This window comes from Lactuca virosa, chromosome 9 (assembly GCF_052849685.1).
Source record: "Lactuca virosa cultivar CGN04683 chromosome 9, Lactuca_virosa_CGN04683_v6, whole genome shotgun sequence".
Taxonomy (NCBI): Eukaryota; Viridiplantae; Streptophyta; class Magnoliopsida; order Asterales; family Asteraceae; genus Lactuca; species Lactuca virosa.
Genome location: NC_136434.1, coordinates 154,329,989 through 154,474,167, shown reverse-complemented (window position 1 = coordinate 154,474,167; position 144,179 = coordinate 154,329,989). Strand labels below are relative to the sequence as shown.

The following is a 144,179-nucleotide window of genomic DNA, read 5'->3' as shown; positions in this document are numbered from 1 at the left end:
ATATATATATATATATATATATATATATATATATATATATATATATATATATATATATATATATTATATTGTTGTTCTATAATTTTAATTATATAACCTATAAGCTTTTTGATTACACGACTTATTTGAATCTTTTAAAGTCGCATACGCCAACAAAAATATATATACATATATAGTGTCCTTGTCGTTATAAAACTTATAAACATTTTTCACAATAATAACTACAATACATTCTACATATATTTTTTTATCATGATGTATACCCCGATTCTCGTGCCCTCTTATCGATTCATATAAAATTTCTAAAAGTGTTTGCCTAATGTTCAGGTCGTGGTGATTCCAAAAATGCAGATGAAATTTAATTCTGTTATACTGATCACTGTGAAATGACATTTAAAGTTTTACGTTTAACTAAAGATGAAAAACGTCTGATTTTTGACTTTCATAAATATTGTTATAAAAATATTTCAAACATGAAATTAAATATTAGGCTATAGCCTGAGTTCTAAAATGCTTTCGGAAATAATTTTAGTGGTTTTACGAAAATCAGTATTATATCGGTTTCGAATTCTTAAAACAGTCATATCTTTTGCATACGAATTCCGTGTTAGACGTTCTTTATATTTTTGGAATCATGGAAACATGTACTACGAGGATAGAGTGTTTGCTTTACTCATAACTGGTTAATAAGAAATTTCAGTTTTTCAGACGCATTCATATGGTTGTAGTTTGAGCAGTTTGATTTATTTTCCAGATTACATATTTGGAAGTAAGATACCGTCTGGTATCTTGTAATAGTTAAAATAAATCACTTATTTTATATTAGATGGAGTAAAAATCAATGAATAAATTTGCAAATAGATTTATTGTGAACTTGCCCGTTAACAGTGTTTGACCTAAATTCATGGATGTCACAATAATGGTTACATAATCATCAACCAAATTATTTGGACACTTTGTTTTGATTTTATTATCTCTTTTTTCATCATTGAGGTAGGATGTATACCAAAGATTTGAACTATATAATATAAGCATACATTCCGGAAATTAAACATACCAAAATTCTTGGATGTTTTACTTTGGAGAGGAGGAGCATAAGAAAATATAGTTCTTATATAAAGAACTAGCAAACTGAATCCTGATCCATAATCGTGTTGATTTCAATGAGGAAAATGGGAACTAAAAGTAAAAAAAAAAAAACAAATAAACAATATAAAACTGCAACTTTCTGATTAGCTTATAGTTGTTTTGGAATTGGATTTTTTCCCCTTCTTACTTGAAGCCAAGTCGTTAAGTACATCACAAAGCCAATAGTTTAGCAATTAAAAACATTTGATAAACAGTTAAATGTGGTCATTGAAATAGTTATAATACAGAAATGTAGTCAAAAGAGAGGTTCTAATCTCACCATGGCCCTAGAAGCATTCTTTCATGGGGTTTTAAGAAGAAACTAATCATGAAGAAATAAAACTAATTAATTGAACTTTGCAATAATTGAAGAGGATGACTAATTCAGTGGAAGACTGTGGCAACGATGGATCGTTGTGTCGGCAAAACCACAAAACTACAAAACTAATGGTACAACATCATTAATGAAAACATGAGGAAATAAGATAAGTAGAAGAAAGAGAAGTTGGAACTCACAGTGGACTTTTAAATCCTTACAAAGTCAAAATTAAACTTCCATACATGAACTACCGATCAAACATGAATATTCATATCACATTTACACCAGATCAATGAAAATAAACAAAGGTGCATTCAACAAATTACCTTTAGTAAAGAGTCTTTCTGTTGATGTTCATTTACACATGATCAAACATTATTTGAGTCGTTTTGTCAAGGGTACCTTTTCTGTATTCTGCAAAAAAATTACAAACCAAATGGTTCTTAAAGAAGGAATTCATGGACTAACCACTTCAATTTTACAGCCCTTCTCAACGGAAGTTGGTTTAACCCCTCAACAGATGTTGGCTTAACACCAATTAAATGCATACATCATCCGAAATTTGGAGAAACATTAAAAAAATACAGAATCAAATCTATTAAAGAATGAAAGTAAACTTACATGTGCAAAAAGCTATAGAAACTTCCCGTTTCAATTTCTGAATCGAAACGTTAACGATGGTGGTGATTACCACTATTTTCGGTCGATAACCGAAGGTGGAGACAACAACACTCGTGAATGTGTGTGATGGTGGCAAGGTCATTTCCTTGTTTCTCTGTTGATTTCTTTTTAATGGAAAAATGTGTTGTAGAAAAGAGGCTGTAAGTGGTGGTTTCGGCTGAAAGATAATGGTTGTACCAAGGATACAGTGGCAATGTTAAGAGTATTTATATCTAAAGTAAGAAAGGACCATAAGCTTAGGGTTTCAAAAGATTAGGTGGCGATGAATGGGGAAGAGATATGGGTCGGCTTGGTCAATTGTTAACCGGTTCAATTGGCCAACGATTCTATTTTCCTAACAATACTCGTTCATCTTTAAGGTAATATTGTTTTAGGTTTTGACGAATTCAATTTACACATGATTTGACTGGATAAGATTTGGTTTTTTTTTTAACGGCATAAACCGTGTGCATATATTGCATTATTATTCGTACGACTTAATTTCTAACATTTGAATTTTCATATATATATATATATATATATATATATATATATATATATATATATATAACAATGAATTTTCCTATATATGTTAATAGTGTGCATCAGGCTACAAGATGTGTACACACCGGCTAACCTGAGAGCAGTTTAATTTGCTTTGAAAATGAGTTGTATTTTTAACAAGCTAAGTGAAATCAAATTATCAAAATAGAATAAACTGACTCAACCGGATTTTCTAGTAATCTTTTCGGTTCGATACAATCTATGAATTGGCATAAAACTAGTTGTTGTTGAACCGCTTTTGTCCCCGATTCCCAATCTGACCGATTCACACAACTTCTTCTTTAAATTCTCAAAAGCTTCCTTATGCTTCACATTCCAAGTATAAATAGCTCCTTTTTGGGTCAAAGCTGTTAATAGAGTCGCGATCAAAGAAAAGCTTTGGATAAGTCTTCGATAATATCTGACGAATCCTAAAAATCTTTAGATCTCCGTAGGACTTTCAATTGTAACCTTCGAGTTACAAAATAAATCCTTATTGAGGACTCCTTCTTCTTCTTAGGATAAGTACTTTCCTTCATTCAGCGTAACAGACCGATGGGTCATGTTCTAATGATATCTCATCGTATAATGCACTGCTTAGACTCATGAAAGCGAAGTGAACAAAATAGCTGAAGAAATGAAGTCTTTACAGAATATTCACTTGTACTCTGTAAAACTTGAAAGCGTAATAGAGCCAAACAGATCATATTTACATTCTGTGTCCAAATTTCATATTCATACTTTGAATTCAACTCTGATTAATTCAATACTCGATTCTTTGTTTCATTAATCAGAGTACAAGTTTTACAAAGAATCAAAGTATTGAATTAATCAGAGTAGAATTCAAAGTATGAATATGAAATTTAGACACAAAATGTAAATATGATCTGTTTGGCTCTATTATGCTTTCAAGTTTTACAGAGTACAAGTGAATATTCTGTAAAGACTTCGTTACTAAGACTCTAGTAAACACTCCTATATATAGGAGAGAAAAGTGTACAAAAAATATACTAAGGACTAAACATTAAGTTTCGAATACAATGCCTTAGTAAAATACATTACAAAAATGTTCGAAGACACCAACACATACTTCGACTAATTACAATATTTCGACCCTTACAATCTCCCCCTTTGTAATCAAAGTCGAAGTCTTCAGTTTGAAAGAAGTGTGATGGAGTACAGCAAAACTCTTCGAACTTCTGTGTACCATGAGATGACCTTCTTCAACTCCTTCTTGTCTCCGTCATTATTTTTCTTGCAGTGATTCATACGAACAATTAAGTTCGTATATTGAGATGTAGAGTATCTTTCCACTTCGATTGCCTGGAACAAGAAGCGCTTCGCTTTCCCAGCTTTATCTTTTCCCGCGAAGACTAACCCAAAAGGCTTTAGACAGATTTCTCCATCTGCATATTTCTTTAATTCAGTCTGAGTCTTCGAAGGAGCCATTGGGGCCTTTATCTCCATTCCCTTGGCAGTAGCCAACTCCACATCAGTTAGTGCTAGGCACTCATAGTAATTTTCTATAAAGATCTTGATGTGAGCAACTCCAAGCTTGAATTCCTCAGGCTCTGTGTTCTGAAGATAAGAGAATGATTTGTCTTTCAAAAGCAATGCAACTTGTATAAGGTCATACAATTTCATCAATGGAAAATCTGCAATTGTAAATTCGCAAATATTTCCATTTGCCCTGGCCACCACATACTTAATGTTTTGGACTGTGTTTTCGAAAACCACATCCATTTTCATACTGATCACCTTCTTGATTTTGATCAGTGACCATACCTCCTCAGGGGCTTTTCCAAGTACAGCATGAAAACGAATTTTCATGTGTGTGCCTTCATCTTTTTCCTTGAAATTCCCTTCAGCCTTGAACTGTGGCATGATAAACATCATTTCGTTTATCGGGAAATCCAACTGGCATTCATCAGTGTTCGTGATCACATAACTCTGCTTTGGCTTCTTTTCGAATGAGTACATGTGATTGAAAGAAACCTTGGCTTCGATTGTCTCATAGTTATAATGTTTTTCTGGATCACCTTTATTCATCCCCTTCGGATCACTAGCCCTCTGAGTCATGATACTTTAGATGAGCCTCGTTTTCTCCAGTTCAGCCTCTGCTTCCGCCTTCTTTTCATCTTTTGATTTTTCGACAAGAATTGATTTCCCTTTGTCTTTTGAAGCCGGTTTTTCTGTTACTTCCTTTGGTTTCGAACCACTCCCACCAGTTTCTAATGGTTTACCAATCACAATTCCTTTCGAAGTTGGTCTTGCAGTTGGCATTGTTGTTACAATAGTTGAAGTCACTGGTTTAGCAAAAACCATCACCGGTTTTGTTGAAGGAATGTTCGAAGGAAATACTTTGCCCACCACTTTCGCTTCTTCTTCAGCTGACTTACTTTCTCCCCCTTGCACCCCTGTAAAAACAGGAGGGGCAGTTGTTGTGGGAAGAAGACTTGAGATGCGAAAAAGTGGTGCAAGCTGCTTATTGAGAATGGCTTCGAACCGAACGAACTTCTGGGATAAAAATTCGGGAGTAATCAGTGGAGACGAAACTGGCTTTGTTGAAATCTCCTTTAACTCCTTGAGCAGCTTTATCACTTCCTTAAAACTTGCAGTTTCGGAAGTTGAGATTTGAGTTATTTGAGGACTCAAACCTTCATATAACTTGACAAAACGAGTGACTGCATCACAAATGATATCGACCTTCTGATTCACTGATGTATTATCATGATGTACAGCTGCAACTTCTTTTTGCATTTCTTCTCGGAGTTCATGAATCTGCTTGTTACCATCTTCTCTTACCTTCTTCACTTCTTGAACAAAAAGAATATTTCGTTCTTTTGTTATGCTTTTTAGATTCTTAACTTCACCCATAAAATCAGATCGTTGATTTTTAACACGAAGTTCATTATTCTGATCCGTGTAATCAACCTTCTCCAAAATGACTGACTCTGAAGCTTTCACCATTCCAGAAACTTTGCTGATTATTCTTGATTCCAGCATCTTTAACATAGTATCGATTTCCAGACTCGATACTGATGAAGCTCCTCCAAGATCGGCTTGGGATTGAATTAAGGAGTTCAACTTCTGATTAAGAATTTTATACTGCTTCATTGTCATCAGCATATGATTAGAAAATTCTTCTTCATCTTCATGAAATTCCAAATCTTCGAATGTACCTCCAAAGCCTTCATTGTCTGTTTCTGTCTCCATATCAATGTTTTCGTGAATAGGCGAAGGTGGTTTTGTTGGGTCAGTGGATTGAGAAGAGAAAATGGAAGTAAATTGTTGATTTATGATCTGTTCGAAGGTAGGTGAGTCTGTGGTTGATGTAATGGGAATTGTAGATGATGGTGTGACAGAAACAATTGTTTCTAAAGGAGTACCTTGATCTACATTCTTCGAACCTCCTTCACCCATATTGACATTTGTATCCGTATCAGATACGTGTACAGGGATGCCTGAAGTTCGAACCTCCTCAAAAATTGATTTGACAATCGAAACATCGGGTGGTATGACATCTGTCTTCTCAGGAGTTGAACTTGTAATGAGATGAGTAAACTCTGGGGTTTCGGGTATCGTTTCATCGTCTTCTGTGGACTCAGTAGGTACAACAAGTTTTTGAGTTTTCTTCTTCTTCTTCGTTTGTGACAAGTGTTTTGCCATATCCTCAGCTACTCGTTTCTTTGACCTCGGAGAAACAGGAGCTGGTACTTCACGAATAAGCACACCCTGATGAGTAATCTGAGGTTTTCAAACCATTTTCTGTGAAGGTGACTTGCGTTTGCGAAGAGATTTCATCTTGATTCTTCGAAACATCCCAGTCTTCGAAGGAATTATAACATTCTCTTGAGTTTCTTCAAAAATTGGCTCAATCACCTGGGTTTCATCAACCTTCTTCTTTGGAGACTTGGAGGATTTCAAATCCTGTGTTTTCTTTTCAGAGGAAGCAGGATCAGCCTTCTTCGACTTTTTGGACTTCTTCTCTTCCCTAGGCAACAAGATTCCAGTCGGAATAGAAGAATCGACCGTTTTCAGATATGCTACCAAAACCGGATTCGTAGGATCCACCCGTTTAAGCATTGCATCTGGAATCCGAGCAACACTTGGAGAAGTATCAGCATCATCGACAACCTCCTTCGGATAATGATAAGATTGAAAAGTAACCTTCTCTTCTTCATTTGATATTAAAATTCCTTCCTTATTATAAAAATACTGTAAAATAAGGCTCCAATATCGTGCACACGAAATGCCATGAACAGCATTCGTATGTTCTACACCCTTTTGGAATTCCTTCCATAATTGTGTAGAAAAATTTGCTTCAAGATCATAGTAGAGGCCTGCAACCATAGCATACACCTCCATCCTTCCTTTGTCTAAGCCAACGGTTCTTCCAGTCAAACATCTTAAAAGATCCCAAACAAGAAATTCCATAATCGTGGAAGTCCAGACTTTCTAAAATCACTGATTTTTGACAATGGGGGCTGATATCCCATTTCATTAAACATATGGACAATTTGTGGGAATGTGAATTCAACAAAAGGAGGCGAATTCGGAATTGCAAGAATCTGACAGAAAAGTTTCTTGGATAACCTAACCTTTTTATCATTCACAAGATGGAAAGTGATTGTATCTGAGGCTTTGTTGTATGTTGCAGTGGATCCTGCTTGAGAAAGCCAGGATATTCGAACTGAAAAGGAATTGAACATCGCCGTGGATAAAACAGAGTGTTTCAGAGCAACGATGAGCATCTTCAATTCCTCGGGATATTGAGAAACTTCACCATCCACATAATAGTTAGTGGATTGAATCTTCATAACTGGTGCGGATGAAATATCTTCAGTGGAAGGATCGACATGAGCAGAAGTCGCCATTGTTAGGGTTTGAAGAGAATGATGAACAAAGAATTTATGTATTTTGCTTTTTGATCGCGTAAACGGAGAATTAACCCTGGAATCCCCTTTTATATGTAACCCTGGATTTTTGAATTTGAAGCGGGATGCATTTAATAAGATCCGACGTGGCATCTTAAAAATCATTACTGCGTAAAGATAGCCATGCATCAAAAAGTAGCTGTCACATCACCTAGAAAACCGGACATAATACCATACGTCATCTATACACAACCTGTCATTACCCCTCCAAGAGAATTGTAACCGTCAGAACCCTTCGAATGGAAGCAAGTTTCTTTCACTTTTGGGATAAAAAGCGAAGTCATATGCCAGATGTTCGAAATCATCAGCCTGAGTTGGTATTACTCAGAACCTCAAGGATTTCGTGTGTGTAGTGTTCCAAAGAAAGTTAGACAAGAAACAAAGAAATAAAAATTTTGGGATTTTGTGATTTCAAAAATTTAATTTGACACGAAGGCTGATAAACCCCGGGCAAAGATTGCTTCGTTAATCATCAAGAGAGATGATCAACAGCTTGTGTATGTTCCCGTGAATTACAATGAAATACTTTTGGATAAGTATCAAAGGGCTTCTTTTGAGAATGCTTCGTGGGTAGGTTCAAAATTTCGTTACATGTTAACCTAAACGTAAGGTGATAATGTGTAACAGAAATTACTTGTTTGACCAGTGTAGTCAGTGACAAGTTGCTTTGAGAAATTTTAATCATGACTAGGACATTCGAATGAAACTCACACGGAAATCATATTCAAGAAAAAAAATTATGTACTGGACCTTGTTGGGTAACAAACATCATGGGTTTCGAATGTTTGATCAAGACCACACATTTGAAATGAATATGATTTGGAGTTTCGAACTTTGGTACATAAACAAAAGTTTCGTAAACATCTGGAACTTAGTTCCCCGTCAATTCCTTAATTTTGCAAGAAATGTGGGTTTCACGATCATCACGGACTCATGATATTAGATCAGAATCACAGAGTTTTGATATATCTAAGTCTCGACGGGTTTGATCAGAGACCTCTCGGACATATGTCTTTGTGTGTGATCGTGTAAGAACTTTATTGATGAAAAAGATTGGTATAAGACACGAAGTGTACCTCTGTTATGATATTGGACCAAACAGAAAACTCTTAACTCATTTTGAGAAGAGTCAGGTAGCTCAGAGACTTATGTGAATATAAACCTGACCCTAGTACGACATGCTTAATCCCCTCTGTATTGTGATCAATATCTGCAACAAAATACTAAAAAGAAGTAAAAATCAAAATATTTTTGTGGTTTTGGATTTTTCGAAAATAAAGACATAATAAACGAAAATCGTTTTGAATGTTGGAGTTTTTCGAAAATTTTTAGAACAAAACTAAAGAAAATCTTTTTGGATTTTTGAATTTTTCGAAAATTTAAGAACAAAACAAAAAAAATCTTTTTGGAATTTTTTTTTTAATTTTTCGAAAAGTTGAAAAAGATACTGTATTTGTTGCAAACAGCTTCTTTTATGAGTAACAAATGTACGAATTCGAAGCGGTCGAAGCGTTGACTATGCACAATAACCACTAACTCAACGCTTTAAAATAAGTGACAAACGTGCGAATTTGAAGCGGTCGAAGCGTTGACCAGGAACAGTAACCGCTGAATGCTGAATGACTTTGCGTTATCTTTTATTCAGCGCCTCTGATTCATTCATTGTCACCCATCAGTTTTCTTTTTCGCATGGAACAGAATTTCCATCGATCATTCCAAGCCCTTCTATTATTCTCACAAATGACTTTTTATCCAAAGGTTTCGTGAAAATATCAGCTAACTGATCAGTTGTTTTCACGAAATGTACTTCAATATTTCCATCCTCCACGTGATCTTTAATGAAATGATAACGAAGAGCTATGTGTTTAGTCTTCGAATGCTGCACAGGATTATGACAAATTCTAATCGCACTTTGAGAATCACAATATAATGGAATCTTTTTCATATTAATTGCATAATCACGCAATTGACTTTGGATCCATATTATTTGTGAAGTGCAAGCAGCAGCAGCCACATATTCCGCTTCAGCTGTGGAAATTGACACGCAATGCTTGCTTTTTCGACTGCCAGCTTACTAATTTGCCATCAAGAAATTGACATCCACAACTTGTGCTTTTTCGATCAAGATTACAACCACCCAAGTCTGCGTCTGAGTATGCTTGTACGAAGAATCCTGTTTTCGAAGGATACCACAATCCTAACGAAATTGTTCCTTTAAGGTAACGAAAAATATTCTTCACAGCAGCGAGATGTGGTTCGCGTGGATTAGACTGATACCTAACACAATTACAGAAAACATGATATCAGGTCTACTTGCTGTAAGATAAAGTAATGAACCAATCATGCTCCTATATAACATTATATCAACAGCAGGTTTGTCTAACGATGGTGTTAACTTTATGCCTATTGCCATTGGTACACGAAGCTTTGTGCTATTCGTCAATCCAAACTTTTCTAGCAGATTTTTCGTATATTTTTCCTGATTAATGAAAATCCCTTCTCTGCTTTGACGAATATTCAATCCAAGGAAATTATTGATTTTTTCCATCATGCTCATTTCAAACTTGCTTTTCATCAAATCTTCGAATTCTCTAGACAAAGCAGGGTCAGTCGAGCCTCAAATAATATCATCAACATAAATTTGAACAAGCATAAGATGATTCCCCACTTTCTTTCGAAATAATGTGGGATCAACAGATCCTTGTTTAAATTTAGATTGTTTCAAAAATGATGTAAGAGTTCCATACCATGCTCATGGTGCTTGTTTTAAACCATAAACTGCCTTATCTAAAACATAAACATGATTAGGATATTCTTCGTTAATAAAACACGGGGGTTGTTCCACGTAAACAGTTTCTTCAAGCTCTCCATTTAAAAATGCACACTTCACATCCATTTGATAAACATCAAAATCTTTGTGAGCTGCATAAGCCAGAAATATTCGAACCGCCTCGAGTCTTGCGACATGGGCAAAAGTTTCTTCATAGTCGATTCCTTCTTGTTGTGAATATCCTTTTACAACAAGTCTGGCTTTGTTTCGAACAATGTTTCCATCTTTGTCGGTTTTATTTTTGAAAATCCATTTTAACCCGACAATCGAAACATTTTCAGGTTTAGGAATTAATCGCCAAACTTTGTTTCGTTCGAATTCAGACAATTCAGATTGCATTGCAACAACCCAATCTGAGTGTTCCATTGCATTCTTAACTGTTTTTGGTTCAATTTTAGATACGAAACATTGAACATGCAAAATTCTTGATGAATATTCAGTACCTCATTCTTTGCACGAATCTGAGCTCTTGTTAAAACTCCTTCTTGTGGATTCCCAAAAACTTGATCCTTCGGATGATCTCTTGTCCATTTTTCCAATGGTAGATATGCTGGATCAAATTCCAAAGGTGCATCTTCGTACATTTCATCATTTTCTGAGCCTGCAATTGAACAAGCTGATGGGTTTTGAGCATTCTAACACTCCTAAGTGTACATGCAACCCTAAATACCTTGGATCTATGTTTTCTCTATTATACATGCAATTATGAACTTTCCAAGGTATTACCCTATCTAACATACAATACTTGATACTTGGGTAATCAAATGGATAGAATACATACCTTTGTTTGATGTAGCTTGTCTCCATGAAGCTTGAGTGCCTAGTGCCCCAAGTGTGACACCTTAAATGGTTCACACAACACCAAATGCACATGGAATGACTTGAGAGAAATGGAACACTCCTTGAAATCATCTAGCCCTCATATTTACACATTAGTGCACGATTTCTTGAGCCATGTGATTCTTTTATATGGTGGCTATTAGGGTTACACCATGTAGCTCATAACTTTACCCATTCCTTATGCTCCATGGATTTTAACCTCCATGGAGTATCCATGGGTCACCCCATGGACTTAGTCCAACATAAGGAATCTTGGATCACAAGCCCACATATATAAGAATGAATGATTTACACAATCAACCCATATATTTAATTAGTCTCCTTTTGATCACTTAATTAATTCCAAATTAATTCTTGATCAATACTAATTAAATAACCTTATTAATATATTAGAACTTATAATATATTAACCAACCTTAAGTGTTATTTCTCTCATTATAGTCTATCCAAATGCATGATGCCATGCAACCCAAATGGACCATGCCGGGTCGGGTCAAGTCTTACCAATTCTAGTTATGGACTTAGACATTAATCCAACAGTCTCCCACTTGGATAAGTCTAAAACTATTATTGCGTATGACTTCAGGAACCGATCAGCAATCGTAGCTCTCAAAAGCTTCTGTCGAACTCTGACCTTGTCGATGAACTCTGACCTTTGTCAATGACTTGTCCATTAGATAAGGGATCATATATTCCTCCATTCTAGATATCATATGGACTGAGACATGGATTATCAATCATTCTCTCTGTCCATTTGTTGTTTCCCGATTTCCGATTCATGATGACTGACTGATTGAAAAAATCAAATCAGTCCTGGCTTGGCCAAGCACTCACATGTATGATCTTTAAATCATCGAGGGGCCCACAAATATCGCTTTTATCCCGAAGGTAAAAGGAATGGATAAACTTCGACTAATATGGCTTGTTCTACTACTTGTTGAATCATACACAAAGGCACGTTTTATAACATCGAGTTACCGAATGCGTTTTCGTGCAATCAATGTACAACCAACTCATAGTAACAACTCATATCTCTAGGTTTGAAGAATATAAGATATTATCGTCTCATGATCACTCGTGATAAAATCCATGAAGTGATTCAAATGAGCGCGGGTTGAATCCAATACTCAGAACTTATGAGCACTCATGAGTGTTGTAGCACCACTTTGTCCACCAACTTGGACCTCTACAAACCAACCCATGACAGTCTTGATTCATATCTACTTCCAACATATGACCGACTATGGATGGTTTGAATAACTTAATCATTCAGGAAGAGCGACTTAGTTATTCTGGAAGTCAAAACATACAAAGTGAAACACAAGAATAAATGAATCAAATATGGTATCAAACCCTATGAATATAAATAAAAACTTTTATTTATCACCATACTGATTACTCATTATTCATTGTTTCGGTTTATCAACTTTATACTTGAATTAAAAACACTAGTTGTCCCATGCTCCAAGCATGTACACTATGTTTTTCTTAAACAATAGCTTCGCCATACACCAATTATCCACTCTATGTTTGTCTATGATCCTTAATTTGTGAAATAAACCAATTGAACATAATTTCAATGATTCTAATTTCACACTCCCAAATCCTTATCGAAAAATGTGAGAATTTCAAATTCCTATCATTTATCGAAATCTGTTTAGATTTTAAACTTATATGCACTGACCCTCCTGTAATGAATATGTACAAAGTCACAATGACTTGTCAACAGTCATTATAAGGTATTCCAATGGAGATCAACTCCATGGAAACTAAGTCTCATATTCAAAGTACATTGCTTTGGACATGCTTCTTGCATTAAGTTTTCTAATCTTACACAGATAACTTCCACCTATGGAGACAACTCCATATTCTCATTTTGACTATCACTTCTGAATAAGAGATGCCTCTTTTCAGAATATGTCAATATGGTCCTTCCAAAATTAGCACTATACTTCCAACTGTCCCTGAGCAACCAATCTTTGGTAAACCTCAGATTGTCCTCAACAATTGCTTAATCATTTTAGTCATATCCAATTCTAGACCTTTTCCCTTCTTAATGCCTCTGGGCATTTGGAAAAATTTAGAAATGACAAATATTATAGCACATGCAATCGATCATGTACCCAAAGCAAATGGTACACGATTCATGATGTCTCACATAAAGACATGATTCTAGACCAGTCTTTTGCTAGAATATTTTTATTTGCCATGTTTTCAAAATTTTACTATGAAGAGGGATGCCGTAATCATAATCGAATTTTGAGAACGCAATATACAGAATTTCCTTAAGTTGAACCAATCCAACATGAAATTCATATATATATTCTTGACTAAAGATGATTAAGGTCTCAATCTAAGCCTGTAGAACTGAAATGAAGTATATCCTCTCCCTTAATTATAGCAAAATAACTTTTTCAATCCCTGCAGCCTCACGAATTGAAACTTTTGTTTTCTATAATTAACATTGCTAACTTGCAACACTAACAATAATTATCATGCTCCCACTAACATGATGATTATTAGCATAACACTTATGCTCCTACTAGCTTTGACATGTACTCAGAAATCAGCTGGACTTCTAGAAATCAATACTTTATTGACTTCCTTACCAAAGTTCAGATTTCTGATACGAGATGCTTTGATAAAACTTTATCAAAATCATACACCTTTCCTTAGATAGCATGCATGTGTGTCTAAACAATTTCAGAACTATGAAAAGGGATGCCGTAATCATAGTCTCAATTGTTTAGACCTTTTGCCATCTGCTTCAAATCTACTTGGTGGAAGTGTTTCCTCACCATCATTTTCATGAATCGGAGAGAAACCTTATGACCCTTAGATTTTATGGTGTATATGTTCTTATCCATGTGAATCGTCAAAACCATAGTCACAAGACAAGGATAATGACAAATCCAAACTCATATGGACTGAACTTATGCAATCTTAACTTCTTGCCACCTGGCAGTACAGGGCCTGCCATTGCTTCCAAGTTGTTATGCAACCAATTGAGAACTTTCAGAACTCCAATGCAAAACCAACTTTAACTGGAATGGGCACAGAATATGTCAACATGATAGGTTATAAACCTCAAGTTGTGTGCTAGTGAAGAACCTCAGGTTTTATTCTTGAATAGTTCTTGAAATTCTTTTTAGGATCTTTAAGACTCCCACTGTCCTCTTGACATATAAGACTATCTTGCCAAATATTCAAGAGATAGTGCGGATTCTTTATCAAGACAAACACTTCACACAATTGGCCTTAGTTGGTCTTTGTTTAATCTAAAACATCACAACTTACTAACTTCAAATGTACAAGAGTAGGACACTTTTACTCTTACATTTGACAAGTGTTATAAACCTTTCTTTAAGATATGCCACTCAACTTATAGTCTTGGAGTATGACTCTAAGACTTGTTTTGAAACGAAGTATGACTCATCTTCTTGATTTAACCATTTCAACAATTCATGACTCCTCTTCTTAGTCATAAGAATGCACTAAGATGTCCTTAGAAGACCAATTGTGACGTGGTTCTTAAATCATTAATATGATCACAAAACATGATACTAAAGTACTCTCCCATCTTTTCAGATTTGAGAAAACTTTTATCTTTCTGCCTAATTTGATTCTTCTTATTCGTTCTGCCATACATTGAGACTTTTGCAATGTTTCAGAATTATACTTAAACTTGTAAGTATAACCATATTTACTAAACTTTAGTAAATCAAATAGTCTTAACGAGCTTTGTGGTGGACATGACCAGTGCACAAGAATGTGTACTCGATCCCTTTAGTCCTTCACTTGACTCACACATCCATGTGAACAAGTAATTAGTCTTGATTTTCCAATGCTTGAAAGTTCTCATTCATCATACTATTAAACTTGCATGATTCCAAGTTTCGGTCCAATTGAAACTTGGGCGATGAGGAACTTTCCTGATTTGGTAAATTTAGACACTACCACAAATGAAAGAATCAAATCCATTTTCCAATATTGCTGTCACTGGAATCATATAAGCAACAATTTTCCACAAATGCCATTGTAAGGATACTTCAAATAAATAAAATTAAACAATTTTCTTTTATTTTAAAACTTTGCGGAAAAACTTATCCTTACAATCCACATGGAAAATTGTTGTTATCTATTCCTTGCTCAAAATTCTGATGCGATCGAAATCCACCTTCGCGATCAGAATCAACATATACTTCCTTTAAGATTTCTCTCTATTCTTTGATTCTTAAAACATCAACATGTGACCCAGTCACATCATGTAATGAGGATCTCAGAATAGAACTTAACAGAGTTAGATAATGGGCTCTACCTAGTGTAGAGTCAAACTTATTGACTTTAACATCCTTAGGTAAATTTGACAGCTTTGCAATCAAAGCCCCTTCCTTTGGCAAAATAAACATATGGACCCTTTGGTAATGGGACTATCTCAGACTTAGCCTTTCTCTTTACCATTTGGTCAATCGGGTTGACTATGGCCAATCCCTTTCCATTGGGAAGAGAATGCTTTTTCTGGATTTCCAGTGTCACCATTGTCACTGTCCATAAAGTTTTTGGGAAGTTGATATTCTAATCAAATTTGCTTTACTATCGTTCCAAATCATTGCTGATTCAGCAGCACCAAGCAAATAGATATGATCATTAAGGTTCATGTCATAGTCTGTTTCATAGTAGTCCCAAAGGAACTCACTATGTGACTTAGAAAGTGATTGAACATCCAACTTTCTCAAGACTTTGACACCCAACTCTCACAGCTTGTCAATATGTGACTTCATCTCTAAGATGTGATCACACATAGACCTTGCTTGCCATTAGGGCTTGAGTGACCTTGAACTTGTGGGTTAGGGAGAATAATTGGAGGAGGTGGAGGAAGTAAAGTTCCAAGAGATTTGGGAAGATCATAGATGTCTGAACTAGACATCTTTTGGGAGATATTCAAGATAGTTGATCTAAAGTCCTTAATATAACACCCAATATGAAATATTAAGGCTAGGATCCAACAACCTATTTATAACTGGAAGAGGGATGCCGTAATCCGAGTTATAAAATAGTTGAAGGTAGGTAAATGACGATTTACCAATTTCCACCATGAAAAACAAAATAATGTAATTAGGTTTTTAATTGGATTTGAAACTCCTAGATCTTAGTATTTATCATTAATACTTTTAATGAAGGGAGAATTATAGTCCTTGTCCTACCCGTTCGGCTAACGACCCTCCACCAGTCAAGGAAGCGGTGGGTGAGAGTGGACACCCATTAAACTGCCATTTTATAGGCAGTAACCTTATACCCCCCTTATAGACCGGCTTCGTGAATGAGGACTACTAACGGTAAGACTGACTTGCTCTTATACATATATTTATTATTAACTTATAATACTATAAAGTATAAGGGTTGAATTTTAACTTTTAAAATTCTAAGAGCTAACTTGGAATTAAAGTATTCATGGGGAAAACTTGACAAATTCCAAAACTTGAGGGCGAGTTTTGAAAATATTCAAAACTAATTAATTCCATAACTTATGTGTTTAAAGTAGTTTTAATTAAAAAAATTCTTCAAGTTCCATAACTTGAGGACAAGTTATGGAAGACTTTAAACTAATAAAAGAATGTAACTTTTCTTTATTTTTGTAACTTATGGAACTAATTAAGGTTACACATTTTATCATTTAATGAAGTGACTCTTGAACCTCCATAACTTGAGGACAAGTTATGGAGTCATAAAACCATTTAATGAGGACAGGACTCTTCATTTTTGTAACCATTGCCAACTTTTTATGAGTTTTATGAAACTTAAATGTGACTTTTCATATAACTTGAGGACAAGTTACAAAAACACATTTTAGAATCAACTCTTAGATTAAAATGGATTGAAAACACATAATCAATTAACTTTTCTATTAATCTAATAAACTCATATGAACAAAGATAATTCACATCAATTTTTTTTTCAAGTAATTAGCATAACTTTTAAACTAATACAAAACATGAATCTATTGACAATTATCTTTGAAATTGGATTAGCATGAACATTACCACATCAAAAACAAGTTTATAAGTCCAAAAACATCTAAGGGTAATGTTCCAAGTCCATTTCTAGCCAAAACAGTCGAATATATGCTGTCAGGGGTTCCAAAATTCGATTTTCAGCTAATTTTGCAAGTATAACAAGAAAACAAGCCTTGGCTCTGATACCACTGATGGGTTTTGAGCATTCTAACACTCCTAAGTGTACATGCAACCCTAAATACCTTGGATCTATGTTTTCTCTATTATACATGCAATTATGAACTTTCCAAGGTATTACCCTATCTAACATACAATACTTGATACTTGGGTAATCAAATGGATAGAATACATACCTTTGTTTGATGTAGCTTGTATCCATGAAGCTTGAGTGCCTAGTGCCCCAAGTGTGACACCTCAAATGGTTCACACAACACCAAATGCACATGGAATGACTTGAGAGAAATGGAACACTCCTTGAAATCGTCTAGCCCTCATATTCACACATTAGTGCACGATTTCTTGAGCCATGTGATTCTTTTATATGGTGGCTATTAGGGTTACACCATGTAACTCATAACTTTACCCATTCCTTATGCTCCATGGATTTTAACCTCCATGGAGTATCCATGGGTCACCCCATGGACTTAGTCCAACATAAGGAATCTTGGATCACAAGCCCACATATATAAGAATGAATGATTTACACAATCAACCCATATATTTAATTAGTCTCCTTTTGATCACTTAATTAATTCCAAATTAATTCTTGATCAATACTAATTAAATAACCTTATTAATATATTAGAACTTATAATATATTAACCAACCTTAAGTGTTATTTCTCTCATTATAGTCTATCCAAATGCATGATGCCATGCAACCCAAATGGACCATGCCGGGTCGGGTCAAGTCTTACCAATTATAGTTATGGACTTAGACATTAATCCAGCACAAGCATCATCAACATTATGCTCCCCCTCCCCATCAAGCTCTCCCTAAACAACATGCTCCCCCTCAACATCAACATTCAATCGTTCTGTCTCCCCCTCGAAAGAATGCTCTTCATCATTTAGAGTATTCGAATCCAAGTGCTCCCCCTCCACTGGATTATTTTGCTTACTTTCGCCTTCTTGAGGATCTGATGTTATTATCAGTAAGTTTCGTAAATTCGGGTATGTGATTATCAGGAGCATGAATTTCAGCATCGACTGCATGATTTGAAATTCCAAAAATCAAATCATAATCAATATCATCCATTTGTATAGATTCAGATTCATTGTGAGGTTCTTGTAAAATTGGATGAATTGAAAATTTATGCTCGTTTTGTTTAACATAGTAATCATCACATGTGAGATTGAAAGTTTCTTCCACTTTTCGTGTCCGCTTGTTTAACACACGATATGCAACAGAATTATGCGAATATCCAAGAAAAATCCCTTCATCAGCTTTTGCTTGAAATTTCGAAAGATGATCCTTGAGATTCATAATAAAGCACCTGCATCCGAAAACATGAAAGAATTTCACATTTGGTTTACGATTATTCAGAATTTCGTATGGTGTAATATTAAAACGACGATGAATGAACGATCTGTTTTGAGTGAAACAAGCAGTTGAAACAGCTTCAGCCCAAAGATATTGAGGTAAATTCGCATATGCCAACATGGTTCTTGCTGCTTCGCATAGTGAGCGATTCCTTCGTTCTACAACACCATTTTGTTGTGGTGTGTATGGAGATGAAAAATTATGCGAAATCCCTTTGTCCACTAAAAATGAATCAAGAACATTGTTCTTAAATTCAGTTCCATGATCACTCTTGATTTTTCGAACAGTCTTCTTCAACATGATTTCCATCTTCTTGATAAAGTCAATCATGATTTGTGCAACTTCGGATTTAAGCCTGAGAAAATAAACCCACGTAAATCTTGAAAAAATCTTCAACAATAACTAAAATGTACCGTTTCTTGTTAAGAGTTGAAACAGTCGAAGGACCACACAAATCAATATGTAAAAGCTCCAGTGGTGCAACAATTTTCGAATCAATTGTTATTGGATGACCTTGTTTATGTTGCTTGCCAACTTCACAAGCTGCACATAATGAATCATTGTCAAATTTCAGTACAGGTAAACCTCTTACCAGATCTTGTACCACAAGTTTATTGATGTTTCGAAAATTGAGATGTGAAAGTCTTCGATGCCATAACCAGCTTAGATCAGATGTGGCTTTCGAAAGAAGACATACAGCTGGTTTGCCTACAATTGGATTGATGTCCAGAGTGAACATGTCACCTTTCCTTTTAGATTTCAGTAATATTTCGTTTGTGTTAACATTCGAAATAACACTTCCTTCTTCGTTGAAAAGAACTTGATTGCCAGTGCCCACAACAAGTTGAGAAACACTAATCAAGTTATGTTGAAGACCTTCAACATATGCAACACGATTCACTGTGAATTGTCCACTCGTGATTTTCCCATATCCTTTGACTTGGCACTTTTGATTGTTACCAAACTTTACTACTCCAACATTTTTGAGACTTCGAAAATCTCGTAAATTCTCCTTCTTCCCAGTCATGTGACGAGAGCAACCACTATCAATGTACCATTTATTATCATATTGCTCGTCACACAATACCTGCAATTAATGGAAAAATTTAGGTACCCAAGGCTTTTTGGGTCCTTGGAAATTAGATTTCAATTTTGAATGTAATGTAGAACTTTTAACCCAATCACAAACCTTGGTTTTGAGACTATCGATTAAGTTTACTTCATCATCCAAAGGAACCGAAACATAAGTGTTTGATGGTTTCGAATGTTCACTGACATTACCCTTCGCATTTTGAGTTTGTGACTGAACTGCCTTTGCTTTTGTGACTGGTCTCCAAGCTTTGACCATGATGTTCGAATCCTTGGATGATGAACTTCCATTCGAAGAAGTATTCACACATTTTTCAAATGCATCATGAATTTGCTCCTTTGAATATGCATTTGACTGATACATTTTTCCTTTTCTTTCAAGCCAATGATCAATGTTCTTCTTAGAAGTCATTCCTTTTTCTCGTGACGTTTTCATAGTTTCTGTTTTTGTGTGATTAGGAAAATTTGGCTTTTGAGGTACAAAATCAACTTTGGGTTTTTTTACAAAAGATTAAGCATATGATGAACCAACTTTTGATTTAAGATGTTGTTGTTGAAAAACTTGTTGATTTGAATTAGATTTATTTGAAAATGCTCTTGATTTAGAAATTTTCAAAAACTTTGTTTGCTTATTCACTTCAGACCTTGTATAATTTGATTGAGATGATTGTTGAGTTTTTGTTGAAAAAGTGAAATTTTTCGCTTTGAAAACATTTTTGTTTGATTGTGATTCAGACATCTTTTGAGACTCAACATTTTGCCAAAATATTTTCTTTCTTGCTTGTCTTTTCGAAATGTTGTTTTCCTTCGAAAATTTGTCAATTTGATCTTTAAATTCCTTAGAGTTCAGTTTGACAACTTTTTCATTTTCTTTTTCAACATGTTTTGTTTTCTCTTTTTCAATTTTCGATTTTTCAACCCATTGGTTTTGTGGTTTTTGTCGTTGAAACTTATACGAATTCTTTGTTAAGTTGTTTTCAACTGTGTTTTGATTTGCGAAAAAACCTTCTTCAGTTGTTTTTGAATTATCTTCCTAAACCAATTTCTTTAATTCTGGTTTGATATTCTCAACATTTCCAGTAGTTACGAAAATTTGATTTGGAAAAATGACATCATCTGTGCATTTGAAATTTGGATAGACCATTGTGTTCGTTTCAAGATAATGTTCACCTTTTTCATTCATTACTTTTTCAAACTTTTGTGTATCACCATACACTTGATCAACAACTATTCGTGGAATTTCTTCTTCCTTTGAGGATTCCTTTTCTTTCAAAACTTTCTCTACTTCTTCATCATCACTATCATCAGTTTGGCAATCTTTGAGATCCATGAAGTTCATTTCACAAACTTTCGAAGTTGAGGGTATATCAGTTTCATTTTCAACCATCAAATCCTTAACTTTTTCTTTCCCTTTAGATGTTGAAGCAACATTAACAACAGAAAACTGAGAACAATCAACATCTTCAAACTCACTAATTTCACTAATATTATCAGAATTATCTATAATATCAGCAAAATTAGATTGAGAATCAGACGTTGAATTCTCAGTCTTTTTCAAAATTTGAATTTGTTCAGATTTAGTTAAAGTATCATTCACAATGTTAACTAATTCATTCGCATCAAGACATTCATCAACTTTGACTATTCCATATCTATACTTATCATTCAGAACTTTGTTAAAATCAGCTATTTCCTTTTCACAGTCATACGAAATGTTATCTACCGTAGCTCTTTCATAAGCTAAAAATGGCAGCAATTTTCTATGTTGTTCTTTACTGATTTCGCATGAATGATGAAGTTCAGTTAATTTCCCATACAATCTTTTAGCAGAGTTACAGTAAATGTTCCTATGGGCTAACAACAGTTTATTATCACTAGACAAATTATCCATATCAACCATGATATTAGTTATTTGAAGTTCTAAACAATCTATCTTAGTGATTTTCGAATCTAATTTCTTCTGTGTCTCTAGCAACTGCATAGACACCTTCTTAGCCTCATTGCTAGCAGATACCACAATCGAATCAAAGTAAATAACAGTTTCATCGAAAGATACTAATTCAGAATTATAAGCATGTACTGGAATATTGAAAAATTCAAGAATATTTCGTACCTTTGTGGTCATCGGAGATTTTTCAGCAGCTTTTGATACGAAGCATCTCCCACGCACGTTGTATACCTCCTCATCTGATTCTTCCTCCATCTTTGCAAACATTGCCCCGTGGGTCGGATTTCGCATCTCCTCATCATCTGATCCAGATGACCAGATTTGATAAGTACCTTCTTCATCCTCATTCGCACCCTTTGCAACCAGAGACAAATTTTTGGCTTTAGCACGAACCTCCTCCAGCTTCTCAGCATAGTACGCCTCATCCTTGACCTTATTCTTCCTTTCATCCTTCTTTCGAAGCATGTAGTCATTCGCAAGGTGATTAGCACCGTTGCAATACTGACAATCAATCCCAGCATCTCCGTTTAACTTCTTCTCTGTCTTTCCCTCAACAGGCTTCGTATCTTTCATCTCTTCCTTTTTATTCTCATCCCCAGCACTTTTACTCACATAACTCCCTTTTGTCGCAGATAACTTTGCCTTCGAATTGAAAGGCTTTTTGAAGAACTTTTTCACACGATTGTTTGAATAGAAAGCAATTGCCTCATCATCTGAGTTCATGATGAACCCTTCATCTTCATCTGAAACGTCTTTCTCAGCTTCTTTTCAGAGATCTTCGAAACCAAAGCTAGTGGACCTCCCAAACTTGCCTTCGTTTCTTCAGCTATTTCGTTCACTTCGCTTTCATGAGTCTTCAGTTGATTGTATAAGTCATTCAAAGTTGACGTATCAAAACTCTGTTGATTCTTAACCATCATGCTCACACTACGCCATTCCTTACGAAGTCCCATAACAAAGATTAGATTGAACTTCATGGCTGACCTGGTGATACCATATCGATTGCATCGATATATCAATTCATTAAGACGATCGTAATAAACTTCAATAGTTTCACCATCTTTCTGTCTGAAGTCCTTCAGTTCCACTAAGCATTGCTTCACAGAGTTAACTCTTGTCTTCTCACTTCCCTGAAATTTCTCCTTGAGATTGTTCCAGATTTCCTTTGCAGTTGTACAACTCCTCACATAGTTGTACACAACTGGAGGCAAAGCTCCTCTTAGCTCTCTTACACACCTCTTCTCCAGCTTTTTCAGACGATCAGTTTGATTCTCAACTTCAGAATTTCCAGAAGACGATCCAATTGGTTGAACATTCGATGGTGGATTGAGATTGCCAGAAATGCAATTCCGCAGTTCTTCATCCAATCTATTTAGATAATCCTGCATACGATCAGCCCATTGATCGTAATACTCAGGGATGAGCATAGGAATTTTGGTGGATGATCCTAGAAGATGAGAAAATGAAGTCATGGAATTCAGATTGAAAGACGCCATTGATGTACAGAAAAATTCTTGAGAATTTTTAAGAAACTTTGAAAATTTGACAACAAACTATTTGATTCAAATCAAAATCACTATTAGAACACTCGATTCAATGAATTAAGTGCAGAATCGAATCACAAACTAAGATCTAGACAATTTTTCACTTTCAGAAAGTGCGGAAACTTTTGAATCAAAAAGTTGATTCAAAAACCTTTTTAACAAAGTAAAAATCAGATCAGAGATTATGATTCCTGCTCTGATACCAATTGATGAAACAAAGAATCGAGTATTGAATTAATCAGAGTTGAATTCAAAGTATGAATATGAAATTTGGACACAGAATGTAAATATGATCTGTTTGGCTCCATTACGCTTTCAAGTTTTACAGAGTACGAGTGAATATTCTGTAAAGACTTCGTTACTAAGACTCTAGTAAACACTCCTATATACAGGAGAGAAAAGCGTACAAAAAATATACTAAGGACTAAACATTAAGTTTCGAATACAATGCCTTAGTAAAATACATTACAAAAATGTTCGAAGACACCAACACATACTTCGACTAATTACAATATTTCGACCCTTACAGGTCTCTTAAAGACAAATTTCGGAACAAACTATACCTTCCTTCATGTTCTAATGTGATATAATCACATTTCATCATGTATCATTTCTAACTACCAACTTCTTTAACAATGAGTGCGATACTTCTATTGATTGCTTTAATCATCTTTCACTTCAATCTTCTGGCTTAAGTCAAATACATCGAACTTGGTTCTCTGAACCACGTGACACACTTATCTTAGTCGGACTCGATTTGATATGACCTCTAAGGACGGAATAACAATCATCTTCTTAGTCATTACCGAAACGAGGGTAACGACAGACTAGAACAAGACAGAATCAATTACTAGCTCCTTAGTAACCTTGCGACTTTCCCTGATCCAAGTACGAGTCATATGCTTCCGGTAGTATAGGCCTCTACTACCATTCATACCTACTCATACTCGTCCTAAGTATTGTCTCGCAGTTCTCCAAATCACCATACAAGAATTTCACATAGCCATTCAATTCATCAGATGACAAAACGGGGGTTTATATTATTTTCTTGAAACGATTACACAGAGGTTCAAGTTTACCCTATACTATACCTCTAATAGGCTAAACCACTTGTTACTATTCACATTACTACTTCATAACTTGATCTTCCGGTATCAAGTCTTTACTTCTAATTCCTAGCGTTGTTATTTGCTTCGTCAAGGATATTCTGAAATTCCCTTGGCGTTGGCGGTGCGCTTGGCCTTGTTACTTCATTTTCCTTTGGACAATCCTTAGAAATATGGCCTTCTTCCTTACATCCGTAACACACCTCCTTGGGAATCGTATACTCATTGGCGTAATGCCCAATTTCTCCACACCTAAAGCAATTCACCTTCCTGCCACAATTCCCAGAGTGTTTATTTTTGCACTTCCCGCACCATTTTCCTTTACCTCCTCCTTTGCCAGACTTTTAGAACATGTTGCTCTTGTTGAACCTTGAAGACCCCTCAACTTTCTTCTTCTTGCCAACTTCAACCTTTTTGGCGGTCCTGTCAATGATCATTTCTTCAATAGACTTAGCAACCCAGATAGTTGCCTCAAGAACAGATGTCTGACGTACTGGCACAATAAGTTCATCCTTACTTTGTTGAAGTAAACGTTTCGTTTCTTCCATCTGTTGATCCAACATCATACGCACCATTGCCTGCACCCCAGCCATCGTGATTGGATCAGGCTGCGCATTATCGTTTCCGAATCCACTTTGAGTACTCGCCATTTCGATCTATACACCAATCGTAGGTGATTTTAGACCTTTATTTTTGATAGACGTTAAATCTTCATTATTACTCTGAAACGTTTATATGTTAGTTCTAATATAGTAATCATACATTTAGAATCCTACACACATAAGGTTTCCAGATCCGGTCGGCAACAGACCATAGATCCGAACAATTAATGGCATATATGGCAAACATATATCATTTAGCACATAAAAGCATTTTAGGCATCTTTCCTAAAATAAACTAGTGCTTGTGTCTAAAATATGGTAGACACTCATCTGACAATCGTCACTTAGCATTCTAAGTTTAAGTCTAGAAATCCTACAATTTCTTAGTTCGCTTAAACTAATGCTCTGATACCAACTGTGACATCCCCTAATTTCTCGGCCAGAAAAGATCGATTTAATTTATGCTTTTTAAAATAAAGTCAGAGAAATCCTTTTTAAAAGATGTAGCGGAATTGGTCCCCAAAACTAAACATGATAAAAGATTGTCAAAACCTTTCTTTAAGAAATATATAATTTCATTTCATATCAAAACCTCGGGATGTCATGTTCCGATACAGATCAAAAGCATAAACAAGACATTATAAGCCTTTCAAATAAGGCAACCATGTGAGGGATGGAGTACAACAAATTAACACCCAAGGTCATTAACATCTACAGGTTGCGAGCCTGCCAGCATTCCACGGGATTGTCTAGAAAAGTTCGTGGTCGTCATCCATACTCCGCTAGATGACTGGATCACTATCACATCGAGGCCTCTCATCATTTTATTTCATCGCACATCAACTATCTACTCATGTTTTACCCAACATATTTTTAGATAAAAAAACATATACAGTTTAAAACTTGTATAAAACATCTATTCAACAGTCACCTCAATTAAACAATTAATATAATTACACATAGCACGTATTTTATAGAAAATAATTCATATCTAGGTGTAAGATGAAGGTGACTACACAATCACATGATTTATTGATAATCGGCCAGCACTTCGTTTCCTAAAACGATCGTTTCTAATAAAACCGAGAGTTTTATTAAGAAACCGGGCTCTGCGAAGATTGGACTTCAAAACCGAAAAGATAAATTTCTCGGGCTTCTCGGGCACTTCGGGGCGTATTTCGGGTGTTTGGCATAATACCGGGGCTTTGGAGGAAGTTGGAATGAAAGAAATATTGAAAAAGGGGCTAAAAATGACAAGTTTCCAAAATATACCCGGAAGGTCTCGCACCCTTCTATTGATAGGGGCGAGGCTCCTGATCCAAGGGCTGAAAAGTCTCCACGCGTCAGCAGATCCGAAGAGGGGTCACATGGGTCACACATGTGAGGGTCCTGCTGGAGGCTTCTGATTGGACCGAAGTCTAGGTCCAAGGGTTCGGTCGTGGCACTTGGTGCGAAGCTCGGACACCCCAAGCAAGGGCACGCGTCAGATGCGAGGCGAGGCCACGGAGAAGGCACGGGGCAGCTTCTAATTGGCCGAGCCTTCGGTCCGAAGAGGGTGCGACACGCGTTGACAGGTGGCCTCGGATGACTCAGCAGATCGGACACGTGGCACGCATGCAGCGAAGGTGACGTGGCCGAAGTCCACCTTGCGAAATTTCTCGGATTTGGTAAATTTTTCTTGATTTTTGTGCCAAAACTTCTAAAAGCCATAACTGTCGCATACGGACTCCGTTTTTGACGTTCTTTAAGTGCACGCGTAGGGAAAATTACGCTCTACAACTTTCGTTTAGACTTCGTCGGCTAATTTTGATTTTAATTTTTATATTATTATTTTTAACAGACCGGGACAGGAAAGCCGTTAAAAATTCATAACTTCTTCATCCGACGTCCGCTTTCGTCTGTCTTTTTACCATTGTACTACTATTGACGAGACCTTCGATTCTCATTTAGGTTGTGTCGGCTAAAAATTACTCGGTCTAAAATTCGAGTTTTTAGCTGTCTACTACTAAGCTGAAACTTAGAAAAATCATAACTTCCGCATACGAAGTCATATTTGGGCGTTCTTTTTATACATACTCTCGGTTTAACGAACACTACGACTTTCGTTTAGATCACTCAGGCTAAAAAGTAGTTTATCAAAAACTCACTTTTACGACATTCGGCACCGTGCCGGTTTTGTTGGGAAACTTCGACAGGTCATAACTTCTTCGTTATAACTTGGATTTAGGTATTCTTTATATCTCCGTAATCCTTGTCACGACCACTACAACTTTCTTAATAGATATCGGCTTTATCTAATATTTATTTTCGACGCACATTTTTATTCTTAATTAATTAAACCCTAATAATTAAGCATAAAACACATAATTTTCACATAATATTCACATAATTCCTTTTCAGTTCTTCAAAATGAGTTACAAAGGTTAACCTAGACTATCACGTCAATATTAATGCCTAGCCTAGAAACATGGACGTTACAATTCTCTCCCCCTTAGAATGATTCCGTCCCCGGAATCACACATCAGCAAACAAATACGGGTAGCGACTCATCATGTTACTCTCCGTTTCCCAGGTGAGATTTGGCCCATTCGTATGTTTCCAACGCACAAGCACTAAATCGACCATCTTGCGTCACAACTTTTTAGTCTTACGGTCAACGATTGCCTCAGGTTCTTCAATTAACCTCTTGTTTTCATCCAACCTTAATTCAAAAATTGGAATTATGTCGGGCACATCTCCCGTGAACTTTCTCAAATCACACACATGAAAGGTGTTATGAATACCCTCTAGTTCTTCCGGTAATTCTAGCTTGTAAGCTTGATTCCCGATCCTCTGAAGAACTTTAAACGGTCCAATAAACCTTGGACTCAACTTTCCCCTTTTACCAAATCTTATAAGTCCCTTCCACGACGATACTTTAAGTAAAACCGAATCTCCAACTTCGAATGATATCAGTTGTCTTTTCTTGTCAGCATAGCCCTTTTGACGATCTTGAGCTGCTAACATCCTTTTTCAACTTTTCAGCAGTCTGATGGACTATTTCAGGTCCCATAAACTGCTTTTCCCCAGCTTCCAACCAACATGACGGCGTTCGACACTTTCTCCATACAAAGCGTGATAAGGTGCCATCTTAATGATCGAGTGGAAACTATTATTATACGAAAATTCTACTAGAGGTAAGTGTTCATCCCAATTACCTTGGAATTCTAGGGTACATGCTCTCGGCATATCCTCCAATGTTTGAATTGTTCGTTCGCTTTGAGCAACAGTATGCGGATGGTAAACTATACTCAAACACAACTTGGTACCCAATTCCTCTTGTAGACTTCTCCAAAACCTTGAGGTAAAAAGGCTGTCACGATCGGATACAATCATTAACGGAACACCGTGAAGCCTCACAATTTCCTTCACGTAAGAATTCGCAAGTTTATCCATAGACCATTTCTCGTTGGCGGCTATGAAATGCGCACTCTTAGTGAAGTGATCAACGACCACCCAAATCATGTCGTGACCGTTCCTTGTTCTGGGCAGTTTAGTCACAAAATCCATGGTGATGTCTTCCCATTTACCCATGGGTACAGGTAAAGGTTCTAAACTACCATACGGTTTCTGATGTTGTGCCTTAACCCTAGCACATGTTACACACTCGGCCACATACTTAGCAACATCGAGCTTCATCGTCGGCCACCAGTAATAGGGTTTTAGTGATGGGTTTTGGGCATTCTAACACTTCCTAAGTGTACATGCAACCCTAATAACCTTGGATCTATGTTTGTCTAATAATCATGCAAAGTTGAATTCCAAGGTTATATTCCTATCTAGCATACATGGGGAACATTTTTAACTTGAATGAAAGATAGAATAACTTACCTTGTTGTTGATTATGATCCTTGAAACCTTGTGAGCCTAGCACCCCAAGTGTGATGCCTCAAATGCTTCACACAACACCAAATGCAAAGGAGTAAACTTTGAGAGAATCTTACACTTGCAAAATCGGCTCTAGCCCTCTTGTTTCTTAGTGTCACCGATTTTGGTGGAGAACATGTTGCTTATATAGTGTGTCACATCTAGGGTTACACCATGTAAACCCTAATGTGGCATGACTCTTCATTTCCATGACCCATGGGTTTGTAACTCCCATGGAGCCTCCATGGAGCATTCAATGGGTTTAACCCAACTTGATTATCCATGGAGCCTTTTAGCCCACTATACAAGTTATGGATGATTTACATGATCAACCCATATATTTAATTAGTCATCTTTTGATCACTTAATTAATCCTAGATTAATTCTTGATCAATACTAATTAAATAATACTATTAATATATTAGAACTTATAATATATTAATAAACCACAAGTGTTATTTCTCTCATTTAGTCTATCCAAATGCATGATGCCATGCAACCCAAATGGACCATGCCGGGTCGGGTCAAGTACATACCAGAAATAGTTATGGACTTAGACACCTTATCCAACAGTCTCCCACTTGGATAAGTCTAATAACTATAACTGCAAGTATGACTTCAGGAACCGATCAGCAATCGTAGCTCTTTTCAAGGTTTCTCGGAACTGAGAAGATGATGATACGCCATTTCAGATAAGTGATCATATAATCCTCTGTTCTAGATATCAGCCGGACAAATACATGGAACAGTGTCTTACTTTGTGTCCAGCAGTTTGTTTCCCGATTTCCGATTTGTTTGACATAGAACTCAATTGAACACATGAACTTAGTTCTGACCGGGCCCGGTACATAGGTCAAAACAAAATCATCGAGGGACCCATATAACAGCTTCTAATCCAAGAAGGAACAGATAAAATTCGACTCATATGTTTGTTCTACTACTCATTGAATTATACACAAGAGCACGTTTTATAACATCGAGTTACCAATGCGTTTTCGTACAATCAATGCATAACCAACTCATAAGTAACAAATCATATATCTAGGTTTGAAGACTTATATGATATTACCGTCTCACGATCACTCGAGATAAATTCCATGAAGTGATTCCAGTGAGCGTGGGTTGAGTCCAATGCTCAGAACTTATGAGCACTCATGAGTGTTGTAGCCATGTCCAACAACTTAGACCTCTGCAACCAATCATGGCAGTCTTGATTCATACCTACTTCCGACATATGACCGACTGTGGAGGTTCGAATAATATGATATACCAAACATAATTATTCTGGAAGTCAAGACATGCAAAAGAAATATAGTAAACGATCGACAAGAGATAGCAACACTTTACTCATAAATAAAACACCTTTTATTCATCATCTAATGTCAATTACACTTTACAAATTTCAAGGTTATCTAACTACTAAATCTAATATCATCCTTCAGCCCTATGCTCCGAGCATGCTGGAGATGCTTAACCCGAGTCAGTCCCTTCGTGAGGGGATCTGCTGGATTCTCATCCGATGATACCCTCTTTGCCACGAGGAGTCCTTCTTCTATTCGATGTCTGATGAAATGGTATTTTCTGTCGATGTGTCTGGATCTCCCGTGATCCCTTGGTTCCTTGGCTAAGGCAACTGCACTTTCACTATCACAGAAAATTGCCATTGGCTCTTTAATAGCTGGTACAACTCCAAGGTCTCCAATGAAGTTCTTCAGCCATATCGCCTCCTTTACTGCCTCGCTAGCTGCTATATACTCTGATTCGCAAGTTGAATCAGCCACTGTCTCTTGCTTGGAACTCTTCCAAGAAATTGCTCCTCCATTTAAGGTAAAGACCCAGCCTGACTGAGAGCGGAAATTATCCCTATCAGTCTGAAAGCTAGCATCACTATACCCTACAACTCTCAAGTCTTCACTCCCACCGAGGGTAAGGACCCAGTCCTTAGTCCTCCGTAGGTACTTGAGGATATTCTTTACCGTAGTCCAGTGTGCCTTGCCAGGGTTCCCCTGATACCTGCTAACCATGCTCAAAGAAAAGGCTACATCAGGTCGAGTACACGTCATAGCATACATGATCGATCCTACAGCCGAAGCATAAGGTATTCGACTCATTTATGCTATCTCAGCTTCAGTACTAGGGCTTTGTGTCTTACTCAATCTGGCATTACTCTGGATGGGTAACTCTCCTTTCTTGGAGACCTGCATGCCGAATCTCTTCAACACCTTATCCAAGTAAGTACTCTGACTAAGTCCAATTAGTCTTTTACTCCGGTCTCTCAAGATCCTTATCCCTAGAATATAGGCAGCTTCTCCTAGGTCCTTCATAGAGAAACACTTCCCAAGCCAGGACTTAACTTCCTGCAGAGTTGGGATGTCATTTCCTATGAGTAGTATGTCATCCACATACAATACCAAAAAGCTAACTATACTCCCACTAGCCTTGACATATACACAAGATTCATCTTCACTCCTAGAAAAGCAAAATTCTTTGACTTTCTCATCAAAGAAAAGATTCCATATGCGAGGTGCTTGCTTTAACCCATAAATGGATTTCTCAAGCTTACACACTCTATTAGGGTACTCTGTGTTGACAAAACCCTCTGGCTGACTCATGTAAACATCCTCAGCCAACTTTCCATTAAGGAAATCGGTTTTGACATCCATTTGCCATATTTCATAGTCATGAAATGTGGCTATGGCTAACAGAACCCTAATAGACTTAATCTTGGCCACTGGAGAAAAGGTCTCATCATAATCAACTCCCGGAGTTTGTGAGAAACCCTTTGCAACCAGTCGTGCCTTATAAGTGTGTACATTACCATCCATGTCGGTCTTCTTCTTGAAGATCCATTTGCACCCTACAGTCTTACGACCTGGTACATTCTCAACCAAGTTCAAACTTGATTGTCATACATGGACTGTATCTCGCTGTCCATTGCCTCTTTCCACTTGGCTGACTCAGGGCCTGCCATGGCTTCCGCGTAACTGTTAGGTTCATCCAGACCTATCAGTGTCTCATCACTGATAAGTGTATCACCTTCCGCAGTAATATGGAATCCATAGTAATGCTCAGGTGCATTCCTAACCCTTTTGGAACGCCTCAGAGGTACATACTTGTCAATCGACTCAATAGAAGTTTCCTCCTCAAGTTGAGTGCTAGGGTTTGAAGTTTCTTCACCACTTGACTCTTGAATTTCTTCAAGGTCAACTTGCCTCCCACTGTCTCCTTGGCTTATGAACTCTCTCTCTTGAAAGAAAGCCCTCCTAGCTACAAAGACCACATTCTCACTAGGTCTGTAGAAGAGGTAACCAAAGGATTTCTGTGGGTAGCCGATGAAAATACACCTCTCACTTCGAGGTTCGAGCTTATCATGAGTCTCGCGTCTCACGAAAGCCTCGCAACCCCAAATCTTAATGTGGTCTAGTTTGGGTACTTTACCAGTCCACATCTCATGAGGAGTTTTGGCAACTTTCTTTGTGGGAACTAGATTAAGGATATGGGCGGCAGTCTCTAAGCCATACCCCCAAAATGAGATTGGTAGCAAAGCTCGACTCATCATGGAACGAACCATATCCAACAAGGTTCGATTACGCCTCTCAGCTACACCATTCAACTGCGGTGTCCTGGGAGGTGTCAATTGTGAGACAATCCCACATTCCGTAAGATAGTCGAGGAACTCTGAACTAAGATACTCACCACCTCGATCAGATCGAAGCATCTTAATGTTCCTGCCCAATTGATTCTCGACTTCCTGTTTAAACTCTTTAAACCTCTCAAAAGTCTCTAACTTATGCTTGATTAAGTAGACATATCCATATCTACTGTAATCATCAGTAAAAGTCAAATAATAACGATTAGCATCCCTTGCGGCATGTTTGAAGGGCCCACACACATCTGTGTGTATAAGATCCAACAAACCTTCACCCCTCTCACAAGAACCTGTGAAGGGTGACTTTGTCATTTTTCCAAGTAAGCATGATTCGCAACTATCATCTGACTTTAGGTCAAATGACTCCAATACTCCATCCTTTTGGAGTTGGCCTATGCGTTTCTTGCTTATATGTCCAAGACGACAATGCCATAATGATGCTTTATCCAAGTTATTATCATTAACAGAATCAATACACAATACATTATTTCCTGAGTTATCAACCACATATACAATTTCATACACACCATCACAAGGTAATGCTTTAAAATAAAGAACATTATTAAAGAAAGCATTAATCGAACCAACTTCATTATCAAATGAAAAGGTGAAACCTTGTTTATACAATGCATGAAAGGAAATAATATTTCTTGCCATTTCTAGCGAATAACAACATTTATTCAAATCTAAACTAAACCCACTACTTAGCGATAAAGTATAAACTCCAATCTTGGTGACAGGTAAAGCTTTCCTATTCCCCATGATTAAGTTTATTCTTCCATGCTCCACATTCTCACTTCTTCTTACTCCCTGCAAATCAGAACAGATATGAATACCACAACCGGTATCAAGGACCCAAGAGTTAGAATGGGGTGAGTTATTAGATAAGATAGTGTAAATACCTACATGGTTGGGTTTAACTTTCCCATCCTTCACATCTTGCTGGTACTTTGGGCAGTTCCGATTCCAATGTGACTTTTCATGGCAATAGAAGCATTCAGCGTCTTTAGCGTCAGAAGAAGGAGTGACAAAACCTTTCTTGGTTCCACTTGAAGAAGAGCCATCAAGGTTCCTAGCCTTGGTACCCTTCGAAGAGCTCTTTCTCTTCTTCCCTCTACCTTTCCCGATTGCCAAAACTGGGGCGGAGTTTGGAGTAGGAGTGTTAACAACTGACTTACCCTTAAGACCTGTTTCTGCGGTCTTGAGGAGTCCCTGAAGTTTGCTGAGTGTGACCTCTTCCTTATTCATGTGATATGTCATGCGGAATTGATCATAGCACGATGGTAAGGAGTGCAAAATGATATGTATTGCAAGCTCCTCAGGCAAGTTCACATTAAGCTTCAGCAACCGATCCACATACCTTTGCATTTTCTGCATGTGGCTCGTGACGGATTCCCCGTCCTTCATCATGGTTGTTATGATAGAGCATATGATTTCATACCTCTCTTGTCGTGCACTTTGATGGTATCTTTCCATCAGATCTTGGTGCATTTCAAAAGGGTAGAAGTCCTCATAGGACTTTTGGAGTTCCGCTATCATGGTGGCCAACATGATGCATGCCACTTTTGTAGCATCCCTTTCATGTGCCCGGAAGTCAGCGATCTCCTGGGGAGTTGCAGCGGTCTCATCAATCTCCTTAAGCTCCTTGTCAAGGACATATTCTTTGTCCTCGTAGCGGGTAATCATCCTGATGTTTCTGATCCATTCATTGAAGTTGGATCCATCAAAAGTGACTTTCCCACACAAGTTAATAAGGGTAAAGGAGCCATTAGGATTAGAGCCAGAAGCAACATTGTTTGAAGACATCTGAAAGAAGAGAACAAGATTAGTTTAGATATTAAGAGAGTCCTTAATAAAACACCCAAATATAATATTAAGGCTAGGATCCAATCACAATATATTATAAATTAGAAGAGGTATGCCGTAATCCAAGCTATAACATATTTGAAAGGTAGGTGAATGACGATTCACCAATTTCCACCATGAAAAACGAAATATAAATATTAGGTTTTTAATTGGTTCTTAGAAATTCCTAGATTCTTTTGAGATTCAATGAACTTTTCAAAGGCATGTTTCAATCTCGAGTGTGCCCTCCAAGTTTTGTGATTGGGATACCGAGGATCACAAAATGAGGTGTGAAGTAACCATGCAAATCACTTGGTACCCTCAAGGTTTATCACTCAATCGATGTGCCTATAAACCACACACGCTCCACCGATGATATGGTAAACCTTAAGTCACCCTTTACCTACCTTGTTAAGTCCAAGTTAGTGTGCCGGTTAACCACACACGCTCCACCAACGACTTAAACAAAGTGTAAAGTGTAATTTCATGGATTAGCACCTTATTCACATTTTCCTAAAGTAACTAAGATTGGGAATTTAATAAAAGCATTTAGTTACTTTATAATATTCATCATACTTTTAATGAGAATTTATAAGTCCTTGTCTTACCCGTTCGGCTAACGACCCTCCACCGATCAAGGAAGCGGTGGGTGAGAGTGGACACCCATTAAGTTGCCATTTTATAGGCAACAACCTTATACCCCCCTTATAGACCGGCTTCGTGAATGAGGCGTACTAGCGGTAAGACGACTTGTTGTTATACATATATATATTAGTAACTTATAATATTATAAAGTATAAGGGTTGAATTTTAACATTTAAAATTCTAAGGGTTGGAACTAAAGTTTTAATCAAGACTTTACATTTTCCAAAACTTGAGGGCAAGTTTTGTAAACTTCCAAAACTTTTCATTTCTTATAACTTAAGAATTAATTGAGTAATAAAAATGAAGACTCTTCATTTTTATAACTCTTGTGTTCTTTTAATGGCTTTAATAAAAGTGAGACTTTTGGTTTTCCATAACTTGAGGACAAGTTATGGACTCCATTAAAACACATTATGATCATGAATTAAACTACCATGAAGGTTACAAACAATTCCTATGATCATCTAATCTTCATAAGTTAAAGAACATGAATATGAACACTTTCAAGAATAAAAAATTACACTTAAAAAAAGACTTGTAATTTAACGATTTTTTTTTCAAGCTGTTTGCACACAAAAAAAAACAACAAACAAACCTACGCTCTGATACCACTGATGGGTTTTGAGCATTCTAACACTTCCTAAGTGTACATGCAACCCTAATAACCTTGGATCTATGTTTGTCTAATAATCATTCAAAGTTGAATTCCAAGGTTATATTCCTATCTAGCATACATGGGGAACATTTTTAACTTGAATGAAAGATAGAATAACTTACCTTGTTGTTCATTATGATCCTTGAAACCTTGTGAGCCTAGCACCCCAAGTGTGATGCCTCAAATGCTTCACACAACACCGAATGCAAAGGAGTAAACTTTGAGAGAATCTTACACTTGCAAAATCGGCTCTAGCCCTCTTGTTTCTTAGTGTCACCGATTTTGGTGGAGAACATGTTGCTTATATAGTGTGTCACATCTAGGGTTACACCATGTAAACCCTAATGTGGCATGACTCTTCATTTCCATGACCCATGGGTTTGTAACTCCCATGGAGCCTCCATGGAGCATTCAATGGGTTTAACCCAACTTGATTATCCATGGAGCCTTTTAGCCCACTATACAAGTTATGGATGATTTACATGATCAACCCATATATTTAATTAGTCATCTTTTGATCACTTAATTAATCCTAGATTAATTCTTGATCAATACTAATTAAATAATACTATTAATATATTAGAACTTATAATATATTAATAAACCACATTTGTTATTTCTCTCATTTAGTCTATCCAAATGCATGATGCCATGTAACCCAAATGGACCATGCCGGGTCGGGTCAAGTACATACCAGAAATAGTTATGGACTTAGACACCTTATCCAACATTTAGGTCCCTATACATTTTTGTACTGCCGGGATGTGTCGAGTACATGGTCTTGTGAGCTTCTTCCATCAGAAGATCTCTTACTCCTCCTGTCTTAGGTACCCAAATCCTATCTTTGAATACCTTCAGTCCTTGACCGTTTGTATCAAACACCAACGTTTTACCCAAACGTTCCTCCTTTCAGTCATTTTTCTCTAAAGCTTCCTCTTGAGCTTTCTTTATACTTTCCACAATTGTAGAGACAACTTCAATTCTCAACGCTCTTGGCTTTTTCTTTTCAAGATTTACCTTCCGACTGAGAACATCAGCAACAACATTTGCTTTACCAGGGTGGTAAAGTATCTCACAGTCGTAGTACTTGAGTAATTCTAGCCAGCGCCGTTCCCTCATGTTCAATTCCTTCTGATTAAAGAGATATTGAAGACTCTTCTGATCAGTGAAAAGTTTGCATTTAGTGCCATAAAGATAGTGCCTCCATATCTTTAAGGCGAATACTACCGCTGCCAACTCGAGATCATGAGTGGGGTAGTTCTTTTCATGCTCTTTCAATTGCCTCGATGCATACACTATCACTTTATCCCTTTGGGTCAGAATACAACCTCACCCAACTCCAGAGGCATCACTATAAACTGTGAAGTCATCAACTCCTTCAGGTAACGAAAGAATCAGTGCTTCACACAACTTCTTCTTTAACTTCTCAAAAGCTTCCTTATGCTTCTCATTCCAAGTATAAATAGCTCCTTTGTGGGTCAAAGCTGTTAATAGAGTCGCGATCAAAGAAAAGCCTTGGATAAGTCTTCGATAATATCTGACGAATCCTAAAAATCTTTAGATCTCCGTAGGACTTTCGATTGTAACCTTCGAGTTACAAAATAAATCCTTGTTGAGGACTCCTTCTTCTTCTTAGAATAAGTACTTTCCTTCATTCAGCGTAACAGACCGATGGGTCATGTTCTAATGATATCTCATCGTATAATGCACTGCTTAGACTCAGGTCTCTTAAAGACAAATTTCGGAACAAACTATACCTTCCTTCATGTTCTAATGTGATATAATCACATTTCATCATGTATCATTTCTAACTACCAACTTCTTTAACAATGAGTGCGATACTTCTATTGATCGCTTTAATCATCTTTCACTTCAATCTTCTGGCTTAAGTCAAATACATCGAACCTGGTTCTCTGAACCAGGTGACACACTTATCTTAGTCGGACTCGATTTGATATGACCTCTAAGGACGGAATAACAATCATCTTCTTAGTCATTACCGAAACGAGGGTAACCACAGACTAGAACAAGACGGAATCAATTACTAGCTCCTTGGTAACCTTGCGACTTTCCCTGATCCAAGTACGAGTCATGTGCTTCCGGTAGTATAGGCCTCTACTACCATTCACACCTACTCATACTCGTCCTAAGTATTGTCTCGCAGTTCTCCAAATCACCATACAAGAATTTCACATAGCCATTCAATTCATCAGATGACAAAACGGGGGTTTATATTATTTTCTTGAAACGATTACATAGAGGTTCAAGTTTAACCTAAACTATACCTCTAATAGGCTAAACCACTTGTTACTATTTACATTACTACTTCATAACTTGATCTTCCGGTATCAAGTCTTTACTTCTAATTCCTAGCGTTGTTATTTGCTTCGTCAAGGATATTCTGAAATTCCCTTGGCATTGGCGGTGCGCTTGGCCTTGTTACTTCATTTTTCTTTGGACAGTCCTTAGAAATATGGCCTTCTTCCTTACATCCGTAACACACCTCCTTGGGAATCGTACACTTATTGGCGTAATGCCCAATTTCTCCACACCTAAAGCAATTCACCTTCCTGCCACAATTCCCAGAGTGTTTATTTTTGCACTTCCCGCACCATTTTCCTTTACCTCCTCCTTTGCCAGACTTTGAGAACATGTTGCTCTTGTTGAACCTTGAAGACCCCTTAACTTTCTTCTTCTTGCCAACTTCAACCTTTTTGGCGGTCCTGTCATTGATCATTTCTTCAATAGACTTAGCAACCCAGATAGTTGCCTCAATAATAGATGCCTGACGTACTGGCACAATAAGTTCATCCTTACTTTATTGAAGTAAACGTTTCGTTTCTTCCATCTGTTGATCCAACATCGTACGCACCATTGCCTGCACCCCAGCCATCGTGATTGGCTCAGGCTGCGGATTATCGTTTCCGAATCCACTTTGAGTACTCGCCATTTCGATCTATACACCAATTGTAGGTGATTTTAGACCTTTATTTTTGATAGACGTTAAATCTTCGTTATTACTCTGAAACGTTTATATGTTAGTTCTAATATAGTAATCATACATTTAGAATCCTACACACATAAGGTTTCCAGATCCGGTCGGCAACAGACCATAGATCCGAACAATTAATGGCATATATGGCAAACATATATCATTTAGCACATAAAAGCATTTTAGGCATCTTTCCTAAAATAAACTAGTGCTTGTGTCTAAAATATGGTAGACACTCATCTGACAATCGTCACTTAGCATTCTAAGTTTAAGTCTAGAAATCCTATAATTTCTTAGTTCGCTTAAACTAATGCTCTGATACCAACTGTGACATCCCCTAATTTCTCGGCCAGAAAAGACCGATTTAATTTATGCTTTTTAAAATAAAGTCAGAGAAATCCTTTTTAAAAGATGTAGCGGAATTGGTCCCCAAAACAAAACATGATAAAAGATTGTCAAAACCTTTCTTTAAGAAATATATAATTTCATTTCATATCAAAACCTCGGGATGTCATGTTCCGATACAGATCAAAAGCATAAACAAGACATTATAAGCCTTTCAACAGTTATTTACAACTACTGGACTATAATCCAAAAATCTCTTATCATCCTCCGACTATGCTCGGGGTCCACTACCTGTAACATAAAAAACTGAGTGGGCCAGGCTTGGGAGCCTGGTGAGCATATAGTGTTTTCAACCCACAATAATAATAAACTTATTAAGTTCATCAATCAACAATAACCCTGATTACCCATTCCCGTTATCCTCACTTTACGTCCCTAAACACCTATCATAAGGGACCTAGCCTAAGGATTTTCATCGGGGCGACAACACTGCATTGGGGGTTTCCCAGCAATTTATGTCAAATAAGGCAACCATGTGGGGGATGGAGTACAACAAATTAACATCCAAGCTCATTAACATCTACAGGTTGCGAGCCTGCCAGCATTCCACTGGATTGTCTAGAAAAGTCCGTGGTCGTCATCCATACTCCGCTAGATGACTGGATCACTATCACATCGAGGCCTCTCATTATTTTATTTCATCACACATCAACTCTCTACTCATGTTTTACCCAACATATTTTTTGATAAAAAAACATATACAGTTTAAAACTTGTATAAAACATCTATTCAACAGTCACCTCAATTAAACGATTAATATAATTACACATAGCACGCATTTTATAGAAAATAATTCATATCTAGGTGTAAGATGAAGGTGACTACACACTCACATGATTTATTGATAATCGGGCAGCACTTCGTTTCCTAAAACGATCGTTTCTAATAAAACCGAGAGTTTTATTAAGAAACCGGGCTCTGCGAAGGTTGGAGTTCAAAACCAAAAAGATAAATTTCTCGGGCTTCTCGGGCACTTCGGGGCGTATTTCGGGTGTTTGGCATAATACCGGGGCTTTGGAGGAAGTTGGAATAAAAGAAATATTGAAAAAGGGGCTAAAAATGACAAGTTTCCAAAATATACCCGGAAGGTCTCGCACCCTTCTATTTATAGGGGCGAGGCTCCTGATCCAAGGGCTGAGAAGTCTCCACGCGTCAGCAGATCCGAAGAGGGGTCACATGGGTCGCACATGTGAGGGTCCTGCTGGAGGCTTCTGATTGGACCGAAGTCTAGGTCCAAGGGTTTGGTCGTGGCACTTGGTGCGAAGCTCGGACACCCCAAGCAAGGGCACGCGTCAGATGCGAGGCGAGGACACGGAGAAGGCACGAGGCAGCTTCTGACTGGCCGAGCCTTCGGTCCGAAGAGGGTGCGACACGCGTTGACAGGTGGCCTCGGATGACTCAGCAGATCGGCCACGTGGCACGCATGCAGCGAAGGTGACGTGGGCGAAGTCCACCTTGCGAAATTTCTCGGATTTGGCAAATTTTTCTTGATTTTTGTGCCAAAATTTCTAAAAGCCATAACAGTCGCATAAGAACTCCGTTTTTGACGTTCTTTATATGCACGCGTAGGGAAAATTACGCTCTACAACTTTTCGTTTAGACTTTGTCGGCTAATTTTGATTTTAATTTTTATATTATTAGTTTTAACAGACCGGGACAGGAAAGCCGTTAAAAATTCATAACTTCTTCATCCGACGTCCGCTTTCGTCTGTCTTTTTACCGTTGTACTACTATTGACGAGACCTTCGATTCTCATTTAGGTTGTGTTGGCTAAAAATTACTCGGTCTAAAATTCGAGTTTTTAGCTGTCTACTACTAAGCTGAAACTTAGAAAAATCATAACTTACGCATACGAAGTCATATTTGGGCGTTCTTTTTATACATACTCTCGGTTTAACGAACACTACGACTTTCGTTTAGATCACTAAGGCTAAAAAGTAGTTTATCAAAAACTCACTTTTTACGACATTCCGCACCGTGCCGGTTTTGTCAGGAAACTTCGACAGGTCATAACTTCTTCGTTATAACTCGGATTTAGGTATTCTTTATATCTCCCTAATCCTTGTCACGACCACTACAACTTTCTTAATAGATATCGACTTTATCTAATATTTATTTTCGACGCTCATTTTTATTCTTAATTAACTAAACCCTAATAATTAAGCATAAAACACATAATTTTCACATAATATTCACATAATTCCTTTTTAGTTCTTCAAAATGAGTTACAAAGGTTAACTTAGACTATCACGTCAATATTAATGCCTAGCCTAGAAACATGGGCGTTGCAATTCTCTCCCCCTTAGAATGATTTCATACCCGGAATCACACATTAGCAAACAAATACGGGTAGCGACTCATCATGTCACTCTCCGTTTCCCAGGTGAGATTTGGCCCATTCGTATGTTTCCAACGTACAAGCACTAAATCGACCATCTTGCGTCACAACTTTTTAGTCTTACGGTCAACGATTGCCTCAGGTTCTTCAATTAACCTCTTGTTTTCATCCAACCTTAATTCAAAAATTGGAATTATGTCGGGCACATCTCCCGTGAACTTTCTCAAATAACACACATGAAAGGTGTTATGAATACCCTCTAGTTCTTCCGGTAATTCTAGCTTGTAAGCTTGATTCCCGATCCTCTGAAGAACTTTAAACGGTCCAATAAACCTTGGACTCAACTTTCCCCTTTTACCAAATCTTATAAGTCCCTTCCACGACGATACTTTAAGTAAAACCGAATCTCCAACTTCGAATGATATCAGTTGTCTTTTCTTGTCAGCATAGCCCTTTTGACGATCTTGAGCTGCTAACATCCTTTTTCAACTTTTCAGCAGTCTGATGGACTATTTCAGGTCCCATAAACTGCTTTTCCCCAGCTTACAGCCAACATGATGGCGTTCGACACTTTTCTCCATACAAAGCGTGATAAGGTGCCATCTTAATGCTCGAGTGGAAACTATTATTATATGAAAATTCTACTAGAGGTAAGTGTTCATCCCAATTACCTTGGAATTCCAGGTTACATGCTCTCGGCATATCCTCCAATGTTTGAATTGTTCGTTCGCTTTGACCATCAGTGTGCGGATGGTAAACTATACTCAAACACAACTTGGTACCCAATTCCTCTTGTAGACTTCTCCAAAACCTTGAGGTAAAAAGGCTGTCACGATCGGATACAATCGTTAACGGAACACCGTGAAGCCTCACAATTTCCTTCACGTAAGAATTCGCAAGTTTATCCATAGAACATTTCTCGTTGGCGGCTATGAAATGCGCACTCTTAGTGAAGCGATCAACGACCACCCAAATCATGTCGTGACCGTTCCTTGTTCTAGGCAGTTTAGTCACAAAATCCATGGTGATGTCTTCCCATTTACCCATGGGTACAGGTAAAGGTTCTAAACTACCATACGGTTTCTGATGTTGTGCCTTAACCCTAGCACATGTTACACACTCGGCCACATACTTAGCAACATCGAGCTTCATCGTCGACCACCAGTAATAGGGTTTTAGGTCCCTATACATTTTTGTACTGCCAGGATGAGTCGAGTACATGGTCTTGTGAGCTTCTTCCATCAGAAGATCTCTTACTCCTCCTGTCTTAGGTACCCAAATCCTATCTTTGAATACCTTCAGTCCTTGACCGTTTGTATCAAACACCAACGTTTTACCCAAACGTTCCTCCTTTCAGTCATTTTTCTCTAAAGCTTCCTCTTGAGCTTTCTTTATACTTTCCACAATTGTAGAGACAAGTTCAATTCTCAACGCTCTTGGCCTTTTCTTTTCAAGATTTACCTTCCGACTGAGAGCATCAGCAACAACGTTTGGTTTACCAGGGTGGTAAAGTATCTCATAGTCGTAGTCCTTGAGTAATTCTAGCCAGCGCCGTTGCCTCATGTTCAATTCCTTCTGATTAAAGAGATATTGAAGACTCTTCTAATCAGTGAAAAGTTTGCATTTAGTACCATAAAGATAGTGCCTCCATATCTTTAAGGCGAATACTACCGCTGCCAACTCGAGATCATGAGTGGGGTAGTTCTTTTCATGCTCTTTCAATTGCCTCGATGTATATACTGTCACTTTATCCCTTTGGGTCAGAATACAACCTCACCCAACTCCAGAGGCATCACTATAAACTGTGAAGTCATCAACTCCTTCAGGTAACGAAAGAATCGGTGCTTCACACAACTTCTTCTTTAACTTCTCAAAAGCTTCTTTATGCTTCTCATTCCAAGTATAAATAGCTCCTTTGTGGGTCAAAGCTGTTAATAGAGTCGCGATCAAAGAAAAGCCTTAGATAAGTCTTCGATAATATCTGACGAATCCTAAAAATCTTTAGATCTCTGTAGGACTTTCGATTGTAACCTTCGAGTTACAAAATAAATCCTTATTGAGGACTCCTTCTTCTTCTTAGAATAAGTACTTTCCTTCATTCAGCGTAACTGACCGATGGGTCATGTTCTAATGATATCTCATCGTATAATGCACTGCTTAGACTCAGGTCTCTTAGAGACAAATTTCGGAACAAACTATACCTTCCTTCATGTTCTAATGTGATATAATCACATTTCATCATGTATCATTTCTAACTACCAACTTCTTTAACAATGAGTGCGATACTTCTATTGATCGCTTTAATCATCTTTCACTTCAATCTTCTGGCTTAAGTCAAATACATCGAACCTGGTTCTCTGAACCACGTGACACACTTATCTTAGTCGGACTCGATTTGATATGACCTCTAAGGACGGAATAACAATCATCTTCTTAGTCATTACCGAAACGAGGGTAACGACAGACTAGAACAAGACGGAATCAATTACTAGCTCCTTGGTAATCTTCCGACTTTCCCTGATCCAAGTACGAGTCATGTGCTTCCGGTAGTATAGGCCTCTACTACCATTCACACCTACTCATACTCGTCCTATGTATTGTCTCGCAGTTCTCCAAATCACCATACAAGAATTTCACATAGCCATTCAATTCATCAGATGACAAAACGGGGGTTTATATTATTTTCTTGAAACGATTACACAGAGGTTCAAGTTTACCCTATACTATACCTCTAATAGGCTAAACCACTTGTTACTATTCACATTACTACTTCATAACTTGATCTTCCGATATCAAGTCTTTACTTCTAATTCCTAGCGTTGTTATTTGCTTCGTCAAGGATATTCTGATATTCTGATATTCTGAATTTCACTTAGCAACCCAGATAGTTGCCTCAAGAACAGATGCCTGACGTACTGGCACAATAAGTTCATCCTTACTTTGTTGAAGTAAACGTTTCGTTTCTTCCATCTGTTGATCCAACATCGTACACACCATTACCTGCACCCCAGCCATCGTGATTGGCTCAGGCTGAGGATTATCGTTTCCGAATCCACTTTGAGTACTCGCCATTTCGATTTATACACCAATCGTAGGTGATTTTAGAACTTTATTTTTGATAGACGTTAAATCTTCGTTATTACTCTGAAACGTTTATATGTTAGTTCTAATATAGTAATCATACATTTAGAATCCTACACACATAAGGTTTCCAGATCCGGTCGGCAACAGACCATAGATCCGAACAATTAATGACATATATGGCAAACATATATCATTTAGCACATAAAAGCATTTTAGGCATCTTTCCTAAAATAAACTAGTGCTTGTGTCTAAAATATGGTAGACACTCATCTGACAATCGTCACTAAGCATTCTAAGTTTAAGTCTAGAAATCCTACAATTTCTTAGTTCGCTTAAACTAATGCTCTGATACCAACTGTGACATCCCCTAATTTCTCGGCCAGAAAAGACCGATTTAATTTATGATTTTTAAAATAAAGTCAGAGAAATCCTTTTTAAAAGATGTAGCGGAATTGGTCCCCAAAACAAAACATGATAAAAGATTGTCAAAACCTTTCTTTAAGAAATATATAATTTCATTTCATATCAAAACCTCGGGATGTCATGTTCCGATACAGATCAAAAGCATAAACAAGACATTATAAGCCTTTCAACAGTTATTTACAACTACTGGCCTATAATCCAAAAATCTCTTATTATCCTCCGACTATGCTCGGGGTCCACTACCTGTAACATAAAAAGCTGAGTGGGTCAGCCTTGGGAGCCTGGTGAGCATATAGTGTTTTCAACCCACAATAATAATAAACTTATTAAGTTCATCAATCAACAATAACCCTGATTACCCATTACCATTATCCTCACTTTACGTCCCTAAACACCTATCACAAGGGACCTAGCCTAAGGATTTTCATCGGGGCGACAACACTGCATTGGGGGTTTCCCAGCAATTTATGTCAAATAAGGCAACCATGTGGGGGATGGAGTACAACAAATTAACACCCAAGCTCATTAACATCTACAGGTTGCGAGCCTGCCAGCATTCCACTGGATTGTCTAGAAAAGTTCGTGGTCGTCATCCATACTCCGCTAGATGACTGGATCACTATCACATCGAGGCCTCTCATCATTTTATTTCATCACACATCAACTATCTACCCATGTTTTAACCAACATATTTTTAGATAAAAAAACATATACAGTTTAAAACTTGTATAAAACATCTATTCAACAGTCACCTCAATTAAACAATTAATATAATTACACATAGCACGTATTTTATAGAAAATAATTCATATCTAGGTGTAAGATGAAGGTGACTACTCACTCACATGATTTATTGATAATCGGGCAACACTTAGTTTCCTAAAACGATCGTTTCTAATAAAACCGAGAGTTTTATTAAGAAACCGGGCTCTGCGAAGGTTGGACTTCATAACCGAAAAGATAAATTTCTCGGGCTTCTCGGGCACTTCGGGGCGTATTTCGGGTGTTTGGCATAATACCGGGGCTTTGGAGGAAGTTGGAATGAAAGAAATATTGAAAAAGGGGTTAAAAATGACAAGTTTCCAAAATATACCCGGGAGGTCTCGCACCCTTCTATTTGTAGGGGCAAGGCTCCTGATCCAAGGGCTGAGAAGTCTCCACGGGTCAGCAGATCCGAAGAGGGGTCACATGGGTCGCACGTGTGAGGGTCCTGCTGGAGGCTTCTGATTGGACCGAAGTCAAGGTCCGAGGGTTCGGTCGTGGCACTTGGTGCGAAGCTCGGACACCCGAAGCAAGGGCACGCGTCAGATGCGAGGCGAGGACACGGAGAAGGCACGAGGCAGGTTCTGATTGGCCGAGCCTTCGGTCCGAAGAGGGTGCGACACGCGTTGACAGGTGGCCTCGGATGACTCAGCAGATCGGACATGTGGCACGCATGCAGCGAAGGTGACGTGGCTGAAGTCCACCTTGCGAAATTTCTCGGATTTGGTAATTTTTCTCGATTTTTGTGCCAAAACTTCTAAAATCCATAACTTTCGCATACGGGCTCCGTTTATATGCACGCGTAGGTAAAATTACGCTCTACATCTTTCGTTTAGACTTCATCGGCTAATTTTGACTTTAATTTTTATATTATTAGTTTTTTACAGACCGGGATAGGAAATCCGTTAAAAATTCATAACTTCTTCATCCGACGTCCGCTTTTGTCTGTCTTTTTACCGTTGTACTACTATTGACGAGACATTCGATTCTCGTTTAGGTTGTGTCGGCTAAAAATCACTCGGTCTAAAATTCGTGTTTTTAGCTGTCTACTGCTAAGCTGAAGCTTAGAAAAATCATAACTTCCTCATACCAAGTCAGATTTGGGCGTTCTTTTTATACATACTCTCGGTTTAACGAACACTACGACTTTCGTTTAGATCACTAAGGCTAAAAAGTAGTTTATCAAAAACTCACTTTTTACGACATTCGGCACCGTGCCGGTTTTGTCGCGAAACTTCGACAGATCATAACTTCTTCGTTATAACTCGGATTTCGATATTCTTTATATATCCGTAATCCTTGTCACGACCACTACAACTTTCTTAATAGATATCGGCTTTATCTAATATTTATTTTCGACGCTCATTTTTATTCTTAATTAATTAAACCCTAATAATTAAGCATAAAACACATAATTTTCACATAATATTCACATAATTCCTTTTCAGTTCTTCAAAATGAGTTACAAAGGTTAACCTAGACTATCACGTCAATATTAATGCCTAGCCTAGAAACACGGGCGTTACACCAAGGCCGACCCTTTGGATTTGATATCCTGTTATGTATTTTATCATGCTGTAATGATCTGTTAGATCAGTATCCTGGTATATAGGATGATGCTATGCTTAGTGATGTGTAGATTTTACTGATTGTCTATAGAATGTTATTATATGTTATCTGTTATATGTGCACATATTTGGTCGGTGGTTGAGGCTTTACTGCTTTGTGCGTAAGCCAACAAGTCGGCTGTTGAGAGAAAAACTTGATAAACGTTAGTGATGAGATAATAAGTTACAGAATAATAAGTTAATCTCAATGGATCTTGTTAGCTCAATAATAAAAGTTAGATATAGTAGATTGCGGAAATGTAAGGAAAGTAAATTGCAGCAAGTTTATATCAATAAGCATTAAACTAGTAGACACTTAGTTGGATCGTAACATGGTTTGCATGCAAACACAAGTTAGTATATGATGAATAACATAAGTGGAGAGGGACTCGGTTTAAGTATCAGTTAGGAGATCTTAAGATATAGAGATGAAAGATCGTATATTGATAAGCTCTGAAATGGTAAGAAAACATGAAATGGGAAGCTCAATTTATAGAGTCCCAAAGTTACACGCAAATAATAAACTAACATAAAGTAACTGATTTCGGTGATCCTGAATGGTACACCGGATAATACTACGATTACAAGTAAAGTCAGTAAAAAGGTAACTTATGACAATCTTCATCCTTCGTTCATCTACGGCTCTTCTTCATGTCTTCGGGTTCATGTGATGACAAAAGCGATCTCCGGGTAAGTCTTCTCATTATCACAATGAAGAGAGGTATTCGGGTCCTTCTTAGCTAAAGAGGGTCACTTTCTTGTTTCAAAAATTTCCCCCAAAGTGACCTCTCTGCTACGTTCTTCATTGATTCATCTTGAGAAACTTGATGATGATCCACCAAAACTTCCTGACTTCAAAAAGCCATTTGATCCTCCTTGAAATTTCAAACTTTACTTCTTCAGAGGTGTGTTTGGATCTTTGCACCGAGGTCAAGGTGATCTCTAGTTGCTTCTTGGTTAATCGATGAATTGCTGTAACTGGACCGAAGAATTTAGGACTATCTTGAGACTTCTTATACACTATCCCGAGCTCTGTAAAACTTGTGGCACCACGTTTCATCTCTTGAAATCCTTCAGTGATGGTTGGAACATGATCGAAGGGAGGAAAATCAAACTTGTGAGGAAAAACAGGATGAATCTCACACACAAGGGCCATAAGGAATTCACATGCCCTTTCGAAAGCAATCTTTATATTGGGATATTTTTCTGCCTTTAGTTGGAACACCTGAGCAATCAGGAAAATCTCTTCAGGATTCATGCACACAAAGTCTGCTTGTGATCTGAAAGAATCACAACGTCCCTTTGACAGGGTGTATTGAAAGAATTCGCTCTTCATAAATTTCCTGACTTTGTAATTATTTACTCCTTCTAGTTTTTCGTTGGACCAAATATATTTGAATTTTCCACCGTGTTTGGCATGGAAAAGGTTTATACGCTCAAACTGTATGGGGAGCTTTATGTCTTCTGGTATTGTGAGCTCAAAGGATTGAAATACTTGAAAGTATTTGGAGTTTGGAGAGATTGGAATATCCCAGTAGCCATTAGAAGGCAGTTCGACATATGTAAGAACTGGGATGTAATCAAAATCTAGGAGTGTTCGGGTAGGGTTTACACATCAATTTATTAAGGTTTCATCGAAGGTTGTATCAAGCCCTTGTGCTCTCTAGATATCGTCTGCAAATTTCGCAGCCCTCCAATCTTGTTTCTTTTGAGCCGTTGATGGGGAGTTTTTCTAAATGATCTGATGACATTTGTTCCTCCAGATTCTTCAGGCGAGGAGGAGTTTGTTTTTGTGGAGAAGAGTGAGGAGTTGATTGCCAAGGAGAACCCTGAGGAGTTGGATGTTGAGGAGAACCCTAAGGATTTGGGTCTTTGAAGTGCTCTGAGGAGGATGGTTCTTCATTGTCCTGATCACTTCCCCCTTTCGAGGAAGCATGCTCCATTTGCTCCTCAAACCAATGCCTTAAATCATCCAGCTTCTGAAACGTTGTGTTGAACTGATTTTTCATTTGGGCACACACCTCCTTGTTGGTTGGGATCTCCGGGTTAAAGAATGTTTGATAAATCCCTTTACTAAGACAAAGGATTTCATTGAAACTTTCTTTGGCATATAAGGATCCCCTCAAGCCTTTGATTGTTTCCCGAAGAACCGAAAACCCTGATTCATAAGCAGTGTGAGTTTCATTAATAAGTTGCTTTGATTTTCTTTCTCGTGTCTGCAGGGATTGTTGAAGTTCGGTCCCGAGCTCTTTTACTTCTTCTATAAGATCCTTAGCCTTGTATATGAATTCCTTGTGATATAGAGTACGTTGATTATTGATTTGTTTGATTCACATCTCTATGTGTAGAGGTATTCTCTTTACAGTAAGTTTTTCTTGAGATTTTAACACTTCAATTTGATTAAGTAGAGATTGTGGAGTGGGGGGTTCAGTGGTCTGCGGAGTGGCAGAAGTGATTGTAGCCAAAATCTGATCAACTTTTGACTGGAGATTAAGGAATTCCTTTCGAGAGAACGCTAGTTTCTTCTTCTTTTTCTGTTTGGGTTTAGAGGTGGAGTGTTGTGAACCACTGGAGTCTTCATCATCTAGCACCATGATGAAGTTGTCGAAAGGGAGAGGCTGTTGGATTTCATCATCGTTGTTTTCATCTAAGCCAAAGGTTGGTTCAGAACTGATCTAAATTATAGTGCAATCTTCATTTGAGTCATGGACTTCAGTGTTTGGGGGAGGCTTTGAAGTACCAACAATATCTTCCAACTCTTAATCATTTTTCATGGTGTTTTCCATATCTTACATCCAATGCTGAATCGAAAAGATATTATGCACCGTTTTCGTGTTATTGAACATAGTGGCCCAATACTTAGCCACATGGAGAAGAGATTCCTTATTTCTGTTGTTGTTATTGAATTTATTGAGATTTCCTTGCCTGAAGAGCCCTTTTGAAGGCTTTAAACTTCCTCTACCCAAATTTTGTTGTTGGGCAGTAACGAATCATCAGATGCATAACCGTCTAATCCTTGTAGCACCGAGGTGTCCCTCGGGTTCATGGATCCTTATGTTGGGTTTTAGTATACTACAACATCCTATGGTGCACATACAACCCTAAAAGCTTTGGATCTATGTTTTCTCTAATTATACATGCAATATTGTTTCTAAAGCTTTAAGCCTACAACTAGCATACAAATGATATAAACAACATAAAATACTAGTTAGGAGTTTACCTCTTTACGTAGCTTGTAGAACTTATTGTATTTGGCCTTTAAGAACTTAGCACCAATAGTATGAATGCCTCAAATGGAATCACAACACATCCAAGACAAACGAAGACATTTTGAGAGAGAATCCTAGCCACTAAAACTGTCCATAATCTCCAAGAATACATAAGTCATGATTTTGGATTTGGAGTAACATATTTATATGTGGGATTCCAAGGGTCATGGGTTAACCCTAATCCATACCCATGGGTTTATGATCCATGGTTCATGTGGCCCAACTCTTTATGTATCCATACATAAACTTAGTCCACCATGGATCATAAGCCCAACATATAAATATAATTATTTTACACAGTTAGTCCCCATTGATTTAACTAGTCTCTTTTGATCACTAAATTAATTCCAAACTAATTCTTGATCAATAATAATCATATGATTTCATATTAATATATTAGAACTTATAATAAATTAATAAACCATAAATAACCTCTTCTCAAAAGTCCATCCTAAGAAATTGTCCTGATGATGTGCAACCCAAATGGGCCATGCTACTCTTGGGTCAAGTACATACCAATTATAGTTATGGGCTTCGACACCTAATCCAACAGTCTCCCACTTGGATAAGTTTAATAACTATCATTGCAAGTACGACTCCAAAATCCCGACTAGCAATCGTAGCTCTTAAAACCTGCTGTCGAACTCTGACATAGTAAATGACACGTCAATTAGATAAGGGATCATATATTCCTCCGTTCTAGATATAATATGGACTGAGACATGGATTATAATCATTCTCTCTGTCCATTTGTTGTTTCCCGATTTCCGATTTATGATGACCAACTAATTGAACAAATCAAATCAGTCCAGGCCCGGCCGAGCACTTAGCTTTGTCATCACTAAATCATCGAGGGGCCCACATATATCTCTTTTATCCCTCTAAAGGTAAAAGGAATGGATAAACTTCGACTCATACGCTTGCTCTATTTACTCATCAAATCATACACAATGATGTGTTTTATAACACCAAGTTACTGGTGCGCTTTCAAATCATCAATGTGCTACCGACTTGTAAAGTGCAACTCATATCTCTTAGTTTCAAGAATATAAGATATTATCGTCTCATGATCACTCGTGATAAAATCCATGAAGTGATTCAATGAGCGTGGGTTGAATCCGATACTCGAATCCTATTCTAGTAGTACTCATGAACACTGCAGCTATGTCTAAAACACCTAGACAAACTACAGACCCATTCATGACAGTCTTGCCTCAATACCTACTTCCAAAGTATGATCGACTGTGGATGGTTTGAATAACCTAGTTATTCGGGAAGTCAAAACATGCAAAGTGAAACACAAGAATAATACTAATCCTATATGGCCCCAAAACTATGAGTGTCATATTGATTACTCATTATTCATTGTATAATGTTTCGAATAATCAACTTAATACTTGAATTAAAACAATAGTTGGCCCATGCTCCAAGCCTGCACACTATGTTTGTCTATGGTCCTTACCTTGTGAAATAGATCAATTGACAACACTTTAATTATGCTCATTTTACAATCCCAAATCCTTACCGTAAACGTAAGAATATCAAATTTTTGTCATTTACTGTAATCTGTTAGATTCTAAACTTATATGCAATGATCCTTTTATAATGACTATGCACAAAAGTCACATAGACTTGGCAACAGACATTAGAAAGTATTCCAATGGCGAGCAATTCCATGGAAACGAAGTCTCACATTCAAACGTACATTCCTTTGAACATCTTTCTTGCATTAAGTTTTCAAATCTTACATAGATTTGAAGAATGACTTCGACTTATGGAAACATTTCCATATTCCCATTTTGACTATCACTTCTAAACAAGACTTGCCTCTTTTTAGAATATGTCAATATTATCCTTTCCAAAATTTACACCATACTTCCAAGTGCCCATGAGCAACCAATCTTTGGTAAACCTCAGATTATCCTCGACAATTGATTAATCATTTTAGTCATATCCAGTTCTAGTCCTTTTCCCTCTCAATGCCCTAGGCATTTCGAAAATTTAGAACGAATGAATATTACAACACATATAATCGGTCATATATCCGAAGCATATGGGACATGATTCATGATGTCTTACATAAAGACATGATTCTAGACCAGTCTTTTGCTATAATGTTTTTATTTCTATTTGCCATGTTCTCATAATTCGAATTATGAAATGGGTTGCCGTAATGATAATCGAATTTTAGAACGCAAATAATATTTCCATATATACAATTTCCTTATGTTGAACCATTCCAACATAACATTAATATATATACTTGACTAAATTTGATTAAAATCTCAATCTAAGCTTTTAGAATTGAAATGAAGTATGAATTCCTCTCCCTTAATTATAGCAAAACAACTTTTCAAACCCTACAACTTGGCGAATTAAAACCTTTGTTTTCTATAATTAACATTGCTAACTTGGAACACTTACCATAATTGATTATGCTCCCACTAGCATAATAATTACTTTACTAGCATAACACCTATGCTCCCACTAGCTTTGACATGTACCCAGAAATCAGTTGGACTTCTAGAAATCAATACTTTATTGACTTTCTTACCAAAGTTCAGATTTCTGATACGAGATTCTTTGATAATACTTTATCAAAATGATACACCTTTCCTTAGATATTTCACATGTGTGTCTAAACAATTATGAAGAGAGATGCCATAATCATAATTTTTAGACATTTTTCCCCTTATCACAATTCAAATTATGAAGAGGGATGCCATATTCATAATCGAATTTGAGAATGCAAATCCCATAATTGCTATCTCTTTAAAATCTACTTAGTGAAAGCATTTCCTCACAATCATTTTCATGAATTGGAGAGAAACCTTATGACACTTAGATTTTATGGTGTATATGTTCTTATCTATGTGAATTTGTCAAACCATAATCATAAGACAAGGTTAATGACAAATCCAAACTCATATGGATTGAACTTGTTCAATCTCAATTTCTTGCCACCTGGCAGCACAAGGGCCTACCATGTCTACCAAGTTGTTATGCAAAACAATTGAGAACTAATAGAACTCACATGCATAGTCAACTTTTAACTGGAATGAGCACATAAATAAGAATATGTCAACACGATAGGTTACAAACCTCAAGTCGTGTGCTAGTGATAAACAACAGGTTTTATTATTGATTAGTTCTTGACACCCTTTTCAAGATCATTAAGACTCCCACTGACTCAATGACATATGAGATTCTCTTGTAAAGAACCATTTCTTGACAAACAAATATTCAAGAGTTAGTGTGGATTCTTATCAAGAAAACACTTCACACTATTGGTCTTAGTTGGTCTTTGTTTTATCAAAAACATCACAACTTACCAATTTTAAATGTACAAGAGTAGAAAGCATTTTACTCTACATTTGACAAGCGTTATAAACCTTTCTTAAGATTATGTCACTCGAGTTACAATCTTGGAGTATGACTCTAAGACTTGTTTTGGAACGAAGTATGACTCATCTTCTTGATTTAACCATTTCAACAATTCACGATTCCTGTTCTTAGCCAAGCAAATGCACCAAGATGTCCTTAGAGGATCAATTGTGATATGGCTTTCCATAATATTTAAGATGATCATAAAACATGATACTAAAGTACTCTCCCATCTTTTCAGATTGGAGAAAATTTTATCTTTCGGCCTAATTTGATTCTTCTCATTCGTCCTGTCATACATTGAGACTTTTCCAATGTTTCAGAATTACACTTAAACTTGTAAGCATAACCATATTTACTAAACTTTAGTAAATCATGACGAATAGTCTTATCGATCTTTGTGGTGGACTTGACCAGTGCACAACCAAGTGTACCCGATCCCCTAGTCCTACACTTGATTCACATATACATGTGAACAAGGAATTAGTCTTAATTTCCCAAAGATGAAAATTCTCATTCATCACACAAGTTGCATGATTCCAAGTTTCTATCCAACTGAAACTTGGGTGATGCGAATCTTTCCTTATTCGGCATATTCTCGACACTACCACAAACGAAAGAATCAAATCTATTTTCCAATATTTCTGTAAATGGAATCATATAAACAACAATTTTCACAAATCCCATTGTAAGGATACTTAAAATAAATAAAATAAAAAATTTTATTTTTATTTTAAAATTGCGGAAAAACTTATCCTTATAATGAAAATACATATGAAAACTATGTTGTTGTCCATTCGTAAGCAATCTATCATAACTCTTAGCAGCAGCTCAAAATTCTGATCTTCAGATCATGCGATCGAAATCCATTTCTTCATGATCAGAATTAGCTTATTCTTCCTTTAAGCTTCCATGCTTTTCTTCGATTCTACAAAACATCAAAATGCGACCTAGTCACATCATGTAATAAGAATCTCCAAATAGGAACTTAATAGAGTTAGATAGTGGACTTTATCTGAAGCATAGTCAAAATTTTTGACTTATACCATCCTAGTGAACTTTCAGGTAAAAGGGCAGCTTCGCAACCAATGCCCCTTCTTTTGGCAATAGAAACATATGGACTCTGTAGTAATGGTACACGGGACTATCTCAGACTTAGCCTTTCTCTTTACCATTTGGTCGACAAGGGTTGACTATGGCCGATCCCTTTCCATTGGGAAGAGAAGACTTTTATGGACTTCCAATGTTTCCATTGTCAATGTCCATGTAAGTTTGGGAAGTAGATCTTCCAATCAAATTTGCTTTACCAGTGCTCCAAATCATTGCTGATTCAGCAGCATCAAGCAAATATGTAAGATCATTAAGGGTCATGTCGTGGTCTGTCACATAGTAGTCCTTAGAGAAGTCACTATATGACTCGGAAAGTGATCGAAGAACCCAGTCAACAGTCAACTTCCTTGAGACTTCGGCTGTCACACCCCAAAACCGGAACGGCGGAAACGTTCGGGGGTGGAGGACGTCATGTTTAGTATCACAAGATATGCATTATAGTAAGCAAGTAATGAACAACCATTTCATTAGAAAGAAAGTGTTTACAATGTGTGTGTTCACAAAACATAGAATTCATAAGCAAATAACAAAACAAGACTTGAAGCTATAATGGTCCATCTTCTGAATTCCCAGCACAAGTACCTGTCTACTAGGCTCCTGAGAATACAAGTTATTTGAAAGAGTTGATCAACAATTAAGCTGGTGAGTTCATAAGATTTTAGTGATGTGAGTAAGTTGTAAATGTCGTTGTAAAATGTCGTATGTTGTAAGTTCTATTTAGAAAAGTTCGCCTGTTCCTCTAGGAAATCCTATATTTCCTACTTTAATGAAAGATAAGTAAAAATGACTCTACAATCCTTTCTATGAGTACTAAATGGATACAACTTATATAAAACTCAGAGTAAACAAACAATCGATTGTGCGCATCTTCCCTAAGCCCACAACCAAACGAGGAACATGAAGTAAGGCGGATAACACACATCCCATTGGTTGTTAGATCATTGTTGTATATAACCCTGGTGTATTCACTTGTTACTCATGGAGTTAATTGTAATGGTTCCTTTATATTTAATGAAAAGATTCTTTAAGAAAACCCTTATTTCTTATAATAAAATGGTGACCACAGTGATTACTTTTATAATCACTTAGTTTATACTGGATATATATGATCTAATATCGGATAGAGAGTTAATTGGGTGAATCTGCCCTAAGACCACAACCAAACAAGGAACAGGAAGTAAGGCGGAAAGCACACATCCAACTACCTATTGGGTATTAATTATATATAACCATGACGTATAAACTAACGTATTATAGAGTTAATCACCTAAGGTCCTTTAAGTTTATACTGGTTTAATAAAATCGATTAAACCCTTTACCGGGAAGTTTCTAGTTTTGTATACCAAAAGTTCTGATTTGGAAATCATGTTTTGTACTATAAAACTGTGCATTGACTCTGTGTCTTATGACTTGACCCATACCTGGTACCCTTATGATGACTTAATGTGTACTAAGCATATATATATATATATATATATATATATATATATATATATATATATATATATATATATATATATCTAGAATCGAATAGAAAATAGACCGGGTGAATTCGTTCCAAGCCCACAACCAAACAAGGAACAGGAAATGAAGCGGAGAGCACACATCCTATTACCTGTCAGATCCTATTGATTATATATATATCCTTTGATGTATACATTAAGGAATCATAAGGTTAGCATTATGGTCCTCTCTACTAAACGTAGCCTTCTACCAAGGCATCTAATGTTATGTGTGTTTGTTTCTTGCATGAGTTGTATATTTTCCCAAGTGAGACTATCATTAACCAAAATATAGTTTGTATTGACTTTCAAGTGGTACTGTCACTTTTATGAAAGTAATGGGAGATGTAAGTACACAGTTGTCGTTTATAATGACATACGAATGTACTAATGACCTAAAACATGTTTGTTTTATTATGGTCATAATGTGAAGGCTAGTACCCCTACTAAACGCTCTCCCTGTCTAGAGATTAAGGGAACCAAACACGACCTTTGCAAATTCTTGCAAGCTGTGTAATTCACATTAAAGTTATATGATCATGTATACCCAATATAACTATCACCTTTTGTTTAAAACAATGAGTTAGTGATTCATTGGTATAATTAGATCCTGTAGTAGTTCCATGCTATAGCAACTTAGTATGTTTGTTTCTCATCATAGTATGTTCTCTTGTATACTGTATAGTATGTACTAGCTGTATTGTATGTTCTCTCTGTCTAGTATGTATGTATGTTCTGTTTGTTTCTCATCATAGTATGCTCTGACTCATGTATGAACTGACTCTTTGTATGCTTCATTGTACTAGAAGTAATGAATAGTATCTTCCTAAACTATACCTATTATAGTTTACTAATGTTTTACTTGAACTATTTGAAAAGACTCATTTATCTACTAAGTTATGCTTGTATTTTAAAAACGGAGTTTGATTAACTATAAAGTAACATAACTTTAAAAGAGTTTTTGAAATGTTTTGATCACTTATAAAAGACGTAAGCAACATTTTGAAAGATGTTTATAACAAACACTTACACAATTATCATTGTGTTCAACTTGTATTCCCCCCTTAAAAGCATTTAAAACAGTTAAAAGATTCATTACGGGGTATGAACTCACCTGATGTGGGTGATTCAACGAATACACGTGTAAGGATGAAAAGTTCCACGAATGAAGTCCCGAGACACAGTAAGTCCTAAATGACATATATTGGCATGAATATAGTGTTTATAAGCAACTATATGAAAGGAAACACCTTCCGGGACTAGGAAACACTTTGACCAAGTTTTGGAATCACATGTGATTCATCAAAGGAGAGTGGAATGGCAATACCATGAGTTTACTACCATGGGTTTACGGCCCAATGGAGTTTACGGCCGTAAACTCATGGTCAAACATGCATAAGTGTTTGTTTGAAGGCTAGGGAAGCTTGAGGGACTTTTGCTCTACACAAGGTTGAGAAAGACCAACTCAATGGTGGCTTTAGATGAGTTTACGGCCCAAAGGAGTTTACAGCCGTAAACTCATGGTAATTATGTATCTGAGAGTAGTTTAAGGTCCTATTCTCATAAATGAAGGGTTCTAGGTCACAAGCTTTGCATCTAGGAGGTTTTATGGCCAAAATGGCACCCTTAAAGGGGTTTATGGCCATGGGAGATGGCTTGGCCGTAAACTCCTTTTGTTCTTGTGTTCTTGATGTTTTCAAGGCTCTAAGCATGAGTCCTAACTAGACATCAAGTGTAGGGAAGAGTACTTACGATATAGATGCTTGAAATAGTTGATTTTGGCCAAGAACACTAGTGTGTGTTCTTGGTGTTCTTGGTGAAAATTGAAGATCTAGCAAGAAGAATGATTTCACAGATGGAATCATGGAAGGATACTAGATTAAGAGATGTATCAACAAATCAAGGAAGAACACTTACCACTTATGAAGATCTAGGATGAAAAGTTGGATGATACTTGAGAGGATTTGAAGAAAATCGGCCAAGGAAAGAAAGAATGAGCAAAATGGCCTAGCTTCATCTATATATAGGTGAGTTTACGGCCCACCTTGAGTTTACAACCATAAACTCAAGTGTTGTGGCCGTGAACTCTAAATGAAGAGGTTAAGGATGGATTTGTTGAACAGTGTCTCTAGCAGGTACATTCTAACACTCATTCCTTAAGTGTACTAGGCTTAAGACTCCTTAGAATGACCTTTAACCAGGCTAGAACTCAGTACCAATGAGTCTGACACTCGGTTGAGTTGCTTGACTGAGCTTTAAAAGTAAAAAATTTTCGGGTTGTCACATCGGCACCCAACTCTCCCAGCCTGTCAATATGTGACTTCATCTCCAAGATGTGAGTGCACACAGACTATCCATCTTTGTGTTTGCTTTCCAAAAGGGCTTGAGTCACATTGAAACTTTTTGAAGTCTTTGAACTTGTGGGTTAGGGAGAATAATTGGAGGAGGTAGAGGAAGTGAAGTATGATTTCGAATCCCATTAATGCACGAAAAAGGGATTAATCTTTCACTTTGATCGCCATGTGGGATATCATCTTCAGTAGGAAAGCTTTATCCAAAAGGATAAGGAAGACCATAGTTGTCATAACTAGACATCTATGAGGGAGAAATTCAAGTTTAGTTGATTTAAGTCCTTAATATAACACCCAAATGAAATATTAAGGCTTGGACCCAACACAATAATTTACAATTTGGAAGAGGGATTCCGTAATCCAATTGCAAAATATTTGAAGGTAGGTAAATGACGATTTACCAATTTCCATCATGAAAAACGAAAAAGAATTTTAGGTTTTAAGTGAATTGAAATTCCAGGATGCTTTGAGATTCATTGATCAATTCAATGGCATGTTTAAATCTCGATTGTGCCTTTCAAGTTTGTGACTGGGATGCCGAGGATCACAAACAAGGTGTGAATATCCATGCAAATTAGCTTGGTACACCAAATGTTACAACCACTTAACCAATATGTCGGTTAACCACACATTCTCCATTGATCTATGATTAACATCAAGCTACCCTTTTCCACGCATTGTCAGTCCCAGATTAGTGTGCCTGTTAACCACACTCGCTCCACTAACGACTTAACAAGGTGCAAAGTGCAATTGTGACAACCCGAAATTTCTATTATGTACAACCATTCACTTCAATAGAAGACATAACAGTTTCTGCTAACTTTTGAGCTGTGTAGAGTCAGTTTGAGTGTCCTAAAGCCTAGTACTTCAGGAGATAACAGGAGAGAGGATGCCCTAGGGTTTATTGTGTAGCAAGAATGTCCCAAAACTCCAAGAGTTTGGAGTTTACGGCCTAAACAAGTTGTTTACGGCCGTAAACCCCAAGGGTATAAATATGGCACTTAGCCATTTTAATCACTTTTTCACTTTTCAAGATCCAAAACTCAAATCCTCTCAAGTATCATCTGATTTTCCTTCTTGATCTTCAACTTTGTAAGTGTTTCTAGCCCTTATAATTTGATATCTTACTTAATCTAGTGACCTTACATGATTCCATCCGTGAAATCATTCCAAATGTGTAGATCTTCAAGTTTCACCAAGAACACCAAGAACACACACTAGTGTTCTTGGACTTTTAGCACCTTTTCAAGCTTCTACATAGTAAGTACTCTTACCCTAGTGTGTTATAAGACTTACTACACTTCTAATCATCTAGAAAACACCAAGGAAACACAAGATCAAAGGTGTTTACGGTCCAAGATGTTCTTGGACCGTAAACCCTAATAAGGGTACCAAAGTGTGCCCTAGTCCCTTACTAAGCCTTGGAAACTAGCCTAGATCCCTTCCTTGATGTGCTTAGTACTTGAAAACATCAAAAGACCATAAATCATTTAGGTTTATGGCCGTACACCCAAAGAGAATTGGTCCAAGGACCGTAAACTCCATAAAGGAGTGAAATGGTGCCCTAATCACTTCCTAAGGCTTAAACATGAAGTAGGAATGCTTCTTATGACCTTTAAGGCTTCAAAACACAAAATGGTCAAAGTACCATGAGTTTACGGCCATAAACTCATGGGTTTACGACCGTAAACTCAAGGGGTTATGGTCACAAAACCGTAAACTCCAAAGGAGTTTACCCTTGGACCCCAAACTCAATAGCAATGTCCTACAACCGTTAGATGCAATCCTTAGTACTTATAACACTTAAATAAGGTGTTTTACATGTCTTAGGATGTCTTAACTTGGTTAATTAGTTGTTTAACGACTAATTGGATACATATATGTGTTATTATATGTTAACTAGGATCCTTGTGTGTGTTCAAGTCTTCACTTGATACCTAGCATCCTATACATTCCGTTCATCCAAACCACTCACTACAGGTGAGTTCATACCCCTTAATTAACCTTTTAAATGTTTTTAAATGCTTTTATGGGGGGGGGGGGAATACAAGTTGAACTATTATAGTTATTATATCAATCACATGTGATTAATAACTACCAAACAAGTGGATTTCTTACTTTTCAAACTGTGTTACCAAACTGTTTTACTTCAAACTGTTTTATAAACTCTTTTTCATATCAAATACTTTTATTAAACTCTTTTAACTTATATTCTGTGTATCTATGTAGATATAGTTATATAAGTAGGATTAAAAGGACTTAGGACTGATAGCTCACCTTACTTCCTGTTCCTTGTTTGGTTGTGGGCTTAGGGTATTCAGGTTATTTGTCCGAAGGTCGTTTGAATCCTAGTTATATATTATGTATATGTATATAGATATAAAAGTTCCTTCTTTCATTCAGTTCAATACCTTTGGGTAGCAAATGTATACACAAACATGTTCATACATTCAAACAACATGACTAGTAAACTATAATAGGTATAGTTTAGGGAGATACTAATACTATTACTAGAACAATGAAACATACAATGAGTCAGTTCATACATGAGTCATAACAAACAAACAATAGATACTATGATGAGAAACAAACAATAGATACCATGATGAGAAACAAACAATAGATACTATGATGAGAAACAAACAATAGATACTATGATGAGAAACAAACAATAGAATACTATGATGAGAAACAAACAATACATGCTAGACAGGGAGAGAACACACAATACAGCTAGCACATACATATACTAGAACATTATTACATTTATGTGAGCCACGTAACGGGGCATGACACTACCTGTCATGACCGTTTTGTATCCAGAATCCCCTTAAGTGGGGAGCGTATGAGTTTGTGTGTAGATATATACTGGATTTGACTATCCTACACCTTGCTGCTCGCTACAGTGGGACTTGCAAGTCTACGGGTGCCAAACGTCATTTCTTACGACGTCTTACGTCGTCGTTTTTCTATAGAGTCGGTAGCAGGATACAGGCCGATCACATGGTACTTTAAATAACAATTGGTTTAAAGTAGTTAGTACAGCAGTAGTTACTTAATACAACACTACATTACTATTCCATTTTCCCATTACATTTACTTTGTAATATTCACACAATAAACAACAATGTAAAAACTATATTTTTGGTTAATGATAGTCAGATTTGGGAAAATACACACTCTTACAAGAGACACACACAGATACTAGATGCCTTGGTAGAAGGCTACTTTTAGTAGGAAACATAGGGTTTTCTAGGAGAGTTCAAACAATTACAAACTTTTAGAAACTTATACAAATACAGACTTACAAACACTTTCATACAAATACAGACACTAATATACTTATTTTCTCACCAGCTTTAAAGCTGATAAACTCTTTCAAAATAACTTGTATTCTCAGGTCACCAGTAGACAGGTACCGGTGCCAGGTTTTGAGAAGATGGAGCTCGTTCAAGACTCATCTTTTATTTTGATGTATATTTTTGGTGTCTATATAACTTGACAGAACACACTTGTATGAAATTATATTATTAATGCAATGGATGATGTTGTTGCTTGTTTACTACTTTGCATTGTTGTGATACTGAACATGACGTCCTCCACCCCCGAACGTTTCCGTCGTTCTGGTTTTGGGGTGTGACAGCAATTTCATGGGTTAGCACCATATTCACATTTTCCTAAAGTAACTAAGATTGGGAATTTAATAAAAGTTTAGTTACATTATATTTATCATTATACATTTAATGAAGGGAGAATTAGTGTCCTATCCTACCCGTTCGGCTAACGACTCTCCACCAGTCAAGGAAGCGGTGGGTGAGAGTGGACACCCATTAAACTGCCATTTTATAGGCAGTAACCTTATACCCCCTTATAGACCGGCTTCGTGAATGAGGACTACTAACGGTAAGACTGACTTTATTCTTATATATATAAATATTAACCTATAATATTATAATAGTATAAGGGTAGAATTTTAAACTTTAAAATTCTAGGGTTTGGAATTAAATATTTCAAAAGTTAGACTTTTACATTTACAAATTCCAAAACTTGAGGGCAAGTTTTGAACTTTTCAAAAACTTTTGGATTCCATAACTTATGAGTTTAATAAGGTTTTTATTGAAAACTTTTCAAGTTCCATAAGTTGAGGACAAGTTATGGAAGACATTAACACCATTAAAAATGAGACTTTTCCATTTTTCATAACCTATGACTTTTAATGACTCTTTTAAAAGGAAAAACTCTTCATTTTCCATAACTTGAGAACAAGTTATGGAGTTCATAAAAAACCTTAAGATCAAATAGTCTAATTAACATAATAATCAAATAATTTTGTATGATCTAGATTAAACTCATAAGTAAAGATAATTCACATCAACAATTTTCAAGAAATTAGCTAATCATATAAACTAATACAAATCTTGAAACATTGACAATTATATTGTTTTTGGATGAGGATAATCATTACCATAGCATCAAAATCAAATTTTATGAACAAAAACATTTTGTGGTAATGATCCTAATCCAAAACATGCCAAAAAACTTGAAAATCTGCTATCAGGGCACCAACTCGTCGAGTGCATGAGCTGACTCGACAAGTTGGTTGGTTTTTAAGGGTGAATCATCGAGTCTTTCAGTGGACTCGGCGAGTCCACTGTCCAGACATCATAAATTCGATTTTTTCAACCTTTTAACACAAGTAGCATCAAGTATAATTGAAAATAAGCCTTGGCTCTGATCCCAGTGTTTACCTCTTTACGTAGCTTGTAGAACTTATTGTATTTTGCCTTTAAGAACTTAGCACCAATAGTATGAATGCCTCAAATGGAATCACAACACATTTAGCACAAAGGAAGACATTTTGAGAGAGAAGCCTAGCCACCAAAACCGTCCATAATCTCCAAGAATACAGAAGTCATGATTTTGGCTATGGAGTAACATATTTATATGTGGGATTCCAAGGGTCATGGGTTCACCCTAATCCATACCCATGGTTTTATCATCAATGGTTCATGTGGACCAACTCTTTGTGTATCCATAAATAAACTTAGTCCAACATGGTTCATAAGCCCAACATATAAATATAACTAATTTACACAATTAGTCCCCATTGATTTAATTAGTCTCTTTTGATCACTAAATTAATTCTAAACTAATTCTTGATCAATACTAATCATATGATTTCATATTAATATATTAGAACTTATAATATATTAATAAACCATAAATAACCTCTTCTCAAAAGTCCATCCTAACAAATTGTCCTGATGATATGCAACCCAAATGGACCATGCTACTCTCGGGTCAAGTACATACCAATTATAGTTATGGGCTTAGACACCTAATCCAACACCTTACACATTTGTGCTCACCATGCCTAAACCGCTTGTATATAATGTTGACGAAACATGATTTATAGAGCTTCCTCGGTCTCCTTGGTCTAAAACCAAGTTTGGCCTCAACCCTGTTCTGTATAGGGCCTCAGACAATAGACCCTGCCGTGCAACTTGTGTTTTTTGTGTTTTTGTGACATGAATAAGAATGGAGTTCAGCTCCTTGGGGGAGAGAAAATACAGACGTTAAGCCATGGAGACCTTCGGGCGAGAAACGACATCTGGGTCCACTTGGGATCCAGATTAGGCTTTTTATCCATGTTTGGATGAAACTGATACACTAATTGTATCAGAGTGGTTAGATTGGGTTGCTTCAGGTGAGTCAGCGGGGACTCGAACGGCAGCGGGAGTCTTTTGAGAGACTCTGATATTGTCCTCGTTTCGCTTTTGGCCTTGACTGGGGGTAAGTTTTAACTCTTTTCTTCTAAACACATCTTCGGAATCCGAAGGCTCATTTAAACTGTCATCGATCACATTCACTGGAGGATCATGAGCCTTGGATGGAGAGGTTTTATCCTGAGGAGTAGGCACTGCGGGTGTGGCTTTTCTTTTCTTTGAGGCACCCGCACCCTTTGTAAGAATATTTATGCGTGTTCTCTTGATGGCCAGGGATTTAACTCTTTTAGGTTTGGGATGCAGGTCCTGGACTCTGGTTGACTGAGGGGGGCTTGGAGGGGTAGAGAACCATAGGGTAGTACCGCTCGTAGCCACAATGTGATCAACCACTAAGAGTGTAGTAAGTCCAACTGTTTGAAGAATATGAAGGGGAAGACGTCTAATAGGACCGAAGATAGATTGCTCTTTTGATGGAATGTATCTTTGAAGATCTCTTGTAGAGAAGAGATTGGTGTCATTGCCAAGACTGAGGTTGGCGTCCTTGTGAAGATCCAACAAGCATAAAGAACAGAATCTTGCAGAAGTAAGTTCAGTCATTCCATCCTTCGGGGCACCTTTTGACACGTATTGAAGAAAGTCCTCCCGGAGGATGTGCCCATAGTTAACTGGATTACCAGTGAAGATGCTCGAAACTAGGTCAAGAAGAGGCTTACCCATGTTGTCTGTTCCTCCGGTTCTTCCAGATAGACACCTAATCACATAGTGACACACATATTGCCAAACAGTAGGCAATTTTCCCTTTTTGAAATCTGCAACAACTTTGAGCATAGCTAGGTATCCTATTTGGTACAGTGTAGAGAAGACATCATTGGTACTGGGTGAATAAAACTCCGTTGTGGGTAAAACCTTCAAATTGATGGTTTCAAGAAACTTTTCCTTTGTCAAGACAACCAGGGAATCAGAGATGGATTTATTGGGGTTTGTCGATGGGCCTAAATGTAGAAAAAGCACACTTGAACAGAATAGCTTGAGGAACAGCATCAGTGAATGAATCAAATGCACCAAACAGAGGATGAGAAGGGAAAAACTTGATCATGATCTTAATCGAGTCACTGTAGCTGTTATGATCATCGAAAATGCCTCTATAGTTACTTGCAACAATCGAAGGAGTTAAATACTTGACTGTGGACCCTGATCCAGTGGGTTTTGCGGAGCCAGATGCATTGGATTGTTTCTTGGAGATTCTAGATTTCACCATGGTTGAAGAAAAAGGTTTTGAATAACCTGATTGAAAAGGGTTTTTGCAAGAAGATGAAGAATAAGTAGTTCGTTTGTAAGAGTTCAGAAAGCGTAAAGCTTTCTTGGGGAAGAAAAGGGGTTTTTATACCTTCGAATTTCAAATTTAATTAATAACAGTTTAATTATAGTTGTTAAATAAAAGACCTTTGGGTTTTTACCATTATCAGATAAAATTAAATTAAATTAAAAAAATGTTTTTTTAGGAAAAGAGGAGCAATTAATGAGTTTGCAGGTCCATGATGACACGTTGTACAATCGTGGGGTGAAAATGGTTCTGTCCGGCGAATAAAAAGGGGAAGTGGAACGGATGTGACCCCAACGGTTGCATGATGTGATTTGTTGAGTAAAATGTTTTTCAAAAAATATTCCTTTTATGGGAAATCAGTTTATTTATCCTTTATCCAAAATAGGTCTGATTGAGGAAAGTCTTTTGAAAGATAACTAAATTATCATATGCGACAAATTTAATGTTGAAGAATGTTTAAACTTCATTTAGTAGCACACAATGACATTCAATGCGTCTGAGGACTGGTGACTTCGGGTTGTTGAAGCTTCTGCGGGAGAGGATACTGAAGAGTAACTTATTCACAAAGGTTAGAAATACAACGACATAAGGAGACTCAAGGAGTATATAGATCATAAATGACATCAGTATATAGAGTATATCGAGGAGCAACCTTAAAGTATATACTACATCAATTATTCTAGAAAGAGATAAAGATGAGTAAAGTGCTTCAAGAATTTGATTTGATAAAATAAAAGAAGTAATTTAATCACACCCGAAGACTATGAGGTCTTAGGTATTTATTCTTTCAAGAAGAGTTGCGGCTCATTCCTAACATTTCCAAAAATCCATTATGTTTTGTGGAGTAGAGTGCCTTGGTGAATACATCAACTATTTCCTCATGAGTTGGGACAATGATGAGTTCATGTTACCTTTGAGGATATGGTATTTAATGAAGTGACACCGTAATTCTATGTCTTTCGTCTTCGAGTGGTGAATAGGATTGTGTGAAATGGCTATCGCACTCTGTGAATCATAATAGATTGGAACCCGCAACATCTTGTACCCGTATTCCAAAAGCTATGTCTTCATCAAAAGGACTTGAGAGCAGCAACTAGTTACGGCCACATACTCAGCCTCTGCGGTGGAGAGAGAAACACAATTTCGTTTCCTTGAAAAACAACTTACCAGTCTTCCACCCAGAAACAGGCATCCTCCTAATGTCCTCTTTCGATCAAATCTGCACCCTGCATTATTTGCATTTGTGAATTCCTGCAGACTGAAGTTGTTACCTTCAGGGTACAAGAGGCCCAAGGTCTTACTCCCTTTGAGATACTTGAAGATTTGCTTGACTACGGTCACGTGGGATACTTTGGGATCGTCCTGCTATCTAGCACATAAAATCATAGAAAAGACCTTATCCGGTTGACTTGCAGTGAGGTACATCAATGAACCAATCATTCCTTGGTATATCTTATGATCGAATGACTCTCCGGTAGGGTCAGTTGAAATTTTATACCCGAAGGTCATAGGGACATTTGCCAAGGAGAACCTATCCATTAAAAATTTCTTCAACAACTCAGTTATATATTTTTCTTGATGGATGAAGATCACTTGAGAGATCTGCTTGACTTGAAGACCTAGAAAGAAATTAATCTTTCTATTCATGCTCATTTGAAATTTTTTGGTCATGAGCTTTGCAAAATCATCCACCATTCCTTGATCTGTTGAGATTAAGATGATATCATCCACATAAATTTGAACAAGCATCAAGTGTTTATCATTTACTCGTCTTAAAAGAGTGGGGTCTATCACACCTCTTTTGTACCCGAAGTTGACAAGAAACTCTGAGAGAGTCTCATACCAAGCTCTAGATGCCTGCTTTAACCAGTAGACGTATTTCTCTAGCTTGTAACAATGGTTGGGAAACTCTGAATTTTCAAAGCCTGGAGGTTGTTGCAGATACACTTCATCTTTCAGTTCACCATTAAGGAATGCATTCTTCACATCCATTTGATGGACCTTGATGTTCTTGTGAGCTGTATCACACCCCCAAACCAGAATGGCGGAAAAGTTCGGGGGCGGAGGACGTCATGTACATAATCATAACAATGCATAATAGTAAAAAATCAACAACATCATCCATTGCATTAATACTATAATTTAATACAAGTGTGTTCTGTATAGTTTGAAAGACACCAAAATATGAATCAAAATAAAAGACAAGTCTTGAACGTGCTTTGTCTTCTCAAAACCTGGTCATCGGTACCTGTCTACTGGTGACTTGAGAATACAAGTTATTTTGAAAGAGTAGATCAGCATTTAAGTTGGTGAGTTCATAAGTATTTTAGTGTTATTGTTTGTATAAGTTTGAAGAAAGTGTTTGTAAATGTTTGATGTAAATGTTTGTAAGTGTTTATTGTAAATGTTTGTATACTTCCTAGAAAATCCTATATTTTCTACTAAAGTAGTCTTCTACCAAGACCCAACTCTTTTGTAAGTTTGTTCTGTTGTAAAAGTGAATGTTTTTCCCAAGAATGACTATTATTACCATAAAATAGTTTCCATTACCGTTTATGTGAGAAGATCACAATATAAATGAAATGGGAACATGACGATGTACATTAGTATTGTATATAAGTAACTACAGATGTACTAACTACCTTTAAACCAGTTTGTTTAATTAAGGTAAAATGTGATGAGATTATAACCATACTTGATTGACTAGTAAAACACGACGATCAAAGACGTCGAAATGGTATGACATTCATCACCCGTAGACCTGCAGGTCCCACTGTAGCTAGCAGCAAAGTGTAGGATGGTCAATCCCGTATAGATCTATACACAAATTCACGCTCTCCCTCCAGGAGACTCTGGTTACAAAACGTGACACAACAGTACATTGTCGCGCCACGAAGTAGTGGCTCACATTAATGTTATAGTATTCTTGTATTTGTATAGTATGTTCTCTCTGTTCTAGTGTATAGTATGTTCTCTCTGTTCTAGTGTATAGTATGTTCTCTCTGTTCTAGTGTTTAGTATGTTCTTTATGTTGCTCGTTATAGTATATTTGAACTGACTCATGTATGAACTGACTCTTGTATGTTTCATTGTTCTAGAAATATTGAGTAGTAATCCTCTAAACTATACCTATTATAGTTTACTAGTAATATTGTTTGAATGACTGATCATGTTTGCACACCTTTGCTACCCAACGGTATTGAACTAAATGAAGAGCGTTTATATCTATACACATATACATAACATATAACTAAGATTCAAACGACACTCGGACAAACTACCGATACCCTAAGTCTACAACCAAACAAGGAACAGGAAATAAAGCAAGTTATCAGTCCTAAGCCCTTTCAACCGTATTTATGTAACTATATCTATATAGACATGATTTTGACAATATATAAGTTTAAAAGAGTTTGATAAAGAATTTAGTGTATAAAGGAGTTTTAACCATTTCAATGGTTATAGATGACTTGATGTCAGTTTATAAAAGGTTTTGAAATAGTTTTTTTGATAACACAGTTTTAAAGTAATAACAAATCTACTGGTTTGATAGTTATTAATCACATTTGATTGATATAATAACTATACTGTTTTCCACATGTATTCCTCCCCCATAAAAGCATTTAAAATCATTTAAAAGATAAGTTACGGATATGACTCAACTGTAGTTAGTGATTCGAATGTAAGATCGATATACGAAGCTAAGTGTCAGGTGAAGTCCCGAGCACAAACAGATCCTATTAAGCATATAATAACACATATAGAGATATAATTAGTGTATATAACAACTAATATTGATAGGGAACAACCTTAGGGACTAGGAAACACTTGAAATCAAGTGTTACAGTCACATATGATTGCACTAAAGGAGTTCACGGCCAAACAAATGGATGTTCACGGCCTTAGGAGGGTTCACGGCCAATGAACACATGATGTGTTCACGGCCCAACCTTGATTCTATGAGGTGTTCACGGACAAAACTTGCATCTCAGAAGGGTTCACGACCATGTCAAGATCCTATGAAGGGTTCATGGCCTAATGAAGGGTTCACGGCCGTGAACTCTTGAAGATCTTGCTACTTGGTGCTTGTTTCATGGATGCAATCAAGTGATTTAATGGACAACAAGCTATGGAAGAGATACTTACTTTTTGGTAGCTGAGGAGTGTTCACGGCTAGGGTTGAAGGATTTAAAAAAGTGTAGAAAATGAGCCAAGTTTGTTTATATAGGGGACTTGTTCACGGCCAGGAGTCTAGATGTGGCCGTGAACCCCTTTTGATGGAGTTTTCGGCTCAATTGCAACTCAAAGAACCCGAGCTAACACATCCTAACACACAAACCTTGAGTGTACTAGGATTAAAAACTCTCAAACAGACTCTTAACAATGATAAAATATAACAGAAACAAGTCTGACCTTTGGTTGAATTGAATTGAGTGGCTTTACAAGATAGAAATATCAGGTTGTCACATTATCCCCCCGTTAGAGAGAATTTCGTCCCGAAACTATTGTTTAAGCAATTACAAATAACTAAGTAAAAAGATGAGGATATTTCACTTTAATTTGATCCTTGCGCTCCCAAGTGAATGCAGGTCGTCGCTTGGCATTCTAGCGAACCTTCACTATCGGGATACGGCTTTGCTTCGTTTGCTTGACCTCTCGGTCCATGATCTCTACTGTTTCTTCCATGAAGTTGAGGCTCTGGTTGATGTCGATATCGTCAAGTGGGATTACAAGAGTCTCATCGGACAGAACCTTTTTCAAGTTCGATACGTGGAGAGTAGGGTGTACGTTACTAAGTTCTCGAGGTAGTTTGAGTTTGTAAGATACAGGGCCGATTCTAGCGAGAGTCTCAAAAGGTCCTATGTATCTTGGATTTAGCTTTCCACACTTTCCGAAGCGTATCAAGCCCTTCCAGGGTGAGACCTTCAATAGAACACGGTCACCAACCTGGAATTCCAATGGTTTCCTTCTCTTGTCTGTGTAGCTTTTCTGTCGGTCTCTAGAGGCTTTCAATTGTTCACGAATCTGAACGATCTTCTCTATCGTTTCCTGAATGATCTCCGGACCGGTGAGAGTGCTGTCAGGAACTCGTCCTTTAGCTAACAATGTGTCACCCACCTCAGCCCAGCACAGAGGGGATCTGCACTTTCGGCCATAGAGGGCTTCAAATGGAGGAGCCTCTATGCTCGTGTGATAACTGTTATTGTAGGAGAACTCGACAAGGGGTAAATGAGTATCCCATGCCTTCCCAAATTCTATCACACATGCTCGCAACATATCTTCCAAGGTTTGAATAGTCGTCTCACTTTGTCCGTTGGTTTACGGATGGTAGGTTGTAGTCATGTCCAGCCTAGTTCCCAGGGAACTTTGTAGCGACTGCCAGAACCTAGAAGTGAATCTACTATCTCTATCAGAGATAATGGATATGGGAGCACCATGCAGCCGTATAATCTCCGTAATGTAGGTTCTTGTTAGTTTCTCCATCTTGTCAGTTTCTTTGATAGGCATGAAGTGTGCGGACTTGGTTAACCTGTCTACGATCACCAAAATGGTATCGAGACCACCCGTTGCATTGGGCAACTTGGTTATGAAGTCCATCGTGATCCGCTCCCACTTCCATTCAGGTATCTCTGGTTGTTGAAGTAAACCTGAGGGTTTCTGGTATTCGACCTTAACCTTGGTGCAAGTAAGGCACTTGCTCACGAAGGTAGCAATCTCTTCTTTCATGTTAGGCCACTAGTATAACTTTTTAAGATCCAGATACATCTTATCTGAACCTGGGTGGACGGAATATCGAGTGTTGTGCGCTTCGTTCATGACCAAGTCTCTGAAACCACCGTGCTTCGGTGTCCAGATCCGATCCATGAGATGTAAGGCTTCGCTACCCTAGACTTCCAAGTTTTTATCCATCCCTCTCAGGGATTCACCTGCCACATTTTTAGGTTTTAAGGCTTGAAGTTGAGCCTCCTTTATTTGTGTGGACAGATGTGTATGGATAGTCATAGTCAATGATTTGACTCTACGACCAGAGTATTCTTTCCGACTGAAGGCGGCAGCTACTACGTTGGCTTTGCCGGGGTGATAACGAATTTCGCATTCGTAGTCACTGAGTAGCGCGACCCACCGTCGTTGTCTCATATTGAGCTCCTTCTGGTCGAATATATGTTGAAGGCTTTTGTGGTCTGTAAATATAGTGCTTTTTTTACCATACAGGTAGTGTCTCCAGATCTTCAGAGAAAATACCACTGCTCCTAACTCAAGATCATGCGTGGTGTAGTTGACTTCGTGTGTCTTTAGATGTCTTGAGGCATAGGCGATAACCTTACCTCGTTGCATAAGAACACAACCAAGCCCTTGGTTGGATGCATCGCAATAAACCACGAAGTCTTCTATCCCTTCTGGGAGGGATAGTATCGGTGCGCTGCATAAGGCTCACTTTAGCGTTTGGAACGCCTTTTCTTGTTTTTCTTCCCAGTCAAAGGCCACGCCCTTCTGGGTCAATGTAGTAAGTGGTTTCGCGATCCGAGAGAAGTTCTGAATGAACCTGCGATAGTAGCCAGCGAGACCTAGATATTGACAAATTTCTATAGGCGTCTTCGAAGCTGACCAGTTCTCAATGGCCTTTATTTTGGAAGGGTCCACGTGAATTCCCTCTTCGCTAACCACGTGACCCAAGAATTCGACTCTTCGAATCCAAAATTTGCATTTAGAGAACTTCGCATAGAGATTCTCCGATCGTAGTGTTTCTAAGACTTGACATAGATGTTGACTATGCTCCTCCTTACTTCGAGAGTAGATAAGTATGTCATCGATGAATACAATGACGAACATATACAAGTAAGTACAGCACACCCTATTCATTAAGTCCATGAATACCGCGGGCGCATTGGTTAATCCGAATGGCATCACTAAAAACTCGTAGTGTCCGTAACGAGTTTGGAAGGCTGTCTTCGGAACATCCTCCTCTAACACTCATAGCTGGTGATACCCAGATCTCAGGTCAATCTTTGAGAAGTAATTCGCCCCTTGCAGTTGGTCGAACAAGTCGTCTATACGAGGAAGAGGGTAACGATTCTTGCTCGTAAGCTCGTTTAGTTCTTTGTAGTCGATGCACATACGAAACGATCTGTCTTTCTTCTTCACGAACAAGATCGATGCTCCCCATAGTGAGAAGCTTGGTCTGATAAAGCCCTTGCTGAGCAGTTCGTTAAGTTGACCGGATAGCTCTTGCATCTCAGCTGGTGGTAGACGATAGGGCTATTTGGCTACTGGGGTAGCCCCTGAAACTAAGTCGATTCTGAACTCGACTTGATGTTGTGGAGGTAATCATGGTAGTTCTTCTGGAAAGATGTCAGGAAAGTCGCGTACTTCTGGGATGTTATTTATGTCTTTCGTCTATTGGCTCACATCGACAACATGAGCAAGGATGCGTGCCATTCCTTTTGTAAGTACTTCTGGGCTTGTATGCTCGAGATGATACAAAGGTTCGTGTCGGGTTTGTCGCCGTAGATAACTAGAGTTTCGTTAGATGGTAGATTAAGACAAACAGCTTTCTCATAACACATGATGTCAGTACGATTGAGAACTCAACCAATCCATGCCGATAATGACATCAAAACTTTTAATTGAGACAGACATGAGGTCGATTGGAAATAAATGGCTATCTAGGGTTAGAGTACATCCTATGTATATACAGCTAGTGCTCTTAGTTTTTCCGTTAGCCATTTCTACAGTGAACGGTTCTTTCAGTGCACGTGATTGTTGTTTAAGTAAGTGAGCAAATTTCTGGTTCACAAAACTCCTCTCCGCTCCACTATCAAACAATATGCATGCATAAGAGTCATAGAGGAGAAACGTACCAGTTACCACTTTAGGGTCGGCTACTGCTTCCTCGTGGCTTATAGCCAAAACTCTTCCCACTCCGCCCGCGTTCCCTACCTTCGGGCAGTTCCTTTTGTAGTTACCCACCTCGACACATCTGTAGAAAGCCTGGCCCACACCAACGCCAGGCACTTGGATGATGCGCCATGCCGGAGCCTTGCAGAAATGGGCAGTGTGCCCGTTCCTGTTGCAGTTAACGCACTGCATTTCCCGACAAGGTCCATTATGGTGGAAGCTGTACTTGTTGCACTTGGGCAAACTCCCGACATACTGCTTCATCGGCGCAGTAGCAGTAGGTGTTATCGCAGCATGAATAACCACGACCTGCTGCTTTTTGGCAGCGTTCTACGCAGCGTTCTTTTTCTTGTTGTCCCAGAACTTCCGCTTCTTGCCAGCAGGTTTGGAGGGTTCTGGGATGGGCAGGGTGGTTGTTGTTGTCGGGGTGAGAACTTCATGATCAATGAGCTGCTGTGCCAGTCGCTTGGCACTGTCGAAGGTAGCATGGTTTGAAGCTAATACATTCCCCTGAAATGGAGGCACCAACCCCCAGATATACCTCTCTATCTTCTTTCCCTCAGTAGGGACCATTCCCGGACCTAGTTCCACCAGATCGCTGAACCTGGCAGTATAGGCGACTATGTTGGAGCCCTTCATGGTTAGGCTCCAGAGTTCCTGTTCAAGTTTCTGAACCTTCCCCCTCGGGCAGTATTCCTCGATCATGAGCTCCTTCAGAGCTTCCTAGCCCATAGCATTAGCCACTATTAGAGTTAGCGACTTGACATGGCTATTCCACCACGTCAGGGCTCTGTCCGCGAAGCTGCAGGAATCAAATTTAACTTTGCTCCCTTCCGGACAGGAGCAGATATCGAAGATCGACTACATTTTCTCAAACCATTTCGAGAGGGAAATGATTCCGCCAGTCCCGTTGAAGGTCATGGGCTTGCAGTTGGGAAGTCTTTATACGAGCACTCTCTAGAGCGCACTGGAGCCTCATCTTGAATGGAATGAACAGTTCTTCCACTCCCGCTAGTTCCACTAGCACTGAATTGAGCTAGGGCTGCCATAACAGCCGCATTTACTACACCTTGGATAGCTGCTGGATTGTATTGTGGAGGAGGTGGTAGTTGTTGTGCTGGAGTTATTGGAGTTGTACGCCTGTTTGATCTACGAGGAGGCATCTTGTAGTTGTAAGTTTATAAAGATGAAGATATTGGTAAGCATTCAATAGAGAGAATGATGAGAGTGAATCATGGACTAACTCTCCATAGCCCCACAAAACAGATGAGAGTATGATTGAAATGGAGATCTAGCAATACAAGGATGAAAGCATTTGGATAGAGATTTCCCACGAGATTAGATATCTGTCAATACTACTGGTATTAAAGATGTAATAAGTTCGGGAAAATGACCTAGGAGTAGGTCTTACATCAAACCAGAATAAGAAAATTTTGACAGTACAAAGACCTAACATACTAAAAGTTCAAGGTCTTAAGACAAACAAGAAATTACATGGAAAAGTGCTACTTAGAGCATAGATAAGAAGGCTATTCCTTAAACCATAAGAAAGGATGAGCAGAGCATCTCCTACTGGTGACGGGCACCCCTCGGATGAAGCCTTAATGCGGCCAGCTGACGCTCCACAACTGGAAAGTGTCTCCCATGTACTCTTTGGCGTGCTCGGAGCTCTATGACTTCAGCTCGAGTTGCAGCTAATTCTTGCTGCAGAGCCTCATTGTCTCTCATAGCTCTCCCATGAGCATCTTCAAGATGGCGAATGTGGACTGTATTAACTCCCGCATTGGCATCAACTTCCATAACTCGGTTGATGGCTGTCCTACCCTGCTCTTCATTTCGAGCAAACCTGCGAACCAGAATAGGCAGGATTCTGTCTGTTGAGCCTCCCTCGCTCAGATTGTATAAGCTTCTGTCTCCGTTGTATGGCGGGCTTTAACCCTGCTCTTGACTCCATCTTCCCAAGTTGACTTGGGATTGGAATGTCGGACGAGGGTTAGGATTTGGGTTAGGATTTGGGATTGGAGCTACCAGGGGTAGATCATTGATTTCTGGTTCTGAGTCAGATGCCTCTGGGAAGTTTTCTACGAAGTCATCATCCAATAGAATTGCATGATTCTCTTCTAGCTCCGCATCGAGCCATCCACCATTTCCTTGGTTGGGAAAGTACGGATCTCCATGAGAGTGAAATCCCGCCATGATATATACGCGAGAATAGGGGTAAAAGAGATAGTTAATAGACGTACTACTTAAGATAATTATAAGATGATCCTTACCAGTTACTCCAATATTTGCGTAGTGCATACCAGTCATATGTAACCAAAAGAGGATAGACCTTCGAATAAGTGACCGTAACTCTAAGTCCACAACCAAACAAGGAACAGGAAGTAAAGCAAAGATCACAGATTCTATGTCTATGACACCTTAGTAACATATAACCTTACCGTATCCACTCCGCAACTATTGACATACTAGTAATGACCTTTTAGTTAGCACATAAGTAATTATAGTAACACGAAAATACTCCTATAGTATTATGTTATGTTCTAAAGTTTTCATTGTAGCAGTGTTGGTATGTTTTTAGAGTTGTTGCAACACCACAACCATTCCTAGGCACATGCTAATCACATCTCCGAAAGATATAGTTGATCAGGCTATATCACTCCTAGATCTGATTATATGTCCCGAAGCCAAATTGTGCTGTCCAAAAATCGCAATACTTTTGTTCTGTTCTAGTATGACATTGATCCTAGTATGAATGCTTGTATGTATACTTTAGTTAAATATCTTATTATTATATAAAAAGTATAAACTCTTGGTCAGAGTGTTTTAATCCCCTTGTGTTTATAGTTGTATATCTTTTATGGGTTGATATACTCAATTCACTATAAACAATGCTCTGATACCAATCTGTCACACCCCCAAACCAGAACGGCAGAAACGTTCGGGGGCGGAGGACGTCATGTACAATATCATAACAATTCATAATAGTAAAACAAGCAACAACATCATCTATTGCATTGATAGTATACTTTAATACAAGTGTGTTCTGTATAGTTTGAAAGACACCAAAATATGAATAAAAATAATAGACGAGTCTTAAACGTGCTTCGTCTTCTCAAAACCTGGTCATCGGTACCTCTCTACTGGTGATCTGAGAATACAAGTTATTTTGAAAGAGTAGATTAGCATTTAAGCTGGTGAGTTCATAAGCATTTTAGTGTCATTGTTTGTATAAGTTTGAAGAAAGTGTTTGTAAATGTTTGATGTAAATGTTTGTAAGTGTTTACTGTAAATGTTTGTATACTTGCTAGAAAATCCTATATTTTCTACTAAAGTAGTCTTCTACCAAGACCCAACTCTTTTGTAAGTTTGTTCTGTTGTAAAAGTGAATGTTTTTCACAAGAATGACTATTATTACCATAAAATAGTTTACATTACCGTTTATGTGAGAAGATCACAATATAAATGAAATGGAAACATGACGATGTACAGTAGTATTGTATATAAGTAACTACAGATGTACTAACTACCCTTAAACCAGTTTGTTTAATTAAGGTAAAATGTGATGAGATTATAACCATACTTGATTGACTAGTAAAACACGACGATCAAAGACGTCGAAATGGTATGACATTCGTCACCCGTAGACCTGCAGGTCCCACTGTAGCTAGCAACAAGGTGTAAGCTGGTCAATCCGGCATAGATCTATACACAAATTCACGCTCTGCCTCTAGGAGACTCTGGTTACAAAACGTGACACAGCTGTAGATTGGTGAGCCATGAAGTAGTGGCTCACATTAATGTTATAGTATTCTTGTATTTGTATAGTATGTTCTCTCTGTTCTAGTGTATAGTATGTTCTCTCTATTCTAGTGTATAATATGTTCACTCTGTTCTAGTGTTTAGTATGTTCTTTATGTTTCTCGTTATAGTATGTATGAACTGACTCTTGTATGTTTCATTGTTCTAGAAATATTGAGTAGTAATCCTCTAAACTATACCTATTACAGTTTACTAGTAATATTGTTTGAATGATTGATCATGTTTTCACACCTTTGCTACATAAAGGTATTGAACTGAATGAAGAACTTTTATATCTATACACATATACATAATATATAACTAAGATTCAAACGACACTCGGACAAACAACCGATACCCTAAGTCTACAACCAAACAAGGAACAGGAAATAAAGCGAGTTATCAGTCCTAAGCCCTTTCAACCCTATTTATATAACTATATCTATATAGACATGATTTTGACAATATATAAGTTTAAAAGAGTTTGATAAAGAATTTAGCGTATAAAGGAGTTTTAACCATTTCAATGGTTATAAATGAGTTGATGTCAGTTTATAAAAGGATTTGAAATAGTTTGTTTGATAACACAGTTTTTAAGAATAAGAAATCTACTGGTTTGATAGTTATTAATCAAATGTGATTGATATAATAACTATAATGTTTTCCACTTGTATTCCACCCATAAAAGCATTTAAATTATTGAAAAGATAAGTTAGGGGTATGACTCACCTATAGTGAGTGATTCGAATGTAAGATCGATATAGGAAGCCAAGTGTCAGCTGAAGTCCCGAGCACAAACAGATCCTATTAAGCATATAATGACACATATAGGGATATAATTAGTGTATATAACAACTAATCTTGATAGGGAACAACCTTAGGGACTAGGAAACACTTGGAATCAAGTGTTACAGTCACATATGATTGCACTAACGGAATTCACGGCCAAACAAAGGGATGTTCACGACCTTAGGAGGGTTCACGGCCAATGAACACATGATGTGTTCACGGACCAACCTTGATTCTATGAGGTGTTCACGGCCATGGATGAAGTGATCACGGCCAAACCTTGCATCTAAGAAGGGTTCACGGCCCTGTCAAGATCCTATGAAGGGTTCACGGCCCAATGAAGGGTTCACGGCCGTGAACTCTTCAAGATCTTGCAATTTGGTGCTTGTTTCATGGATGAAATCAAGTGATTTAATGGACAACAAGCTTATGGAAGAGATACTTACTTTTGGGTAGCTTTGAGTAGTGTTCCGGTTGAAGAATTTGAGAGAGAATGAGGAGTGTTCACGGCCAGGGTTGAAGGATTTGAATAAGTGTAGAAAACGATCCAAGTTTGTTTATATAGGGGACTTGTTCACGACCAGGAGTCTAGATGTGGCTGTGAACCCCTTTTGATGGAGTTTCCGGCTCAATTGCAACTAAAAGAACTCAAGCTAACATACCCTAACACACAAACCTTGAGTGTACTAGGCTTAAAAACTCTCAAACCGACTCTTAACAATGCAAAAATATAACAGAAAAAAGTATGACCTTTGATTGAATTGAATTGAGTGGCTTTACAAGATAGAAATTTCGGGTTGTCACAAGCTGCATACACTAGAAATATGTGTATGTCTTCCATCCTAGCAACTGGCGCATGTTTTCATCATAGTCAACAACACCCTCTAGTTGAATGTACCCTTTTGCAACCAAACAAGCCTTGTTACGAGTCACTGCACCCGATTCATCTAACTTATTCTCGTAAACCCATATTTTTCCAACTATAGTGTGGCCTTTAGGCTTCGGTACCCACTTCCAAACCTGGTTTTTTTCGAAATCAACAAATTCTTATTGGATTGCTATAATCCAATCAGGCTCCAGAATTGCTTCTTTCGTGGTTCTGGGCTCGATCGAAGATAAGAAAGTTGGATAATGACAATGATTAGGTAATTCTATATAGGAACGAGTTTGAATACCTGCAGATGGATTCCCGATTATCTGGCCCGATCGATGATCTTTCGTCTAAATATGTAAATGAGATTGATGATGATCTACGGATGGATTTGAGGGGATACCCTCTACTTAAGAGAAGTCTTCGGGTCTAATTGGTGAAGGACGTCCCCTTCAGTTTGAGAGCATCCTACAGATGAATCTTGGAGTGATAGTATTGGATCTATAGTTGAATTTGAGTGTTCCCCCTAAAATGATGTCGGTTCTCTGGGGACCGATGATGGTTCCCCCTAAACTGATGACGATTCCCCCGGACTGATGATGGTTCCCCCTAAACCGATGACTGAGTTACTATCCTTGGATCCTCATCGGTATCAACATTTTCAACTTCTTCATCCTCTGAATCTTCAGAAACAGTTGATTAATTGGTCACTTTGTATACAGGTACCAGAGCAACATCTTCAAGTACTGGAATCTCGATGGTTGCAACTTCTAAAGGATTTGAGTTATTTGAATTTTCTCCCTCAACCGACAAGGTGGAAGTAATGAGTGAGGTTCCTTTAGAATTGGTTGGTCCATATACTTCTAAATGTTGTTGTTGTGCTATCAGATTCACCAATATCTCTGATAGATGATCGTCACAGTTAACTTCAACTAAGTTTAATGGTCCTGAGGATGGTGGGATTTCGTTTTCAAGGATGAACTTGGTTTCGTTGATAGGAGCTATGTTGTAGACATAATAGTCATCGAATTTGACGTCGAAGCTTTCGACTATTAGTCTTGTTCTCCGATGTGATCACGATATGCAACCTTGTTCGTTGAGTAACCCAAGAAGATGCCTTCATCCGATTTCCATGGAGAATTTGTTAAGATGGTCCTTGTTGTGGACCATAAAACACCTGCAACCAAAAATGTGAAAGAAACGTACATTAGGTTTTCTGTTGTTAAGACCTTCATATGGAGTCTTGTTGAGGGGTTTGCAGATGATACTTTAATTTTGAACAAAACATGCAGTTGCCACTGCTTTAGCCCAAAAGTAGAGAGGTTGGAAAAGTTGAGCATTGATCTAGCAGCTTCGACCAACGTTCTGTTCCTACTCTCCACTACTCAGTTTTGTGGTGGTGTGTAAGGTGCCAAGAAGTTATGGTTGATTTGTGACAACCGTCAATTTTCAGTCTAGTCAAAGTCAAATAAAGTCAATAAATCAAACCGGTCAACTCATCTAACCCTAGTATATTAGGGTTTACAATATGTTAGCTACTGTACAACTCGCTATTTTAATAAGAAGTTATCACTTGGAAAGTTGGTATGATAGAAATTCTTAAACCCTAAACGGGGTAAGTGAGGTAACAAAACGATAAAACACTATTGCATACCCTTTGGGGGTGTGTAAGACCCTTAGACATAGCTTAACGGGGTTTACGAACCTTGAGTTGCGAAGCTAAACACTCAAAAAGGTCACAAACAAAGTCTGTTGCAATCTCTCTTTATCAATCTTAATCTCTCCCAAATTTCTCCCAATCTCTCCCAAATCTCTCTCAAAATCTCTTCTAACTTTTTATAATCATTTGGGGCATCCCGACACTTAACTTGGTGAGAAACCGCTCAAAACGGGAAGTTTATATGAAAAACAGCCTTAGAGAACCGAAACCTCTCTATTAGAACCAAACCCTCTTAGATCCGAACTGCCTAGAACCGAAATGCTATAGGACAGAACCCTGCTGAACCGAACCCGAAGGTCCCATCGGACCGAACCCCCTTTCGGCCCATTTCGCCTTCGCTCCCTTACCTGACCAGTTCGCCTTCGGTCCTTGCTGCTGGGGGACGGAACTTCGGCCCCAATCCGAGAGGCTTCGCTGAAATGCATCTTTCACCCGTTTTTCGACCACGACTTCGTCTTAAGCCCGTTTTTCATTATTTTAACGTGGGATTTTCACCCAAACTCATATTTTGACATATAAGACCCTATATATTCATAAGTTAAACACATTTTAGGGAAAATCATTGCCTAAGAATAAAATCTAGTAGGTTATGACACAAGCAATCCCACACAAACACTCCATGGCCATCCCCAGTCACTATTCATCACTATTCAATCAATCATTAGTCCTTCCACCCTCTTTCTCCAGCATATGAGGGTGATCAAGGCTGAAAATATTTACTCAACCTCCCACATTCTACACACTTTCACCAAGGATCAAACCCATTTCTCTCTCTCTCACTTTCTCTCTCTAAAAACTCGAATTTGAAGGTTGTTCTTGTGAATTTCCCTCCAAGTTTGGTAAGTAAATTCATCCTTCACTTGATTATCTTGCATCCTTTCACTCAAATCATGGGTTTCTTACACAAACATCATCATAATTGTTGCTAGATCTTCAAATCTTCAAGCATCTCCCAAGTGTTCTTGACTTGGAAACTTCTTCTATTCATCGTCCATCTTCTGAAATCACTCAAGGTGAGTTCATACCCCACATTTTCATGTTTTCTTCAAGTTTAAGGGGGGAGAATACAAGTTAAAATACTAAAAACTTAACTAAACTCAAACATCAGCTTTCAATAGGAAAGTTCAGTTCCATTCACGGACTGTTTTGACCATCTTAAACTTAATATATTTCAAAACGGTTTAATATTAAAATATTTCAGGTTCATACCTTTAAAATGGCTACTTGCACATCTCCATATGATTTTTATACAATTTATGGTGATTTTTACAAAACTGCCTATCATTTCAGAAACGAATTCGGACCAGTCTGTGAATATGAACGTTTTCACACAAGTTAAAGACTTCTAAAAATCATAATAAAAATTATGAGTAAACTAGACACATTTTATGAACTCTCAGAGTTGACGGATTCAGTTTTCGACTTTGTATGATTTTTCTATGATTTTTTTAAAACAATGCAGAAAGGTTAAAAACTAGTTACATAGCTTACCATATTAACAACACTTTGTAGTATGTTGAGCAAAGTGCATAACAATAAGTTTCTAAATGTTTGGATGCATTCTTGTTAGTTTACCATTATAAACAGAAATTAGTCCTTCATGTTAAGGTTTTTCCTCCATTCATTTCGAACACATATAATAAACTACATTAAGTATAGTTTATGAATTTTCGATAAAAGCATACTAAATGGAAAAGGTTTTACTCTCAAAACAATGGGTTTTTCATATACTACTTGATAAACTATAATAGTAATAGTTTATGGATTCATATCACTAATGTATTTTCATAAAAGGTGATTTCACTTCCACCACAGAAGGGGTTTAATACTCAAACTATATGTAAACTAGTTAAAGTAAGTTGTTAGACAATTCTCTTTCGTACTCTTAGAGTACGGGTTCAAATTCATGTAAGTTATAACCAGAGTCTCTTGTAGGGAGAGCGTAATAATTGTGTATAGATCTATATTGGGATTGACACCCCACAGCTCGCTGCTAGCTACAGCGGACCGGCAAGTCTATGGGTGACAAGAGAAATAGGATCTTGACGTATGAAAAACGTTGTTGCAGGTTATTTCTCGTTGTAGTATGGTTCTAACGATTCACATAGGGAGTTAACAATCTTTCAAGTTTATAGGGAAAATTCTACTTTGAAAAGGGGTTTTATCTATTTAAAACTACAAACATGTTATAAGTATAAAACACACTCATACTCTCGGTCTGGGGATTTAGGACTACATGACTTTTATAAGGAAAATATTGGATTTTCTTTGGAATCACATTTCTATTAACACTACATTTCATCTACAATTGTTAGACTTCAGCTATAATTGCTAAGTGTATATGCTAGAGTTATATAAGAATCTAGTCACAATCGACTTATAATTGGTGGGCCCGCCTTACTTCCTGTTCCTTGTTTGGTTGTGGCCCTAGGGCAGGCCCATTATATTCAACGGTTTATTTAACGTAAATTTTATATAACTTGTATACGCTGGGTGATTATAGAAGGAATATATGGGTCTATCTAGGGTACATTATCGCATAACATAGGGGCGTTCATTTCACTCTTAACAAAGAAAATATTGGATTTTCTGGAATCATACTCTATCGCTTTTACAAGGAAAATGGCTTCTTTCTCAAATAAAACTCTTATGAACTCACCAACTTAATTGTTGACACTTTTTCAAAACTACTTGTATTCTCAGGAAATCAGTGAAACAGGAAATCAACAGCATTTTGAGGATGGGACGTTAAATCGTCAAACAGTTCATTTTGTCATCATAATGTAATTGATTTTGAAACATGTAAACATATACTATGGTGTAACCTTTTCAATTATATTTATGATAGTTGTATTTACTTTGAGCACTATTACACTCGTTGTTGTGATACTATACATGAAGTTCTCCACCCCTGGACGTTTCCGCCATCCTTGGTTTGGGGGTATGACATGATTCCTTTTGATACTAAAAAGCTATTCAACAGGTGATTAGTAAACTTTGTGCCATTATCACTTCTTATTGTTCTAACCGGAAGTTTGATCTAAAGTTTTATTTCTTTGATGAATTTGATCAAGATCTGCGGTGTGTTTGATTTGAGTCTTAGAAAGAAGACCCAAGTAAAACGTGTGTAGTCATGAACTATAACCATAATGTATTTTTTGTGATGAAGACTGACTATAGTTGAAGGACCGATGATGTCTATATGAAGAAGCTATAGAGGTTCAACAATCGAGGAATCAATTATGAATGGATGACTTCCCTTGGTTTGTTTCCCACACTCACAAGCTGGGCACAATGTGTCGTTCTTGAATTTCAGAATTGGTAGTCCTCGGACTAACTCTCCAGTCACCAAGTTGTTGATGTATCTGAAATTAATATGTGCTAGCTTTCAATACCATAACCAACTTACCTCGGACTCTGCTTTTGATAAGAAACATAGTTAGGGTTTGCCGATGATTAGAGAGACATGCATTGGGAACATCGTACCTTCGACTTTGGATTTGATCAAGCAGTTGTTTCTGTCACTTTTCATGATATAGCAATATTCACCGTCAAACTCTACCCGATGACCAGCTTTGCACAATTGACCAACACTGATGAAGTTGTGTTTAAGACCGTCTACGTAAGTTACTCGGTGAATAGAAAAGATACCCGTAGTTATTACTCCATATCCCCTAATTATCCCATTTGCATTATTACTCCATATCCCCTAATCCCCTAGCCTGTATTATCAGTTCGTTAGTTTGGGCACCCAAACTAGTTTGAAGCCTGTGGTAACATGAGAATTTTTTTTAAAGGTATGCATGTGGGAGTCGTGAAGGGATTTCCTTTTCCATGTTTGTTTGTGACCATGATGTTTACTTTCTTTTGAACATTTTGAAGATGGATGTCACGTTTCCCTTTTGACAGTGGATAGAAACAAAAAGTTAGATTCTTTTCATTAAGTCACAGTACATACTTGGTCAACAGTATGGGGGGTGTGGTCTTCTTCTTTGGACTGGTCCTGGAGTTGTCTTTTACAGAGGTGTCCGATGAGTTTGAAAAAGACTTGTCAAAAGACCTAGACTTAGGTTTTTACTTTTTGACAGATTGATGGGTTTTTGAAGAATGTGAAGTGTGTAAGATACCCTTAATTTTTGGTTCTTTTAAGGAATTTTGTGAAAGTGTCTTGGCTCCATTTTGATAAGATACAGTGCTGTTGGTTTCAAAAGATTTTGTCACCATAGACGCCTTTTTGCAAGATCCCTCGACTGGAGTGTGATTTTGAAAAGTTTTTACAGTGATGGAAATTCATTTTGTTTGAAAATTTGGCCTGGTTTTTGAAAGTTTTGTTCTTGGATTCAGCTTCCCGCCTTTCATGTCGGGATCTGATCTCTTTTTCCAAAGCCAATTTTGGTTTAACTTTTGGTGGAACAGCATCATAAAAATTCAGTTGAGGTTTTTGAAATCTTTAGATTTTGATATGAATCTAGGGGTTGATTCATCATAATAATAAATTTCATTGTTTTGAGAACATTGTCAAAATTCGAAGTTGTTAATGGGTAGTTTGTGGGTGATTGACTGATGAGTTGATGTGGACTTGACTGAGGTGTGTGGGATAGTTGGTGGTACTGAGGACTGAACTACCACAAAGTAAGTCAATGACACATCCTTGTTGGGACATGTTGGATTCAGGTTCTTCCATAACAATTTCTTCATCCACTACTGAACTGGAGTGAGAACTCAGACTAATTGTACCGATAATAGGCAAGAAACTTTCTAAGTTTCCTGAGGATTCAGGATGAATCTCCTCGATGACACAATTGTTTCTTAGATCATGAAGTCTACCGAAGTGACATCGAATGTCTTATGGAAAGGTCTTGTCATTGATTGGAGAATGAAAGGCTCGGTCTGGTGGGACATAGGGACGTTCGACATCGAACCGAGGACGAGAGTTCTCATCGGTAGAATACCAATTAGACCATCCCTAATTATATGTGTTGTCAAAAATCCCATTATTAACTAAGTTTTCAATGACATCACTTTCATTAAAAAAAATTCAATTAAACGTTTCAAATGTACATTTTCTTTTCGGGCAAGATCCCATTGATTGAAAGCAATTTCTAACTGAGTCTCACTAAGTAACCTAGCATCTTTTATTAAAAACAAATCTTTTTCTAACACAGTGACCTTAATCCTTCCAGTCTTCCTCTCACATGATACAGCTCTTGGGTTGCTATGTTCTTTTCATCTAAGGCCTTGTTATAGTCTGTAAGGATGGCAACACACATTTCATTAGTTCTTTCTAAATGAGGTTCACAATCATGAATCCTAAAACCATTAGAATGAATCATAAATTTTACCTGTTCGATGATGCTGAGGGTTCCTTCCTTTTCTATGTAGCAATAATTCCTCTGCAGGTTGATATATCCATCTTCGTCACTTGCTACTATCATGCATATCTTCCTTCTTTTCCTCTTGTTGTCAGGTTCCTCGTCTTCATCACCCAAAGACCAAACCTGATGATCCCTTCGAACTTGAGCTACACATTCCCTTGTCTTTTCTTTCTCCTTGTCCTCCATTTCCTTAGCCATTCTGAGATATAATGCTTTATCTTTTACCATATTTGCTAACAGTCCTGTGCAAAGTGGTTTACTTTGTGACACTTGTGACAGACTATAAGTCCATCCTTGTTGTATTCGGTAGTAGTACCAGAGTCTTGTTATTTGCCAGTCTGTGGGGTTTCCTTTATCTGAGGAGCATTCTGACACTGAGGATGATGGTAAGGGTTTCTGGGATATCATTGGTGGTTGTTCTACGGGTTGATGTTTCGATTGTATGGTGGTGTAACGACCCAAAAGTCAAGGATACAAATTTCATTTTTATAATAACCAAAACACTATTGTAACTTTATCCAAACATCTAAAAGCATTTTAAAATAAAACAATTATCAGAGTTCATTCCCAAAGATCACATATTGCGGAATACACGGGTGTATGCGTTGCGATCAAGCCGAGCCCTCCATTTCGAACCGAAAGTACCTGAACCATAAAACAGAAACTGTAAGCACGAAGCTTAGTGAGTTCCCCAAATACCACATAACAAACATATCTAACGAATCACACATGTCATACATATCCAATCAACCAATAAAAGTGCTATGTGCCAACCATAGTCTTGCAATTATGCTACGAGCCACCTCGTGGTCTTTCTTGACAGGCCGAGGGCCAACACCCTGGGTCTTACAGACAATTGCCAGGAGCCACCTCCTGGTCTTCCATGCAAGAATCACAAAGACAACTAGCATACAATCTACCGCTACTTAACTAATAATTACCTAAGCTCAAATCAAGTCTTGCATACAGTTTTCCAGGAGCCGCCTCTTGGTCTTTCATACAAAATGCCAAGGGTTACCCCCGGGTCTTCCTACAATACATAAACCAAATAGGCCGGCATTGGTGCCTTTGACCCATAGAAAAATGAGGAGACTCCCATCGAATGCAGAAGCTCACTGATAGAAATCCCTAGCTGATGTCCTGACGACTTCCCGAGCTATCAATGCCAAAATAACTACCAATCAGCAATTGGGTTCCAAACTATGATCCATAATCCATACTTGGGGTAAAATGACCATCTTACCCCTAACCCAACATGAACCAAAACTGAGGCCTAAGCCCAAAACCAAAAAGGTCCAACTACAAGACCCATAAAGCCCACTAATGGTCCAAATTTCAAAATTAGGCCCAAACCCTCACATGAGCCTTTCCTTGAAGCACATTAACATTTCCTAAACCAAAAAACACATTCAACGCTAGCCCACCAAACCTCAAACAATATACGCCCAAATGATAGTCCAAACTCGAAATGACACCACAAGGCCCAATAAGGCCCAATTACCCCAATAAGGCCCAAATCCATCATGTACCTATCCCGAGACGGCCCAATATCCAAAAAGGCCTGAAATATCGAATGGTAAACCGTAACCAACTCCTGGTCCAAGGTTCAATACCCAAAATTCAACAAAACAAGAAGGGTGAAGAAGGCCGAGTACGCCCTGTGTACTTAGCTGGTACACCAAGTGTAAACCCTTTGGGGCAAGGAAGCGTAGCGTACCAGATGGGTACGCCAAACTTACTCCCCCGGACACGAATATCCTAGATTAAGCACTTAATCAACACAACCCTTGCTCCAAACTCTTTAGTGTGATTCCTATGGATGACTTTTCAAGTAAAGTTGGCAACTTTACTAGCATGCATGGCTTAATGGGGCTCTAGAGCTCAAAAGAGCTTAATGGATGCTCTTAACACATCCATTAACTCAAAAACTCCACAATGCTTGCAATTTTATGAATAAGGGACCCTTAAAATGTATAGATCTACTATATTGAGCTCCTTAAACAACCCTAGCTCACAAAGGCCAAGAAAAAGGGACTAAAATGGCCGTAAACCAACCCAAGAGTAGATCTATTCAATGAGTAGCCAAGATATAGAATTTATACCTCCTAAGGCTTGCAAATGAGATGGAGAACCTGGATCCAAAAGCTCTTCTCCAGAGGTTGAGTCTTCCACATTCTTCTTCTCTTTCACAAACCACCAAGAACCTTCTTTCAAGCTCCAAGCCTCACCGAAGGCACTCTAGGGTTTTATGTATCGAAAAAGAGGTGGTGGCCGACTTAAAATAACCAAAGGGGTGGTGTAATGTTGTTTATATAGGGTAGGAACCCCGAAATTAGGGTTTTGATCTGAAGGGAGTACACCCCGCATACCCCTTAGTACGCCCGATGTACTCACAAACCACCCGCGACCATTTAACCTTCTACGTACCGTGGTCTTAATGAGTACTCCCCGTGTACTCATTGAAACCCTAAAACCCTAAATTTAACTTGGCTCAAACTTCTTTGTCTTACTATTATACCCTTGACCTCCGAAGACGCAATCGAACACTTGTATCATTTAGACCATAACACCTGCACCCGAGAAGAGGCAAATTCTTCCTTTCCCAAGGTCCTAGGCCTCATTACCACTGAGGATTGGGCCGTAGCAACGAATAAAGAAGCAATCCGAAATCGGGTGTTACAATTATCCCACACATAAATTAGATTTCGTCCTCGAAATCACTCCTTACTAACACTCAGACCATACCAAATAACCGAGAATGTAACCGAAAATTATGTGCATAGAACGACCTTCCAAGACAACCGAACCCAAACCAAAACTCCATCCCTTTGTCCCTGCAAAAAACCACTTCTACATTTCCGAAACCTGATATCTACCTTGGGCTAACTCTCTGACAGACTGTCCACGCTGAAACAACTCCATGCCAAAATCTAATCGAATAACAGACCAAACATAACACTTCCAGCCTTGATTATCTTGATGCAACCTACAAAAACAAAGCCACTGACCATAAGCAACTGCAGAACACATTCACTTACCAGAAGACTCAGTTAATACTTCGAGTAGAAGATCCATCCCTGCAATGGTTAGACTCAAATGAGAGGTGCGCAACAGGGTTAAATCACTTAGTCTGAGATTATTTAATCCAAACTGCAAGTGACCTAGAACTTCCCAATCAACATGTTACCTCACACACAAGAATCCCAAATCACTACTACTTCCCGAAGCATCACGATGATCCGTTCCTGCTTTCCAAAAGCAGCCGAGACCTCCCTGGTCCCAACTAGTCTGCCAACTATCTAAAGTACCAGACCCCTGTTTGGTTGCTGAGCCAAAAGGCACTCATCCAATCGCCCCATGCGACTTTCGAAAGGAAACCCCGAATATCAATAATTACCCGAATCATCTCAACACCAAACCCGATGTTGAACTGAAAGCTACAGAACCAACTGTCGTCTTACCTCATATCCGCTCTCCGACGAGCTACCAATTCCTGATTCCAAACTGGTGGGTTCTGAGCATAACAAGATTCCTATGGTGTACATGCAACCCCAATTACTTTGGACCTAAATGTTTCTCAAGTTATACATGCAAATAATCATCCAAAGCATAAACCCTAATACTAGGATACATAATTTTGAAATCCATATGTAAAATAGGATTTGTAACATTACCTCACTTGTTTTGTAGAAATAACAAGAACACCTTAACCTTTGAAAGCTTAGTGCCCCAAGTGTTGCAGCTCTAATGGAGTCACAAACACTCAATGCAAAGGAAGACTTGGAATGAGAAGGAACATCGGCTAGGGTTCTCTAAAACTCATAGGTAGCCGAAAATCCTTATGTTAGGAGGGTTTATATAGTTGAGGCTATTAGGGTTTTCAGGTGGAAACCCTAATTCCCTTGCTTAGGCCTTAAGCAATCCATGGACCCCCATATGAAAAGCCCTTGGACAAAAATTCTACGGGCTTTCCATAGATTTTCGTCCACCTCTTAACAGTAAGGTTCATTAGCCCAAAACTACAATTATTACTGATTTAAATAATCAGTCCCTCCATTATTAATCAGTTCCTTTAATCCCAAAATTAATACTAGATTAATTTCTGATTAATTACTAATTAATAATATGATTTCCAAATAATATATTAATCATATAAAGTTGCATGAGTGAAGGCAACCCAAAAGGACCATGCTCATAATCAAATCAAGTACATACCAAAAATAGTTATGGGCTTAGACACCTAATCCAACAGTGTCCCACTTGGATAAGTCTAATAACTATTATTGCAAGTACGACTTCAGAATCTGATCAGCAATCGTAGCTTTCAAAAGCCGATGTCGAACTCTGATCTTATCAGTAACACATCCTTTAGATAAGGGATCAAAAATTCCTCTATTCTGGATATCGTATGGACATGAGACATGGATTATAATAATTCTCTCTTTCCATGTATTGTTTCCCGACTTCCGATTTATGACGACTGATAATAGACTACATATGAACACATCAACTTAGTCCATGTTTGGCCAAGCGCTTAGGGTTGTCATCACTAAATCATTGAAGGGCCCACAGATATCGCTTTTATCCCTCTTAGGGTAAAAGGAATGGATAAACTTCGATTCATATTCTTGTACTATTTACCCATCAAATCACACGCAACAATACGTTTTATAACATCAAGTTACTGATGCGTTTACCTATTATCAATGCACAACCGACTCATATAAAACAACTCATATGTATCCATTTCAAGAATAAAAGATATTATTGTCTCACAATCACTGGTGATAAAATCGATGAAGTGATTCATGTGAGCGTGGGTTTAATCCAATACTCAAATCTTATTTCATGAGCACTCGTGAACGTTGCCGCAAACTTTTGCTATGTCTAAACACTTTAGACAATCTACAAGCCAATTCATGAAAGTCTTGCCTCAATACTTACTTCCAACGTATGATTGACTATGGATAGTTTAAATTATCGTATTATTTAGGAAGTCAAAATATGCAAAGTGAAAGACAAGAATAATCGAATCCAATATGGTATAAAAACTTTTAAGTATAAATAAAACACCTTTTATTTAATCACCATAATGATTACACATTATTCATTGTATAATGTTTCGTATAATCAACTTAATACTTGAATTAAAACAATAGTTATCCCATGCTCCAAGCATGCACACTATGTTTACCTATGTTCCTTACTTTGTGAAATAGATCAATTGAACACATTTCTAATGATGCTCATTTCACAATTCCAAATCCTTATCATAAGTGTAAGAATAACAAATTATTCCACTATTAGAATGTGTTACAAAGTATTCTACTGGAGATTGTTACAAGACAATTCCATAGATACGAAGTCTCACATTCAAAGTACATTCATTTGAACATCCTTCTTGCATAAAAGTTTCTAACCTACACATAGATTCTTAACATCCAAACCCCAATTATGGAAACATTTCCATATTTGCCATATGACAATTAATTCCTAATATAATCTCATCTATTCATAATTATGTCAATATGGTCCATCTATTCTCTGTAAAGAAACGTTCCTCGTCAAAAAAATATTCAAGTGTTAGTACGAATTCTTATCAAGAAAAACACTTCATATAATTGGTCTTAGTTGGTCTTTGTCTTATCTAAGACGTCACAACTACCAATCCAAAATATGCAAGAGTAAGAAACATTTTTACTCCTCATTTCATGAGGTGTTATAAACCTACTTTAGATATGTCACTCAAGGCGCAATCTTGGAGTATGACTCTAAGATACAATTTCGAAACGAAGTATGACTCACCCTTTTTGATTCAACCATTTCAACAATTCCCGATTCCTCTTCTTAGCCATACAAATGTACTAAGGTGTCCTTACAGGATCGATTGTGACATGGTTCCATAATCATTAGGATGATCATAAAATACGATACTAATCTACTCTCCTTTCCTTTCAGATTGGAGAAACTTATATCTTTCTGCCTAATTGATTCTTCCTATTCGTTCAACTATACGTTGAAACTTTTTCAACGATTCAGAATCACACTAACTCTTGTAAACATCACCATATTTACTAAAGTTTTAGTAAATCATGAAGAATATTATTATCGTTCTCTGTGGCAGATTTGACCAGTGCACATAAATGTGTACCAGATCCTTCAGTCCTTCACTTGACTCACATCTACATTTGAACAAGGAATTAGTCCTAATTTACCAAAGATGAAGGTTCTCATTCATCACACAATACAAGTCGTATGATTCGAAGTTTCTGTCCAATTGAAACTTGGGTGATGATAATCTTTCCTTATTTGGTAAATTTCTGACACTACCACAAACGATATTACTAAGAATCAAATCCATTTTCAATATTGCTAAAAATATATAAACACCAATTTTCACAAATGCCATTGCAAGGAAATATAAATAAATTAAGATAAAATCAAATTTTTCTTTATTTATAAAATTGAAGAAAAACTTGTCCTTACAATGCAAATACATATGAAAACTATGTTATAATATTCCTAAGAAATCCATCATAACTCTTAAGTAGCAGCTCAAAAATCTGATCATCGAACCATGCGATCAAAATCCATCTCTTCACGATCAGAATCAACTTACTTTTCCTTTAAGCTTGCTTTCTTTTCTTCGATCCTAAAAAACATCTAAATGCAATCTAATCATATCATGTATTAATAATATATAACTACGAACTTAATAGAGTTAGATAGTGAACTTACTTGAAGCAGAGTCATACATTTTGACTTTTCCATCCTTGCGATCTTTCAGGTAAATATGGCAGCTTCGCATCCAATGCCCCTTCTCTTGGCAATAGAAACAAACAGACTCTTTTAGAATGATAGATGGGACTATTTCAGACTCAACCTTTCTCTTTACCATTTGGTCAAACGGTTTGACACTGGCCGATCCCTTTCCATTGGGAAGAGAAAACTTTTCTGCACTTCCAATGTGGCCATTGTCAATGTCCATGGGAGTTTGGGAGATTGATCTTGCAGACAAATTTGCTTTACCAGTGTGCCAAACCATTGTTGATTCAACAACAATAAGCAAATAGGTTAGATCAATAAGGGTTACGTCGTGGTCTGCCATATAGTAGTCCTTAACGAACTGACTATACAACTCAGGAAGTGATTGAAGAACCAAGTCAACATCCAACTTCCTTGGGAAAACGACACCCAACATCCCTAGTCTATCAATATGTGACTTCATCTCCAAGACGTGTGCACACACAGACCTTCCATCTTGGTGTTTCTTGCCAATAGGGCTTGACTGACCTTGAACTTTTCAAGTAGACGAACAAGTGGGTTAGGGAGAATTATTGGAGGAGGTGGAGGAAAAGAAGTATGATTTCCAGTTCCACCTTTGCATGAAGAAGGGAATGATCTTTTACCTTCATTGACATGTAGAATATCATCTTTGAATGGAAAGCATTTTCCAAGAGATTCGGGAAGACGATAGTTGTCAAACTAGACATCTGCAAAAGGGAGAAATTCAAGTTAGTTGATTTAAGTCCTTAATGTAACACCCAAATGAAACATTAAGGCTAGGACCCAACAAAATAATTTACAATTCGGAAAAGGGATGCCGTAATCCAATTGTGAATTATTTGTCGGTAGGTAAATGACGATTTACCAACTCCACCACAAAAAACGAAATTTTTAAACGAATTTAGTTTTAAATGTAACTCCTAGATCTTTTGAGATTCATTGAACTTTTCAAAGACATGTTTAATCTCGATTATGCCCTTCAAGTTTGTGATTGGGATGTCGAGGATCACAAACAAGGTGTGAATAACCATGCAAATTAGCTTCGTACTCTCTAAGATGTTTATCACCTAATCAATGTGTCGGTTAACCACACACGCTCCAATGATCTATGATAATCTACGAGCTACCCATTCCCATCCTTCATTAGTCCCATATTAGTGTGCCAGTTAACCACACACGCTCCACTAACGACCAACAAGGTGTAATGTGAAATTTCATGGATTGGCACCAAATTCGCATTTTTCCTAAGTAACTAAGATTGGGAATTTATAAACACGTTTAGTTACTTCGTATTTCATTATACTTATTTATGAGAGTTTGTGTCCTATTCTACCCGTTCGACTAATGACCCTCCACTGGTCAAGGGTGCGGTGGATAAGAGTGGATACCCAATGGCGGTCATTTTACAGACCGCTTCCTTAAACACCCCTTATAGACCAGCTTCGTGAATGAGGCCTACTAACGGTAAGACTGACTGTTTACTTATACATATATAATATATTAGACTTTTAATTTTATATAGTATAAGGGTGTATTTTATACATTTAAAATAATAATGGTTTATTCTTTTAATAAATTAGACTTTTAATTTAATTAAACATAAACCATGTCATTATGGATTTATTAATTCTCTCTTTTCATTAAACACATAATTAATTTAATAAAACCATAAGGGTGTAATTTGAACTATTCAAACTATCAAGGTTCTAAATTTAAGATTTCAAAATTAAAGCTATTTAATTAAATTTAAAATTACAAAACCAAGAGGCGTACTTTTGAAACTTTTCAAATTACTAGGGTTTAAGAATTTAATATTTCAAAATTAAAACTTTTAATCAAATTTTAAATTCCAAAACTTGACGGAAAAATTTGAAACTTTTCAAAACATTTGGATCAAATTTGAAAACCAGTTAAATTAATTATAAAATTTTATCTTTATCAAAAATTTGACCTAATCTATTTTATATGGTAAGATAATTCAAATCAAATTTTACAAATAACTAATATATCATATAATCTTGTAATTATCTTAAAATTTGACAACTATCCTTCAATTAGATGAGGATATCAACTATCATATCTTAAATTTTGAATTTTAATTAATAAAACAACTTTTGGTAATTATCCAAATCTAATTTAGGCCAAAAATCTGAAAATAATCCATCAGACCTGACACCACCTCGTGGTGACTTTTACCACCTTGTGGTCATTCTGTAGGAAGCAAAAACGAAAATTTTCCAGCTTTGAACAATTCATATTAGCATCACATATAACCGAAAAACGACCTAGGCTCTGATACCACTGATGTGTTTTGAGCATAACAACATTCCTATGGTGTACATGCAACGCTAATTACTTTGGATCTAAGTTTTTCTCAAGTTATACATGCAAATAATCATCCAAAGCATAAACCCTAATACTAGCATACATAATTTCGAAATCCATGTGTCAAATAGGGTTTGGAACATTACATCACTTGTCATGTAGCAATAACAAGAACACCTTGACCTTTGAAAGCTTAGTGCCCTAAGTGTTGTACCTCTAATGGAGTCACATACACTCAATGCAAAGGAAGACTTGGAGACGGATGGAAAATCGGCTAGGGTTCTCTAAAACTCATAGGGAGCCAAAAATCCTTATGTTATGAGGGTTTATATAGTTGAGGCTATTAGGGTTTTCAGGTGGAAACCCTAATTCTCTTGCTTAGGCCTTAAGCAATCCATGGACCCCCATATGAAAAGCCCTTGTAAGAAAATTTTGTGGGCTTTCCATAGATTTTCGTCCACCTCTTATCAGTAAGGTTCATTAGCCCAAAACTACAATTATTACTGATTTACATAATCAGTCCCTCCATTATTAATCAGTTCCTTTAATCCCAAAATTAATACTAGATTAATTTTTGATTAATTAATAATTAATAATATGATTTCCAAATAATATCTTAATCATATAATATTTTAATAAAATCATTCTGAGTACCAATTTATTATTCACATAATAAATCCTACTCTAACTCTCCACTTGTCATCTTATGAAGTTGCATGAGTGAATGCAACCCAAAAGGACCATGCTCATAATCAAATCAAGTACATACCAATAATAGTTATGGGCTGACTCTCCGACAGACTGTCTATGCTGAAACAACTCCATGCCAAATTCTCATCGAATAACAGACCAAACATAACACTTCCAGCCTTGATTATCTTGATACACCCTACGAAAACAAAGCCACTGACCATAAGCAGCTGCAGATGACATTCACTCGCCAGAAGACTCATTTAATACTTCGAGTAGAAGATTCATCCCTGCAATGGTTAAACTCAAATGATAGCTGCGCAACAGGGTCAAATCGCTTAGTCTGAGATTATTTAATCCAAACTGTAAGTGACTTGGCACTTCCCAATGAACATGTTACCTCACACACAAGAATCCCAAATCACTACTACTGCACGAAGCATCACGCTGATCCTTAGCTGCTTTGCAAAACCAGCCGAGACCTCCCTGGACCCAACTAGTCGTCCAACTATCTGAAGTACCAGAATCCTGCGCGGTTGCTGAGCGAAAAGGCATTCATCTAGCCGCCCCATGCGAATTTCGAAAGGAAACCCCGACCAGCAGTTATTACCCGAATCATCTCAACACCAAACCCGATGTTAAACTGAACACTACAGAACCAACTGTCGTCTTACCTCACATCTGCTCTCCGACGAGCTACCAATTCATGATTCCAAACCTGCTGTGGCCCTCCCACAGCTTTGCTAAAAGACCCACCCTGGCCTAAACCATGTAAAGAAACATGTGAGAAAATCATAGATTTGCCTAAAACTCATAGGGAGCTACGGGCCACCCCACAGTCTTACAATAATTCCCACACTAACTGACTACTAGTGAATGCTACGGGCCACCCTGCAGTCTTACAACACTTTCACACTAACTGCTAACTCGTGAATGCTACGGGCCACCCCGCAGTCCTACAACACTCCCACACTAATTGACCACTGGTGAATGCTATGGGCCACCCCACAGTCTTATAACACTTCTACGCTACCACAACCGCCGCCCGATTCCTTACCACTAATCTATCTATCCTAACACCTTCCAGATTAAAACACACTCTAACCAAACTCACCAACCGAACTCTAAACATGATTGGAAACCCAACCTAGGTCCCCCAAGGCCTGCTATCAGCCACCAAGAAGACGCAAACCCAATGTTGGGAAGGTTCCCGAACTCCCAACTCACACAATCCTCAATCCAAACAGCCACTGGGGCGGCCTTCCTCCCGAAAGGGGATGCGAAACTCATCCTAGTTTCACAACCGCTCCTATTCCTGAAAACCTAATCGATTCTCCCCCACTTTAATTTGGCTAGGTTCTCACAGCAAATGATAATTGAAGGATTTCCAATCCTTCTTACCCTCTAATGACCGATCTGCTGACAACCTGCGCTTATCAATGTTAGTTTTCCACTACTAACCATTCCAAAAAGACCACGAAACCGCCGAAGACCAGATGAACACTTCCCGAATCGTCGCAAAACAGATAACCCCAGATTCTTTGAAATGATATCTCACTCAAATATTGAAGTCCATAGAACAGATGCTCCAACCAAAACCTCAACAACATACCACTTCCCTCAGTACCCCCAAAAGCCAATCCAAGCACAATTTCTAAAATCACCGAATCCAGGCGATGCTGGATAACTATCCCGCTGAATCTTGACCATAAAACTTCCACACAATGCCCCTGAACTGATCTCAGCTATAAATCAAGATAACACCGAACACTCGCAACCCGCTACAAGAGAAGAAACCCTTTACTTACCACTAATAACACATGGCATGCAATTGGCATTTAACATTTCTTGAGAATATATTCCAAACATAAGTAGAGAAATGAATCCAAATATACGCTTACCGAATACGATGCAAGATCCCAAGCAACAAAATACTGATAAAACCCAAAAGGAAAGCAAAAGATACATACATGCAACATCGCCTGCTACAGTCTTAACCTCCCCTGTCTAATGCTACAAAACCCGAATCCTCTCCACTGGGGATCCTTCCCTACCCTCTAGTCCATCGGTGATCCTCAAAGCAGCTGGAGCAGGCGCACTCACTGCTACTCCCCTAAACATCGGATAGTCGACCTTCTTGTGGCCTGCCTGATCACAGTGAAAACATAACAGGCTTGCCCCTTGAGGACAATCCCTGGTGACGTGACCCACCCGACCACACTTGAAGCAACCCAAACCCTTGGAACAACAAAATCCATCGTGTAGTTTCCCGCACGTGCTGCACTGACCCCGGCCCTCCCGGCCCATCAAACGCTAATACGAAGTCTTGGGTCTCTTCCTGGGACCCTCTACTATATCCACTTGATCTGATCCCGTCTTCCCGAGGTGCTCCAAGTCAATCTCTCGCTCTCGGGATCTAGAAACCATATCATTCAGGGTATCGCACCTTGAAATACTCACAAACTCCCTGATGTAATCCCACAACATATCGTGATACCTCACCTTCTTCATTTACTTATGTGTTTCATACTACGGTACCAATAAAGCCCTCTCCCCAAATTTGGCAGTGACTCCGCCACAGTCTCAGTAGTCTGGCGGAGATGCAGAAACTCTCGCGCCAACTGCTGCACCTCAATCGCCAGAGCAAACTCAACTCGTAACGTGGTCGAGAAGTAATCCCGTGGCATAGTATCAATAAAACCATCACCCAACTCGCTACCAACCTCTTCCTACCAATCATGTGCCCTGTCCTTCAATAGGCAGGAAGCATATCTGCACTTTGCTTTCTCGGGGAAGAAAATCGCCCTAAACGCGTTATCCATATCCGCTAACCACCTCTTACTGACAATGGGGTCCCTCTCTGCATGGAACGCATGAGCTCCAAAAGCATGGAACTCCCAGAAAGAAAGAGTATGAGGTCCAACAACAGCAATAATTACAGCACGGAGCGCGCCCAAGCGCTCATTCACGATCTCCGAAATACTGCAAGAAATCTCTTATGAGATAAACTCCCGCAACTACTCGCTAATCGGATTAGTACCTGCACCTGAGTAGGAACCTGAACCAGAACCAGAACCAGAACAAGAGCTTGAATCACCTCCCTGAGTGCTCGTCTCCAAGCTGAAATATAACAAGCCAACGATCAAAACATGCCCAAGAATACTCTTCTCATAATCTTTTTTTATTCTCCAAGACTCTCACCGATTCGAGTATGGATCCTATGCTTTCAATAGTACGGGCAAAATACTACCTTCCACACCTATCAATACTTTGCTCACCAATCCTCCCGAATCCTCTAAGTCACTTCCTCAAACCAATGCCCCAAAAATCACTAAACCGCAGCACTAACTGTCACACCCCCAAACCAGAACGGCGGAAACGTTCGGGGGCGGACGACTTCAGGTAAGTATCACAACACATGCAATATAGTAATCAAAGTGCAAACAACCATTGGATTAATAAGTATAAGTTTTACATAAGTGTTTAAACATTACATATTCAAACACCAAAGTAGGTACAGTAGAAGACATGAGGCGTGGTACGGTACTAGGTAGTCTTCTCAAAAGCTTCGGGAGTGTACCTGTCTACTGGATTCCTGAGAATACAAGTTATTTTGAAGAGTAGATCAGCATTTAAGCTGGTGAGTTCATAAGTATTCTAGTTTTATAAAGTATGCTCTAAGTTCTTGGAAAAATTCACTGGTTCCCCCAGAAAATCCTAAATTTCCTGAGGTGATAAACTGATAACCTCAATAGTTCCCTCTGCAATTACATAGTTTATACTAATTATATATAACCTAATATCAAATAGACAGTTAAATGGGTGTATCTGCCCTAAGCCCACAACCAAACAAGGAACAAGAAGTAAGGCGGAAGTCACACATTTCACGGTCAATCGGATATTACTTATGTATAACTTTGATGTAAAAACTAAGGAATTATAGAATTAACCACTAAAGGTCCTATATGTTATATAGATGATCTAAGGAATTATACTCGAAGTAAGGCAGTGTTCTGTTTCTATAGATGATCTTTCTCGAAGAAACCGCGAGTTTTTGATTAAAAACCGGGCTTTACGCGGGCAGCACATCAACTAGAAAGAGGTTAGCTTCTCGAGAATTCCGAGGCTTCGGGGCTTGCTTCGGGTTTTAGATACGATACTGGGGCCTTGGGGAGTTGTAAGGAAGTTTAGGGGGTGAAAAGGTGAAAAATGGTGAAATTTGGGGTGAAAAACATCAAAAATCCGAGAAGTCTCGCACCCTTTATATAGGGGTGCAAGGAGTTCGGCCGAGGGGATGAGTCATCAGAAAGGTGGCTTCGGTTCGGACAGGTGGCAAGGGCAAGGGGAGTCAGCAGCCACGCGTCAGAAGGAGAAGCAAAGTTGTAGGCGGTTCTCAGATGCGCGTCGGACCAGGAGAGGACCGAACTTCGGTCCAATCAGGAGCTGCCACGAGTACTTCGGTCCAATCAGCAGCGAACATGTGTCCGCCACGGGGAGGCCTCGCATGCGAGGTGACGTGGCCGAAGGGTGTCCATGCGATTTTTCCCGGTTTTCAACATTTTTCGATTTTCGTGCCAAAAACTTGTGAAATTCATAACTTTCGCATACGAGCTCCGTTTTCGACGTTCTTTATATGCACGCGTAGGTAATATTATACTCTACCACTTTCGTTTAGACTTCGTCGGCTAATTTTGATTTATTTTTAATATTATTATTTTTAACAGACCGGGACAGGAAATCCGTTAAAAATTCATAACTTCTTCATCTGACGTCCGTTTTCATCTGTCTTTTTATCGTTGTACTACTTTTGACGAGACCTTCGATTCTCGTTTAAGTTGTGATGGCTAAATATCGATCGATTTATATTTTAAATTTTTAGCTGTCTACTACTAAACCGAAACTTACAAAAATCATAACTTCTTCATACAAAGTCAGATTTTTACGTTCTTTTTATGAAAGTTCTCGGTTTAACATATTCTACAACTTTATTTAGATTGTTAAGGCTAAAAAGCCTTTTATCGAAAATTCACTTTTTACACTGAACAGTGTTTTGCCGGTTTTGTTGCGGATCTTCGATTGGTCATAACTTCTTCGTTATAACTCGAATTTCAGTGTTCTTTATATTTTTGGAAACCTTGTTACAATCTCTACCACTTGGTTCATCCCAATCACGATTATTGATCAATTTATTTTTGACCTAAATTTGATTAGTGTCACATTATCCCCCCGTTAGAGGGAATTTCGTCCTGAAATTAAGTCTAAAAGTGATACTCATGGACTAGGGGAAAGATGTGGATATTTTTGTTTTATCTAATCTTCCCTTTCCCAAGTGAATTCAGGTCCCCGGTTTGCAATCCAGCGAACCTTCACTATCGGGATAAGACTTTGCTTGGTTCTTTTGATTTCCCTATCCATGATTTTCATTGGTTCTTTTACAAAGTGTAGACTTTTATTTAACTTGATTTCCTTGTGTGAAATAACAAGTGTTTCATCGGATAGACACCTATTTAGATTAGATATGTGAGAGGTGCGATGAATGTTATTAAGTTTTTGTGGTAGTTTAAGTTTATAAGCTACAAGACAGATTCCGGTAAGAATATCGAATGGTCCTATGTACGTTGGATTTAGTATTCCATGCTTTCTCCAGCGTATCTTGCCCTTCCAGGTTGAGACTTTTATATGACAAAGTCATCAACCTAGAATTTCCAAGGGTTTTCTTTTATCGAAGTTGTAGCTTCTCTGCTTAACTCTGGAAGCTTTATGTCGCTTCCTGATTCGTATTTTCTTTTCGGTAGTTTCTCGGATGAATTCCAGACCAGCGAAGGTGCTGTGTGGAAATTTCACCTCTAGCTAGTTGCGTGTCACCTAATTTAGTCCAGTGCAGATAGGATCTGCACTTGCGACCATAGAAGGTTTCGAATGGAGCAACTTAATTGCTAGCATGATAAAGGACTTGACTAATTGCCAAATAGGTATCCCATGCTTTACCAAGGTCGATCACATACATTTTTAGCATGACTTGTAATGGTTGAATCGTTCTCTCATTTTGTCTGTCGGTTTGTGGATTGGTAGGCTATTATTATGTTTAGCCTAGTTCTCAGAGATTTCTGAAGTGACTGCCTGAACTGGGAAATGATTCTACTATCTCGAACAAAGATAACAGATTTTGGAACACCGTGCAGTCTCGCTAATCTCTCGGACACACTTAATAGTTAGTTTCTTTATCTTCCGTGCTTCTTTTAAACGCATGAAGCATACGGTTTTGACTTATTTGTCCAAGTTCTTGTCCATTCTTCCCAAGGTTTCACCTGCGACATTTTCAGGTTTCAAGGCTTCCTGTTGAACCTCCTTACTTTGTGTGGACAGATTTGAATGGGTTATCATAGTCAATGATTGGTTCTACGACCTGAGTACTTTTTCCGACTTAGGGTGTCAGCTACTATATTGGCTTTGTCGGGATGAAAACGAATTTCGAATTCGTAGTCACTTAGTAGCTCGACCCACTGTCGTGGTCTTACGTTGAATTCCTCCTGGTAGAATATATGATAAAGGCTTATGCTCTGAAGTTCATGATAAGACTCATACTAGGCTCATCCACCATCACCTCGTATATACATGTCGTATATAATTTATATTTCACAAAACGTTCGGATAGGTGACTCTGCCCCAGGTCCACAACCAAACAAGGAACAGGAGATAGGGCAGAATTACACATCCTAAATCTTGTTACGTCTAAATTATATACCACTCTGGCGTATACACTTAGCAGCGATAGATTAACCTAACGAGTTCTTAGTCTCTATTCTTGAACTTGACCTACGGTACAATGATTTTCCTATGATATATATTGTGGTACTTCTAAAGGTTTGAAGCGAAAGGTGATATAAGGGTTTTCGTTATGGAGAAGAGTTTCGTCTGACGGCTGATTTAAGGAAAAAGTTCTTTTACACAACATAAGAATTTTGCATGGTAAGGACCAACCCAAACCATGTCGAATGAGGTTGTCGGAATTTTTTTGACGAAACAAATATTAAGTCGTTCTGGGAGAAATGATTACTAGGATGATGAACTATCCTATGTACATAATTTTTCAGCGCTCCTGGTTTATTCTGTTATTATCTCTACGAACCCCTTTTTGAATCGAAATTGGCGGGTACTACCAATACGAGGGTTCTAATAATTTGAAATTATGAACTTTCATGAAACGATCCTTACTAGGTCTCTCTATAATCGCTTGGTGTATACAAGTCGTGTACGGTTTTGACTGAGCAACCCTGCCTTAAATTCACAACCAAACAAGGAACAGAAAATGAGGCGGGATTACTCACTCTAAGTCTACGAATCTTAATTATAAACGACCCTTATGTATATACTAAGTCATCATAGCTTACCTGTTAGGGTTTCAAATTTTATACGAATGCTATGATTTAATTTGAACGGGAGGGTAATCATAATTATAGATAATTATTGGGGTTTGGAAGCATACCAAAAATATAGCAGGATTCTTTGATGCCTTCCCATGCATTGGGGTCAAACTCCTCCTGCTCCCCCGTCGTTCTTCTCTGTTGGACAGTCCCTCTTGTAATGTCCTATTTCACCACAAAGGTGACATATGGGAATGGTTCCAACATTGGTAGTTGAAGTGATGAACTCAACCGGAGTTCTACAGATGCGGGCGGTATGCCCCTTCTGTTAGATTAATGTCTAAGTCCATAACTATAATTGGTAAGACTTGACCTGACCCGGCATGGTCCATTTGGGTTGCATGGCATCATGCATTTGGATAGACTATAATGAGAGAAATAACACTTAAGGTTGGTTAATATATTATAAGTTCTAATATATTAATAAGGTTATTTAATTAGTATTGATCAAGAATTAATTTGGAATTAATTAAGTGATCAAAAGGAGACTAATTAAATATTTGGGTTGATTGTGTAAATCATTCATTCTTATATATGTGGGCTTGTGATCTAAGATTCCTTATGTTGGACTAAGTCCATGGGGTGACCAATGGATACTCCATGGAGGTTAAAATCCATGGAGCATAAGGAATGGGTAAAGTTATGAGTTACATGGTGTAACCCTAATAGCCACCATATAAAAGAATCCCATGGCTCAAGAAATCGTGCACTAATGTGTGAGTGTGAGGGCTAGACGATAATTAAGGAGTGTTCAAGTTTCTCTCAAGTTATTCCAAGTGTATTTGGTGTTGTGTGAACCATTTGAGGTGTCACACTTGGGGCACTAGGCACTCAAGCTTCATGAAGACATTCTACATCAAAGAGGTATGTATTCTATCTTGTTATATTTATTATTTTGTATGCTAGATTAGGATAATACCTTGGATGTTCATAATTGTATGTATAATAGAGAAAACATAGATCCAAGGTATTTAGGGTTGCATGTACACTTAGGAGTGTTAGAATGCTCATAACCCAACAGTGGTATCAGAGCCTAGGCTTGTTTTCTTGTTATACTTGCAAAAGTAGCTGAAAAATCGAGTTGGATGCATATATTCGATTGTTTTGGCTGGAATTGGACTAGGAACATTACCCTAAGATGTTTTTGGACTTATAAACTTGTTTTTGATGTGGTAATGTTCATGCTAATCCAATTTTTAAGATAATTGTCATAATTTCAAGATTTGTATTAGTTTGTATGTTCATGCTAATTTCTTGAAGATTGATGATTTGAATTATCTTGTTCTTATGAGGTTCTTAGATTAATAGAAAAGTTGTGTGAAATAGTTGTTTTCAATCCATTTTAATCTAAGAGTTGATTCCAAAGTGTGTTTTTGTAACTTGTCCTCATGTTATATGAAAAGTCACATTTAAGAATCATAAAACTCATAAAAGTTGGCAAATGTTACAAAATGAAGAGTCTAGTTCTAATTAAATGGTTTTATGACTCCATAACTTGTCCTCAAGTTATGGAGGTTCAAGAGTCTCTTCATTAAATTAAAAAAAAAGTGTAACCTTAATTAGTTCCATAAGTTACAATAAAAAAAAGTTATTTTTTTTATTAATTAGTTTAAAGTCTTCCATAACTTGTCCTCAAGATATGGAACTTGAAGAGTTTTTTTTTTTTTTTTTTTTTTTTTTTTTTTTTTTTTAATTAAAACTACTTTAAACTCATAAGTTATGGAATTAATTAGTTTTGAATAATTTCAAAACTTGCCCTCAAGTTTTGGAATTTGAAAAGTTTTCACTTATGAATACTTTAATTCCAAGTTAGCCCTTAGAATTTTAAAAGTTAAAATTCAACCCTTATACTTTATAATATTATAAGTTAATAATATTTATATATATGTATAAGAGTAAAGTCAGTCTTACCATTAGTAGGCCTCATTCACGAAGCCGGTCTATAAGGGGGGTATAAGGTTACTGCCTATAAAATGGCAGTTTAATGCGTGTCCACTCTCACCCACCGCTTCCTTGACTGGTGGAGGGTCGTTAGCCGAACGGGTAGGACAAGGACTATAATTCTCCTTTCATTAAAAGTATTAATGATAAATACTAAGTAACTAAACTCTTATTAATACCCAATCTTAGTTACTTAGGAAAATGTGAATTTGGTGCTAACCCATGAAATTACACTTTGCACTTTGCTTAAGTCGTTAGTGGAGCGTGTGTGGTTAACCGGCACACTAACCTGGACTTAACAAGGTAGGCAAAGGGTAACTTAATATTTATCATAGTATCGGTGGAGCGTGTGTGGTTAATCGGCACACTGATTAAGGGGTAAATATTAAGGGTACCAAGTATATTTGCATGGTTATTCACACCTTGTTTTGTGATCCTCGGCATCCCAGTCACAAAACCTGAAGGGCACACTCGAGATTGAAACATGCCTTTGAACAGTTCGATGAATCTCAAAGATCTAGGACTTTCAAATCCAATTAAAACCTAATAAATTATTTCGTTTTTCATGGTGGAAATTGGTGAATCCTCATTCACCTACCTTCAAATATTTTATAGCTTGGATTACGGCATCCCTCTTCTAAGTTATAAAATAGTTTGTTGGGTCCTAGCCTTAATATTTCATATTGGGTGTCATATTAAGGACTTTAAATCAACTATCTTGAATATCTCCCAAAAAGATGTCTAGTCTAGACATTCATGCTCTTCCCAAATCTCTTGAAACAAGCTTTCCTAAATGAAGATGATGTCCCATGGATATCATACTTCTTTCACCTCCTCCAATTATTCTCCTTAACCCACAAGTTCCTAAAAAGTTTAAGGTCACTCAAGCCCTATTGGCAAGGCAAGGTCTAGGTGTGATCACATGTTGGAGATGTAGTCACATATTGACAAGTCGGGAGAGTTGGGTGTCAAAGTCTTGAGAAAGTTGGTGGCTCAACTACTTTCTAAGTCACATAGTGAGTTCTTTTGGGAATCCTATGAAACAGACTAAGACAAGACCCTTAATGATCTTATCTATTTGCTAAGATCAACTTCCTAAAACGCTATAGACATTGACAATGATGACATTGGATATCCAGTAAAGCTCTCTCTTCCCAATGGAAAGGGATCGGCCATAGTCAACTCGGTTGACCCAATGGTAAAGAGAGAGGCGAAGTCTGAGATAGTCCCATTATCAAGGGTCCATAGGTAACTATTGCCAAAGAAAGGGGCATTGGTTACGAAGCTGCCAAATTTACCTAAGGATGTTAAAGTCAATAAGTTTGGCTCTACTTCAGGTAAAGTCCATTGGCTAACTCTATTAAGTACATGCTGATTCTGATCGCGAATATGAATTTCAATCGCATGGTTCGGTGATCAGAATTTTGGGCTATTACTTAAGAGTTATGATATTTATATTGCTTAGGAATAGATAACAACAAGGTTTTCATATGGATTGTAAGGATAAGTTTTTCCGCAAAGTTTTAAAATAAAAGAAAAAGGTTTTGATTTTATTTATTTTAAGTATCCTTACAATGGCATTTGTGAAAAGTTGTTGCTTATAAGATTCCATTGATAGCAATATTGGAAAAATGGATTTGATTCTTTCGGTTGTGGTAGTGTCTAATATTACCAAATAAGGAAAGATTCTCATCACCCAAGGTTCAATTGGACCGAAACTTGGAATCATGCAAGTTGTATAGTATGATGATGAGAACTTTCAGCTTGGAAAATTAAGACTAATTCCTTATGTGAATAAGGAAAGGACTAAGGGATCGAGTACACATTCTTGTGCACTGGTCAAGTCCACCACAAAAGATCAAAAAGACTATTCGTCATGATTTACTTAAGTTCAGTAAATATGGTTATACTTATAAGCTTAAGTATAAGTCTATAGCATTGGAGAAGTTTCAATGTGAGACAGAACGAATAAGAAGAATCAAAGTATGGCAGAAAGATAAAAGTTTCTCAAATCTGAAAAGATGGGAGAGTACTTTAGTATCATGTTTATGATCATCTTAATGATTAAGATACCATATCACAATTGGTCCTCTAAAGTCATCTTAGTGCATTCTTATGACTAAGAAGAGGAGTCATGAGTTGTTGAAATGGTTAAATCCAAAAGATGAGTCATACTTCGTTCCAAAACAATTCTTAGAGTCATACTCCAAGATTGTAACTTGAGTGACATATCTTAAAGAGGGTTTGTTAACACTAGTCAAATGTAAGAGTAAAAGGTTATCTACTCTTGTACATTTGAAATTGGTAAGTTGTGATGTTTTGGATAAAACATAGACCAACTTAGGCCAATTGTGTAAAGTGTTAGTCTTGATAAAGAATCCGCACTATCTCTTGAATATTTGACAAGGGAGTCTTATATGTCAAGAGGACAGTGGGAGTCTCAAAGCACTTGAAAGTATCAAGACTTAATCAAGAATAAAACCTAAAGTCCTTCACTAGCACACGACTTGAGGTTTATAACCTATCGTGTTGAAATTTTTGTGCCTATTCAAGTTGGCTTTGCATAGGAGTTCTGAGAGTTCTCAATTGGTTTCACAACTACTTGGAAGCAATGGCAGGCACCTGAGCTGCCAAATGGCAAGAATTTAAGATTGCACAAGTTTAATCAATATGAGTTTGGATTTGTCACTAACCTTGTATTGTGATTATGGTTTTGACAAATTCACATGGATAAGAACACATACACTATTAAATCTAAGTGTCATAAGGTTTCTCTCTGATTCATGAAAATGATGGTGAGGAAACACTTTCACTAAGTAGATTTTAGCTAGATAGCAATTGTGATATTTGCATTCTCAAAGTCGTTAGTGGAGCGTGTGTGGTTTACCGGCACACTAACATGGACTTGTGAGAAGTGGCAAAGGTCTAAACAATTGAGACTATGATTACAACATCCCTTTTCATAGTTCTAAAATTGTTTAGACACACATGTGAGCTATCTAAGAGAGGTGTATGATTTTGATAAAGTTTTATCAAAACAATCTAGTATCAGAAATTTGAACTTTGGTAAGAAAGTCAGCTGATTTTTGAGTACATGTCAAAGCTAGTGGGAGCATAAGTGTTATGCTAATAATCATCATGTTAGTGGGAGCACGATAATTATGACAAAGGTTGCAAGTTAGCAATGTTAATTATAGAAAACAAAAGTTTCAATTCGTGAGGTTGCAGGGGTTGAAAAAGTTGTTTTGCTATAATTAAGGGAGAGGAAATTATACTTCATTTCAATTCTAAAAGCTTAGATTGAGATCTTAATCGTATTTAATCAAGGATATATATATGAATTTCATGTTGGAATGGCTCAACATAAGGAAATTCTATATATGGGTCCATTATTTGCGTTCTAAAATTTGATTATGATTACGACATCCCTTTTCATAATCTGAATTTTGAGAACTTGGCAAATTGAAATGGAAATATTATAGCAAAAGACTGGTTTAGTCTTTATGTGAGACATCATGAATCGTGTCCCATATGCTTCGGATATAGGATCGATTACATGTGCTATATTCATCCTTTCTAAAATTTTCCAAATGCCAGGGGCATTATGAAGGGAAAAGGTCTAGAATTGGATATGACTAAAATGATTAAGCAATTGTTGAGGACAATCTAAGGTTTACCAAAGATTGGTTGCTCAAGGACAGTTGGAAGTATAATGTTAATTCTGGAAGGACCATATTGACATAATCTGTAAGGAGGCAACTCTTGTTCAGAAGTGATAGTCAAAATGGAATATGGAAATGTTTCAAAGTTAGAAATTATTCAATCTGTGTAAGATTAGGAAACTTAATGAAAGAAGGATGTTTCCAAGGAGCTGATCTCCTTTGGAATGCTCTGTAATGATTGTTGTCAAGTCTTTCTGACTTCGTGCATAATCATTAATAGGATCAATGCATATAAGTTTAGAATCTAACAGATTTCAGTAAATGGCATGAATTTGGAATTCTTGCATTTGCAGTAAGGATTTGGGACTGTGAAAAGAGGATCATTGGAGTGATGTTCAATTGATCTATTTTACAAAGTAAAGATCATAGACAAACATAGTATGCATACTTGGTGTATGGCATGACTAGTGTTTAGAAAACATAGTGTACATGCTTGGAGCATGGGACAACTATTGTTTTAAATTCAAGTATAAAGTTGATAAAACCGAAACAATGAATAATGAGTAATCAGTATGGTGATAAATAAAAGTGTTTATTTATATTCATAGGGTTTGATACCATATTTGATTCATTTATTCTTGTGTTTCACTTTGCATGTTTTGACTTCCAAAATAACTAAGTCGCTCTTCCTGAATGATTAAGTTATTCAAACCATCCACAGTCGGTCATATGTTGGAAGTAGATATGAATCAAGACTGTCATGGGTTGGTTTGTAGAGGTCCAAGTTGGTGGACAAAGTGGTGCTACAACACTCATGAGTGCTCATAAGTTCTGAGTATTGGATTCAACCCGTGCTCATTTGAATCACTTCATGGATTTTATCACGAGTGATCATGAGACGATAATATCTTATATTGTTCAAACCTAGAGATATGAGTTGTTACTATAAGTTGGTTATACATTGATTGCACGAAAACGCATTGGTAACTCGATGTTATATATCGTGCATGGTAAGGATCAAGCCAAACCATGTCGAATGAGGTTGTCGGAATTTTCTTGACGAAACAAATATTAAGTCGTTCTGGGAGAAATGATTACTAGGATGATGAACTATCCTATGTACATAAATTTTCAGCGCTCCTGGTTTATTCTGTTATTATCGCTACGAACCCCTTTTTGAATCGAAATTGGCGGGTACTACCAATACGAGGGTTCTGATAATTTGAAATTATGAACTTTCATGAAACGATCCTTACTAGGTCTCTCTATAATCGCTTGGTGTATACAAGTCGTGTACGGTTTTGACTGAGCAACGCTGCCTTAAATTCACAACCAAACAAGGAACAGAAAATGAGGCGGGATTACTCACTCTAAGTCTACGAATCTTAATTATAAACGACCCTTATGTATATACTAAGTCATCATAGCTTACCTGTTATGGTTTCAAATTTTATATGAATGCTATGATTTAATTTGAACGGGAGGGTAATCATAATTATAGATAATTATTGAGGTTTGGAAGCGTACCAAAAATATAGCAGGATTCTTTGATGCCTTCCCATGCATTGGGGTCAAACTCCTCCTGCTCCCCCGTCGTTCTTCTCTGTTGGACAGTCCCTCTTGTAATGTCCTATTTCACCACAAAGGTGACATATGGGAATGGTTCCAACATTGGTAGTTGAAGTAATGAACTCAACCGGAGTTCTACAGATGCGGGCGGTATGCCCCTTTATTCAGATTAATGTCTAAGTCCATAACTATAATTGGTAAGACTTGACCCGACCCGGCATGGTCCATTTGGGTTGCATGGCATCATGCATTTGGATAGACTATAATGAGAGAAATAACACTTAAGGTTGGTTAATATATTATAAGTTCTAATATATTAATAAGGTTATTTAATTAGTATTGATCAAGAATTAATTTGGAATTAATTAAGTGATCAAAAGGAGAGTAATTAAATATATGGGTTGATTGTGTAAATCATTCATTCTTATATATGTGGGCTTGTGATGCAAGATTCCTTATGTTGGACTAAGTCTATGGGGTGACCCATGGATACTCCATGGAGGTTAAAATCCATGGAGCATAAGGAATGGGTAAAGTTATGAGTTACATGGTGTAACCCTAATAGCCACCATATAAAAGAATCCCATGGCTCAAGAAATCGTGCACTAATGTGTGAGTGTGAGGGCTAGACGATAAATAAGGAGTGTTCAAGTTTCTCTCAATTTATTCCAAGTGTATTTGGTGTTGTGTGAACCATTTGAGGTGTCACACTTGGGGCACTAGGCACTCAAGCTTCATGAAGACATTCTACATCAAAGAGGTATGTATTCTATCTTGTTATATTTATTATTTTGTATGCTAGATTAGGATAATACCTTGGATGTTCATAATTGTATGTATAATAGAGAAAACATAGATCCAAGGTATTTAGGGTTGCATGTACACTTAGGAGTGTTAGAATGCTCATAACCCAACACCTTCATGTTGCATCTATTGCAATGCAGCTCTCGGCAAACTCCATGATGATAGTAGTTGCACTTGCTGCAGTGTGGGAGGTTTCCTAAGTACGACGTGGTCGGTACTGGAATAACAGGGCTGATGGGGGTATTGACTGCCCCAGTTCGTTGCCCCTGTTAGGTTCTTGAGTTGAACAACTCCCTTTCTTGTTATCGAACTTTCATTTCAGGATATTAGGCTTAAGGTTCGAAGTGTCCTTACAAATAGGTACTCGTTGTTGTACTTGGTCATCACCATGATCGGGATTGCCGATAGCATTACTACTAACATTTACATTGTTAGCATAGAGGTGTGCCATGACAGCTGCTACAGCTGCTGTGACTGCAGCTTGAAACGTAGCTGTATCTATTTGAAGGATTGGTGTTCTCCTGGTGGGTTGGTTACGTGTCTTTAGAGGCATGATTCTGTTACATGATATGAAAATGAGTTCGTGAGCGACTATCGTTGGCTCTAGATGTATTTTAATCATTTGTATCTACATATAAATCTTTCGTTTTGTTATATTGTTCTCATTGATTCGACCTGCATCCCTATGATGCAGTCCTGGTAAGGAACATAAATAAGTTTCTAGAATGGTTATGAACCGATTATCATCCAAACTAAGTTACCTTCAATTCGTGGATATCATTTTCCAACATTCGAAAAGGTTTGAAAACAATTCATAACAGTATCTACATAAAATAGACTTATGAATTTGAGAAGTAATCACTATCAATTGAGATTTTGTGATCCGATTTATTGTTATTAGCCGTGACAGGAAAAGAAGATAAGCTCAAAACCTAATGTGAGTAATGTAATCACTAACTCACTAGGTTGAATCGATTTACTAGTTATTACTTAGATGAAAAGGTGCTCAAACTCTTCACATGAATCACACGTGGTTTTCCTTTGTTCTGTGTTCTATTCTGGGTGGTAATGATTTGTTCTCTCCTGGTATCTATAGGGTGTCCTTCTCCTCCATAGGTATATTGAATTCCCGAGCTATCTTACTTCCGATTCTGACATTGATCCCCATTATTTCGTAATGAAGATTTTGAATCTCGGAAGTTCACGCGAATCTCTCATTGGTGTCCTTAATAGGGTAAGGGCACTAAATGATTTCTATAGTTTATTTACTTCTCATCTGTTTCTTTCTCGGGATTCTCCTAGTGAAATTCCGTTGGATCCTCCTTGACTCTTCTATTGGTTGCTGGAGAGACTACATCTATCTAAGGGGTTTTTACGAGAATGGGAATGTCTAAAGAATCTATGAGAAAATTTAAATTTTTACGAAGGTGATCCTTTCTGGTCCTTATATAATCATATGGTGTGTACTGATTATATATAATCCAGATCAAATAGACCTTTGAATAAGTAATCCTACTCTAAAACCCCATCCAAACAAGGAAAAGGAAGTAGAGTGAAAATCACATATTCAAAGTCTATAAAATCTCAACTATATATAACCTTACCATATCCATTTAGTAATTATAGACTTACCAGAAAAGATCTTTTTTAACATTTCCCCAAAGTTATTTATGGTATCTAAAATACTTCCATAGTATTTTAGTTATAAGTTTGATTCTTGGATTTCTAGATATAAGAACTTGACAACTTTTTAGTTTTCTTGTTATAGCATCCTAAAATACTCCAATAGTATTTTAACCTTTATGTTTGGTTCTAGAATTCTTCTGGTACCTGGGTAAGTTTTAGACTTGTTACAACACTACAATCAATCCCAAACACATGTTGGTCATATCTCAAATGAATATAGTTGATCAGGCTATATTGTTCCCAAATATGATTACGTCACTGTCTAGGTTTAACTGTAATGTCTAACATCCAAATACTTTTGTTTTGTTCTTCTTGTGATACTCATTCTAGTATATATATTCTTCATGTACTTATACTTTTATAAAATATTGTTATATTTTTAAAGTATAACTCTTGGTCAGAGTGTTTTTACCCCAATCGGTTTATAGTTGCATATCTTTTATGACTGATATACTGAGTTCACTATAAACACTGCTCTGATACCAATCTGTCACACCCCCAAACCAGAACGGCGGAAACGTTCGGGGGTGGAGGACTTTAAGTAAGTATCACAACACATGCAATGTAGTAATCAAAGTAGAAACAACCATTGCATTAATAAGTATAAGTTTTACATAAGTGTTTAAACATTACATATTCAAACACCAAAGTAGGTAAAGTAGAAGACATGACTCGTGGTACGGTACTAGGTAGTCTTCTCAAAAGCTTCGGGAGTGTACCTGTCTACTGGATTCCTGAGAATACAAGTTATTTTGAAAGAGTAGATCAGCATTTAAGCTGGTGAGTTCATAAGTATTCTAGTTTTATAAAGTATACTCTAAGTTCTTGGAAAAATTCGCTGGTTCCCCCAGAAAATCCTATATTTCCTGAGGTGATAAACTGATAACCTCAATAGTTCCCTCTACAATTACTTAGTTTATACTAATTATATAACCTAATATCGAATAGACAGTTAAATGGGTGTATCTGCCCTAGGCCCACAACCAAACAAGGAACAAGAAGTAAGGCGGAAGTCACACATTTCACTGTCAATCGGATATTACTTATGTATAACTTTGATGTAAAAACTAAGGAATTATAGAATTAACCACTAAAGGTCCTTTATTTTATACTAGTTTAAAGAGAATGAATGACTAAGTTCCATCTGATAAGTCGTTTTAATTCCCCATAAAACCGTTTCTAAATAGTAGTTTTAAATTCCCATAAAACCGTTTCTGATTAGTAGTTTTATATCCCCATAAAACCGTTCCATTTGTAAAAGTAGTTTAATCCCATAAACCGTTTCATTTGTAAAAGTATTCTAAGTTATATCTGTTCTACAATAAAACATTGGTATTTATTCTAGAAAATATTATATTATCCATAATACTGCTTTGTGGTTTTAAATGTTCCAAAACCAGAAGTACAAGTATATTTGCCATACTTGATTTCATGATATGTAGTTTTTACTGTAAGTAAAAACTAACAGAAGGTATATTTGGTCAGGATGTAATTATCTTTTTTACTGTTTTAAGAGAAGTATATTAATAAGTAATTTACTCGTTGTTTTATCCATGTGAGTTCTATTAACCATACTAATATGACTAATGTGCCTGATGCGACGTTGGCGTCGGAAACGATATGACATTTGACACCCTAGGCCTGCCGACCAAACTGTAGCGAACAGTGAAGGTGCGGGATTGTCAGTCCCATATAGATCTATACAAAAATTCACGCTCTCCCCACAAGAGATTCTGGTTCATAAGTCAGGACTTAAGGTCGTACTTAGACAAGTACACCATGAAGAGTGTCACAAATTTATTGTTTCAACGAGATTACGATGTATTATTACCCCGTGATTGCTAACCCTGGTACGTTGTATTGTACCCTTGTTAATGCAAACCCAATATGATGTATTATTACCCCATGATTGCTAACCCTGGTACGTTGTATTGTACCCTTGTTAATGCAAACCCGGTATGATGTATTATTACCCCGTGATTGCTAACCCTGGTACAGTGTATTGTACCCTTGTTAATACAAACCCGATATGATGTATTATTACCCTGTGATTGCTAACCCTGGTACGTTGTATTGTACCCTTGTTAATGCAAACACGGTATGATGTATTATTACCCCGTGATTGCTAACCCAGGTACGTTGTATTGTACCCTTATTAATGCAAACACGGTATGATCTATTATTACTTCTTTAATATATTATCCATACACTAAAAGTATTATACATATCCTGGTATAGATAAATGAATTGTTGGTAAGTTCCTTGGAAAGTATACAATCATGAATCATACTTGTATATTTAGTTTTGAATCATAAATTATACCTATTATAATTTATATGTTCTATCTGATTAGCATGATTTCTCATGGATGAACACCTTTGCTCAGCATGATACAAAGGTAATGATACCGAATGAAGTAACCTTTTATATTCATATATGTATATAATATATATATATATATATATATATATATATATATATATATATATATATATATATATATATATATATATATATATATATATATAATTAAGAAGGAAACGACCTTCAGACAAATAACACCACCTTTATTCCACATCCAAACAAGAAAAAGTAAATAAGATAATTCATTAGTCCTAAGCCCTTTAAATCTTATTTATATATTTATACATTTATAAACATGATTTTGGCAATTAGAATTTGAAATAGGTTATAAAACCTTTTTCAAAGAATTTAATGGAGTTTACATGACTTTTAAGATTTAACATGGCTTTAAGTCATTTTGGAAGTATTTGGTAATCCTTAAAAGCATAAGGAAATCCTTTGTGTGATTATTATCATATACGATTATTAACACAATTTATATTGTGTTCAACTTGTATTCCCCCCCTAAAAAGCATATAAAACCATTTAAAAAGGTATATTATAGGGGTATGAACTCACTAGATAAGTGGTGATTTGGGCAGCGTTTCATTTCTATAGATGATCTTTCTCGAAGAAACCGCGAGTTTTTGATTAAAAACCGGGCTTTACGCGGGCAGCACTTCGACTGGAAAGAGGTTAGCTTCTCGAGAATTCTGGGTCTTCGGGGCTTGCTTCGGGTTTTAGATACGATACCGGGACCTTGGGGGTTGTAAGGAAATTTAGGGGGTGAAAAGGTGAAAAATGGTGAAATTTGGGGTGAAAAACATCAAAAATCCGACAAGTCTCGCACCCTTTATATAGGGGTGCGAGGGTTCGCCTGAGGGGATCAGTCATCGGACAGGTGGCTTCGGTTCGGACAGGTGGTGAGGGCGAGGGGAGTCAGCAGCCATGCGTCAGAAGGAGAAGCGAAGATAGAGGCGGTTCTCGGATGCGCGTTGGAGCAGGAGAGGACCGAACTTCGGTCCAATCAGGAGCTGCCACGAGTACTTCGGTCCGATCAGCAGCGAACACGTGTCCGACACGTGGAGGCCTCGCATGCGAGGTGACGTGGCCGAAGGGTGTCCATGCGATTTTTCCCAGTTTTCAACATTTTTCGATTTTCGTGCCAAAAACTCGCGAAATTCGTAAATTTCGCATACGAGCTCCGTTTTCGACGTTCTTTATATGCACGCGGTACTGCAGGACTCCCATTAATTCCAATTAGCTACCTCATGAAGATAGTCACATGCTACAGAGATTAGATAATCCTTCGAGTAAAAGACTCAACCCTAGAATGGTTGCACTCAAACAAGAGTTGCGTAATAGGGTCAAATCCATCACTCTAAGATTATTCAGCATGTGCTACATGTGACTTAGCATATTCACTTAGTAGCTAACTCACATTGCTAAGAGCCCCACAAAGCACAAAGCAAGAACATTCAGGCAACGGAAATTCTAACCAGTATACACTAATCAAGCCATTCTATTCACTCAAGAGGAATCTATACTAGCATGTTAGTCTAAAGCTCACACAATCAGGCACATAATAGGCATCTCTACTATCATATAATACTGAGCAGATCCTTATCCCTAATCTAGCATGCAATTCTCATAATCATATCATAGATCATAATAAAATGTATTGGTATTCTAGGAACCACTTACTTGAGCTCAGCCGATTGCACACATCACACCCCTTTCTTGATTAGAAATTTCTTTTTTATTCAAATGTTTATATTATAAAAAAAATTCACCAAACCCTCAGTTTGAGTTCAGGCACACCCGAGAGTATGCTCGAATCCCGCAATCCGAGGCTTTGATACCAACTTTTAACGACCTAAAAATTAACGATAAAATTTTATTTTTATAATAACCAGAACAATACTGTAACTTTATCCAAACATCTAAAAGCATTTTAAAATAAAACAATTATCAGAGTTCATTCCCAAAGATCACATATTGCGGAAAACACGGGTGTATGCGCTGCGATCAAGCCGAGCCCTTCCCTTTCGAACCGAAAGTACTTGAAACCGTAAAACACAAACTCTAAGCACGATGCTAAGTGAGTTCCCTAAATACCACATACCAAACATATCCAACGAATCACACATGTCATACATATCCAATCAACCAATAAAAGTGCTATGTGCCAACCATAGTCTTGCCATTATGCCACGATCCACCTCATGGTCTTTCTTGTCAGGTCGGGGGCCAAAACCCTGGGCCTTACAGACAGCTGCGAAGAATCACCTCCTGGTATTCCATACAAGAATCACAAAGACAACTAGAATACAATCTACCGCTACTTAACTAATAATTGCCTGAGCTCAACTCAAGTCTTTCATACCATTTTCCAGGAAACGCCTCCTAGTCTTCCAAACAAACTGCCAAGGGTTACCCTCGGGTCTTCCTACAATACATAACCAAATGGACCGTCATTGGTGCCTTCGATCCATAAAACAGTGAGGAGACTCACCTCGAATTCAGAAGTTCACTGAAAGAAATCCCTAGTTGCTTCCCTAACGACTTCCCGAGCTATCAATACCAAAATAACACCCAATCAGCAATTGGGTTCCAAAATATGACCCATAATCCATACTTGGGGAAAAATCACCATCTTACCCCTGACCCAACATGAACCAAAATTGAGTCCCAGGCCCAAAACGAAAATGGTACAACTACAAGACCCATAAAGCCCACTAATGGCCCAATTTTCCAAATTGGGCACAAACCCTCAAATAAGCCTTTCCTTGAAGCCTATTAACATTTCCTAAACCAAAACACACATTCAAAGATATCCCAACGAACCTCAAACAATACAAGCCCAAAAGATAGTCCAAACTTGAAATGACACCACAAGGCCCAATAAGGCCCAGCTACCCCAATTAGGCCCATATCCATCATGGAACTATCTCGAGAAGGTTGAATATCAAAAAAGCCTGAAATACCGAATGGTCAACCGTAACCAACTCCTGTTTCATGGTCCAAAGCCCAAAAAGTCAACAAAACAAGAAGGGTCAACCTGGCCGAGTACGCTCTACGTACTCAGCTGGTACGCCCATCGTACACCCTTTGGGGGCAAGTATGCCCAACGTACTCCCCTGGACCGAATATCCTCCATTAAACACTTAATCACCACATCTTTTTCTCCAAACTCTCCAGTCTGATTCCTAATGACTTTTCAAGTAATGTTGGCATTTTTACTAGCATTCATGGCTTAATGGGGCTCTAGATCTCAAAAAACCTTAATCGATGGTATTAACACATGCATGAACTCAAAAACTCCACAAAGCTTGCACGTTTATGAATGAGGGACCCTTAAAATGTCCAGATCTACTAGACTGAGATCCTAAAACAACTGTAGCTCACAAAGACCAAGCAAAAGGGACTAAATGGCCATAAACCAACCCAAGAGTTGATCAATTCAATGATTAGCCAAGATAGAGACTTTATACCTCCCGAGGCTTGCAAATGAGCTGGAGGACCTGGATCCAAGCTCTTCTCCAGAGGTTGAGTCTTCCACGTTCTTCTTATCTTTCACAGACCACCAAGAACCTTCTTTCAAGCTCCAAGCATCACCCAAGAAACTCTAATTTTTTATGTATGTCAAAAGAGGTGGTGGCAGACTTAAAATGACCAAAGCGGTGGTATAATGTTGTTTATATATGGTAGGAACCCCGAAATTAGGGTTTTGCAATGAAGGGAGTATGCCCCACGTACCCCTTAGTACGCCCGACGTACTCACAAACCACCCACGACCATTTAACCTTCTACGCCCCGTGTTCTCAACGACTACACCCCACGTACTCATGGCAACCCTAAAACCCTAAATTTAACTTCGCTCCAACTTCTTCGTATTTTCTCCGTTTCCAACGAACCTTATATCCATGGAAAGGTGGCGAGAAGCCCTACGCTTCTAAGAACACACCCAAGCCTGAAAACCTCCGGAACAAAACATGAAATCCATAAAAGACCCAAAATATCAAATTACTGTTGAAGATTTAGTGTTGCGTCATTGGGCCTGTTTTGTCTAGTCCATTTTGTATAAACGAGTTGGGCCTGTCAACTCGTATTTGATGCTAGGGTTATAGTGTATAAGGTGCATGCATGCTATGTATTTTAGTTAACTCTCATAATTATCTTTGTAACCGTATTTTACGCCTCTATAGAAGCAATTCTTCATCGAGTTCTTCTAAGGCGTGACTATTAATCATTCAGCACCAGTTTGATCACTTTGTGTTCTTGTTTACCTGGTTTAATCCATTCTATCATTAAGGATTTATTTCTATCAATTGGAATCAGAGCAGGAGACTGTGTGCTTAATACGCAACTCTTCTGTTTGAAGAAATTATTAGGGTTTCTGCAAATATTGGATCTGTTAAGAGCTGTCACTGATTTATTTACGTAACTCTGTGATCTTAATATCAACCTAATAACTGTTTATAGTCTGATTAATTGTAGGTATTAAAAGATTATTAACCATGCAGAACGACGATTCAATCATCAACTCGTTGAATATCTCAAGGAGCATCAGATTAACAACAAGAATCCCGATTCTTTTTCCTCAAGAATATGAACTCTGGGCGATGCACTTTGAAGATTATGTTTTAGGTTTAGAAGATAATGGTTATCTGATTTGGGAAGCAATCACTCTAGGTCCATTTGTTTACACACAGACCAAAAGAACAATCAAAACCCAGAAAGATTACAACCAACTGCTTCTTGACATGAAGGACGTGCCTCAAGATGAAAAAGACAAACTCTTAAGCAACTTTAAAGGGATGAGGATCATCAGATTCGCTTTGCGAGCAGATACTTTTCGTCTTGTAAGCTCATGTGACACAACGAAGTCTATGTGAGATAGGATAAGAGAGCTCTATTCCACAGACGCAGATCTAGAATACTCGACTCAAACGCTCTTTTTATCCGAGTTTTGCGAGTTCGTTCAAAATCCTGAAGAAACTCTAAGTGCCACTTTCGATCAATATAATCATATTCTCAGCAAGATTGATGAAGCTCGGGATTGGACGTGAGCTGATTGAGAAAAAGGTCATATTCATGAACGGACTACGATCAGAGTGGAAGGCAGTGGTGTCAACTGTTAAAGCACACGAACAGTTCAAGAACTATACTCTTGTGAGGCTTATGGGAATTCTGAAGGAGCGAGAGAGTGAAGTAATGAAAGAAGCAAAGGTGGTGTCTGGGATGGGGTCTTTAGCCTTAGTTGTTAAAGGAAGACTGTTGCTCATGACGGATCTAATTCAGATCATTCTGAGTACGAGCTCTCAAAAGAAGATTTTGCTTTAATGGTGTCTAACCCTAAGCGATTTGCTAGGAAGAAGTTTCCCTCAAGAAAAAATAGGAACTGGCAGGGAAGCTATAGCTCAGATAAAGTGAAAGAGGGGAAAAAAGTGGATCTCAGAAATAGGAACCATTGTAGCTTCTACACACTGATCTTTGTGGACCATCCACTTTAGAAAGTCTTCATCATAAGAAATACATTCTTGTGATTGTTTATGATTTTACAAGGTTCACATGGGTCTTCTTCCTAAGGCTAAAATCAGAAACAACCTCAGAGCTCATCAATTTTATCAAAGGAATAGAAGTTCTTATCAAACTCCCAATTAGGAGAATCCAAAGTGATAATGGATCGGAATTCACAAATTCCACCATTGAGAAATTTCTCACTGGAAAAGGAATCGACCACAACTTCTCAGCTCCTTATACTCCACAGCAAAACGGTGTAGTCGAAAGACGTAATAGAACTCTCGTTGAAGCTGCTCGATCCATGCTGAAATTCGCAAATCTACCACTCTACCTTTGGGCTGAAGCCGTGTCTACTGCCTGTTTCACCCAAAATCGAAGTATCATCAACATGACTCCGTACGAAGCAATGAATGGTCGGAAGCCAACAATCTTGTTTCTGCATATTTTCGGATGCAGATGCTTCATCAAGAACAACCGTGATCAGCTTACCAAGTTCCAACCTAAAGCTGATGAAGCCATCTTCCTTGGGTACTCCTCAAAATCAAAAGCTTATAGAGTTCTGAACTGGAGAACTCGTGTTCTGGAAGAAAGCTTTGACGTTACTTTCGATAACAACTTCGTTCGGAATTCTAGCCCAACTCATATTACAACTCACATTATGGAGTCCGATGCTCCTCTGCCAGGTTGTCCGGACCCCCAAACAATTCTTGAAGTTGACTTTGAAACTCTCTTTGGTCCTTCCGAAACCGCCCTTGATTCAAAATCTCGAACATGGCCAACTCTCATTCCAATCTCTCCTTCGGAAGCCCATGTCTTGCAAAACGTCTCCCGTCCGATCCCAAGCATACCTCCATTTGATTCCGAACCATTTCAAACTTCTCAGGTTGAGGGGGAGAGTGCTCATCCCTCTCTTGAATCAAATTTGGATGGCTTACAAGATGCAGCTGCTGATTTCGATGACTCCAATCCTCTCAACATTGATGAAAATGAAAATTTATTTGACTTCTCCTCTGATGATGATGTCAACCTCTCTTGTTCAGAAGTTCAGGGGGAGCATCATCCTCATATTCAAACCATTCAGGGGGAGCAAATCAATTCCACTGTTGATATCGGATCAACGGCTGCACAAGAACTCCCAAGGTTACATGTATGGACAAAGGATCATCCTACGAACCAAGTAATCGGGAACCCCAATGCTGGTGTACATGCTCGTTCTGCTACAAGTATCCAAAATGAATGCCATTTTTCAGCATTTATATCCATGGTTGAACCCAAATCCATTAAGGACGCATTAGAACATGCTGACTAGATTACAACCATGCAAGAAAAACTGGCAGAATTTGACCGAAATGAAGTTTAGACTCTCGTGCCTCCTCCTCAGAATCATCCCATTGTCGGTACGAGATGGGATTTTCACAACAAGCTAGATGACGCAGGAGTTATTATTTGAAATAAAGCAAGATTGGTGGCAAAAGGATTTACACTGATTGACGGGCTCGACTACGATGGGACCTTTGCTCCTGTTACATGTCTTGAAGCCATCAAAATCTTTCTTGCTTATGCTGCTCACAAAGGTTTCAAAGTTAACCAAATGGATGTTAAGAGTGCTTTTCTTAACGGTGAATTTACACTGAAGTATACCTTCAACAGCCCCCCGAACTACTGTTACAAACTCCGGAAGGCAGTCTACAGACTCAAGCAAGCTCCTCGGGCATGGTACGAGACTCTCACTGATTTTCTCAAACGCTCTGGTTTCCAAAGAGGAATTCTAGATCCTATCTTGTTCCGAAGATCAAATGGAAAACATCTCATGCTGGTTCGAATTTATGTGGACGACATCATTTTTGGATCTACGGATTCATCTATGGTTACTAACTTTGCTAAACTTATGGTCAATCGATTCCAAATGAGCATGAATCGGGAGTTAAGCTTCTTTCTTGGCCTTCAAGTCAAACAGACTAACAGAGGAATCTTCATTCACCAAGAGAAGTAGATTTTGGAACTCCTCATGAAATACTCAATGGACACCTGTGCGTCAGCCAAGGAACCAATGGGCTTCGGACACAAGATCTTTGCCGACCCTTTAGGTGTTTCACTTGATGAAAAGAAATACCGCGGAATGATTGGATCCCATACTCTATCTCACAGCAAGTCGTCCGAATATCATGTTTTCAACATGTTTATGTGCCATATTTCAAGTCAACCCAAAGATGTCTCATCTCTTGGCTGTGAAACAAATTTTTCGATACCTCAATGGTACAAAGAGTCTCGGAATATGGTACCCATCAAATGAGAGCTTCCTACTTCAAGCCTATTCAGATTCAAACTATGGTGGTCTTCAACTTGATAGAAAAAGCACTTCAGGTAGCTGTCAATCCTTAGGTGGTCGTTTGGTCAGTTGGTCATCCAAGAAACAGAAACTGCATTGCACTATCTACATCTGAAGCCGAATACATTGCTGCTACGAGTTGTACATCTCAGGTTCTGTGGATGAAATCTCAACTCTTGGATTATGGTTATCGCTTTCAACGCATTCCTATCTATTGTGATTCTCAAAGTGCCATTGCGATTTCCCATAATCAAATTCATCACTCAATGACTAAGCACATCGATATAAGGTACCATTTCATAAAAGATCATGTTCTAAATGGTAACATTGAACTCATTTTTGTTCCATCTGACGATGAGATTGCTGATGTCTTTACTAAGCCATTAGACGAAACCAAATTCAACGGTTTTCTGAACAATATGGGTATGATGATACCAGACCTGTTCTCTTTGATAGACGTATTCGAATGAAAATTAGTTCTGATCTAAAACTTTCATCTCGGAACTACTTTCTCTCTGAATACATAGGATCATTTTACTTGTTTTTATTTCTGACCATCACCTGAGTTTTAAGTTTTACAGTTCGTCCTGATTGTTTGCTATTTAAGTCCACATTGTCATAGTGCTCAAATTTTCATCGCGAAATATACTTCATAACGGCATCCCGAAATTCCACTCTGCAAAGGTATTGCATTCTACACTTCGGAATTTCAAAATTCACTCCGGAAGATTTCTCAAATCTCACACCGGAATGCTTTACAAATCTTGCTCCAGAATTTTATTTAAAATCTCACTCCGAAATGCTTTCAAAATCATGTTCCGGAAACTTTTTCAAACTCACTCCGGAAATTATTGAAAATCATTATTCCGGAATTTCTGCTCCGGAATAACAAACCTTTTCCAAATCGAACTGAAATTTTGACTCCGGAATAGAAACTCTCTCCGGATTATCCCTCATTCCGTACCACTTTTCAATTCAACCATGTTCCGAAGCACAACCCTTTATTCTCCAGATCAAAAATTATCCGGAACCGCTCATCCAGAATTCCAAAGGTTAATAGGGTGAAACGTTTCTTCAACGTTTACTTTTTGAGAAGATCCTTACCCTATCTTCATCGAATTTCGTGACACGTTTTCACGCCCCCATAAAGCAACCATCAAATCGTCATTTAGGGTTTTCCATTTCAAGCTACAAACAACCCAACCTTTCCCATCCCAGGTCAACTCAACCCCTAAAATCAGTTCCTCATTTAATGAAACCCATTTTGAATTCGGATCCTCATCATTACCCTTTTGTAACATCCGGATTTCCAGGTATCATAATTTAAGTATTTATTTTGAGTTGAGAGGAGGGACTCAACGAGTTGACGCCTAGACCTGTCGAGTAGGATCGTGTTTGATGACTCAGATTAATGAAAGGACTCGACGATTCGGTGAGGCGACTCGACGAGTCCGTGCTGTTGGTAGAAACCCTAAATCTTTGGGCCTGAAAAGAGAAGAGTTCTAGCAAGAAAAGAATTATCTTGAGGGAGAGAAAGAATTATCTTGAGCTTTTTTTGGTGTGATTTTGCATGAAAAGAGAAGAGTTCTAGAAAGAGGGGCCAAGGAAGATTATTGTTCTGATTCATCCAAGCAAGGAGCTTCTTCTAAGGTACAAATCGAACCCCTTTCCTTTCCTATCATATAGATTCCTTTTTGGGGGTTAGGGCTTGAATTACTTCATCTTTGGGGTTTTGAATGCCTCAAAACCCTCTTGCTAGTTTGTGTTTTAGATCTGGACTCTTCTAGGTCCAGAGAGCCGTGAGTATGAAGCTTTAGTAGAGTAAAACCTTAAGGTTTGAAGCTTGGAAGCATTTATGGGGTTTTATGGTATATTTTGCAAGATAAACCATGCATGGTAACCAAGTTCAGACCTTTACGTGATTTTTAGGTGTTAGAAGGCCTTATCTATAAGTTAGAGAAACAGATCTGACCTCAGAAGGTCAAATGAGTATTGCCTTGGAAGAAACTCGTCGAGTCCATGAGCGGACTCGACGAGTCGGATCGTGTTGCACCACGATTCGTGATCAGTGGTAGCTCGTTCAGAGAAAGGTTAACTCCACGAGTCGAGTGAGGCCTTAGGAGGATTCTGAGGACACGCATGGACTCGTCGAGTCACCTGAGTGCACTCGACGAGTCTGGTCAAAGTTGGACCGTTGATTGATGTTGACTTTTAAGGTTTGGTCAACATTTGGACATTGGACCATTGGAGGGGTAAAATGGTCTTTTTCCCTTCTGAGAGAATATAGCGAGGGACTAGTCTATCCTTTGAGAGTCGTATTAATTAGAGATAATTATTTTGTGTGATTAGGCGGAGGCTAGATCAGTATTTCGAGTTCGAGTTTATCCGAGCTACCGAGGTGAGTCTTCTCACTATACATTAACTAGAGTGGTATCTATATGCAGATCGGAGGGTATTATGAGTTATGTATTCCTTGAGATTATCTGCATTGTGATTTATGTATGCTATGCGATATTTAGACCGGACCAGAGGGTCCAACGATTTAGACCGGACCAGAGGGTCCAACGAGCTAGGCCGGACCGGAGGGTCCAACGAGATACGGGACTGGAGGGTCCCACTGAGACACATTGACCAGAGCGTCTTACCGAGTTATAGCCTCGAGTGGCTTATGTGTTGTATGTGGTATTTTGGGGAACTCACTAAGCATTTATGCTTACCGTGTTATGTGTTATGTGTTTCAGGTACCAGTGAGGATCGCGGGAAGGCGCCGACTTGATTTGTACACACTGGCAGAGGATTGTGTTTTGAGATTTTGGGATATGTTTTATTATGATGACATTTGATGATGAGATTTTGGGAATATTATATATGTGTTTATTATGTTGAAAAATGAAAAATTATTTGAAAATTTTACGTCGTTACAAGTTCGTATCAGAGCCTTGGTTTGAGGGATTCGGATACATGTTCGGGCGTATCTGAACTCAAACTGAGGATTTGAGAAAATTTTCATAAAAGAAACAATTTTTCTAAAAAGAGTAAAAAGGGTTTGAGAAAAGCAGAGCAGAGAAGTGTGTACAATCAGGCAGCGCCCGAACGGTGATTTCCCAAAATACCCTTAGATTATGTGTTATGAGATATTATGTGATATGCTATGCATGCTAGATTAGGCTAGGTATTCATATCTAGGACTAGAGTGGGCTTGATTTGTGATGCCTTATTCTAGGAGTTACTGCTACTATGAGATACTTCGAGAGTGAGTAGGTAGCAGCGAGGAGCTTATGAGTGGTCTACTGGAGGGTAGCCTAAGTTAGTGAGATATAGCGTGCTTTTGATCTGGGATCCTAGGAGGAGGACTTGGGGTGAATACCGATGCGTTGTAGAAGGTAGTATAGGGCCCGTTGTACTGGAAACATCGAATCGGTGAGCAGTCCAAGTAAGAATCCTTAGGGTACTAAGGAACAAGTAGGGTTGAGTATCGAGTGCGAGTATACTCGAGCGAGTCTCTGATTTCATTTGTGTTGTATTTCAGAGACATCATGGTTGGGACGCGACACAACCCAGGCGGCAGTGGTTCCAGTGGTGCCAGTGATGAGGAGATCCGCAGGTTGATTCATGAGGAGGTGGCCGCAGCCATTCGAGCTGAGATTCCTGAGATGTTTGGGTGTATCAAGACCACTTTGATTGAGACGTTTGATGAGCGGTATGCTTCTCTTACCAAGCCTGCTGTTGCTACAGCCACCACAGCCGTCGCCGCTGCCAGGCCACAGGGGGGTGACTCGTTGCTGTACCGAGAGTTCAGCAACACGAAGCCACCAGAGTTTGATGGGACTCAGGATCCGATAGCTGTGATGAGGTGGATCTCTGACATTGAGGGATGCTTCTACACTTGTTCTTGTCCGGAGCATCTGAGGGTACTGTTCGCACTGAACCAGCTTCGCTAGGGAGCGAAGGACTGGTGGAACTTTGTGACGACAGATTTTACTCCTGTAGAGCTTATCGCGGTGACCTGGGAGAGGTTCACCACTATGTTCAGAGACGAGTATGTTCCCCCGGTGGAGAGGGAATATTGGCCCAGGATTTCTTGTCCCTCAAGCAGGGGACGAAGTCCGTGACTGTGATTACACATATGTTTCATGAGAGGGCGTTGTTTTTCCCTGAGCACGTGTCTACCGAGCAGGCACGTATGAGTCGATATCTGAGCATACTGAGGAGGGACATTCGTGAGTTCGTGGCGAACTCGACGTACCGGACATTTGCCGAGCTTCAGGAAAATGCTCGGAATAGGGAGATCGAGTTGGAGACTCAGGCCAGGGAGGAGGCCGAGTCTCAGAGGAGGGATAGGCGTCCGGTTCAGTCTCAACCGGCAGCCAAGCGCGTAAAGCCCTCTGATTCGAGATCTGGGGGCCAGAAGGGCCGCACTTGCGAGAAGTGCGGCAAGACTCATGATGGGATGTGCAGGGCGGGTGTGTGCTACAAGTGTGGGAATGAGGGGCATATCGCGAGGGATTTCACCAAGGAATTTTCGGTTTGCTTTTACTGCAACCGGACAGGCCATCGGAAGGCCGAGTGCCCACAGCTACTACAGGGATCAGCCCGATGTCGTGGGTGGTATGTATTCTTTATTTACTTATTTTGAGTTTGAGATATTGTGCTTATATTGTGGTATGCATAGGTACTTTTCTTGTGAGTTTTGTACCTGCTTTGGTGTTGTTTGACTCGGGTGCGAGTCGATCTTTCGTGTCATTAGCATTTAGTCAGCACATCAGTGCCCATCGAGAAGCTTTGAGTCGACCTCTACGAGTTTCTATATCTGACGAGCGAGCGGTTTATGCTACTGATGTGATTCGAGGATGTGTACTCGAGATTTTCGGTGTCGAGTTCTTGATAGATCTGGTACCGATTACGATGGGTGATGTTTGTGTCATCGTGGGCATGGACTGGTTGAGCCGATTCAGAGCTGTGATAGAATGCGAGCGACATATGGTGACCATACGAGACCCTAGTTGGGGAGTGCTTATGGTGTATGGAGAGGGTACCCGATCTGGGTCAGCTTTTTGTTCGGCTGCCAGGGCGAGGCAGAGTCTACAGCAGGGCTGTAGAGGGTTTGTAGCCTATGTGATGGATACACGAGTTGCCACAGAGAGGCCGAGTTCTGTCGGTGAGGTACCGATAGCACGAGAGTTTCTGGATGTTTTTTTCGAGGAGTTTCCGATGTGCCTCCCGAGAGGCAGGTGGAGTTCCGCATCGATTTGGTTCCGGGGGCAGCACCTATTGCCAAGGCACCCTATCACCTTGCTTCACTGGAGATGCAGGAGTTTTCCTCATAGCTTCAGGAGCTGTTGTGGAAGGGATTTATCCGACCGAGTAGCTCGCCGTGGGGAGCGCCGATCCTTTTTGTCAAGAAAAAGGATGGTTCACACCGGATGTGCATCGATTACCGGGAGTTGAACAAATTAATGGTCAAAAACCGTTATCCAATACCGAGGATCGACGATCTGTTCGATCAGTTGCATGCTGCGTCTTGGTTTTCCAAGATAGACCTGAGGTCTGGATATCACCAGATGAGAGTGTGTGATGAGGATATCCAGAAGACAGCGTTTAGGACTCGTTATGGGCATTACGAGTTCGTGGTGATGCCGTTTGGGCTCACCAATGCACCAGTGGCATTCACGGATCTCATGAACCGAGTATGTAGGCCGATGTTGGATCGATCGGTGATCGTGTTCATCGACGACATTCTAGTGTATTCGAGGACCAGAGAGCAGCATGAGGAGCACCTGAGGGAAATCCTCGGAGTATTGAGATCGGAGAGGCTTTATGCCAAATTCTTCAAGTGTGATTTCTGGTTACGAGAAGTCCATTTCTTGGGACATCTCGTTAATCGGAATGGGATATTGGTCGATCCGGCCAAAATTGAGGCTGTGATGAGTTGGGAGGTGCCCAGATCCCCCACCGAGATCAGGAGTTTTCTGGGGTTGGACGGTTACTATCAGAGATTTATCCGGGATTTCTTGGGGTCCAGAGCAGCAGACCTCGTTTGAGACTCTTCGCCAGAGACTGTGCGAAGCCCCGGTGTTAGCCCTTCCAGAGGGAATGGAGGATTTTGTGTTTACTGTGATGCGTCTATATCGGGGTTGGGTCGGTGCTTATGCAGAGAGGGCACATGATAGCATACGCATCGAGGCAACTGAAGCCTCATGAGACGAGGTATCCCACCCATGATTTGGAGTTGGGGGAAGTGGTGTTCGTGCTCAAGATATGGCGTCATTATCTGTATGGGGTTCAGTGTACTGTATACACGGACCACAAGAGTTTGAAATATCTGATGGATCAGCCCAACCTGAACATGCGTCAGAGGAGATGGTTGGATGTGGTAAAGGATTACGACTGTGAGATCCTGTACCATCCGGGCAAGGCTAACGTGGTAGCTGATGCTCTGAGTCGCAGGGCGAAGAGCGCCCCGATTCGAGATGTATGCATGAGGATGACGGTGATGATTCCGGTATTAGATACCATCCGAGAGGCCCAGGCAGAGGCTGTGAGACCAGAGAACCTCAAGAGAGAGCGTGTGGTTAGACAGGTATCCGAGTTTGTGATGGATAGCCGAGGACTGAGGACCTTTCGAGGTCAGATATGGGTGCCTTCTACGGGCGGGGCACACAGCACTCTGATGGAGGAGTCGCATAGATCGAGATTCTCGATCCATCCCGGGGCCACCAATATGTATTTGGACCTGAAGAGAGACTACTGGTGGCCCTGTATGAAGAGGGATGTTGCATGGGTTGTAGACAGGTGCTTGACCTGTCGCCGGGTTAAGGCCGAGCACCAGCGTCCGCATGGCAAGTTGCAGCCATTAGAGGTTCCCTAGTGGAAGTGGGAACAGATTTCTATGGATTTTATCACCAAATTGCCGAGGACCGCGAGAGGTGTTGATGCAATTTGGGTGATTGTTGTGACAACCTGAAATTTCAAGCCAATGTAACGAATTCCAGTCGAACCTTGTAACCCGTTTTAAGTTAATAAAAAAAATCTTCGAAAATAAAACGTTCAAAAAGTTTCAATTGGGTTGTCTAAATGATAGATATCGTTTCAAGGGTTTCAGAAATATAAAGAACACTAAAAACCGAGTTATAACGAAGAAGTTATGACCAATCTAAGATTCGCGGCAAAAACCTGCAATGCTGGTAAACGTAAAACGCGAAGTTTCAATACAATAATTATTAGCCTTAGGTGTCTAAACGAAATTCGTAGATTAATTAAAACCGTGAGCATGCATAAAAAGAACGCCCAAATCTGACTTCGTATGAGGAAGTTATGATTTTTCTAAGTTCCGAAGTGGCAGTAGACAACTAAAAACTCGAAACAGTGATCGAGTGATTTGTGGCCGACACAACCTAAACGAGAATCGAAGATCTCGTCAATGGTAGCACAGCGGTAAAAAGTCTGACAGAAACGGACATCGGATGAAGAAGTTATGGATTTTAAACAGACTTTTCCTGTCCCGGCCTATTAAAAATATATAATAAAAAATAAAGTCAAAATTTGCCAACGAAGTTTAAACGAGAGTTGTAGATTACATTCTTACCTACGCGTTCATATAAAAAACGTCAAAAACGGAGCTCGTATGCGAAAGTTACGGATTTTACAAGTTCGAGGCACACACACCAAGACGATTTACGCCCAGCGTACCCTCGTACGCCCAACGTACTCGGGTGCTAGGCCTCAGTTCGTCCACGTTGCTCCCAATGCTCCGTCCAAGGATGCGGTAAGCCATGACGCATGCGAACACCCAGCGTAACCGAAGTACGCCCAGTGTAACGAGTACGCCTGGCGTACTCCGAAATTACGCCCAGCGTAATCCCTCTTTCAGCACCCTATAAATATCATGCGAGGCTGCCCGGGTTTATTTGCTTCCTTACTCATTTCTTTCACCTTGGAACCCCTCTAAAGCCCCTCTAAACCACCCGAAAGTCCCGGTACACCCCTAGTATACGACGCAAGGCCCGACACCCCGAAGTTCCCGAGAAATAAATCAGCTTTTCTAGTCGAAGTTCTGCTCGGTTTTTGTCTCACCTTCTTCAATCTATCAAGTGAGTTCATAACCCTACAAACACACTTTAAATACATTTTAAATGCTTTTTAAATACTTTTAAGGGGGGGGGGGGGGAATACAAGTAAACACCCGGTTACTATTGTGTGAAAATATCTATCCTTTGCTATGTATTCTATATTGTTATTTAATCAATCTTATGTGATTTATAACTAGTATACAAATGGATTTACTACACGTTTAGCTGTTTCACCAAAGATATTACTTCAAAGGACTTTTTCAAATGTTTTTACATGTTAAAACTCTTTATCAAACTGTCTTACATACTTTATGTTTCCTTTCAAACGCTGTTACAATCGTGTTTCAAACAAAGATTTTTCTTATACTTAAAACTGTTCTTATTAAACAAACTGCTTTCAAATCATTATTTCTTTGTTATTAAACTTTTCAAAGGTTTTACCAAAACTTCTTCTATACTTTTATATTTCCAAATGCATGCCTATATATGTATAGTTATATAAGTAATGTTTAAAGGACTTAGGACGACTAGCTCGCTTTATTTCCTTTTCCTCGTTGGGATGTGGCCTTAGGGCATCGGTTATTCGTCCGAATGTCGTCTAAATATTAGTTAAATATCATGTATACATATATAGACGTAAAAGTTCCATCAGTTGGTTCAGTACCTTTGGGTAGCAAAGGCATACTTCAGTTATACACGTACATTACTAGTAACTATAATAGGTATAGTTAGGAGATACTACTTACTATTCCAAGTACAAGGAATCACACAAGAGTCAGTTCATTCATGAGTCTATACTAATACATTACATACTATATGAATTACGAACACATTACATACTATATGAATTACGAACACATTACATACTATATGAAGAGATACGATTACATAAAATCACAAGACATACAATTACAGGACATACAATTACAAGACATACAATTACAAGAGATAAGATTACATAGATACGTTTACATAAATACGATTACATAGATACGTTTACATAGATTCTATTACATGCGTTTCGGGACTGACCATTCCACACCCAAGGCTGTTAGCTACAGTAGGGAAAATGCACATCGACGGATGTCTACGGTTGTACTTTTCGGCGAGTTACCACGCCGTGAATATCCTAGTGCAAAAGGATACAATTTTAGTTATTATATTATTTTTCCTTCTTTCCTTTACTTTGTGACACATTCACATGAACGACGAGGTAGATGATATTTGACATAGATAGACTATTTTCCTTATTAACTTTATTTTGTGATACATACACATAAACGATGAGGTAGACGATAGTTTTATAGTAATATGAGTTATACAAGGGAAAAACCGTCACATTTACAGTAATACATACTTTCAAAACAGTCGGGTCTTGGTAGAAGACTACTTTTTATACTAGTATGAAATATGGGATTTTCTAGGGTTTTCAAACGTTTACAATTACTTACAAACATGTTCATTGATACAAATTTTTCTCCAAACATTTACAGGTCTTTCTTTACAGTTTTACAGATCAAAGTCACATAAATACTTATGAATTCACCAGCTTTATTGCTGATACTCGCTTTCAAAATAACTTGTATTCTCAGGTCACAAATAGACAGGTACGACGACCAGGTTTTGTGGAGACGGAGCCGTCAAGACTCGTCTTTTTATTTTGAATATTCATTATGTTGATTTATACTATGAAAGAACTCACATTGAATTAAATTTATACTATTGATGCAATGTATGATGTTGTTGCTTGTTTACTACCTTGCATTGTTGTGATACATTACATGACGTCCTCCGCCCCAGAACGTTTCCGCCGTTCTCGGTTTTGGGGTGTGACAGATTGGTATCAGAGCATTGTTTATAGTGAATTGAGTATATCAACCCATAAAAGATATACAGACTATAAATACAATAGGGATTAAAATACTCTGATAAAGAGTCTATACTTTTAAATAATAAAATATTTAATTAAGTATACATGCCTGCATTCATACTAAAATTAGTGTCACTAGGACAGAACAAAAGTATTACGATTGTTTGGCAGTATAAGTAGACTTAGAGACATATAGTCAAAACTGGGAAGATATAGCCTGATCAACTATATTATCCGAGGGTTGACTAGCATGTGCCTAAGTATCGTTGTGAGGTTGCAACAAGTCTAAAAACTTACCCACAATACCACAATGAGAACAATAGAACATAAACCTAAAATACTATAGGAGTATTTTGTGTGTTACTATAAACTACTTATGTGTTACATTCTTATGCTCCAATTATCGCATAGATACCATGGCTGGACCCCATCCCCACGGCGACCCGTACTTCCCGAACGAAGGCAATGTTGCGTGGTTTGGAGAAGAGCCAGAAAATGATCATCCACTCCCTTTGAATGATCACCATGTTGAAGACCTTTCGGACGATGCTAACTCCGAGCCTGAAGTTGAGAACCTACCCCCGGTAGCTCCCATTCCGAATCCTAACCCTCGTCCGACTTTTCATGGCCCGACACCTCCTTGGGTTGAGTGTTTGGAGACGTGGAGCGTAGAGCAAGACCAACCTATGCCGTTTAACGGAGACAGAAGTTTCTATAACCTGAGCGAGGGAAGCTCAGCAGATAGGGTTCTGCCAATCCTGGTCCGCAGAGTTGCCCGAAACAACATTCAGGGCGGGACAGCACTCCACCAAATCATGGAAGTTGTCACCAATGCGAGAATGCATACCCTCCGTACCATTCATCTGGAAGATGCTCGCGAGAGATCTAGGGGAGACCATGAGGCCCTACTGCAAACACTAGCTGAAACTCGAGCCGAAGTCATAGAGCTCCGAGTACGCCAGAGGGTGTACGAAAGACACCTGCTAGATATGGAACGTCAACTGGCTGAACTAAGGGTTCACCAGAGGGATGACCGTCACCAGTAAAAGATGCTTTATCTTTCCTTCCTTGTTATTGTTGGGTTTTGAGCATTCTAACACTCCTATGGTGTACATGCAACCCTATAAACCTTGGATCTATGTTTTCTCTATTATACATGCAAATATTAACTATTCCAAGGTTTCATCCTAACTAGCATATTATGAAGCACCTATACTACAAACTTCTAGTTAGATGACATACCTTTTGATGTAGCTTGATGTCTTCAAGCTTTAAGAGCTTAGCCCCAATAGTGTGGAAGCCTCAAATGGAATCACAAATCACCAAAACACCTTGGAAGAACTTGAGAGAATATATATGCACACTAAAATCGGCCCACTCTTATTTTCACACACTTGTGCCAATTTTGTGAGCCAAGGACCCCTTTATATATTATGGAGGATTAGGGTTACATCCATGTAAACCCTAATACCCATGACCTTTCATTTACATAGGATCCATGGGTTAAAAGCTCCATGGACCATCCATGAAAGCTTAGCCCAACCTAAATGAACTTGGCCCATTCCATATATATAAGAGTCCATATTTAATTAGTTCTTTTTGATCACTTGATTAATTCTAAATTAATTCTTGATCAATACTAATTAAATAATATGATTCCATATTAATATATTAGAACTTATAATATATTAATATAAATCATAAATATACTATTCTCAAAAGACTATCCATATAAATTGTGTCGGTGAAGTGCAACCCAAATCGACCATGCCGGGTCGGGTCAAGTACATACCAAATATAGTTATGGACTTAGACATTAATCCAACAGTCTCCCACTTGGATAAGTCTAAAACTATTATTGAGTATGACTTCAAAACCTAACTGGCAATCGTAGCTCTTAAAGCCGCTGTCGAACTCTGACCTTGTCAATGACTTGTCCATTAGATAAGGGATCATATATTCCTCCATTCTAGATATCATATGGACTGAGACATGGATTATAATCATTCTCTCTGTCCATTTGTTGTTTCCTGATTTTCGATTTATGATGAATGACTGATTGAACAAATCAAATCAGTCTTGGCTTGGCCAAGCACTCATATGTGTCATCGCTAAGTCATCGAGGGGCCCACAGATATCGCTTTTATCCCGAAGGTAAAAGGAATGGATAAACTTCGACTCATATGGCTTGTTCTACTACTTGTTGAATCATACACACAGGCACGTTTTATAACATCGAGTTACCAAATGCGTTTTCATGCAATCAATGTATAACCAACTCATAGTAACAACTCATATCTCTAGGTTTGAAGAATATAAGATATTATCGTCTTATGATCACTCGTGATAAAATCCATGAAGTGATTCAAATGAGCGCGGGTTGAATCCAATACTCAGAACTTATGAGCACTCATGAGTGTTGTAGCACCACTTTGTCCACCAACTTGGACCTCTACAAACCAACCCATGACAGTCTTGATTCATATCTACTTCCAACATATGACCGACTGTGGATGGTTTGAATAACTTAATCATTCAGGAAGAGCGACTTAGTTATTCTGGAAGTCAAAACATGCAAAGTGAAACACAAGAATAAATGAATCAAATATGGTATCAAACCCTATGAATATAAATAAACACTTTTATTTATCACCATGCTGATTGCTCATTAATCATTGTTTCGGTTTTATCAACTTTATACTTGAATTAAAAACACTAGTTGTCCCATGCTCCAAGCATGTACACTATGTTTTTCTTAAACTATAGCTTTGCCATACACCAAGTATGCACTCTATGTTTGTATATGATCCTTACTTTGTGAAATAAACCAATTGAACATAATTTCAATGATTCTAATTCACACTCCCAAATAATTATCGAAAAATGTGAGAATTTCAAATTCCTATCATTTATCGAAATCCGTTTAGATTTTAAACTTATATGCACTGACCCTCCTGTAATGAATATGTACAAAGTCACAAAGACTTGTCAACAGTCATTATAAGGTATTCCAATGGAGATCAACTCCACGGAAACTAAGTCTCATATTCAAAGTAGATTGCTTTGGACATGCTTCTTGCATTAAGTTTTCTAATCTTACACAGATAACTTCCACCTATAGAGACAACTCCATATTCTCATTTTCACTATCACTTTTGAATAAGAGATGCCTCTTTTCAAAATATGTCAATAGGGTCCTTCCAATTATTAGTCATATCCAATTCTAGACCTTTTCCCTTGTTAATGCCTCTGGGCATTTGGAAAAATTTAGAAATGACAAATATTATAGCACATGCAATCGATCCTGTACCCAAAGCAAATGGTACATGATTCATGATGTCTCACATAAAGACATGATTCTAGACTAGTCTTTTGCTACAATATTTTTATTTCCCATGTTTTCAAAATTTGACTATGAAGAGGGATGCCGTAATCATAATCGAATTTTGAGAATGCAATATATAGAATTTCCTTAAGTTGAACCAATCCAACATGAAATTCATATATATATTCTTGACTAAAGATGATTAAGGTCTCAATCCCTTTAGAACTGAAATGAAGTATATCCTCTCCCTTAATTATAGCAAAACAACTTTTTTTCAATCCCTGCAGCCTCACGAATTGAAACTTTTGTTTTCTATAAGTAACATTGCTAACTTGCAACACTAACAATAATTATCATGCTCCCACTAACATGATGATTATTAGCATAACACTTATGCTCCCACTAGCTTTGACATGTACTCAGAAATCAGCTGGACTTCTAGAAATCAATACTTTATTGACTTTCTTACCAAAGTTCAGATTTTTGATATGAGATGCTTTGATAAAATTTTATCAAAATCATACACCTTTCCTTAGATAGCATGCATGTGTGTCTAAACAATTTCAGAACTATGAAAAGGGATGCCGTAATCATAGTCTCAATTGTTTAGACCTTTTGCCATCTGCTTCAAATCTACTTGGTGGAAGTGTTTCCTCACCATCATTTTCATGAATCGGAGAGAAACATTATGACCCTTAGATTTTATGGTGTATGTGTTCTTGTCCACGAGAATTTGTCAAGACCACAATCACAAGACTAGGTTAGTGACAAATCCAAACTTATATGGATTGAACTTGTGCAATCTTAACTTCTTGCCACCTGGCAGTACAGGGCCTGCCATTGCTTCCAAGTTGTTATGCAACCAATTGAGAACTTTCAGAACTCCTATGCAAAGCCAACTTTAACTGGAATGGGCACAGAATATGTCAACACGATAGGTTATAAACCTTAAGTTGTGTGCTAGTGTAGAATCGCAGGTTTTATTCTTGATTAGTTCTTGAAATTCTTTTTAGGATCTTTAAGACTCCCACTGTCCTCTTGACATATAAGACTATCTTGCCAAATATTCAAGAGATAGTGCGGATTCTTTATCAAGACAAACACTTCACACAATTGGCCTTAGTTGGTCTTTGTTTTATCCAAAACATCATAACTTACCAATTTCAAATTTACAAGAGTAGGACACTTTTACTCTTACATTTGACAAGTGTTTTAAACCTTTCTTTAAGATATGTCACTCACGTTACAATCTTCGAGTATGACTCTAAGAATTGTTTTGGAACGAAGTATGACTCATCTTCCTGATCAAACCATTTCAACAATTCATGACTCCTCTTCTTAGTCATAAGAATGCACTAAGATGACCTTTAGAGGACTAATTGTGATATGATTTCTAAATCATTAAGATAATCACAAACATGATACTAAAGTACTCTCCCATCTTTTCAGATTTGAGAAACTTTTATCTTTCTGCCTAATTTGATTCTTCCCATTCGTTCTGCCATACATTGAGACTTTTCCAATGTTTCAGAATTATACTTAAACTTGTAAGTATAACCATATTTAGTAAATCAAATAGACTTAACGAGCTTTGTGGTGGACATGACCAGTGCACAAGAATGTGTACTCGATCCCTTTAGTCCTTCACTTGACTCACACATCCATGTGAACAAGTAATTAGTCTTGATTTTCTAATGCTTGAAAGTTCTCATTCATCATACTATTTAACTTGCATGATTCCAAGTTTCGTTCCAATTGAAACTTGGGAGATGAGGAACTTTACTGATTTGGTAAATTTAGACACTACCACAAATGAAAGAATCAAATCCATTTTCCAATATTGCTGTCAGTGGAATCATATAAGCAACAATTTTCCAAAAATGCCATTGTAAGGATAATTCAAATAAATAAAATTAAACAATTTTCTTTTATTTTAAAACTTTGCGGAAAAACTTATCCTTACAATCCACATGGAAAATTGTTGTTATCTATTCCTTAGCAATATATCATAACTTCTTAAGCAACTGCTCAAAATTCTGATGCGATCGAAATCCACCTTCGCGATGAGAATCAACATATACTTCCTTTAAGATTTCTCTCTATTCTTTGATTCTTAAAACATCAACATGTGACCCAGTCACATCATGTAATGAGGATCTCATAATAGAACTTAACAGAGTTAGATAATGGGCTCTACCTGATGTAGAGTTTGACTTTAACATCCTTAGGTAAATTTGGCAGCTTTGCAATCAACGCCCCTTCCTTTGGCAAAATAAACATATGGACCCTTTGGTAATGGGACTATCTCAGACTTAGCCTTTCTCTTTACCATTTGGTCAACCGGGTTGACTATAGCCAATCCCTTTCCATTGGGAAGAGAATGCTTTTTTTGGATTTCCAGTGTCACCATTGTCACTGTCCATAAAGTTTTCGGGAAGTTGATCTTCTAATCAAATTTGCTTTACTATCGTTCCAAATCATTGCTGATTCATCAGCACCAAGCAAATAGATATGATCATTAAGGTTCATGTCATAGTCTGTATCATAGTAGTCCCAAAGGAACTCACTATGTGACTTAGAAAGTGATTGAACATCCAACTTTCTCAAGACTTTGAAACCCAACTCTCCCGGCTTGTCAATATGTGACTTCATCTCTAAGATGTGATCACACATAGACCTTGCTTGCCATTAGGGCTTGAGTGACCTTGAACTTGTGGGTTAGGGAGAATAATTGGAGGAGCTGGAGGAAGTAAAGTTCCAAGAGATTTGGGAAGATCATAGATGTCTGAACTCGACGTCTTTTGGGAGATATTCAAGATAGTTGATCTAAAGTCCTTAATATAACACCCAATATGAAATATTAAGGCTAGGATCCAACAACCTATTTATAACTGGAAGAGGGATGTCGTAATCCGAGTTATAAAATAGTTGAAGGTAGGTAAATGACGATTTATCAATTTCCACCATGAAAAACGATATAATTTAATTAGGTTTTTTACTTGGATTTGAAACTCCTAGATCTTTTGAGATTCATTGAACTTTTCAATGGCATGTTTCAATCTCGAGTGTGCCCTTCAGGTTTTGTGACTGGGATGCCGAGGATCACAAAACAAGGTGTGAAGTAACCATGCAAATATACTTGGTACCCTTAATATTTACCCCTCAATCGATGTGTCGGTTAACCACACACGCTCCAACGATACTATGATAAACATTAAGTTACCCTTTGCCTACCTTGTTAAGTCCAGGTTAGTGTGACGGTTAACCACACACGCTCCACTAACAGCTTAAACAAAGTGCAAAGTGTAATTTCATGGATTAGCACCTTATTCACATTTTACTAAGTAACTAAGATTGGGAATTTATAAGTGTTTAGTTACTTAGTATTTATCATTATACTTATAATGAAGGGAGAATTATAGTCCTTGTCCTACCTGTTCAGCTAACGACCCTCCACCAGTCAAGGAAGCGGTGGGTGAGAGTGGACACCCATTAAACTGCCATTTTATAGGCAGTAACCTTATACCCCCCTTATAAACCGGCTTCGTGAATTAGGCATACTAATGGTAAGACGACTTGCTCTTATACATATAATATATTAAACTTTTAATATTATAATAGTATAAGGGTGTATTTTAGACATTTAAAATACTTGGTGGTTTAATCTATTAATTAAACTATACTCTTAATTTAATTAAATTTAAACCATGTCATTATGGAATTATTAGTTCTCTTTTAATTAAACACTTTAATTATCTATTAATAAAGTCCATAAGAGTTAATTGAATTATTCAATAAAAACATCATAATTCCAATCATTAAATTCAAAATTAAAACCATTTAATTAATTGTTTAAGTTATGAACCCAAGAGTTTTAGAATTCAATTCTTTTTTTCATAAAAAACTTTTCTCAAATTCCAAAACTTGAGGGCAAGTTTTGTAATTTTTGAAAACCTTTGGATTCCATAACTTATGGAATTTATGGTGTTTTATGATGAAACTTTCCATGTTCCATAATTCAAGAACAAGTTATGGAATTCTTTAAAACATTAACACCAAATTTTGTAACTCCATAAAAACTTTGAATCAATTTTTTTTTTAAAAAAACTTTCATATCCATAACTTATGGAAGTTTCAAAAACCCTTAAGATCACAACTTTAAAAAAAACTTTTGAGCTCCAAAATTTTATGACAAAATATGTAACTCCTTAAGACATTTAGATCAAACTTTTAAAACTAATAAAATAATCATATCATTTTATCTTTTACTAAATTTGACCTAATTCAACTCATATAACAAATGATTCAAATTTTACAAATAATTCGTTTTTCACAAAACAAGTAATTATCTTAAAATTTGACAAACGTCATGTTTTTTTTTCTTTTTTTTTCAACTTGAAAATAAAACATTTGCATCAATATAACAGAAAACAACCCATGGCTCTGATACCACTGTTGGGTTTTGAGCATTCTAACACTCCTATGGTGTACATGCAACCCTATAAACCTTGGATCTATGTTTTCTCTATTATACATGCAAATATTAACTATTCCAAGGTTTCATCCTAACTAGCATATTATGAAGCACCTATACTACAAACTTCTAGTTAGATGACATACCTTTTGATGTAGATTGATGTCTTCAAGCTTTAAGAGCTTAGCCCCAATAGTGTGGAAGCCTCAAATGGAATCACAAATCACCAAAACACCTTGGAAGAACTTGAGAGAATATGTATGCACACTAAAATCGGCCCACTCTTATTTTCACACACTTGTGCCAATTTTGTGAGCCAAGGACCCCTTTATATATTATGGAGGATTAGGGTTACATCCATGTAAACCCTAATACACATGACCTTTTATTTACATAGGATCCATGGGTTAAAAGCTCCATGGACCATCCATGAAAGCTTAGCCCAACCTAAATGAACTTGGCCCATTCCATATATATATAAGAGTCCATATTTAATTAGTTCTTTTTGATCACTTGATTATTTCTAAATTAATTCTTGATTAATACTAATTAAATAATATGATTCCATATTAATATATTAGAACTTATAATATATTAATATAAATCATAAATATACTATTCTCAAAAGACTATCCATATAAATTGTGCCGGTGAAGTGCAACCCAAATGGACCATGTCGGGTCGGGTCAAGTACATACCAAATATTGTTATGGACTTAGACATTAATCCAATAGTCTCCCACTTGGATAAGTCTAAAACTATTATTGAGTATGACTTCAAAACCTAACTGGCAATCGTAGCTCTTAAAGCCGTTGTCGAACTCTGACCTTGTCAATGACTTGTCCATTAGATAAGGGATCATATATTCCTCCATTCTAGATATCATATGGACTGAGACATGAATTATAATCATTCTCTCTGTCCATTTGTTGTTTCCCGATTTTCGATTTATGATGATTGACTGATTGAACAAATCAAATCAGTCCTGGCTTGGCCAAGCACTCACATGTGTCATCGCTAAATCATCGAGGGGCCCACAGATATCGCTTTTATCCCGAAGGTAAAAGGAATGGATAAACTTTGACTCATATGGCTTGTTCTACTACTTGTTGAATCATACACAAAGGCATGTTTTATAACATCGAGTTACCAAATGTGTTTTCGTACAATCAATGTATAACCAATTCATAGTAACAACTCATATCTCTAGGTTTGAAGAATATAAGATATTATCGTCTTATGATCAGTCGTGATAAAATCCATGAAGTGATTCAAATGAGCGCGGGTTGAATCCAATACTCAGAACTTATGAGAACTCATGAGTGTTGTAGCACCACTTTGTCCACCAACTCGGACCTCTACAAACCAACCCATGACAGTCTTGATTCATATCTACTTCCAACATATGACCGACTGTGGATGGTTTGAATAACTTAATCATTCAGGAGGAGCGACTTAGTTATTCTGGAAGTCAAAACATGCAAAGTGAAACACAAGAATAAATGAATCAAATATGGTATCAAACCCTATGAATATAAATAAACACTTTTATTTATCACCATACTGATTACTCATTATTCATTGTTTCGGTTTTATCAACTTTATACTTGAATTAAAAACACTAGTTGCCCATGCTCCAAGCATGTACACTATGTTTTTCTTAAACTATAGCTTTGCCATACACCAAGTATGCACTCTATGTTTGTCTATGATCCTTACTTTGTGAAATAAACCAATTGAACATAATTTCAATGATTCTAATTTCACTCTCCCAAATCCTTATCGAAAAATGTGAGAATTTCAAATTCCTATCATTTATCGAAATCTGTTTAGATTTTAAACTTATATGCACTGACCCTCCTGTAATGAATATGTACAAAGTCACAAAGACTTGTCAACAGTCATTATAAGGTACTCCAATGGAGATCAACTCCATGGAAACTAAGTCTCATATTCAAAGTACATTTCTTTGGACATGCTTCTTGCATTAAGTTTTCTAATCTTACACAGATAACTTCCACCTATGGAGACAACTCCATATTCTTATTTTGACTATCACTTCTGAATAAGAGATGCCTCTTTTCAGAATATGTCAATAGGGTCCTTCCAAAATTAGCACTATACTTCCAACTGTCCCTGAGCAACCAATCTTTAGTAAACCTCATATTGTCCTCGACAATTGCTTAATCATTTTAGTCATATCTAATTCTAGACCTTTTCCCTTCTTAATGCCTCTGGGCATTTGAAAAAATTTAGAAATGACAAATATGTCCTTCATATCGACGCCGCTACATTCCAATCCGCGGTAACAGCTGCCGTGACAGCTGTCCTTGCAAACCTCAACTCTGGCAACGCAAACACGAGTGGCAAAGGAGTTAACAATTCCGATTGTTGTATCGATCCGAGAAGCCAACAAATGACAACAGTCACGGACTTGCAAATTCGTAAAACCGAGAAGAAGAAACGAAAGCGCCAAGCCCAAAAGGAGCGCAAGCGACCCCAAAAACTTGCCATGCAACAGCAACAAGTGGCAACCCCTGCCATTCCAGCACCGATCAGACCATACGAAGGAAAACTCCCAAAGTGTGACAAGTGTAGCTTTCATCATAATGGGGCTTGCCATGAAATGCAATGCTGCAATTGCCACAAAATAGGGCACCATGCTCGTAGCTGTGGAGCACCGGCACGACCCATCACTCAAGCTCCTGACATCGGAGTCAACCAGGCTTACTATAGTGGTGGTGAAACCGGACGCTATAAAAGGAAATGTTCAAAGTGGATGAACAAAGAACACACCCGTGTCCACATAACTCTGACTCGACACA

The 144,179-nt window shown here is 37.9% G+C and overlaps 1 long non-coding RNA gene across 1 annotated transcript; it reads right to left on the bottom strand.

Moving 5' to 3' along the window:
- Positions 1-1,618: 1,618 nt before the first annotated feature.
- On the bottom strand, positions 1,619-2,480 carry LOC145138743 (uncharacterized). Its single transcript, XR_013721691.1, has 2 exons — positions 2,069-2,480; positions 1,619-1,861 (listed from the first exon to the last, which is right to left on the bottom strand). It is a non-coding gene; the product is annotated as an uncharacterized LOC145138743 (long non-coding RNA).
- Positions 2,481-144,179: the final 141,699 nt, after the last annotated feature.